At 38.9% G+C, this 144,179-nt stretch overlaps 1 long non-coding RNA gene across 1 annotated transcript; it reads right to left on the bottom strand.

The window, feature by feature from the left end:
• Positions 1-75,072: 75,072 nt before the first annotated feature.
• On the bottom strand, positions 75,073-130,441 carry LOC125281236 (uncharacterized). Its single transcript, XR_007188376.2, has 3 exons — positions 130,246-130,441; positions 125,982-126,106; positions 75,073-75,311 (listed from the first exon to the last, which is right to left on the bottom strand). It is a non-coding gene; the product is annotated as an uncharacterized LOC125281236 (long non-coding RNA).
• Positions 130,442-144,179: the final 13,738 nt, after the last annotated feature.

Below are 144,179 nucleotides of genomic sequence, written 5' to 3'. Positions count from 1 at the left end.
TACCCTCAGCTAGTATAATTCAGTGAATTGAAATAGTTGTTTTTGTTCATCTCAAACATGTTGCAAATGGTATGATAGCTTGGAGACGTAGAAAATCTATGGATTGTTTGTCCTTTAGGGAGCAGCATTTATGGCTGTTTGCCCTTGGCACTCATTTCCCCCCTGTTAAATGGAGATGTTGTACTGCCGTCAGTAAATTAGTAATTGTTTCCATCTCAATTTGGGGAAAGTCTTCATAATGTGGACACACATAGACTCAAGCCAAGAGGATGAGGTCATGTGCTTGAACATACTCATTTTTTAAATTCAAGCCTTTTCTTTCCTCAGCCAGGGAATCCAAATCACTTAGTTCTTGGCCTTGTTCGATTGTTGATTTTTTTTAATGCTATGTATCATTTTACCGATTAAGCTGTAAAGTTTTCAAGGGCAACGAGCAAGTCTTCTGCTTTTCACATAGTGATCACTTGACACATTTTTGTTTTTTGTTTTTTTTTTTTAAAGATTTTATTTATTTATGTGACAGAGAGACAGCCAGCGAGAGAGGGAACACAGCAGGGGAATGGGAGAGGAAGAAGCAGGCTCCCAGCGGAGGAGCCTGATGTGGGACTTGATCCCAGAACGCCGGGATCACGCCCTGAGCCGAAGGCAGACGCTTAACGACTGCGCTACCCTACTTGACACATTTTTGAAGATGAAGATCAAGTATTATGTATCCTATTATTCTGTGTAATAATAAATACAAATGCTACCCTTTATTAAATACCTGCCATATTCTAAGTACATGGATGCATGACTTCATTCATCCATATTTTATAGATAAGGAAACTGAAGTTTAGAGAGTTCGGTTACTCACTCAAGGTCAAATGTTTTCAGCCTGGATTGAACCTAAACTGACTGATTTCAAACCCTCTGCTCGTTGTTACTGCAGTGATGTAAAACAATTTTTTCCCCATGAACCCTTTTTAAAACAAAGTATTACCCAGGCACAGTTTATAAAGACAAAATCAGAACCGCTCTGTTGAAGCAAGGAGTCAACCCCGCTCTTAACGGCCCCTTTCCTCACTTCCCACAGTGACCTGTGGGCATGGGCGCGGATCTACCCAAGCTGCAGAGTGTCAAGTTGGACAAGGCCTCACAATTTCTTGTTACCTCTTCACCCTGACAAGCTCTCATTCGCATGAGGAAGAGATTGTACTGAAATTAAGAAACCACATTGTATTCTTGTCACACTTTCCTTGTGAAGAGAGGATGTTTTATGAAATAGCTTCTATGCAATGACTTTAGCCAAGTGCTGTAGGTAGGTCATAATAATTTGAGTAGCAATGCGGATTTTGCTTCCATCAGCAGGGGTTTCCAGCAACAACCATATTTGCATTTCTCAGTAATGAGGAATACCTGGAGAAAGAATTGAAAGATGGTAATTCCCTGCGAATGAAATTTAGGTGATTGCAAAAGGTAGTACAGCATGAGGGAAAGCCTATATATGAAGACAAGCTGGTTTACAAAGGAAAACCACCAAACTGCCATCTCCCATTTCCAGCCTGTAAGAACATACTGTACTGTACGACGTATGTCAGACACTGGATCTTCTGGGGTAGATGCCACTCACTTTTTCAGGTTACTCTGAAAAAGGGCTAGAAGCCAGGAGCCAGATGTCAAAGGTGTGGGTAAAGATCGCGGAATCACAGCAGAGCACGGAGCAATAAATCTAATATGGGTACAGAGTAGGCATTTTCCCTAACAGATGTTAAGGAAGATATACTATGGTCTTAAAGGGCCAATATTAAGCCTAGTTTCTAATATTTATCTTGGAGTTTTTTTAAATAACATTTTAAGTCAGATGGTATTGTTTATGCACAAATGTACATACAAAGATCACTTCTTGTGACCTGCTAGTGCATCTTCGGAAGATTCTCTTCACTCCTGTTTTCTCTTCATAATGAACAAATGGCTGCAGGAAAACACTCACTGTGACTTGGGTAAAAAAGAATTCTGAGAAAATAGTAACTGAAATGAACAGAAGTTGTGAAAGTTATATAAAAGAAGAATGTTACTTCCAACCATATAGATTTGAAGACTCATGAGCTCTATGATTACAAATGTGTCTCTAATCACTCTGACCCACATTCTTCTCTTTAAAAATGAGAGTATTTTGAGAATGAGCCACGAGGGTAATCACAAGTAATGACTCTTAAAGCCTCCACATGGAGCTGTTATACTGTAACTTTCACTCTTATTCCATAGATTGCAAGTCTCATGATTAAGCCCCAAATCAGTGGGACAGACGAGAACATTCTCCTTGCAGGGAAGGCATGACAAATGTTTGAAGGGAATAAATGTGGACAGTGTCTACTGCACCACTCTTCAGAAAACCATTGTTAAAATATTTGTGTATAGCTTTCATATTATGCATATTCGACCTGCATTTTGATGGACAGATAGAGATTAGCAATGTTATAAAGTCTTGACTTTTTGTTCATAAATATATCACCTCTCTATAAAAGGCTTTATAATCCTTTTTTTTTTTAAAGATTTTATTTATTTATTTGACAGAGATAGAGACAGCCAGCGAGAGAGGGAACACAAGCAGGGGGAGTGGGAGAGGAAGAAGCAGGCTCATAGCGGAGGAGCCTGATGTGGGGCTCGATCCCATGATGCCGGATCACGCCCTGAGCCGAAGGCAGACGCTTAACCGCTGTGCCACCCAGGCGCCCCAAGGCTTTATAATCCTTAACCAAAATCTCCATTCTTTTCTAAACGTTATATATTCACATCATGTTCAGAGATCGAGTCCTACAATTTTAGCAGTAATATATATTTTTTGTCTTTAAAGTTTACTTAGAAACCAGATTTAAATTAGAACTGAGGAACATCCTAAATGGGGAGCAAGTTCAAGTTAATACCTATTTTCATCTATTTCTTTAATTCAAATTCTTTTGACTGTTTAAGAAAAAAATCACTTATCTACCTAATCATTCCTATAACAGCCCACCTGTGTACTGTAGGACTTACAGCAAGACAAGCAGCAGACAAATTTACTCTGATTAACAATACCATACTTGGGGCGCCTGGGTAGTGTAGTCGTTAGGCGTCTGCCTTCGGCTCAGGGAGTGATCCCGGCGTTCCGGGATCGAGTCCCACATCGGGCTCCTCCGCTGGGAGCCTGCTTCTTCCTCTCCCACTCCCCCTGCTTGTGTTCCCTCTCTCGCTGGCTGTCTATCTCTGTCACATAAATAAATAAAAAATCTTAAAAAAAACCAGTGCCATACTTGAATATATTTCTGGAATTCTAATAATAATGGGTCCACATAAGAGACCAACGTGAAATATTCCCTCAGTGTTAAATGTAAAACAATGCACTCTGAAAGAGTGCACTCTTAATTTAAATACTAAATGAGGAAGGGTGAGCCTCCTGATTGAAATTGATGACTTACTTGCTAATCTCTTCTTGAAAATACTTTAAAAAATTTCAATCTCTGTCATCAATTTTTTTAAAAAGTTTTATTTATTTACTTCAGAGAGAGAAAGAGTGAGAGAGAGAGCACAAGCAGGAGGGACAGACAGAGAGAGAGAGAGAGAAACTCTCAAGCAGACTCCTCACTGAGCGTGGAGCCCAATGAGGGCCTGAATCCACAACCCTGAGATCCCAACCTGAGCGGAAATCAACAGATGGATGCTTAACCAACTGCGCCATCAAGGTGCCCTGTCATCATTTTTCTTATTTGTAACGGTCATACTGGATGCCAAAGAAGAGTCATACTATGAAGATAGGCCCCGAAAGCACTTCAAGGCAAATATCAGTGCATCTTCTAAAAAGTCCTGTATAGCGAGTTTTTTTTTTATAGATACTAACAGACATCCCAGGGACCCGAGGGTGGGGATAATAGATACATTGATCATTCCATTCCTGATGAGGTATTTTCCAGAATGTGCCTTTACAAAATATACTCCCAAATTGAACTTCTACTAACTAGCTCTGTGTCCTTGGGCCTGTCTTTATCTTCCTTTCACTCCATTTCCTCACTCTGGCTGTGACATCAGAACACCTCTGATATTTGACCAACCGTATAAAACATTCTTTCCAAACCTGTCTCCTTCCTATGCAGTGCAAATCATGCTAATATCACCCTTACAAAGCTGTTGTGAGGGTTACAATAAATGAGGCAGTGTATAGAAAAGCACTTTGTAAAGGATGAATTACTATGTAAGGGCTCAAAGGAACATCTATCCAGCTTACCTTAAAAAGATTGCAAGAAAAGTGTGAGTTAATTTATATCAATGAATGAATGAATGGGTAATATAAAGATAACTTTTCTTACCCCTATAATCCTGATTTAGGGCTTTTTTATAGCACAGGCTATAGCGTGTCATCCAATGCAGGTACTTATGTCTCTGTCTTGCCCACTCAATTCTGGATAGATAAAGGGCTTAAACCAGTTTTTTTTTCACTTATGTCTTTGTTTCCCATAATGCCTATGCTCAGTAGCTACTTAATAACCATTTTCAAAAATTACCAGTAGGACAACAGATCCCATGAATTCTGTGAAGGGAAGGTGTCCTTTCTATCCCAAAGCTTTGATATTAAGGATAAGCTATTACTGTAAGCATAGAGGGAAAGTTGATTATACTATAATCCCTGAATTGGCAGCAAGAGAAAGGATGACTCAGTTTACCCACTTCCCGTCCCCATGGAATTCCTGAGTACCTTGGAGAAGGAGCCATGGCAGCAATAACTGGCTTAAGAATACATGGGTTAGCCTCAGGATGTCCTAGCAGTTGAAACTCCTAGAATAGTCATCTTTTCATTACACTATGCTCCTGGGAATGGCAGAATTCCAGGGCTCCAATCCAGTCTTTGTCTGTTCGTTCTGTTTCATTTTGCCCTGACTGAATGTGTATTGCACCCAAATGATTGGCTGAAAATTGGAAAAATTTACACAAACTCGCTACCCAACATTAGACCACCACCAATTCCTGGCTATTTTACTGAAGTCAGTCCATTGGTTAGTGAGTTTTGGTAATTTTTCCTTGATTAAATGCATAGAAAAACCTGTCTAAGAACCTCATGGGTGCATTGCTACAGTGGCAGCCTGCTAATGGGGTAACTTCATAAAAAGAGGACAAAGGATATGACGAATTGCTCATGTTTTTCAGTTGTATTTGAACACAACTGGTGTTAAATATTTTTTCGCTCATAATAAACCAACTTCATGTTACTACATCTATTCCTATTCCCTATGCATTATTTATAAGGCAGTAGATAACTTCTGATTTGCCTTACAAAATATAAAATCCATTTGAATAAATTCAAATTCTGAAAAATCTTGGACTAGAAGTTAAACTCTGAATATACCAAGTGTGACTTAAAAATAAGGTGATTGATTTTATAATGTGAAGATTTGAACTCATCCATCCAGAGAAGTGTCATCCCCTCCTAAGTAGTACACATGGGAGAACATAAACTTCTTTCAGTGATGAAGCTACTGCTCAAATAATTCATGAAGCTTCCTTCTTGGAATTATCCCTGGAGCCTGTGTCTCACTTATTCATTTACCCACAAAACATTAATTTAGCATCTTCCATGCACCAGTCACCATTTTGGTATTGCTCTCATCATTTGCAGGCGGATAAGACTGTTTTAACTAAACAACTAAAAAGTAGTATGAAATTACTAAGTGGAAAATTGACAAATATTTTTTTTCTAAAACGAAGTATTATAATTACCTAGACAAGTTTCTCAAGTGTCTTTCAGCTGGCTTCTAAGAGAATTCCAAATGATGAATTTCAAACATGTTCTGAGCACGAGCAGTAGTATTGGAATGTATTATTTTTTTAAGATTTTATTTTATTTTTTTAATACTTTTTTATTATGTTAGTCACCATACAGTACATCTCTGGTTTCTGATGTAAAGTTCGATGATTCATTAGTTGTGTATAACACCCAGTGCACCATGCAATACGTGCCCTCCTTACTACCCATCACCAGTCTATCCCATTCCCCCACCCCCCTCCCCTCTGAAGCCCTCAGTTTGTTTCTCAGAGTCCATAGTCTCTCATGCTTCATTCCCCCTTCTGATTACCCCCCCTTTCTTTATCCCTTTCTTCTCCTACCAATCTTCCTAGTTCTTATGTTCCATAGATGAGAGAAACCATATGATAATTGTCTTCCTCTGCTTGACTTATTTCACTTAGCATTATCTCCTCCAGTGCCGTCCATGTTGCAGCAAACGTTGAGAAATCGTTCTTTCTGATAGCTGAGTAATATCCCATTGTATATATGGAACACAACTTCTTAATCCAGTCATCTGTTGAAGGGCATCTCGGCTCCTTTCACAATTTAGCTATTGTGGACAGAGCTGCTATGAACATTGGGGTGCATATGGCCCTTCTCTTCACTACGTCTGTATCTTTGGGGTAAGAGTTTATTTTTAAGTCCTCTCTATACCCAGTGTGAGGCTCAAACTCGCAACCCCAAGATCGAGAATTGCCTGCTCTACTGACGAAGCCAGCCAAGCGCCCAGATAAGTGTTATTTTGAAGGAACATGTTCATTGGATGGATAAGGCTTACTACATATTAAAATTAGTATATTTGATTTGCATAGAAAGAATGTGCAAATTCCTATATATATGTAATTAAAGGTGAAGTTATATTTTCTGATTATGTCTTACAGTGTGCTTTTGTTTCATAACATTAAGTCAATGTCTACCATTCCTGTCATCTAGTCATGCTATTAATGTGAACCCAATTCCAGAGATTTTCATCACAGTTGTAGTGCTGGGGGCAATCATTTGTTCTACTCCTAGCCTGTAAAATTCTTGCAAAGGGTTTCCCCGTCAGAGTATACTATGACCTTTGCAAACCAAACCAATGTGAGAAGTAAATCTTCAGAATTATGCCTTTAATACCACAAATTTAGGATTGGTGCTTTGTTCTGGGATGATACGACATTCTTAACCAGAGCATCTTGTTTTATTGCCAGTATCTACTGCTAACTTATGGCTGGGTTGTTTTTGTTTGGTACTTCTCACCAGCATAGCTGTTAATCCTCTTTGAAACTTTAAATTATGTTAACAGTATTTTCTTCCGTGAGCAGCTGAAAGATGAAATTTGGTTGCCTTTGATTATATTTTCCTTTCTACATATCAAATCATTTGTCAATAATTTCAACACTGAAACGATTAATACTGTTTGTTGAAACTTCAGGAGTATTAATAGTCTTATTAAAATGAGGTGGGTTGTAAATACTTTCAGAGCTGATCAATGCAGCATATTATTATGGAAAGAAATACAGCTGACTGAAGAAATGATGCATATTCTTTTCAAACGTCGAATGTAGCAGAATGACTGAGGTTGATTTCACTCGCAGCTGAAGCTGTGCATTTCCAATGGTAAGAATAAATATATTCTTGAAAACACAAAAGTTCCAACAGAGTGTAGAGCATAGATGTTCTGTGAGTACATAATGGGCATCCGGTACTTTCTATTCTTGTCAATTAGAATAATTTGGCAACAAAGCCCTGTGGACTTCCTAGTATAATCCAAACAGTCTGTCAAAAATAGACAAAGGATGAAAATCAATGTAAAAAGTCTAAACTCCATCACTGAACAATTGTTCTAATGCCTTTTTACCAGATTCAAGAAGAAATCATAGTGTAGCCATGAAATGCCTGGGCTCTAGAGTCACATGCCCAGCCTGGATCTGAAACCTAGCTCTGTCGTTAACTAGTTGCGTGTCCTTGAATAGATTTATTTTGCCTCTCTACACCTCAGTCTCGGCATCTACAAAATGGATCGTATTAAATAATGATATCTTCATCCAGCATTGTATGAGTTCATAGATGTAAGCACTTAGAAAAACCTTTGGCATGTCGTAAGTACTCATTACTAAGCTCACTGAGATAGTTATTTGGTTTTTACCTAAATTTTTTTTAAATGATCATTTTTCCTCTCATGGCTGCTACTGGCAAATATCCTTCATCTTATGTTTTGCCAGTGGTGGTCTAAGTCATATATATATGTTTTGAATAGGGATTATTTAAAGAATTTAAATGTTAAGTTTGGTTCATTGACCTATGAGTTTCTTTCAAACTTTAAGATGTAATGATACTTTAATTCTGTGAAATGCACATATATCAAAATATCATGTGTGCCCCAGGAGCAATTAACCTGTTATTAAAGATAATGACAACAATCAATAAAAATGTCAATTCTGAAATTAGGTTCATAAACTACCAGCAATTACGAGATATTTAGCAATTATGTTAAGACAGAGCTTGGTTTTTATAATGCAAATCAACATAAAATGTGAAAGAACAGACATTTTCATTGTGCATAAAAAAGCTAACTGTTGAAGAAGTGGAACAATTGGAAACTTGTAAATATTTAGGTTTCCTTGAGAGAATTGGATATCCCATAACTAAAGGGGAAAAAAAAACAGAAAAGGAAAAAAAAACCACAAACGCGTTTATTTTGGTATAAAAATTATAAAACCGCGTAGTTCCAAGAAACAAAATTCAGACGATATTTATTAGAAGTATAATGTATTCTAATTACTTGGTATTCTAAAGCAGTCATCACATTTTAATACAGCAATTCTATTTCTCAAATCTGCCCCCTCCTTATCCACCCCATAAGCCACAAATAAAAAAATCATTTAACCACTTGGAGTAAGTAGACAGAAATAATTAACATTATTTTTCTGAAATCACAAAAATAATACTTACTAGTTACATGACTTTGACAATTTACTTAATCTCTCGTATACTTTGGTTAACACATTTTTTCAAATGGGGAAAACTAATACCCATCTTGTAGGGTTTTTATGTTTTCATTAAGAAACACATATAAGACACTTGTGCCAGGCGCAGCAGAAACGCTCAACAGAGGGTGTTGCTGTGGTGTACACACAGAAGAGGAATAGGATAGCATTCATGGTGGTAGTTTCTTCGTGGGATGATTAGGAAAATAGCAAACCAAGGTATGGAGAGAATTCAGCATGGTCAGAGGAAAATGATGGCCTGGGGCACCTGGGTGGCTCAGCTGTAAAGTGTCTGCTTTCGGCTTGGGTCATGATCCCGGGGTCCTAGGATCGAGCCCCCGCATTGGGCTCCGCGCTCGGCGGGAAGCCTGCTTCTCCCTCTCACACTCCCCTTGCTTGTGTTCCCTCTCGCTGTCTCTCTCTGTCAAATAAATAAATAAAATCTTTAAAAAAGAAGAGGAAAATGATGGCCTGAGAGAGGTCTGTGGTGTAAAGTGATCCATGCCCACGCTTGTAACTTCTAGTTGCTGAGAGATGATACTAACGTGTCTTTTGTCTTCCAAATCACTGCCTGTATGTTAAATGTTTAATTCCTAATGAAAGGGAAATTTATTTAATTTATTTTTTTAAAGATTTTGTTTATTTTAGAGAGAGAGCACACACACACAGGTGTCAGCACGCAGAGGGGCAGAGGAGGAGGGAGAGGGTCAAGAAGACTCCTTGCTGAGTGTGCAGCCCCATGTGGTGCTCGATCTCAGGACACTGAGATCATGACCTGAGCAGAAATCAAGAGTTGGATGCTTAACCTACTGAACCACCCAAGTGCCCCCGAAAGGGAAATTTAAATAGCAGATTTGATATGCATAGTTGAGGGGAAGTGAGATTGTGTTTGAAGGGGGAGGTATTGAGTTGATTATATTTAAATTAGAAAAATGACCTGTAAATATGAAAGGTAGGGTGGGACCATATCGGTGAGTGTATGATATATAGCAGAAATGTGCAAAAAATAAGATAGCACAAAGGTTAATTCCCTGAAAGATTAGTAAAACAAATATTGCTTTATTTCATGTCTTGTATCAATCACTATGTTCTAACCATTTGTCTCCTGGATATATATATATATATAGAGAGAGAGAGAGAGATTTTATTTATTTATTTGACAGAGAGAGAGACAGCGAGAGAGGGAACACAAGCAGGGGGGAGTAGGAGAGGAAGAAGCAGGCTCATAGCAGAGCAGGGAGCCCGATGTGGGGCTCAATCCCAGGACTCCAGTATCACGCCCTGAGCCGAAGGCAGATGCTTAATGACTGAGCCACCCAGCCCCCCCCCCCGAATATATTTTTAATCTGTCCCCTGCCTTATATTCCCACCCTTCATGTTTTAGTTTAGGTTTTCATCTCTCACCTCGGTTACTACACTAACCTCTTAGCCGCTCCTCCTGCCCTTAAGCTTCTATTCTTCACACTGTAGACATAATGTTTCTTGTTCTTTAATGTTCCTCTTATCGTATCACTTTCCTTTTGAAAACATTTCACTGGCTTCACATATACTATATATATGATGAAGCTCAAATGACAGCAGTATCAAGATAAGATCATTTGGGGCTTTGTTCATGTCTAGGAAAGAGACAACGAGATCACAGAATAGCATGGCATTGAAAGGGATTAAGAAGAGGAGGCAGATTTAGAAATATTTAAAAAGGCAAAAGATTTATGCGACCTGAAGAGAAACCAGAGTATTAGATTTAGAAATATTTAGAGGACACATTGTTCAGAAATCGGTGGCAAAGCAGATGGTGAGTGAGAAGGAGGTATGAGTTTGGAGGCCTAGTTGTCATCGGTGGATATGGGACTAAGAGTAGGATTAAAAGTTTGATAGAGGTAGAAATATCCAGCAGGTCAGCGTTGTAGTTGAAGCTGAAGAGTTGATGGGATTTCCTGTAGACAGTAGAATGAAAAGAACATTGGACTAAACTGAAACACTTTTAATCACCTGAATTTAATGAGTGGAGGGAGGAAGAACTAGAAAGCTGATATGAAGTCGACGTGTGGCATTATTAAAGCCAAGAGAGTAGTACATTTGAAGAAGTAAGGAGAATCATCAGTGTCAAATGCAGAAATGAGGTTGAGCAAGGGAAGGCATGGAAAATGTCTTTGGATTTGAGGTAAGGAGCCCACTGATAACCTGAATCAAAACACTACGTAGCCTAGAATCCAGATGCAGTAGTAAGGTATAAAGTAAAGTGATGAAGTTTACTAATATTTTGTTGAGAATTTTTGCATCTGTATTCATCAGAGATATTGGCATATGGTTTCTTTGCTTCTAGGGTCCTTCTCTGGCTTTGGTATCAGGGTAATGCTGGCCTCATAAAATGAGTTTGGGAGTGTTGCCTACTCTTCATTTTTTGGAATTTATGCATTTATTTTAGGTGATCCATTTTGTTGGTGTATTAGAATCCTTGTAATAGTGTAGTATCAGTTGTAATGTGTCCTCTATCATTTCTAACTTTATTTGAGTCTTCTTTCTTATTTTCTTACTTAGTCTAACTAAAGTTTTGCCAACTTTGTTTAATTTCAGAAAACCAGTTCCTGTTTTTCTGGTCTCTATTTTACTTATTTCCACTCTGATCTCTGTTTACCTCCTTCTTTCTGCAAACATTGGGCTTATTCTTTTTCTAGTTCCTTGAGCTGCAGAGTTTCGTTGTTTATTTGAGAGCTTTCCAGTTGCTTAATATATGCCTTCATCACTATAAACATCCTCCTAAGAATTGCTTTTGAAGCATCCCATAGGTTTGAGTGTAGTTTCATTTTCATTTGTTTTGACACATTTTCTGATTTCACTTTTGATTTCTTCTTTTACATATTACGGTTGTTCAGGAGTATATTTTTTAGGATCCACATGCTTGCACGTTTTCCAGTTTTCCTCTTGTTGATTTCTAGTTTTCCATTGTGCTAGGAAAAGATACTTGGTATGATTTCAATCTTCTTGAATTTGCGGACTTGTTTTGTGGCCTATCATGGAGAATGTTCCATGTGCACTTGATAATTATGTGTATCACGCTGCTGTTAAAAGGAATATTCTGTATATGTCTGTTAAATCCACTTGGTCTAACATGTGGTTCAAGTCCAGTGTTTTCTTGTTGATTTGCTGTCTGGATTATCTACCCATTGCTGAAAGTGGGGCATTGATGTCCCCTACTATTATTGTATCGTTGTCTGTTTCTCCCTTCAGATCTGTTAGTATTTGCTTTATATCTTTAGGTGCTCCAGTGTGGGGTGTGCATATAATTATGATTGCAGTATTTTCTTGGTGAATTGATCCCTTTATCACTATATAATAACCTTCTTTGCCTCTTGTTGCCATTTTTGGCTCCAAGTGTATTTTATCTGATGAAAGTATAGCTATCTCTTCTTTCTTTTGGTTTCCACTTGCATTGAATATCATTTTCCATCCCTTCTCTTTGAGTCTATGCATGTCTTTAATCTGAAGAGAGTCTCTTGTAGGCAGCCTGTATAGTTCAGTCTTGTTTATTTTAATCCATCCAGCCCCTGTGTGCCTTTTGATTGGAAAGTTCAATCTATTTACATTCAGAGTTATTACTGATATGTAAGGAGTTACTGATGCCATCTTATTAATTGCATTATGTCTGTTTTGTAGTTGCCGTTGGTTTTCTTCCCCTTCTCTTTCTGCTTATCTTTATGAATTGGCCATTTTCCATGGCGGTGTGCTCTGCTTTCTGTCTCTTTATCTTTTGTAAGTGTAGTATAAGTGTGGTAACAGTGAGGCTTACATAAAACATCTCGTAGATAAAGCAGTCCAGTTTAAGGCGATAGCAGCTAACTTTAATCGCATACAAAAGCTCTACATTTATTCCCCCTTGTATGGTTTTGATATCACAATTACCTCTTTTTATATTGTGTGTTCTTTAACAAATTATAGTAGCTGTAGTTATTTTTAATATTATTTTCTTTAACATTTTTACTATAGTTAAGTGGTTAACACACCTTCCTATCACAGATTTAGAGTTTTCTAAATTTGACTTTATGTATATTTACCTTTACAAGAGTGTTGTATATTTCCCTATGTTTTTATGTTACTAATTCACCTCTTTTCACTTGCTTTTCTTGCAAGGCAGGTATAGTGGTGATGAACTCACTTAGATTTTGTTTTTTAGGAAAAGTCTTTATCCCTCCTGTTCATATCTGAAGGGTCAGTTTGTTGAGCTTTGCTGTTCTGTATTGGAAGTATTAGACACCTTCTCAAATCTTTCCTGTTGTCTTCAGGCGGGAGATGGTTTTCATTGGGACTTATCTAACCTGGTAGGGAGACACCTGCCACAAACTTCGTACTCCCTCTTGTGGCAGCATTCTTAAGCGTGTATGTCTTCTCTGGTTCTTATACATCACCGGGCTGGTTGCCGGAAGCCTCTCTTTGGTTTTCCAGAAGGTGGCACCACAGCTCAAATTTGTGGTTTTTCCCAAGGCCACAGACCCTGACCTGTTTTCTGAGGGAGTCCCTGTTTTTTGGCGTTCACTCTCACTGCTGCATCAAGGAGCCAACCACAGAGTAGGGGGGTGGTGTGAGTTTAGAACTTGGGCCAGGTGATGGGATCCTTGGGTGAGGTTTTCCCATTGTCTAATGGGGGGCCGCCTGCTGGAGTCCTGAAAGCAGCCATCAAGAATTGTAACCCTTTAATGCCCTTTGATATTCTTACCAGCCTCTTTTCTGATCCCTCGTGGAGGTCCCGCACTTCAGCACTCTCGGTGCTGCTGGAGAGAAACGGGTTTTTCCAGCAGCTTCCCATAGAGCCGGAGCGCTCGGGCACTCACTTCCCTCCCTTAGCCCCACAAGAGAGCTCACTGTCCTCTAGTCCCTGCACCCTGCTGGCCAAGTTCCTCTTACCCTCTCCACTGTGTCCAAATTCAGTTTTTGTTTTTTGTTGTTTTGTTTTGTTTTGTTTTCTCCAACAAAGTGCTGGAATCTTCTCAAGAAGGCTGAATTTTTGCAAAAGCTCTCTCACCCATGGGTGTCTGCCCACGTCAGCACTCCCCTGGTTTTTCCCCACCGTGGTCTAGAGAGACGGCTGGTTCCGCAGCCCATACTGTGGTCTGTCCGCCTCATACCCAATGCGGAAGTACGTGGGACTCCTCCCAGGCCCCGAGGCCTAGAGTCCCAGATCGCACAACTCCCACAGAGGTACTTCTGTTCTTTTTAAAATTTTTCCATGATCACAGCTCTTACCATGTGGGCTTATTGTGAGGTTAAAGCTAGGTAAAGTACTTCACACTGTGCTAAGTGCCTGGTTACTTGAGTTAATGCTAGTTGTGATTATTATTGCTGCTAGGAAATTTTGAAGAAAACTGTATACCATAGTGTTATTATAGTGTTATTCTTGAGAGACTGTTGGGGGCTTCTGGATATATTCCTTGAAAATGTCAACAGACTCTTCTGTCTGAATGTCATTTGGTTTGCTGGTCAAGCTCCTCCATTCTGTGTTGAAAGATTTAAAAGCATATTTGCATGCATTGCTCATTGCACACATACACATTCATGCAAATGTTGGACAAAGTGTTTGACAAATTGGTGTTTTTGTAAAACTTAGCCTTGTTTACAATAATGATTGTGGATGAAAAATGTTAAGTATTTTAGGAATTCATTTCCTTGAATCTTATTTTTTTAACTTTAAGAAATTACTGCATACACTCATTAAATTAAAGCGTTGACAAAACAAATGTTGTATTTCAACTCTAAGAATTAAAGATATTCCATGCTTTTGAACCAATTATGAAGCAGACAAGATAAATATATTTCAAATTATACTGAGTATTTCAGAAACAAGTCTATTCTTGTCTCTTATTCATGTACTCATGGCTTTTCTAATCATGTTGTTTATACTATTTTTAAATTTATTTTTATTTTTTAAAAGATTTTATTTATTTACTTGGGAAAGAAAGCAAACGAGAGAGAGCAGGAGCAGGGGGAGGGCCAGAGGCAGAGGGAGAAGCAGGCTCCTGACCTGAGCCGAAGGCAGACGCTTAACTGACTGAGCCACCCAAACAACCCCATGTTCTTTATACTTAAGAATACACATGAATTGTATGGATAATGATAAATGGAAAATTCCTTCTTTACTACCTGTGCAATGACAATAGATTAATTCATTAAGAGTAAATTTCACATACTTGAACTTTGCTGTATCTCCAGGGATGCTTGCTTTGTATATACTTTCTGTCATACATTTGGGTAGAAAAATTATACCACACTTGAAAAACTTCTCTGAAATAATTTATCGGCTTTAAAGTCTTTTGTACATTACTGCTACAAATGATGACAGCTAAAACATATATAAGTTATGGACTATTGAGAAAGGGATATTTTGGGGAAATATTTTAGGTTCAAATAACTGAAAACACGAATCTTCTCTAAAAGATGAAATTACAGTTATATGAGTTAAACAATCAAACTAAAACATGCAGTTCCCACTACACCATATATCTAAGCTGTGGCCTTAAACACACAGCAACTACGCACCTATGAGAATAACACTTTGAAGAACATTTAATATCAGGGGGAAATGGTGATGGTGTATTGTTAAGTGAAAAAATTCTACAAAGTAGGAGCCTATAGAATAGGATCCAAATTTGTCGGTAAACTGTAGGCGCATACTACATCCAAGCAGAGAAAATGTGGAAAACATACAGTCATGTCAGTTTCCATCTTTGGGTCATTAAACTATAGGTGTTTTCTTTGAATGTTTTTCTGTTTTACATTTATATTAGTCTCAGGTGTACAATATAGTGATTTGGCAATTCTGTACATTACTCCATGCTTATCAGGATAAGCATCGTCACCATACAACGTTACTACAATATTCATGACAATATTCCCTATGCTGTAATTTTCATGTCTATTTTCTAACTGGAAGTTTGTACCTCTTAATCCCCTTCACCTATTTCACCCTTTTCCCACCCGCTTCCCCTCTGGCAACCACCAGTTTGTTCTCTGTTAATCACAGGTGACATTTATATATTTAAATTTATTTTTTGAATAGAAATTATATATAGAAAAACCTGGTAGCTGTTATAAGGATGTGCTGATCTTGTACCCCAACATTCAATGCTAGTTTTGTAATGGGGTTCACTGCCAGTAGCATACTTTAATGCTGCAGTAATAGAAATTGCTTTCATAGGGATTTGTCAGTAATTCTATAATGTCTCGGGGGGAACTTGGCAAGGTCCTAAAATTGGAGTTACAGATTTAGGATTTTTACATTACCATTCTCATACAGTATGAAAATAATGAGTTGCTTACAAGCCTTAAAGACTTTCATGAATGTTTCAAATCCTTTCTCAAGTAGAATTGCAACACAGACTACAATGGAAACAATTTGGATGTAGAGAGAATAATGATATCTTCTCATTTCCACATGTTAATTAACAACCAGGGCTTGATTTAGAAATGCTATGGCAGTTTGAAAAGCAATTATAGACCACATAGATGCAGGGTTTTCCTGATAAAACCTATCACAGTTTCATGAGTCAATAAATCCCTAAATTATCTTGAAAAACAATTCAAAAAGAAAGCTTGTTAAATTAATGCTGGCCAGTATTCTACCTAGAGCAAAGGAACAGTTAAAAAAAAAATTGCTGTAGCTGATGGACTCCTTTGAGGTTGCTGTTGACAGCTTCTCATTTGAGGTGTAATTTTAATACTGTGTTTCTTTCCCAATTTGTCATTAATATTGAAATTATGCAAATTCTTATCATTTAAAACTGGACGTTTCACTTGGCCGCACTACACAGAATAGACAGAGGGCAGCATGAGGGATAGTCACGGTGAGAGTTATACTCTATTCTTTGCAGCCTCCCCCCCCACCCCACACCCCCCCCACCCCTGTCCACCACGGCAGTGATCTTTCCAACAAAGGAAATTAGTTTTTCTGCCATGGTTTACTGCAAGTGTTCACTAGTGCCCCTACATATCTTTCCAAATGCTCTCAAGACATCTCTCTAACAATCCAGTAATTACCGTCCAGTATTACCATCAAATACATTGGACTATAGTCTAGGGAATATTCTTTCTTACTAATTCCTTATGAAAACTATGACGTGGTTTGCTTATCATAATTTTTCATCATTTCCTTCATCCTTCATGATGTCTTAATGATTAAGAAGAGTGCCTTAAAACCCTTGTCTGAAAGGTCTTTCAATGATCCATAATACAATTTATCATTTCAGGAGCTTAAAATAATTTTCAAAACAGGTGAGTTCTGAGAATATATGTAGAAAGATGAAAAAGAAGTTGGAGGATATTTAATGAGTAAATAAAATGCCATCATTCAAAAATAAATAAATGTAGGAAAAATAATTAGGCACTTCCTATTATACTCTATTTTGTGTTATACTGTTCTAAAATAAAAATTGGAAGCTAAAAGTGAAGTCGATCTCCCCTGGTGAGAAACCTGAAAGGGATATTTATTTCATTATCTGAACATTATTTTCATAAGAATAAGAAGCTCTATATGTACATAAATTTTATATGTTATGTGATGTTGAGAAGTTATTTATCATCCACTTTGTGCATCAGTTTCTTTATCTGTATAATGGAAAATATACTACAACCTCAGAGTTGTTTTGAAGTGTATATAGGATCATTTATTAAGACCTCTGGCATAGGTATTTAGTTTTAATTTAAAGCTGAATGCAAAGAAATGAATGGGATATCTCTTGGTTTGCATTTTCTGATTTTTTAAATATAATCATGTATTTTAGTACCTTGATATTTAAAATATTAGGATTTCATCTTAGACTGTATCGTATTTCTGACACAATATTCTTGAAGGACTACTTACATTTTGTTTATAATTTGGGAGAAGTATTAATTTCTGAAATATTTGCTCTGACTCTTTTGCTGATATTCTTAAGAAAGACTTGAAAAAGAGCATAAATTATTTAAACTACTATAACATTTGGGGTGCCTGGGCGGCTCAGTCAGTTAAGCGACTGACTCTTCATTTTGGCTCAGGCTCAGGTCATGATGTCAGGGTTGTAAGATGGAGCCCTGCGCTGGGCTCTGTGCTCAGTGGGGAGCCTACTTCTCTCCCTCTCCCTCTGCCCCACCCCCCACCCCCGCTGGAGCACGCCCTCTCTCTCTCTCACTCCCTCAAATAAATAAATAAATCTTTAAACTACTACAACACTAAAATATTGTTAAAGTAAGCCAGGAGGTAAATTTTAGTTTCTTCTCAGATGCTGACACTATTCCTTCCGCTACCCAAATTTGCTTCCCTTTTCAGATGATCTCAGACTATAAATGTCTCCTTCTGGAATAGTAAATATTTAAGATATAGAAAATAAAATGCTTCTGGGGCACCTGGCTGGCTGAGTTGGAAGAGCATGTAACTCTTGCACTCAGTCATGAGTTCAAGCCCCACATTGGGTGTAGAGATTACTAAAAATAGACTTAAAAAAAAATAAATACGTGTGTTTTTAAGAAAAGAAAATACAGTGCTTCAGAGGTACACTTATAAGTGTTTCTTGCGCTCTCTTGAAAGTCTGTCATTAGTCACAGTCAGCCTAGGATCTCCTTCTGGGAAACAAATAAGCAAAGTAGACGCCCATATAAGCTCTAATTCATAATAGAAATCTCAATTTACCTTACTTATGGTTGTGTTGTATTTCAGTGTTTATATACATTTCTGTTGCTCTCACTGTACTGCTTGTTTGGGGGAGGAACTAAAGATCCCTTCATGTTTCCTTTTATCTTTCACAACTTCTGGAACAGTATTCGAATTACACAGCAATTAAAACTATAAGAAGTCAGCGAATGACAGGGTCAGAAACCACTCATTAGACAGGACCTCAAGTCTTTAGGTTCTGAGGCTTACTCAAGCTTTGTCTGCCCATCTCTGTATCTACAAATGGGGTGTAACCTTCAACCATGCTGTGATGAGACTAGCTCCTATCAGACACAGAAAGGCAGAACAAGAAGAGATGAAGTATCAAGTCTAGCCTATCTGGGTTTTTTTTTAATATTGATTATGATATGGCCCAGTAGGAATCTTCTAGGGAAATTTGACTTCCATAAAAATAGTGTCATTTTAATTTCATTAAATCTCTTCCACTTTTTTCAGCTATAACCATGCATTCTGCATTGATACCTCAGGAGTTGCCAAAATTCCAAAAGTGAGAATAATTCAGGAAATAACTTAGAAACACAGAAGGAGGGTTGTGGACATCTAAGACTGATGACTGGCCCAAAGGGGCCACATCATGAATAATTCCTCAGGAAGAGTGTTCTTAACCCTACAAACTAGGTTAGGTCCCTATATTATATGCTTTCATAGCACCATGTATGTTCTGATGTAATATTTTACTTTACTTTTACTTTTATTTTATTCTATTTTATGCTGTTAAAAGTGTTATTGTATGCATTTGGCCCACGGCCTGGGATAGTGATCCAGGGTGGTTGAAAAGCTGCCTGGTGGGTGGAGAGAGAAGCTTAGGCAGAATCCCTGATACCAGGGGAATGAGAGGGGCCAGTCAAAGATTTCTGGGCTCTAAGGGCTCCTAGCTGTGCCCTTGGAGGGCTCCTAGATTAGGAACTGGCTAGCCTATCAAGGTTAGTCATGTGGTCACTTATCTTGATGAGTTTCATCTTCTTATCTAGGCAGTGGTTCTCCAGGAAGTTACAGAGATGAGGTCTGTGAGGGCAGAACTCAGGATGTGCTTCCCCAGGGCCATGGCAGCTTTCATTTAGGCTGCCACCTCACTCATCTTGGGAGAGCTTCTGCCCATCCTGAAAGGGGGCACAGTTGCTGCACTGGTTTTTTATCTTCAAGAAATACTCAGTACCCTTGCCTTTTCCTGGGTCATCTTGCAGAAGAAGTAGCCCATGCTCTCTATGGCCATGTGGTTGCCTTCTAAATAGAAGCCCAGCAAGTGGTGGATATAGGAGGCCTACAGATGCAGGTTGACCATGAAGTCGATGGCAGCCTCCACCTTGGTGGAATAATTCTGAAAAGTCCAGGAGCTCATGGTTGGTCATAATAAACTAACCACCAAAAAAATGGTGTTGGCTGGTCCCAGAAGCAGAGGATAGACAAGAGGATGGCCCCAGAAGCAGTGACTGGAGAGAAGGTTAGATAATGGTTGGAAGCTGGAAGAAGGGGAGTCCCTGGGTCTGTTCCATCCCAGCAAGTTTGAAGCATGAGACAGATCCACAGGACCACCAGGGGCACTGCCTACTTTATTTTTATATAATTTCAAATTTGCAGAAAGTTACAGGAGTAGTACAAGAAATCCTGAATATGCTTTACCCAGATTCGCCAGTTGTTTACCATTCATCCTATCTCTTGCACACGCTGTCTCTGTCTCTTTCTCTCTCTCTGTCTCTCTTTCACTCTTCCTGCCCCCATCATGTGAGAATAAGTTAAACACATACTCATTTACCTCTAAGTATTTAGATGTCTTTTCCCTAAGACATCTCTTACTTAACTACCATAACCACAGTAGAGTTATCAAAATAAAGACACTCAACAATGACATATTATTATTATTATTTAATTCACAGAATTCAAATGTCAAATGTCTCAATGATGCCATTTATAGGTGTTTAACTTCTAGTGCCTGAGACAGATAAGAATCAGGCATTGTACATCAGCAACATGGCCGAATAAGATGTCCTTCATTTTGTCCCTCTAACAACAACAGTCTGGCATCTATCCATAGATAAAAGTGCCTTTGTGGGAACTGTGGGATCCAGGGCCATATGCCAAGGAATCCTAGAGGAGTCTTGCCTGCCTGTGCATTGGGTAATAGCATACAAACCTCAGTCCTAGCTGTGGACTCCACAGTGACCCATGAACCAGCTCCAGCCTCTCTTGGCTGCATTATGGGAGCCCCTGGAGAATACTGTCTTAGATAATCACCCACGGATGAGAGAGTTATGTGGAAGCCCAAGTTTCCAGTGGAGAAGCTCCAACACACCATTGGATGAAAAAAAAAGCTTGAATGCATTAGAGAGTTGTACTGAGTCATGACTGGGTGGTAGGGTGGATGGAGGCTAGGTGAATGGTGGAAAGGGGATGAAGATTCTCCTCACTGCATCATGGACTCCATCAAGGAGCTTGCCCACAAGTTACTGGAGACACCTCACCTGCATATTACACCAACAGGCCGATGGGCACACCCAGTGCTTGACATGCCTCACACATGCACCCCTACATCCTGTGGTCAGCTCCTTGTGCATGCTCTCAGTGGAAGCAAAAGTGAACTTTGGAAGATGGCTAGTGAGCATACACAGAAAGCCAGACCAAAGATGGATGCCAAAGAGAGACTACAAGCTTGAGCTTTAGTTCTACTCTTGAGAAACCAAAGGGAGGCTGTTAGCACTTGGTCTGGTGCATTGCAGGATCAACAGACATACAAGCTTAAGAATTCTGCCACAAGAGGGGCCAGGAAGTATGGATCAGGTGTATCCGTAGGCCTGAGAAAGCCTCAGAATCTAGCAGGGCTGACAGAGGGTTTCCCTCTCTCTCTCTCTCTTTATTTAAATTATAGTTAGTTAACATACAGTGCAGTATTGGTTTCAGGAGTAGAATTCAGTGGTTCATCACTTACATATGATACCCAGTGCTCATCATAACAAGTGCCTTCCTTAATACTTATCACCCATTTAGCCCATCTCCCCCACCCAGCTCCCTCCCTCAACCCTTAGTTTGTTCTCTATTGTTTTGTTTTTTTTTAAAGATTTTATTTATTTATTTGACAGAGATAGAGACAGCCAGTGAAAGAGGGAACACAAGCAGAGGGAGTGGGAGAGGAAGAAGCAGGCTCATAACGGAGGAGCCTGATGTGGGGCTAGATCCCAGAACGCCGGGATCACGCCCTGAGCTGAAGGCAGACGCTTAACCGCTGTGCCACCCAGGTGCCCCTGTTCTCTATTGTTAAGAGTCTCTTATGGTTTGTTTCCCTCTCTTACTCCCCCTCCCATATGTTCATCTGTTTTGTTTCTTAAATTCCACATATGAGTGAAATCATATGGTACTTGTCCTTCTCTGACTGACTTATTTTGCTTAGCATAGTACACCCTCGCTATATCCATGTCACTGCAAATGGTAAAAGTTCATTCTTTTTGATGGCTGAGTAATATTCCATTGTATATATGTGTCACATCTCTATCCATTCATCAGTCTATGGACATTGGGCTCTTTCCATAGTTTGGCTATTGTTGATAATGCTGCTATAAATATTGGGTGCATATACCCCTTTGAATCTGTATTTTTGTATCCTTTGGGTAAATGCCTACTAGTGCAATTGCTGGATCATAGAGTAGTTCTATTTTTAACTTTTTGAGGAATCCTTATACTGTTTTCCACAGTGGCTGCACGTTTGCATTCCCACCAACAATGCAAGAGGGTTCCCTTTTCTCCTCATTCTCATTGACACCTGTTGTTTCTTATGTTCTTAATTTTAGCCATTCTGACGGGCATGAAGTTGTATCTCATTGTGGTTTTCATTTGTATTTCCCTGAAGATGAATGATGTTGAGCATCGTTTTCACATGTCTGTTAGCCATCTGGATGTCTTCTTTGAAAGTGTCTATTCATATCTTCTGCCCATTTCTTAAATGGATTATTTGTTCTTTGGGTGTTGAGTTTGATAATTCTTTATAGATTTTGGATACTAACCCTTTATCAGATGTGATTTGCAAATATCTTCTCCCATTCCCTCAGTTGTCTTTTAGTTTTGTTGATTGTTTCCTTTGTTGTGCAGAAGGTTTTTATCTTGATGAAGTCCCAATCATTCATTTTTGCTTTTGTTGCCCTTGCCTCTGGAGACGTGTCTAGTAAGAAGGTTCTACAGCTGAGATCAAAGAGGTTGCCACCTTATTCTCCTCTAGAATTTTGATGGTTTCCTATCTCACCTCTAGGCCTTTCATTTATTTTGGATTTATTTTTGTGTATGGTATAAGAAAGTGGTCCAGGGGCACCTGGATGACTCAGTCAGTTAAGCGTCTGCCTTCAGCTGAGGTCATGACCCCAGGATCCTGGGATCAAGCCCCATGCTTCTCCCTCTCCCTCTGCCCCTCCCCCTGCTTTTGCTTGCACGCGCTCTCTCTCTCTCTCATGAATAAATAAAATCTTTTTTAAAAAGTGGTCCAGTTTCATTCTTCTACATGTTGCTATCCAGTTTTTCCAACACCATTTGTTGAAGAGATTTTCTTTTTCCATTGGATATTCTCCTGCTTTGTCAATGATTAGTTGACCATATAGTTGCAGGTTCATTTCTTGGTTCTCTAGTCTCTTCCATTGATATATGTGTCTGGGTTTTTTTCGCCAGTACCGTACTGTCTTGATGACTACAGCTTTGTAATATAGCCTGAAATGTAGAATTGGGAGCCCTCCAGCTTTACTTTTCTGTTTCAGGATTGCTTTGGCTATTCAGGGTCTTTTGTAGTTCCATACAAATTTTAGGATTGTTTGTTCTAGTTCTGTGAAAAATGCTGTTGGTATTTTGATAGGGATTGCATTAAATGTGTAGATTGCTTTGGGTAATATAGACATTTTAACAATGTTTGTTCTTCCAATCCATGAGCATGGAATGGTTTTCCATTTCTTTGTGTCCTCTTCAATTTCTTTCATAAGTGTTCTATAATTTTCAGAGTATAGATCTTTTACCTCTTTGGTTAGGTTTATTCCTAGGTATCTTATTGTTTTTGGTACATTTGTAAATGGAATTGATTCCTTAATTTCCTTTTCTGATGCTTCATTATTGGTGTATAGAAATGAGGGTTTTTCCTCTCCTGAAAGCAGTTAGTAAAGACTGGAGAAGACGGCTGCTACTTCAAATGTGAAAGATTACTAAGAACATGAAAAATCAAGGAAACACTACCATCAAAGGATCACAATAATCTTCTAGTACTAGTAATAATCTTCTAGGAACCAAAAGAATTCAAAATACCTGTTTTAATGAAGGTCAGTGAACTACAAGAAAATAAAGAATGACATTTCAGTGAGACAGGACAAAAATAATACAAGACAAACTGAAAAGTTTAACAAAGAGATAGAAATCATCAAAAAATAACCACACAGAAGTTCTGGAGCTGAAGAAGTCAATGAATTCAAAGAAAAAAAAATGTACTAGAGAGCATCAACATCAGAATAAATCCACAGAAAAAAAGAACATCTAAGTAAAAAGATAGGATCTTTGAGACAATCCAATAGAGAACAAAATTTAAAAACTGGAAAAAAGTGAAGAAATCCTACTTGATTTGTGGGATACCATCAAAATAACCAATTTGTGAATTATTGGACTTTCAGAAGGAGAAAGAAGGAAAAATGACCTGAAAGTTAAAGAAATATTGTCTGGGAATATCCCTAATCTAGTGAGAGATTTGGATATCCAATTCATAAACCTCATAAGTCACCAAACTCAAATTTAAAAGGTATTCAAGATGCATTATAAGAAAACTGTGAAAAATGAAAGACAAAGGGAGAATCTGAAAAGCAGCAAAAGAAAATCTTGCAACTTGAAAAGGAATCCCAATAAGGCTATCAGCAGATTACTTAGTAGAACTCATACAGTCCAGGAGAGACTGGGATGATATTTACAATGTGATGAAAGAAAAAAACTGCTACCCAAAAATACTCTGACAAAGTTGTCTTTTAGAAATGGAGGAGAGATAAAGACTTCCCAAACAAAACCTGAGGGAGTTTATCAACACTATACCTACCTTACAAAAAAAAAGGCTGAAAATAATTCTTATGGCAGAAATGAAGGAATGCTGATAACATGTAAGTATATAAAAACATACAACTCACTGGTGAAGGTAAGTATATTGTCAAATTTAGAATACTCTAATGCTGTAATAAGTTGATATATATATCACTTAACTCTACTATAAAAGGGAAAGGATAAAAGTGTTAAAAATAACTATAGCTACAATAACTTGTTAACAATGCACCATATATAAATGTAAATTGTGACAGCTAAACATGGAGGTAGGAAGAAATAAAAAAGTAGAATTGTCGTATGAGATCAAAGTTAAGTTGTTATCAACTTAAAATAAATTGTTGTGTGTATAAGATGTTTTATTCAAGCCTCATGGAAACAACAAAGTGAAAATCTGCACTAGATACACATTAGATAAAGAGAAGTGATTCAAAGCATTGCACTACAGATTACCATGAATGCACAAAAGAAAGGCAGCAACAGAGAGAGAAAGGAACAAGGGAACTAGAAATAAACCAGAACACAATAAGATGACATTAGCAAGTCCATACCTATCAATAATTGCCCTCAATATACATTGATTAAATTCTTCACTTAAAAGACTTAGAGTGGCTGGATGTAGAAAAAAACAAGACCAAATTATATGCTACCTACAAGAGAATCACATCAGCCTTAGGGACACACATAACTCAAATTGAAGGGATGGAAAAAGATATTCCATGAAAGTGGAAATCAAAAGAGAGCAGAGGTAGCTGTACTTACATCAGACAACTAGATTATAAGCCAAAAGCTATAACAAGAGACGAAGAAGGCATTATAATGATAAATCCATTGATTCATCAAGAAGATATAACAATTATAAATACATAGAGTACCTAACTATATTAAGTAAATACTAACAGATCTGAAGGGAGAAATAGACAACAATGCAGTGATAGTGGGGGTTTCAATATCCCACTTGCAGCCATAGATAGATCAGACAGAAAATCAACAAGAAAACTTTGGATTTGAACTACAGTTTAGACCAAATGGACGTAACAGACATACAGGATATTCTATCCAATGCCAGCAGAGTAGACATTTATTCTCAAGCACATGCAGAGTATTCTCCAAGAGAGACCACATTAGGTCACAAAATAAAGAGTACAAAGATCAGAGCAGAAATGAATGAAATAGAGACTCAGAAAATCAATAGAAAAGATAACCAAAACAGGTTTTTAAAAAATATAAACAAAATTGACAAGCCTTTAGGTAGACTAGCTAAGAAAAAAAGAGAAAGGACTTAAAATAAGAAATTAAAGAGGTGGCATTACAACTGAACATATAGAAATACATAAGATCATAAAGGACTACTATGAACAATAATACACTGACAAACTGGATAACCTAGAAAAAGGAAAATTCCTAGAAACATAGCACCTACCAGGACTGAATCATGAAGAAATAGAAACTCTGAACAGACCAATCACGAGTAAGAAATTGAATCAGTAAACCAAAGTGTGTCAACAAAGAGAACCCAGGACTAGATGGTTTCCCTGGTGAAGTGTACCAAACATGTAAAAATAATTAACACCAATCCTTCTCATACCTGCCAAAATATGGAAGAGGAGGGAACACTTCCAAACTCATTTTACAGGGCCAGAATTACCCTGCTACCAAAGCCACTGAAGGACACTACAATAAAAAGAAAACTACAGGCCAATATCATTGATGAATACAAGTGCAAAAATTTTAGCAAACTACTAGCACACCAAATTCTACAGTACATTAAAAGATCATACCTCAGGACTGAGTAGGATTTATTTCTGGCAAGCAGGGATGTTTTAACGTATACAAATTAATGAAACCACACTAATAGAATGAAAGATAAAAATCATGATCATCTCAATACATGCAGAGAAAATATTTCACAAAATACAATATCCTTTCATGATAAAAACTTCAATAAATTGGATATAGAAGAAATGAACATCAACATAATAAAAGCCATATATGAGAAGGCAAAAGCCAACATCATCCTTACTGGTGAAAGATGGGAAATGTTTCCTCTAAGATCAGGAAGACAAACCATTAAAGACTCTTAACTATAGGAAACAAACTGAAGGTTGCTGAAGGGAACGTGGGAGGGGGGATGGGTGATGGGCATTAAGGAGGTCACGTGAGGTAATGAGCACTGGATGTTATATGCAAGTGATAAATCACTAAACTTTACCCCTGAAACTAATAATACACTATATGTTAATTTAATTTAATTTAATTTTTTTTTTTAGATTTTTTTATTTATTTATTCGACAGAGATAGAGACAGCCAGCGAGAGAGGGAACACAAGCAGGGGGAGTGGGAGAGGAAGAAGCAGGCTCCTAGCAGAAGAGCCTGATGTGGGGCTCGATCCCAGATCGCTGGGATCACGCCCTGAGCTGAAGGCAGACGCTTAACCGCTGTGCCACCCAGGCGCCCCTGAATTTAATTTTTAAAAAAAATTAAAAATAGAACTACTATATGATCTAGGAATTCCTCTCCTGAGTGTATATATCCAGAGGAAATTAAATCAGGATCTCAAAGAGCTATCTGCACTCCCATGTTCTTTGTAACATTATTCACAATAGACAGCTATTGAAACAGTCTAAGTGTCCATGTCTGGATGAATAGATGAAGAAGATGTGATACACACACACATGCACATATATACATACGTACGTATATACACACGCACATACATACAATGTTACTCAGCCATGGGAAAGAAGGGAACTCTGGCTTTTGTGATAATGTGACTGGAGCTAGAGGGTATTATGCTGTGTGATAAGTCAGAGAAAGAAAAATTGTGTATGATCTCATATGGAATCTAAAAATATCTAATTCAGGGGCGCCTGGGTGGCTCAGTCGTTAAGTGTCTGCATTCGGCCCAGGGCACAATCCCAAGGTCCTGGGATCGAGCCCCACATCGGGCTCCCTGCTCCGCTGGGAGCCTGCTTCTTCCTCTCCCACTGCCCCTGCTTGTGTTCCCTCTCTCGCTGGCTGTCTCTCTGTCAAATAAATAAATAAAATCTTTAAAAAAACAAAAAAAATTTAAAAAATTAAAAAAAATAAAAATATCTAATTCATAGAAACACAGAATACTGGTTGCAGGAGGTTGGGAAAATGGGAAGATGTCAGTCAAAGGGTATAAACTTCCAGTTATAAGACGAATAAGTTCTGGGGATCTAATGAACAACATGGTGACTATAATTTACTGTACTATATACTTGAAAGTTGCTAAGAGAGTAGATTTTAAATGTTCTCACCCTAAAAAAGAAATGGTAATTATGCATGGTTATGGAGATGTTAACTAACCTTACTGTAGTGATGAGTTTACAATATGAAAATATCAAATCATTACATTATATATCTTAAACTTACACAATGTTATAGGTCAGTTATGTCTCTGTAAAGCTGGAAAACAATAAAATAATGATATTTTAAAAAGAATCAGGTAGGGGTGGGGGCTCCTGGGTGGGGTGTGCTGGGGGATGCAGTCGGTTGGGCATCGACTCTTGGCTTTGGCTCAGGCTGTGATCCTGGGGTCATGGGATCAAGCCCCTAGTGGGGCTCCATGCTCAGTGCGGAGTCTGCTTGGGATTCCCTCTCCCTCTCCCTCTGCCCCTCCTGCTGGTGCTCTCTTTCTTTCTGTCTCTCAAATAAATAAATAAATCTTAAGAAAAAAAGAATCAGGCATTGCATTAAGTTGACGTATCTCTTTAGTCTCCTTTAATTACTTATTAGGAGTGATGGTCATTATTGTTACCCCTAATTCCACCTCCTTTCTCCAGACCCATATCTTCTTACTTTTGTAGATTATATTAGTGCCCTACTACTCTTGTAACAAATTACCATACTACTCAGAAGCTTAAAAGAACACAAATTTATTCCCTTATACGGTACTGGGAATCACAAGTCTGAAATCAATTTCACTTGGCAAAAGTCAAGGTGTTGACAGAGCTGTTTCCTTATGAAGGCTCCATTTCCTTGCTTTTTTCAGCTTCTAAGGCCTCCTTTGTTCATTGGCTTGTGGCTTCTTCCTCCATCGTCAACGTACATCACTCCAGTCTCTGCTCCTGTCATTGCATCAGCTTTATTGCTTTTGTAGTCAAATTTCCCTCTGCCTTCCTCTTATCAGGACACTTGTGATTACATTTAGGGTCCACCTGGATAATTGAGCATGATGTCCCCATCTTAAAATCCTTAGTCCATATCTGCAATACCCCTTTTGCCATATAACATAACAGGTTCTGGGGATTAGGGCATGGACATGTTGAGAGAGGTATTATGCAGCTGACCACAGGGACACCATGTTAGATAAAAGGGTTCTGATTCAGTTTATATGAGCAGGCACTTCACTTACATCTCCAGCTCTTTCTTTTTCCAACTGTTCTACCACTTACTTAGTGAGAATCTTAAACTCTCTCTCTTTGTGAATTTGTCTATTTCTCTTTCTAATTATACTTTTTTCCCTCCATGTTTTTCAAAGGCACATTCACATATATAATTGTTACTTTTTACTTTATAATACTTCATACTTTATAATTGTTACACATATCATTGATGCATCATTCCTTTTATTTTTATGGAACATTACAGGCTCTCAATAAATATTTGTGAGTTAATTTTCAATAACAAAATACAGCAAATTATTAAGTAAGGTAATATATCTTGATGTTTTTGGAAGTAGACACTAACCAGAACTCCAACCTTTGGAGAAACATTCAGAATACTTTCTGAATTCTTTCGATCCCTATTTTCTTTTTCTTTTTGTTTTCTTTTGGTTTTATTTAAAAAAAAAAAAAAAGAACAAAGTTCATTGACATTTCAAGCTGCATTTGAAAAATCCAAATCCTGGAGCCATACATCATGATGAGGTGTCACAAAGTGGAAAGGGTTCACTGCCACAGAACCCCCTAGAGACAAGGTCCCTGAGTCCATCACCCACACACTGTCAGGTCAAAGCCGTCCCTTGTCCATCCCTTGTCCATTAAGGGTACACCAGCAAGCCAATCATTCTGTTCACTTGAAAGTTTTGCATCAGCATTAAAAGCAAAGGTTTTGAATGGCAATGTGAAGTCCCAGCTGATCCTCTCTCAGCCCCATTCTATGTAGTCAGCACCAGTGAATGGTGGGTTTGGCATTCCAAAGAGGACCTCACATGTCTTCAGGGGTCAGATGGGGCAAGGGCTGCAGCAGCAAGGCATCCGTGGCCAAGTTCAGGGGCTGGCCCCCTCCCTGCCTCTACTCTTTAGTCTTACTTAACATAAAGGACACACTGGATCAACTTTGTTAATGAACACAGTGAAAGAATTAGCCTTAAGAGAGAAGTGACCAGTTGATACTCCCAAAGCCAGTTAGGCCTTTCAACACATAGGTGTATGTGTATATGTATCCATTGCTACACTAAGATACAGATCTAGCCCTATGGGTTTATATACGCATGTATGTCTGTATAGAAAATCTATGCCGATACTAACCAAACAGAACATCTTAAGCTGTCATCCCAAAGCTGTAATCCCACACTGGGCTATGCAAAAAGCTGACTTGGCTCAATCTCTCCTATCTGTGGCCCTGGCAGGGCAGGAGAGAGAAGTTGCCTCTGCTCAGAACACAAGTGGCTTCTTCATAGGAACAGTCGTGGTCCGGTGAAGCTGCAGAAGATGCCCATGGAAATGAAAAACAGACTCCTTGTGCTTTCTGGAGTAGACTGGCATCACATCTCACACTACCTTTCTTCTTTGCCAGTTGCAGCTAAGTTGCCCAGGCCCTGGAAGCCCCCAGGGCACGGTGGCATGACAGGCTCACTGGCTGGGGGTGACGAGGCCCCATGCAACTTAGCCTCCAGAGACCTGCTCTTTGTCAGGGGTCTGTCACTGGAGTGGACCCAGGTGGCCGTGTCTTTAGGATATCTCTTGGCACAAGCTATGCTCCGTGTAAAGTTCTCCACATGAGATGACGCTTGGGGAACCAAAAACGAACTAGAAAGAACTAGGTAGAACAAGTTTAGTGGCGTTGCCCACCCTGAGGACAGAGCCACTTACACCGTAAAACCCCGGGGGACCCAGGTGCTCCTGGGCTTCCAGAAACTGGCTCTTCAAGGCTCACACAGGAGTGGCGACTCTTCACTAGATCCATGGCTCGAACTTGTCTATGGCCACCACGCTGCTCCAGAGGCCCGCGCTCTGAAGGTAGCTAGGAATTTCTTCTTGGCTCAGAAACTTCGGGTCTGCACCCCAGCAGTGCACGGCTAATGGCCAGCCCCCGACCCAGCCCGGCCCTGCCCGCCTCACTGCCCCTAGTGTCCGGCTGCCTTTCTCGACCCCTATTTTCTTATTGTAAATATACTTGTGCTTGCTATTTGGAACTAGGAAATCTGAAGAAGGTCACTACTATATTTGTAGCATTAAGAATGAACCATAGAAAATGAAACATCCAGCAAAATTCTGTGTCATTAGGATGAACACCAATAGAGTCGTCGATGTTAACACTCGTTGATTTTGCCAGATTCTTCCTAAGAGCCTCCTGGAGACACCAGTCATTGTGGTCTGTAGTTTGGGTGGCCCCCACTAGAGGGCAGTCATATCCTCTGAAATTCAGTTTTCTTTTTAATATGATATTAAAAAGGTATGGTTATACAGATAACAAATTAATCTGCAGAAATAATTGAGTAGACCAAAACTTTGAAGTTAAGTATGGAAGAACAGGGGTCTTAGGCATCCTGAGGATATCCTACTTCCCATGCATATGCCAGAAACCTGGTTTTTTATTCATTGAACGTCCTACCTCAGAAGAAGTGACAAATCCAAGATATCTTTCATTCATTACTGGCAAGACATGTCAAAACTAATCTTAGCTTTATAATCCTCGTTAAAATTTAGCTGCAGGATAAAGGTTAACCTGCTCAGGCTTATATCCGTGTTACCTTAAGTATCACTAACAGAGCATCTCTTTGTGCTATTTTGGGCAAAATGGTAGTAGAGCTTATTTTGCCTTTGCAGTTGAATTATTCCACCAAGGAATCCATGTTCCCTTCTTAAATTCAAACTGAACTCATGCTGGTCAACTTGGAGTAAGCCCGTTACAGCCCCTCTCTCCCACTGATTACTACTTAAAAACTAGGGACTGAATATAAAAAGCAACTATCTGAATGTTGTGGAAAAATAAGAATCAGACTGGGGAGAGACCAAGTGACACCCGGAGAAGTAGGAGAGCTCGGGTTTATTTGATGTCAGCGGACCCAGATGAGCTCCTGCTCCAAATTCTGGGCCCCGGCAACAGGGTTACAGGGCTTTTATAGGGGACTGCGGGCAGTCAGGCTCCAAGGGCTATGCTGACTGCCTGTAGGTGGGTTTGAGCTGGGGGTCTGGGGGAGTGGGGGCTGCTTTAGGTGGGAACAGTAGTACAGGGAGCCTGTGGCGGGAAGCCTGTTTACAGAAGCAGAAACGGCTGGTTGTCTCTTGATCCCAGTGGGGCTTCTGGTTATCTCTAGCTTATTGTTAGTAACTTTCCATCTTCTGGGGCCTCCTGGACTGAGCCTGCTCTGGGCAGTTTCGCTCTTCATGAGGAAAAGTACAAATACATTTGAAAAGTACAAATAACAGGCTGTCTGGAGAGGGAAGTCAAAATGTGAAGGTCAAGCACGGTAGGCTGTTTCCTGTTGTTGTTGTTGTTGTTGTTTTGGTAGTTTGCGGTTTTCCTCTTTGATCTCCTGGCTTTGAGCAAGGCATAGAAATCCATAGAGAGAAAACTCTTAGAGGAATCTCTTTGTGGCCAGAGGACCAAGAAAAAGATTAGCCTGAGAACTGGGGAATGGAGTAGAATCTTCCTCCCTTCCCTCCTTTCTTCCTTCTTTCCCTTCTTCCTTCCTCTTTCTGTTTCTTTCTTTTTGCCATGATTAGGGTGGGAGAAAGATTTCTTTCCAAAGAGTCACCTTGAGGGGATTTGAGGAGAGCTGTAGAGCCGTTCCCTATGTTTGTGGTGGTGCTGACGGCTCTATGCACTTGTCAAAACTCATACACCAGAAGGGGACTCTTACTCTCTGCAAATTAGATGATAACTAAAAACTTGAACTGGCCCTAGATGGGTGGTGTGCTGTTTTGAATACAGCAGGAGATTTTAAATTGGAAAGTCCTTCCGTTCAAATACTAATTCTGCTACTCACCAGTTTGTGTGCCTGATCCCATGATAGTATGGATAATAAAGAAATTATTGAAATGGAAGTAAAGTGAAAAAATATATATGCATATATTCATATGTAAAATAGTTGTTAGATTGTGAAGTCACTGTTTTTTTCCTCAACCATGACTTTCTCAATCAGACCTGGCCAAACCTGCTAGCTTCCCTCTCTGCCGATTATACAGTACGGGCAGAATATGCGTTCTCAGACCTTCTTTAGCCTAGTAGAGAAATGGCTAATGGATTAACAACCTAATAGAGTCTCATTTCTTCTTTATTCCAGAGCGGCTCTTTCAATTTGAATTTGCATGGGAAAAGTCCCCATTACAAAGCTAAGTACATTTAATATTAATATCTGGTTTATATATCTAAGTTGGTGTCGGCAATGAAAGGTAAAATAAAGCTGCACTAACTATGAGATGACACGGCACTTGGCACCCTGATAATTATAATAATAATTAATATGATATGATATAATATAAATAATATTTTAGAGCAAACCAAACATTTAAATGATAGCTTTCCCACACACATAGGTGGTTGGAGTTAGAAGGGATTTTAGTTAATACTGTCTCAGCGTTCAAATAATCCTAAAGAGGTTTCAGTTATGTTTATAGTTTTAAATTTGGTTTTTTTGTTGCTTGTTTTGTTTTGTTTTTTGCTTTCCAGTGAGAAATATAACCTTTCATGAGGCAAAAGCCTAGACAACTTTGGGGGAAAATGACAGGGTATTAACAAAACCCAGATTTTTGCTGTATCAATGTAATTAACTGAGAAATACTTAGGGTTTGGGTACATTGATTTATGTAAACATTTTTGACAGTTCTGTACTGAAGAAAAATTAATTATATGAAGATGGTTAAACTTAAAAACATCTGAAACTGTTTTTGGGTTCAGACACAGGACAACCTTTGGTTATAGCTTCTTCCTAAACTGCCCTCTAGACTTGACTACAAATGAGGATACTTTGTATAATAACATCTTTTCCTTGAATTTAGACTACCCCCCTCTTCGTGAATATTTTTTCTACCGAGAACTTCCACCATAAAACAGAGAGAAATGCTGTATTGTTTTGATCCAAGATAATGTTCATTAACTTTCTCTGATTCAGTGATTTCAGAATGATGTATTTTCTATGAAATGACATGTTCTTTAAGGAATGTACTTGTGAGCAAGAATAGAGGCCAGAGGGGAATGACAGCCCAAATTGCATACTCCATAGGGTTTTGTAATGCTGAATTTGAGTTCCCACTCTAAGACCGAGATCTCACATTTTCTTCATTCTGCCCAGGAAAATACTCTGTTGCTAGCACTTGATGTAATTTCATAATTCTGAAACTATTACAAAAGTTAGAGAGCAAATTGAAGGGAATCCCTTCTGAGTTGAATATATTCATGATGAGAATATTTCTTCTGCAAGGCCAGGCCGACATGAATATGATGATAAGATGGTACAGAAATAGCTCAGCCATGGTGATTAACAGCAGCTAAGGAATCTAAGCTGACGATGCTCTGACACACGTGGATGGCCATCCTTAAGTTATTCAAGTTTAGAAGGGATGTACGAGGCCATTTCTAATTCAGTCTCCTTTCTAATTCAGAAATCCCTTTTCGAAATGGTTGACAGGGTGGTATCCAGCCTTTGCTTCACCCCTTTCAGTAATTAGAGAGCTCACTGACTTAATTCTTTGTGAGGCACTAGACATCCCATAATAATATTGGAAGACCGTCCACACTTACCAACCTTATAAAGACAGAACTCAATCCCCAAAACTAAATCCATCAAGAATGCTCGTGAGCATCATTTATACAAGTAGTACATTGAAAGATTAAGGTTTATATGAATTTGGGAACAACAGAAGAAATTTTTATAAATTAATATAGTATAATTAAAAATAAAAATGATGTCTGTTGGATTTTTATGTATTATTTACATTTTACAAGCAGTTTGATCACCAAATGATTCCAAAGAGGTTATGCCTTGATTTTTAAAATCCTTCCATTTGTGTTTCCAAGATTACTTCATTGATTATTTATAACCAATATTTAATGAGTTCTGTTATGTGCTCCAGACTGTGGGAGATGGAGAATACTGTTTGAACATTTATCATTGGTTTTTGAGGAACTGTGTTTTAAAGGATTAATTTAACTCCAAATATAACTCCACTCAAAGCTAGATCACATTCAAATTTACAAGTCTGATTATACACATTTTAATGAACATTACCTGAACCAGATGCATATAAAATGATCTGTCTCGTACTATGGCATAAGCAAAACAAAATTCTGAAATATTTGAAAACAATCCTGTCTTGCATGATATTTGTGTATCCAGTATATTGTGGCACACATTACAAATTAAGAAGAGTTTATTTGAAAAATATGCATGACCATCTCTGTAGGACCAGAGGATATATAGATGTACTGGATACCCCATGATGAAAGTGTTGTGTAAGTGACCAAGTCACTCCCTTGATGATATGTCTGTCGAAAGGGGCACAATTTAAGAGGCAAGAAAAGTTTTAAGTGGTACTTTAGAACTTTCATGGGAAGAGATTCTCTATTAGTTCCTATCGATGCAAACTTACTGGCTTAAAATAACACAAATTTGTTATCTTACAGTTAAGGAGGTCAGAAATTTAAAATGAGTCTACGAGGCTGTGTTCCTTCTAGGGGTGTGAGGGGCGAATCCATTTCCTTGCCTTTTCCAGCTACTAGAGGCTGCCCATGTTCCTTGACTTATGGCCCCTTCCTCTATATTCAAAGACATCAGGATAGCATCCTTATATTTCTCTCTTTCCACCCCCCAACTCTTCCCTCTTCTTCTTCCTCTCTCCATCTCTCCCTCCACCCCATAGACATACACACCCCCCTCTGCTTCCACCATCCCATCTCCTACTCTGGACTCCAGAGACTCCAGTCTCCCACTTAAAAGGACCCTAGTGATTCCATTGGGCCCACCCACATAATCCAGGTTAATTTACCCATTTTGAGATCCTGAACCTTAATCACATCTGCAGTCTCTTTTACCGTGTAAATTAACATAGTCACAAGTTTTGAGGATTAGGACATAGACATCTTTGGGGACTAGTATTCTGTCACAGTCTCCATTGGCCTAAGATGACCTAAATGTAGTAGTTGTGTGTCTTTAAAAAAAAAAAACAGTCCACCAAAGTAAAGAAAGTTATAAGCTCTATATGTTTATTTTAGGTCAAACTTTTTTAAGAAGTAAAATGTCATGAGAATAATTAAATAAATTAGTGACAATTCTATCCTTATGTGTTGAAAAGAATAGTCCTACTGGAGAAGTTTAAACTAGAAATTCCAATAGAATGTTAGAAGGTCATTCCGTCATTGATTTACTTATGAAAAACACCATTTGCACAAGCTTATTTAAACAGTTGCTTGAATCGTGTTCCTCACATCACTCATTTTCTATGCTCTTTGCCCCAGGTTAGTACAACACTGACAAATATTTGAAGAGTAATCACTTGCTTCAGTACATATAGATTTAAAATACAAAGATTGTACTTTCTATTAGGTAGTATAGTCCTTGAATAATAAATATATTCCTTGTCAGTGTTCCTTTCTAACTATGCAAATGATGCACTCTTGATGTTTAACTGGTCTTGTATGCTTTATTTGTGCACCATATGGTTTTCATAGATAACTGTAGTCTAATTGGTTTGAATCAAGCAACTGACACAAATATGCAAATATAGTCAGAATAGAAAATATTTCAACCATAGTTCCCTTCTGCACTATTGATTGAAATATGAACGCTTAAAAATAGTTCTGTAGAGCTAGTCTATGTGAATAGTTTGTAATTACATCCATTCTCAATTGTCTATGTTCAGAAGTATGACGCTAACAAGGGAAAATGACTGACCAAGTGCATTTATTTAAACCATACCAACTCTAGAAGAACATTATGCTTGTGATTATTTGTATTCGGTTAGCAAAAAATCAGCATGTTTCTCAGTAAAATTGCTGTTAAGGATATACTGTTGTATGACAAAATTCTATGCTATTAGGCTAATGTTAGATTACATTCTTGGTAAAGTTGTTATTTTTTAAAGGAATTCTTATAGAAGCATTTTTTTTCTTTTAGGAAGCTTCTTTTTTTTCTTTTTAACAGAAAGCCAAGTGGAATTGCTTTAATTAAGGTCTCTAGCTGGTTCTATCTCTGTGCATCCTTTTTATTTTCCTCTGACCTTCCACAATCTGTTCACATTAGATATGAGGTGGACCATGTCATCAGTGAGCATATTTCCATTTGAAGGATTGCCAGCATAGCTTTCTGCTGTTCCTTTCCATTTGCTCAAAAGTATTGATGGAACTATAGTATACTCCACTTAAGGTTTAGTTCCTGCACAGGTACCAAAGACTTTCAATAAAAGCTGAGTCACTGTTGATCATTCCTTACTGTATGTCTTGCCATTTTCTTTCTCATTGAGGACCATTTCTTTCCTGCTTTTAATATTTTGTTTGATATTAATTCCAAAGTCTATTTTTCCCATGAATATGAGCTCTTATAAAACTCAGTGAGACTGACATGTCAGGGAGAGGAAGTACATTTTCTACTTCACGTACCACCCCATAGCAACTCACACAAGGCTTTCCGTATAATAGGAGCTCAACAAAAGCTCATGCCTGGCAGCCCATGTACATTCACGTATTGTGAAATAACGCATTCTGTCAGCCAATTTTCCCTAGCGTATTAGCTTCTGAGTGCAACTGGTACAGTTTGTGAGGAGAGGGGGACAATTTGCTTAGTCACTGAGATGCTATCAAAGAACAACTTTCTATAGTCAATTAATTGATACTTCAATAATACTTTGCAATTATTAGGTTGTCTCCAAAATTTCCAAATGACTAATAAAACATACAAAATCTCGGGCTGATTTTCCCCTTCAGGTTGATCAGCAATATAGCTAACGTTAAAGTAGCTGCTTATTTCTTTGGGATAAACATCCAAGGAGACTTTCGGAGGATTTGTGCCTCATTTTAAATTGATCCAACAGTAAAGCAGAGACTGAAAACAACTCAATAAAGTACATCCCTTTAGGTTAATCACCTTCCATTTTTTAATGATCTAGGAATAATAATGGTAACATGACCTTGATATTATTCCTTGGTTGAGTATGGCTATACATCAACTCTCAATCTAAAGGACAGAAAGTATGGTCACTATTAAATTCTGGGTGGTTTTTCCATTAGAGGAAAGTAAACTATTGTTCCTTTAAGCAGTGATTCATCAGTCATATTTTTTTAAACACTGAATCACTTCTTAATTTCTCCCTCTTGTGCAGGCATTATTTCACTAAAGCAGGTGATTCTTTCAATGACAAGAGTTCAGTGTTCAAGATAAAATAAGGATACTGGGAAAAGTTCTAAAGAATGACATTTCTTTTTACACATATTTATTCTTTTCATTGATGTGAGCATTACCACTTACACACTCTCAAACAATTACATACAAATGGAACCATATACACGTACATTTCAGTATATGTCTGGGATATTTGCTGTGTTTGAGCTGATTGAGAATCAGACCACTAAACACTGGATTAATGCTATTTGACATAGAAACCAGATGGAAGGATGGGCAAGGGTTGTGTGTAATGACCCCACTGTATAGGGGACAAATTCATCTTTTGCCAAGATGCACTTTCAATTCTCACTAGGGAATCTTACTCACTTCTGTATCCTCATGTGCCATCTGAGCCCTGTCCATCTGTGACTCACCTTCAGGCCAAGAATCACTTGTGTTTTTAATCCATGAAAAAAAAACCCAATCATATCATATAGATTCCTGTTTCTCTAGCACATATTCTCATGCTAAGTCTGTCTCTTGGCAATAGCCTCCTTTGTACCACCTTGAATTAGGAAAGAATATTCCATGTACCTATCTTCTGACCAAAAAGAAACCATTGCTATAATGGCAGATCATATTTACCATTAAATGTCTTGCAGTGTATCATGCATGATCCCTACTTACTCACAAACATGGAGCATCAAGACATCCATTTGGACCAGGGTTAATTGGCATAAATCCTTAACTATTATGTGCAGCCAACTGAAAAGGAAAATAATAGATAATGAAAATGATTATAAAAGTTAAAAACTGCATTATATATATAAACTGCTGGTATTAATTTTTAGATCATATATATAAGATATAGGGTTTGACTTAACATCCAATAAATATTTATTTATAGAAAGTTTCTATCCTTACAACTGACTAGATTGATGTATGTGGGAATTATTAATGCTATTTTATTTTAGTGTCATATATTGGTTCATTAGAAAGCACTGGTCAAACTCTGGGTAGGGAGTTGTCTTCCTCATGTGTCACACTAGTGAGCTCTATTCTATGTACATCCCTTCTGAAGCCTTGTTATCAAAGAGGACAGGTTTCTCACATGATGAAGGAATGTTCTTTATTCAGTAGTATACAAAAGGCTGTAATCCTTGACCAGAATCACAGCTAGTAAATACTATTAGAGTTCTTTTTTTAAAGATTTAATTATTTATTTTGAGAGAGGTGGGGGAGGGGCAGAGGGAGAGAGAGAGAGAGGGAGAGAGAGAGAGAGAAAATCCTCAAGTTGACTCCCCGCTGAGTTCAAGCCTGACACAGGGTTTGATTCTAGGGGCCTTGGGATCATGACCTGAACCAAAACCAAGAGTCAGACTCTTGAATGACTGAGCCACCCAGGTACCCCCTTTTAGAGTTCTTTAATCTAATTTACTAGGATGTTCAATTCATTGCTTTAAGAGTTGATCATATCTCAAGTGTAGTATGGTCCACAGGTAAGACTGTGCCTATAATGCCAAAATCGCTCAGTTCGGTATTTAACAAGCGAACAAACAGAACAATCAAGCCACTGGTTGGATGTCATAAGTACTGGGAAAAAATTATTTAGTTAATTTTTTACTTCTAAATAGGCATTGTACTTTCTTTTTTTAAATATTTTATTTATTTATTTGACACAGAGAGGGAGAGAGCACAAGCAGGGGGAGCGACAGAGGGAGAGGGAGAAGCAGGCTCCCCGCTGAGCAGGAAGCCTGACTTGGGGCTCCAGCCCAGGACCCTGGGATCATGACCTGAGCCGAAGGCAGACGCTTAACCAACTGAGCCACCCAGGTGCCCCTGTACTTTCAATTAGACTTTTTGTTGACTCTATCGTTATTTGCTTATATTTCCCCATTTACTACTTACAGATATAAAGAAACTGGATTCCTTCTCTATGTATAAACTCAGTATCTTGTTTTATTAATAAGAAACTGCCAGTAATTCTTCCTCATTCTGAGGCTACTTTAATACTTTTGTGCACTTCATAATGTCACATTATGTTGTTTAGGTCCTTACTATAAATATTTGTTACCCAAAATACCTTTTCTATTTTTTTTAAATGGAGAATAGTAACCCATACACACCTTTATTATTAGATCAGAACTGTTGTATGTACTTAAAAAGAACTCTAAACAAAAGACTTTGGCCATGAAGAGGAGAACACAATTTTGACTACAGGGATTGGGAAGGACTTGATAGAAGCAGACACATTTGAATTGAACCTTGAATCATGAGTTCATTCATTCATAGTAAAGAAAAGTGGCTGAGGAAATTGTATTAACTATATTTCCTTCTTTTCCGTATTCTTGACACTCTGATATCTGGGGCCTTGCCAACCACGGGGGAGGGACTGCCATTTTAGCATTAGCTAATTCCTACAGCTAGAAAACAGCTCACCCTTTATATGCAAACCAACCAGGCCTAGACTCCCCAACTACCTCCTTTATCTAGCTCTTGAACTCTAGGTCACTGTCCGTTTGCCCTACTCTCTCCAGGGCCAGATACCAGACAAAGAGGAACAACCCCTATACCCCAGAGCCCACTAAAATTATTCAAACTAGCCAATTCTAAACTTTCTTACCCTGCTTTGTCTTGCCTTTCCCACAGAAACAACAATAAAGGTCCTTGTCTATGTTTTCCCTACTCTCTCTAATTCCTGATTGGCCCTGATGCTTCCCCATATGGCACTATGTGGTATATATACCATACCTCCTGTTTCTAGGGAACTATGAGTAAACTCTCCCTTCATGACAGTCATTCCCATGTCTGTGTGTCTTATTATACCTGATTAAAATAAATCTCAAGTACATTTTTAAATAACAATAGCAAAGAGGCATAATATTGCATGATATGTTCATTGAACGGCTGGGATCTGGAATTGGGGCAGGTAGGGTAAGGAACAAGTGATGAGTTTGGAAGAGAAGCAATTAAGATAGACCTTGACTGACAAAATAGTGTATAAGATATAGTGATTTTTACCAAAATATAGTTTTACCATCTGGTACATGGAAGGGAAATAGAGCAAATAAGTTGAAGATACAGTGTAAGATTAAATGAGTATAGGAAAATACTGTCATATATATCAATACTTGTCAAGTCTAGGTATGGGACCCTTGGAATTTATTCTCATCCCTATCTCATCCTTTCCAGTGATGTCAGAATGATCATCCTAAAACAGCAAACTTGATTTTGTGGTTCCTCTGAAGATTTCTGGTAGCTATTAATTATGTGTAGGTTTCTGAATACCACCATACCCTTCCCTAGACCTTTCTTAGACTGCAGCTGTACCAGCCAACTTGAAGCTTGTATTTTCTTGGAAAGACTTCTTATGACCTCTTTGATTGCATCTCCAACTCATTTTTCTCTTGCTCACTTTGCTCCAGCAACACAGGCATCTGGGCTTTTCCACTAAGACACCAGGTACTCTGTGGTACACTAACAGGCACACTCTTGCCTCAGGTCTTTACAGTCTCTGCTCTTTTCTTTCTCTGGAATGTACCTCAAGTAATTATACAGTCTCTGCTCTTTTCTTTCTCTGGAATGTGCCTCAAATAATTAAACAGAACATTACCAAGCTGGGATTCGAATCCAGTTTTGTCTTGTCACTCTGAAAAATCATTTTTGTTACTACCCTGTACTACCACTAGTACTTATAATTCCCTGTACAGTCTTTGTGCTTCCTCACATTCATACCTCAGCTCATCGTGTTTACACTTGTATTGACCCTTCCCCATGACCCTCTGCCTAAATCTTTTCTCAGCTAACGGTAACTCCATAATTCCCATTGATTCCTCTGTTTCTCTCATAGTCTTCATCCAATCCCTCAGCAAATTGTGGGGTTTCTATTTTCAAAATACATCCAGAACCCAACCACTTCTCAACACTTCCACTGCTACCATCCTGGTTGGAACCACCATCTTCTCTTACCTGAATTCTTAGTAAGCCTCTAAACTTGACTTCCTGCTTCCACTTTTTTCTCTTTAGTCCATTTTCTACACAGCAACCATAGTTATGCTCATATTAAAATATGAGCCAAAAAACATATGAGCCAAGTTCTGTCGCTTCTATGATCAGTATCCTCCAATGGCTTCATATCTAATCAGAGTCTATATTCACTGTTTCCAACTCCCATTCCCCATTCTCTCTTAGAATCATTTCACCAAAATGACTCTCATCAACAGCCCTAATGATCTTAACATTTCTAAAAGCACTGATCATGTCTCAGTCTTCACCTTACTTGGTCCATCACCAGTGTTTGACTCAGTTTATCACTCTCTCCTATTTTGATACACTATCTTCACTTGGGTTCCAGTATGCCACACACTTAGTCTTCCTCTTATATAACTGGGTGCTAGATGATGATAAATGATGCTCTTTCATGGTCTCCTATATTGGATCTTCTACTTCTCTTCAGACCTTTAATGTAACAGTACCTCAGCACTCAGTCCTCCATCTTCAATACTCACTCATTAGTTTGTCGATCTCCTCCAGTCTCATGGATCTAAATACTATATTTATGTTTACAATCATAAAATTCATTTTTCTAATCCAGACCATTCTCAGAAACTCCAGACTAATACTCAACTACCTACTCAACATCTTTACTCAGGTGTGTCATAGGCAGCTTGAACTTAACATGTCTCAGTACCCAAATCTTGATTTCTATTCCTTGAACCTACCATTATCTTTCATATCTCAACAAATGGCAGCTCCATTCTTTTAGTACTTCAGGATACATACATACATAGGGGTCATTCTTGACTCCTCTCTTCCTCTCATATACCATTTCATCAGCAATCCCTGTCAAAACATATCCAGAATCTTACCACTTCTCACTATTCCCCCTCCTATAGCTTGGTTTCGGACAGCTGTCATCTCTCACCTGCATCATTTCCATGGTCTCCTAATTGATTTCATAAATTTCTTCCCTAGCCTCTTCAGTCTATTATCAATATAACACTTGAGGAATTCTGTGAGAATATAGGTCAGATCATATAATCACCCTGCTCAAACCCTTATAATGACTTCTGATCTCATTGAGAGTATAGTACAAATTCATACACTGTCCCTCAAGGCCCAGATTCTTCTCCCATTTTCTGCCTACTATCCCCCTCATTCACTTTGTTATAGACACACTGCCCTCCTGGTTGGTTATTCCTGGAACATGCCGTAATCCTGCGTCGATGTTTGCACTTACGGTTATCTTTTGCCTGAGATGATCTTCCCTTCAATATATGCATGGCTTAATCCCTCACTTCTTTCAAGTCTTTACTCACATTTCACCTTTTCAGTGAGGATATCCCTGGCCAACCTAATTAAAATGTGCCCACTCATTCATATCCCTTTTTCCATTTTTCCCTCTGATTATTTATCATTATCTAGTACACTATATATTTTATTTATTTGTATCCTCCATTTTCTATATCTTCTACTACAATGTAAGCTTCACAAACACAAAGATTCTTATGTTTTTTATTTACAACTGTCTCCCTAGCACTCAGAACACTGACTCGTGTGTAGAAGAAGAGAAACATACTAGTCCAAGTAATTTTTGGCATTTTTTATACATATAAATAAGACAGGAAAATTTTAAATGGAAAGTTGAAGTGACTCATCATTTTATTTTACCATATACATTATCTTAAACAACAAAGAAGTAAATCTAACCAGATAACCTCCCTGACAATGCTGCTATTCATTTATACATCTAGGGATATGTTCTTCAAAGTGACACAAAAGAGGAAAAAGTGTATAGCCTCAACTCATCAATTAGAAATAGTCACAAGTAAGCAAATACAGCTTTTTCAATATGTAAGCAATATGGCTGGGGATGGAGGTTGAGGTGGGTAAAGGAATGGAGGTATAGTGGAAGCCTAGAGGGACCTTTTACTGGGCTATACTTACTGACAAAACTATGGTAAATGGAAAACCGTGGAAAATCGATGCTTTAATTCACTGTCTTATTGTGCTTTAGCAAAGGGAAATGGTGATCAGAAAAACTTAGAGTCTTATTATAAAAGCAACTTTAATAACTTCATAGTTTTAGAGACATCAAATTACTTAATAGAGAAACTATTGAGCCAATCACATATTTGTTCATTTCTTGTCTTACTGTAGACTCTTACCTATACCATTCAATTGATCTTCCTAAGGTAGAAGTTACTAAAATGCAGAGCTCTGTATTAAATGCATTAACAACACAGAAGAGTGGCCCCATCGAATCTGCTTGTTAATAGTAAAATGAACTTTCCCTACAAACAAGAGGGGATGTCTGATATCGTCAGAATCAAACTAGTCTCTTAGTGGTAGGGGTTCAAGGGGGCAGACAAGTTTATTCTGTCTCTTGACATGGTGATACAGAGTTTTTATTGTCAGATGCCAAGAAAATTGTCAGGTTCCAGTATCTTTGCTCTTATTTCCTATACCATGCAGAGAGAAAAAAACAGAACTGCTAATCAACAAACCTTCATCCAGTCTCTTAAATTGTTCTACACGGTCACCCTTTCAGGAAGTAAACCTGGAAAAACAATGCAGTATAACTTGAAAGTCTCCAAACTTAACGGGAATTTTTGTTTTTATATGAGTCTGGTTTAGAATTAGACACATAGGCAAATGGGTTCCAGATTGTGAGCTCTTCAAGAACAACTCATAAAACCAATCCATACACATGCCCAAAAAGGTCAGAATAAAAAATCCTTCTCAATTCTGAAGCTTGAGGTATGTAATGATTCCAAATGCAGTGAACTTCTTAGAGTAGAAACACTTCCTTTTCATCATATACAAAACCATTAGAAGCAAAATTAGCTTGAAATTGAAGTGAGCATTTCCCAGATGAAAATGATCCAGGCACTAGTTGAGTTTAATCCCTCTGTGGTCCCAGAGTTCATCAGTAATTTATAAAACTACATAGTACGCATTCAGGTTTTTAAAATAGCTCTAAAGTGTTTGTTTTGTCTCATTATTGTAATCTAGGCGCTTCCAAGGAGTTTCAGAGGGGAGATATTCAATTTTAAACATATACATAGACAACAGATAATTTAGGATAAACATCAGATGAGAGTTTAGAGATTATAGAGAGAAAAAGGAGAGACAGTTGTCTGGGATAAATGAAACAAATGATCTGGAGATGTAATTATTACCAAAGCAAAAATTTAATCTTACTTCCCAATAGAAAAAGTGACAACTTCCACAACAAAGTTAAAAACAGAAAAAAAGAACACATCATAGTGTACCATAGAGTTTTTCCACAAGGCAAGCATTTTCCTTATGGCTAAATCAAGAAAAGTTTTATAGGGTTGCTCATTATTTTTTTTTAAATGGAATGCTAACAGTGTTCTTTTTTTTAATGTTTTTTTATTATGTTAGTCACCATACAGTACATCCCTGGTTTTTGATGTAAAGTTCAATGATTCATTAGTTGCGTATAACACCCAGTGCACCATGCAATACGTGCCCTCCTTACTACCCATCACCGGCCTATCCTATTCCCCCACCTCCCTCCACTCTGAAGCCCTCAGTTTGTTTCTCAGAGTCCATAGTCTCTCATGCTTCATTCCCCCTTCTGATTACCCCCCCTTTCTTTATCCCTTTCTTCCCCTACCGATCTTCCTAGTTCTTACGTTCCATAGATGAGAGAAATCATATGATAATTGTCTTTCTCTGCTTGACTTATTTCACTTAGCATTGTCTCCTCCAGTCTCATCCATGTTGCAGCAAATGTTGAGAAATCGTTCTTTTTGATAGCTGAGTAATATTCCATTGTATATATGGACCACATCTTCTTAATCCAGTCATCTGTTGAAGGGCATCTCGGTTCCTTCCACGATTTAGCTATTGTGGACAATGCTGCTATGAACATTGGGGTGCATATGGCCCTTCTCTTCACTACGTCTGTATCGTTGGGGTCAATACCCAGTAGTGCAATGGCTGGGTCATAGGGTAGCTCAATTTTTAACTTTTTAAGGGACCTCCACACTGTTTTCCAGAGTGGCTGTACCAACTTGCATTCCAACCGACAATGTAGGAGGGATCCCCTTTCTCCACATCCTCTCCAACAATTGTTGTTTCTTGCCTTGTCAATTTTTGCCATTCTAACTGGTGTTAAGGTGGTATCTCAGTGTGGTTTTGATTTGAATTTCCCTGATGGCTAATGATTTTGAACATTTTTTCTTGTGTCTGTTAGCCATTTGTATGTCTTCATTGGAAAAGTGTCTGTTCATATCTTCTGCCCATTTTATGATTTATTTGTTTCTCACGTATTGAGTTTGAGAAGTTCTTTGTGGATCTTGGATACCAGTCTTTTATCTGTAGTGTCATTTGCAAATATATTCTCCCATTCCGTGGGCTGCCTCTTAGTTTTTTTGACTGTTTCCTTGGCTGTGCAGAAGCTTTTTATCTTGATGAAGTCCCACAAGTTCATTTTATCTTTTGTTTCTCTTGCTTGCAGATGTGTCATGAAAAAGGTTGCTTTGGCCGATGTCGTAGAGGTTGCTGCCTATGTTCTCCTCTAGGATTTTGATGGATTCCTGTCTCACATCGAGGTCTTTCATCCATTTGGAGTTTATCTTTGTGTATGGTGTGGTCAAGTTTCATTCTTTTGCATGTAGCTGTCCAATTTTCCCAGCACCATTTATTGAAGAGACTGTCTTTTTTCCACTGGATGTTTTTTCCTGCTTTATCAAAGATTAGTTGCCCAAAGAGCCGAGGGTCCATTTCTGGGTTGTCTGTTCTGTTCCATTGGTCTATGTGTCTGTTTCTGTGCCAGTACCATGCTGTCTTTGTGATCACAGCTTTGTAGTACAGCTCGAAATCCGGCATTGTGATGCCCCCAGCTTTGTTTTTCCTTTTCAACAGTTCCTTGGCGATTCAGGGCCTTTTCTGGTTCCATACAAATTTAAGGACTGTTTGTTCCAGTTCTTTGAAAAATGTCATTGGTATTTTGATCGGGATAGCATTGAAAGTGTAGATTGCTCTGGGTAGCATGGACATTTTAACTATGTTAATTCTTCTGAACCATGAGCATGGAATATTTTTTCCATCTTTCTGTGTCTTCCTCAATGTCTTTCAAGAGTGATTTATAGTTTCTAGAATATAGATCCTTTACGTCTCTGGTTAAGTTAATTCCAAGGTAACGTATGGTTTTTGGTGCTATTGTAAATGGGATGGATTCCCTAATTTCTCTTTCTTCAGTCTCATTATTCGTGTATAGAAATGCAACTGATTTCTGAGCATTGATTTTGTATCCCGCCACATTACTGAATTGCTCTATAACTTCTAATAGTTTGGGAGTGGATTCTTTTGGGATTTCCATATAGAGTATCATGTCATCTGCGAAGAGAGACAGTTTGACTTCTTCTTTACCGATGTGGATACCTTTTATCCCTTTTTGTCGCCTGATTGCTGTTGCAAGGACTTCTAGTACTATGTTGAATAATAGTGGCAAGAGTGGGCATCCTTGTCGTGTTCCTGATCTTAAGGGAAAGGCTTCCAGCTTTTCCCCATTGAGAATGATATTTGCTGTAGCCTTTTCATAGATGGTTTTTGTGAGATTAAGGAATGTACCCTCTATGCCTACACTCTGAAGGGTTTTAATCAGGAAAGGATGCTGTATTTTGTCAAGATACTTGCTAATAGAATCCAACAGTTCATTAAAAGGATGCTATATCTTGTCACATGCTTTTTCTGCATCTATTGAGAGAATCATATGATTTTTGGCTTTTTCCTTCCGGATAAAATCTAAGACACTGATCGATTTGTGAATGTTGAACCTTGCATCCCAGGGATGAATCCCACTTGGTCATGATGGATAATCCTTTTAATGTACTGTTGGATTCTATTATCCAGGATATTGTTGAGAATTTTGGCGTCCATATTCATTAGGGAAATCAGTCTGTAATTCTCCTTTTTGATGGGGTCTTTGCCTGGTTTGGGGATCAAGGTAATATTGGCCTCATAGAATGAGTTTAGTAGCTTTCCTTCTGTTTCTATTTTTTGAAATAGCTTTAGGAGAATAGGTATTATTTCCTCTTTGAATGTTTGGTAGAATTCCCCAGGAAAACCATCCGGTCCTGGTGTTTTGTTTTTTGGAAGATTGTTTATCACTGTTTCAATCTCTTCATAATTAATTGGCCTGTTTAAAAAATCAATTTCTTCCTGTTTCAGTCTTGGTAGTTTATAGGTTTCCAGGAAGTCCTCCATCTCTTCCAGATTGCTTAATTTATTGGCATAAAGCTGTTGATAAAAGTTTCTAATAATCCTTCCAATTTCATTGGTGCTGGTCGTGACCTCTCCTTTTTCATTCATAATTTTATTAATTTGGGTCCTTTCTCTATTCTTTTGGATAAGTCTTGCCAGTGGTCTGTCAATTTTATTAATTCTTTCAAAGAGCGAGCTTCTAGTTCTGTTTATCTGCTCTATGGTACCCCTGGTTTCTAATTCATTGATTTCTTCTCTAATCTTGGTCAACTGCTTTCTCGTGCATGGATTAGGCCTGTCCCTCTGTTGCTGTTCCAGCTTCTTGAGGTGAGAATATAAAAACTGCATTTTAGATTTTTCTATTCTTTTGAGTGAGGCTTGGATGGCTATGTATTTCCCCATTAGGACTGCCTTTGCAGTATCCCATAGGTTTTGGACTGTTGTGTTTTCATTCTCGTTGGTCTCCATAAATTGTTTAAATTGATTTTTGATTTCCTGGTTTATCGAATCATTCCTGAGCAGGATGGTTCTTAGTCTCCAAGTGTTTGAGTTTCTTCCAAATTTTTCCTGTGGTTGAGTTCCAATTTCAAAGCATTGTGGTCTGAGAATATGCAGGGAATAATTTCAGTCTTTTGGTATTGGGTGAGACCTGTTTTGTGACCCAGAACATGGTCTATTCTTGAGAATGTTCCATGGGCATTGGAATAGAATGAGTATTCTTTGGTTCTGGGGTGTAGTGTTCTATATATATCTATGAGGTCCACTTCATCGAGTATGGCATTCAAAGCTCTTGTTTCTATGTTGGTTTTTTGCTCCGATGCTCTGTCTATTGCTGATAGTGGAGTGTTGAGGTCCCCTACTATTAACGTATTTTTATCTATATGTCTCTTTATTCTGGTTAAGAGTTGGCTTGTGTATCATGCTGCTCCCCTGTTGGGGGCATATATATTTATAATTGTCATATCCACTTGTTGGATACATCCTTTAAGAATAATATAGTGCCCTTCTGTGTCTCTAACTATAGTCTTTAGTTTAAAATCCAATCTGTCTTATATGAGAATTGCTACCCCAGCTTTCTTTTGAGGTCCATTGGCATGAAAGATGGTATTCCATCCCTTTACTTTCAGTCTGAATGTATCTTTAGGTTCAAAATGAGTCTCTTGTAGACAGCAAATGGATGGGTCATGTCTTTTTATCCAATCTGCCACCCTGTGGTGTATTATGGGAGCATTTAGGCCATTTACATTGAGACTGATTATTGAGAGATATGATTTTAATGATGCCATGTTGCCAGTAAAGTCTTTGTTTCTATAGATTGTGACTTTCTGTTCTATATCACTCTTGGGGCCTTTTTACTTTTATAGAACCCCCCCTTAATATCTCCTGTAGGGTTGGTTTCGTCATTACGAAATTGGTCAATGACTGGCGATTCTGGAAGGTCTTTATTTCTCCATCAATTCTGAATGACAGCCTTGCTGGATAAAGGATCCTTGGCTGCATGTTTTTCTCTGAAAGAGCTTTAAAAATGCCCCCCTAACCCTTTCTCTCATTCCAGGTCTGTGTAGACAGGTCTGACGTAATTCTGATACCTTTGCCTTGGTACGTGAGAAATTTCTTTGCTCTGGCCACTTTAATACTGTATCCTTGGATCTAATATTTGCGAATTGCACTATGATGTGACGTGGCGTAGGTTTGTCGTGGTTGAGCTTGGGAGGGGTCCTCTCTGCCTCTTGGACACGAATGCTTGTTTCCTTTGCTAGATTAGGGAAGTTTTCAGCTACAATTTGTTCAAATATCTCTTCTAGACCTCTGTTTTTCTCCACCCCCTCGGGGATGCCGATGATTCTGTCATTGCAATGTTTCATTGAGTCAGTAATCTCCCATAACCTACATTCTTGAGAATTGATTTTTTTGAGCCCAGATTCTATTTTAGCTTTCTCTTCTACTAACCCATCCTCCAATTAGCTGATACGTTCTTCTGCCTCATTCACCCTGGACATCAGAGCCTCTAGTTTTGACTGCATTTGGCTCATAGAATTTTTAATTTCTGCCAGGTTCACTCTCATTTCTGCCCTTAGAGATTCTATATTCTCATTAACATTTTCGTTAATACTTTTTTCAAGTCTACACATCATCTTGATCATTGTTACTCTGAATTCCATTTCTGATAATTTGGTTATAGCCATATCCATTAGTTCTGTGGCAGAGGCCACAGACTCATTGTCTTTTCTTTGCTGGGGGGGCGGATTTCTCCTTCTCTTCATTCTGATGAGGAGAGGTTGTGGGGTTGTCCAGAGCCCAAATTGTTGACTGGGACCCAGGCTGTGCGCCCTTGTTTTATAGGGATCTTAGGGATGTGGGCTTCTTGATTTTTCAGCCTGCCTTCTGGGGGAGGGGCCTGCCGCGCCGATACTCAGGCAACCCTGTTTGGGTAGAGTCTCCGTGTCCCCTGCGAGGGGGGATGGGGATGGGCATGCTGTGAGCCGGTATTTCCAGGCTTTTGTTCTCTGGCGGCTTTCCCTGGCGGTTTGCTGTGCCTCTTCTGAGAGTCAGAGCAGCAGTGGCCGAATCTCAGCCTCTGTCTCAGAACAGAGGGATCGTGGACTGTTCTCCCTGATGTTCTGGCCACTTTAACTCTGTTTCTGTTGGTGCTGCTCAACCCTGCAGCGTCCCGGGATGTGCGCCCCACACCCGGCGTCCAGCCCTCACTTCCAGGGCCGGCGCGTCTCTGTCCTTTGTGTTTCTAACGCCGCCAGCCGCCAGCCGCCAGCCGCCCCGCGCGCGCTCCCGGATCTCCCGGTCTCAGTCTGGATCCAGTGAGCGCACCGGGATTCCGGGGTTCCGCGAGATGCCTGGTGGCGCGCGCACCCGGCGCACGGTCTCAGTCTGCTGTTTTGCGGGTGCCGTCCGTGAGCCCCGCCCGCTCTCCTGTGCAAGTGGCTACCGCTTCCCGGCGCCCAAACGCGGCGGCTCCCTCCCCCTTCCGTTTATCTTCCGATATCTGTGCAGTTTCATGGCTCCCCGCTTTGTACCTCAATACTCAGCGCTGGAGATGTTCATTTGTAGAGATCCAGATGCATCTTCCTGCGTCTCAGGCTGATTCTGTGGATGTTTAGGCTGGTCTGGTACCTATCCAGCTCGACTCAGGGGACCGGCTGAAAACGGGGTCCCCTACTCCTCCGCCATCTTAACTCCTCCCTCTGCTCATTATTTTTTTTAAAAGTATATAAAGTGTAGCCCTGTAGATAATGATCTTACCTTGAAATATGCAGATATAATATTTTAGAAATCATTTCTTTTATTTACTCATCATAAAAGCACAGGCCATAGAAGAGTTATGGCTGCTCAGAGAGCAGGCCAGGGGTGTACTCCAGGTACCCTAGACTCAGTCTGGCCTGGGCAAGGGAATCATTCTCCTCTGTTGCTCTTACCAGTGATTTCTTATTGAGCCTGAGGGTTTGCTGTCACCACCTCTGCCCCTTCCCTGAGCAGGTTGCCCTGAAAGCAGATAATCATTTTATTTAGCATAAAAGAAAGGAAATTTTGGGAATCTTTTCAACCGCTTTTTTTTTTTCAAATTTATGCCATGTACTAAATAGATTGCAAAGCAACAGGATACACATGATGTCATTCTTTGAGTCAGTTTGCTTGAATATTTCAGGGGGGAGGTGTTTTAAAGCAATTTCATGGGTAATTTAAAATATATTTAGATTTCAAAAGGTGTAGGATTTTTGTGGAATAGAAAATGCGCATGATCGTGATGAGCACCAGGTGATGCATGGAAGTGTTGAATCACCATCATGTGTACCTGAAACTAATAGAACACTGTATGGTAACTCAGTGGAATTAAAATAAACACTTAAAATAATTTTAAAAATGCACATGAATGTTAAAATAGAGGACATAAAAGAAACCTCTTTCTTTTTTGTGTCCTACATTAGACTATTTCTCCCAGACCCATCTGTGCTTCAAGTTTCCTCTCATTTGTCATAGAGACATTCATTGGACACAAATAAACAGCCTTTTTTACATTGTTTATAAAATTTAAATGATTTCATCTCTGTAGAGAAGTCCAGTCAAAGCTATATTCTCCAATAAATACCCAGAAATGTAAATGAGATTCTAGCAATGTATAAAATATAAGCATTGTAACAAGCTTATTAGTTTTTGTACTAGTTTTTTTTTTAATGTGTGTTCTTTAGAAAGAAAGCATAATGTAGAATTTGGGAGCATGGATTTCAAAGTTGGATCATCCTCATCTCTTGCATATGATGGTTGTATGACCATCGGAATATTAACTACCTCTCTGTGCCTCAGTTTCATTAATGTATAAAATAACAAAAATAGGGGTGCCTGGATGGTGCAGGTGACTGAGCATCAGGTTCTTGGTTTCAGCTCACGTTGTGATCTCGGGGCCATGAGATCCAGGCCCATATTGGGCTCCCTCTATCTCTGTCCCTCCTGCTCATTCTCTTTCTCTCTCTCTCTCTCATTCAAATAAATAAATAAATCTTTAAAATAGCAAAAATAATGTTATCAATCTCACGAGTTTAGGGGATGGTTAAATAAGGTAATACACATGAAACACTTTGCAAAATATCTCGTACATAGATAGAAAAAAATATCTGGTACATACTGTATATGAATATTTAGAGCATACAGGAAATAATGGGAAAAAGCACCCATACTCTCAATATGCAAGGTCAACTTCTGTGTTTGTGCCTGTGTGTGTATGTGTAGTGTGTGTGTTTGTGTGTGTGCATTTCAGGTATGAACTCTTAAAATTTCATCATCTTGTACAGGATTTCACTGTACTACTCTAGCCAATGAATACTGAGGTATCCAGTGATCATGGGAAAACCATGTTTATTAATCTACCAATAACTACACATTGGGATGGCCAGGTAGTAATTTTATAAGATACATTTATAAGTGTTTAATTACTTACTTAAAAAATTATTTATAAAGTCAGTAAAATAACTGTTGAATGCCTATTAATTTCCAGGAGCTGAACTAGACTCTAGGGATATGGTAAGGAATGAAATAGACAAAGTCTCTTCTCTCATAGACATTCTAGAAGAGAAATGGACAGTAACCAAATAAATAGAAACATGCAGGGAGTATATATTGTGCTCTGAGGGCAATAACAATGGACTTGATATGGTGAGTAACAGAGGTGATCCTCTATTTATGCAGAATAGTCAGGAAAGGCCTCTCTGAATAGAGAATATTTGAAATAAAACCACACAAAGTTGGGGGAAAGCATCCCAGGCAAAAGGGAAGAAATTTGCAAAGACTCTAACGTGGGAAAGTACTTATTGTTCTTTGCAAAGAAACTGGAAGAACATTAGCCTGGCTGGAACTTAGGAAATACAGGAGAGAGTGGTATCAAATGAGACTGAAGAAGTAGGCTGACGACAGCATATCAGGGGTCTCATTGGGCATGAAAACGAATTGGCATTTATTCTAATTACAATTAGAAGCCATTGTGAACTTTAGGCAAGGGGGCTGATATGATCCAATTATAGTGAAGAAAATGTTTAGTGGGGGATGATGTAAGTTTTTGTTGGGAGACTGCTACAGTAATAAAGTCAACAGGTGTTGAGCTTGGAACAAGGTGATGGCAGTGATGATGGAGAGAAAAGATTTGAGATATATTTTGGAAGTTGAAGCAGCTATTCTTATTGATTGGATGTGGAGTAGGAGGTGATAGGGAAGGGAGAGAGAAGAAAAAGGACGACTCAAAGATGACTCGGTTTCTAGCTTGAGAGTTTGATCAATTTGGATCCTATTTATGACATAGGGAATACTATGGGAAACTGGTTTAGGAGCGAAAAGGGTTCTATAACAGACAAGTTAAGCTTGTGACATTTATGAAATCTCCAAATGGAAACAAGTAGGTAGTTGAGAAGAATGAGTCTTAAACTCAGAGCAAAGGGTAGAGATATTAATTTGTGATCATCACCGTAACCATTGCATTTAAATATTTTGGTCTAGATGAGCCCACCTGGGAATAGGGTATAGAGAAGAAAGGAAGGCCTAGAATCAAAACTTGAGAAACATTTCCGTTTAGAGATGGAGTATCTTTGAAAGAAAATGAGGGAAAAAATGGCCAGTGGGGAAGAAGAAAAACCAATAGAGAGGAGTAGTATGTGAAAATCAACAGAGGAGACTATTTCAAGAAGTCAAGCTAGGAAAATTAGATGTTAATAGAGGTGCTCATTGGATTTGGCTACATGGGGATGGGCTGCTTGACCTTAGCAACTGCAATTTCAGTGAAGCAATAGGGGTGGAAAATAAGATTCTAGAGCACTGGTCTTCAGGTGTGTTTCCCAGAGTAGCAACATCAGCAACACACAGGAGCTTGTTAAAAGTGCAGATTCTCTGCTCCCCCCACCCCCGATCATTAACTCTGGGGGCAGTGTTCAGAAATCCATAACAAGTCTTCCAGGTGATTCTAATGTATGTTTTATTATGTTACATCATGTCATGTCATGTCATGTTATGTATGTGAACCCTTTGTTTTACAGGTTAAGTTTTAAAAGGGCATCAAAGGATTATATCAAGAATGTGTAAACATCTAAAAAAATGTAACTTTAAAAATATTTCAGTTACTTTGAATGGATTCTGGCACATAAATACCTTCATAAAAATGGCATGAATTCCTGAATTTATTCTTTAATCAGATAACTTTATCCTTTTTGAGCATTTGTTTAGTTACTAAAAGATTTGAAATTCCAGTGGCCAACGTTGTGTACTGCTCTGAGATGTTGTTGAAGAAATGATGACAGTATGACATTAGAAGAGATTAAATATACTAGAAAGCCAAAGTAAAGTTTTAAGATGATACCAAAAATGAGGAAAGTGCAATGAAGAGAGAGAGCAGTTGGAAAAGAGACATATGAAATGTCCCAGGACTCATCAAATAGAAGCATTGGATACATAGAATCAAAAGCTATATCAATATGGTTGCTCGGTGGGCAGGAGATGTGTATTACAACTGTGAGCACTGTGATAAGTTCACCTACTGGTCTCAATCAGTGCATGCCTCACATACCATGGGATATAAATTTGCCTTTCATTTTTTTACTTAAATTCAATTAGCCAACGTATAGTACATCATTAGTTTCAGAGGTAGTGTTCAATGATTCATCAGTTGCGTTTAATACCCAGTGCTTTCATTTTCAAAAGCATTTCCTATTTCTTTTTCACTAACCATCATTTTGTTTCAGGGATACATTCTTGACATCTATATGCTATATTTATTCACAGGGACTATAGCACATTAATTGTCACTAAAATCAAACACCGGAGTCACTAAGTGTTAGCCCTTAAAAAGATAATATTGCTATCTTTAAAATAGTTTATCAACAAATACCTAAAATACTATAACTTTTTATTATTAACTATTCAGATCTAGAATGTCATAACTTATGTTGGGTCGATTTTCTTTTTTTTCCCCTTTTTTTCAAGATTTTATTTATTTGACAGAGAAAGAGACAACACAAGCAGGGGGAGCGGCAGGCAGAGGGAGAGGGAGAAGCAGACTCTCTGCTGAGTAGGGAGCCTGATGTGGGCCTTGATCACAGGACCCTGGGATCATGACCTGAACCAAGGCAGGTGCTTAACCGACTGAGCCTCCCAGGTGGCCCATGTTGGGTCAATTTTCAATGTGATTTTGTTTTAGTTCTTTCTTGGTTTAATTGCTTCTATAATTGTGATAATAGTATATGTGCAATTGTATTTCCTATCCATTTCACATAACAAACACTCTTTACATTGTTACAAATAGTCTGTATGTATGAATTTAACAGCTACAAAATGTTCTGAAATTTTCCTTAACCATTTTCCAGTGATTGAAATTATTGGGTTTTTCCTCATATTTTTGGATATTATAATGCTAGATGAGGATATTTATATAGAGAGCTTTGTTTCATATTTGGAGATGCTTCCTTGGTATAAATTCCCCAAAGTAAAATCAATGGTTTTGTTACTTTAGATCTTGTGGGAATCAGATGCCAGGAGGGAATTAGAAGTGCAGGAGATTTATTGAGGGAAATATCTGTGAAAGATACACAGTAGAGGGCATAGCATTAGGCAAGGAGAGCCTCAGATCACAATATAGATCAGACACCTGTGAAAGGAGAGAGGGAAAGAAGCCTGCTTTTGGGAAAATTCTCAGACTGTTGTGCAATTCTGAGAAAGTCTTTCCTGGCCCAAAAGAGGAATTGTAGTGATTGTTCATAGAAGTGTCCTATGTTAGGCAGAAATGGCCAAGCCTGGTACCCCTACCGTATGCTGTCAACTGCCAGGGAAGAGCATGGCCTTGGATCAAAGATTGCGGCAGATCGTGAAAGCGCTGCAGCCAAAAGCTGTCAGCTAATCGGATTCCTCCCACTGAACTGCAGCTTCTTTCTGGATGCTGGGTGAAGTCCCCAATAGAAATGGATATTTCAAGCTGTAATGTAGCATCAGATTATTTTCCAAAGGTCTGTAACAGTTCCCACTATAACCCATGTTCTGTTACCAGCTTTCACTATCATCAATCATAAGTAATCATAAGTATTTTGAAAGATAAAATTATTACTTTCATAGGTATGTTTTTATTAGGAATGATATGATTTTCCCCATTGCTCTGTTAATAAAGTATTTTTCCTTTCTATTGATTCGTATCCTAATAGAGATGGAATATTATTATGGATTCATATTAATTACTTTAATATTTAATGTTACATGTGGTATTCTGTTTATTGTTTGACTTTACTTTTTAATTAGTTAAATATAGGGATTTAATTTTTTAGTGATTTTTCTCACTCCATAGATTTGAAAACCATTTGTTTCTGTTTCTTTTTATTTTGTAATTATTTTATGTTAGACTCCATATAAGAATTTAGATTGATATGAGTATGAGTTTACTATATCCCAAGTTGCCAATTAATGTTTTCAGTTTCCTTTCTTGAATAAACTTTCCTTTCTCCATTGGTTTTTGACACAGCATCAATGAGTTCAGATTCCCATGAGCCGCGTATCAGAGTACCCATTATCCTCATCCTATTATATTAGATTTTGTTGATCTCTTCACCTGTGCAGTACCACTGAAGATAATTGTATTTCATTCTTATTTAATTTGCATGGTCCTGACTGCTGGTGACACCAAGCGTCTTTTCATTTATTTGTTCATTCATGCAAGAAATATTTATTGAGTGACATGACAAAAACAAAATGACAAAGATCCCTTTTCATAGGGTAGAATACTTAGGTTTATTAAATACTAGCTTTATCTTTCTTTGTGAATTAATCATTCACATATTAAAATTTTTTTCTACTGTTTTTGGTCTTTTTCTTACTCTTGATTGAATCTTCTTTGTCTACTGGAAATATTGCCCTTTTCCTATTTTATGCAATGTTAATATTTCTCCCAGCTTTTGATATAATAGAAGTTTTAAATTTTAAGGTAGGCAAAGCTGTCGGATGTTCTCATATCTCGTTCTGACATACAACTAAATAACATAATATAATGTGGAACAACACAACATGATAAAGTGTGGTATGATGTGATAGAGCGTGAGAATATTAACACTTGCTTGACCCCTAGGACATCCAAATGCTTTCCTATATTCACAGCACCATCTTGCATTTTTAAAGTTTTAATTTTAATTCCACTTAGTTAACATACTGTTCTGTTAGTTTCAGGTGTACAATATAGTGATTCAGCAATTCTATACATCACCTGGTGCTCATGACAAGTGCGCTCCTTAATGCCCTTCACCTATCTCCCCCATCCTCCATCTCCCTCCCCTCCGGTAACCCTCAGTTTGTTCTCTAGAGTTAAGAATCTGTTTAGGTTTGTCACTCTCTCTCTCTCTCTCTCTCTCTCTTTTTTCCCCTTTGCTCATTTATTTTGTTTCTTAAATTCCACATACGAGTGAAATCCTATGGTATTTGTCTTTCTCTGACTGACTTTTTCACTTGGCATTGTACTCTCTAGCTCCATCCATTTTGTTGCAAATGGCAAGATTTCATTCTTTTTTATGGCTAAAAATATTCCATTGTGTGTGTGTGTATATATACACACATACTTGAGCTGCTTCCATATCTCGGCTATCGTAAATAATGCTGCTATAAACACAGGGGCGCATGTATCCGCTTTGATTTAGTGTTCTTGTACGCTTTGAGTCAATACCCAGTAATGTGATTGCTGGATCATAGAGTAGCTCTATTTTTGAGGACCCTCTATACTGTCTTTCACAGTGGCTGCACCAGTTTGCATTCTCACCGACAGTGCACTCGTGTTCCTTTTTCTCCACATCCTTGCCAACACCTGTTGTTTCTTCAGCCATTCTGACGGGTGTGAGGTGGTGTCTCATTGTGGTTTTGATTTGCAGTTCCCTGATGATGAGTGATGATGAGCAACTTTTCATGTGTCTGTTGGCCATCTGGATGTCTTCTTGGGAGAAATGTCTGTTCATGTCTTCTGTCCAATTTTTTAATTGGGTCATTTGTTTTGGGGGTGTTGAGTTTTGTAGTTTATTTATATGTTTTGGATACTAACCCTTTATCAGATATGTCATTTGCAAGTATCTTCCCCCATTCTGTAGGTTGCCTTTTAGATTTGTTGATTGTTTCCTTAACTATGCAGAAGCTTTTTATTCTGATGTAGTCCCAAGTCTACTTTTGCTTTTGATTCCCGTGCCTCAGGAGACACATCTAGAAGGAAGTTGTTACGGGCAATGTCAAAGAAGTTACTGTCTGTGTTCTTCTCTAGAATTTTGATGATTTCCTGTCTCACATTTAGTTAGGTTTTTCATCCATTTTGAATTTTTTTTGTGTATGGTTTAAGAACGTGGTCCGGTTTCATTCTTTTGCATGTCACTGTCCAGTTTTCCCAACACTGTTTGTTGAAGAGACTGTGTTTTTCGCATTGCATATTCTTTCCTGCTTTGTTGAAAATTAATTGACCAAATACTTGTGGGTTTATTTTTGCATTTTCTATTCGGTTCCATTGATCTATGTGTCTATATTTTTGTGCCAGTAACATACTGTTTTGATTACTACAGCTTCGTAATATAACTTGAAGTCTGGAATTGCGATGCCTCCAACTTTGCTTTTCTTTTTCAAGATTGCTTTGATTATTCAGGGTCTTTTGTGGTTCCATGCAAATTGTGGGATTATTTTGTTCTAGGCCTGTGAAAAATGTTGTTGGCATTTTGATAGAGCGTGCATTAAATGTGTAGATTGCTTTGGGTAGGATAGACATTTTAACAATATTTGTTCTCCCATTCCATAAGCATGGAATATCTTTCCATTTGTTTGTGTCAGTTTCAATTTCCTTCATCAGTGTTTCATAGTTTTCAGCTACAGGTCTTTCACCACATTGGTTACGTTTATTCCTAGATATATTATTATTTTTGGTAGAACTGTAACATCCTTTACATCATTTTATTTTATGAGTCCCTTGACTGATTTTTATAGATGTACTTAATTTTACTGCTTTGTGCTTCCTACTTTTCTTACTCCTGCTTATGGTTTTTCCTTTCCATTCAAAGAATCCACTTTAACATGCTTGGTAAGGCTGGCTTAGTGGTGATAAATTCGTTTAACTTTTGTTTGTCTGGGAAATTATTTCTCTTATTCTGAGTGATAGCCTTGCTGGGCCATGTGTTTTTGGTTGCAGGTTGTTTCTTTCAGCACTTTGTATGTATAATGCTACTCCCTTCTGGCCTGCAAAAGTTCTGCTGAAAAATCAGTTTGCATGCCTTATGGGTTTTCCCTTGTATATAACTGTTTTCTTTTTCTTGCTGCTTTTAAAATTCTCTTGTTATCTCTACTTTTTGCTGTTTTACTTACGATGTATCTTGGTGTGGACATCCTTGGGTTTTGTTGGGAGTTCTCTGTACCTCTCAGATCTGGATATCTGTTTCCTTCCCCAGATTTGGGAAGTTTTCAGCTATTATTTCTTTAAATAAATTTTCTCCATCTTTTCTGTCTCTTCTCCTTCTGGGGCCCTGTACTGCAAATGTTATTATGCTTGATGGTGTCGCTGATTTCCCTTAATCTATTCTCATCCTTTTTTTTATTATTTTTCCTCTCTCCTGTTCAGCTTGATTGCTTTCCATTACTCTGTCCTCCAGGTCACTGGTCTATTCTGCTTCCTCTAGTCTACTATTTACTCCCTCTAGTATATTTTTAATTTCAGTTATTGAGTTCTTCATCTCTGATTAGTTCTTTTTTTATGTTTTCTGTCCCTTTGTTGAGGGTCTTACTGAGATCTTCCACTTCTTTTGCAAGTCCAGTGAGTATATTTATGACCACTACTTTAAATTCCCTATCAAGCATATTACTTATGTCCATTTTAGCTCTCTTGCTGTGATTTTGTCTTGTTCTTTCATTTGTAACATATTCCTCTATCTCCTTTTTTTGTGTAACTGTGTATATTTCTTTGTGTTAGGAAGGTCAACTACATCTCCTGCTCTTGAAAGCGATGGCCGTATGAAGAAGACGTCTTGTAATGCCCTGCAGTACAACATCCCCTGTTCAGCAGAACCTTACACTTCAGGGGTGTTGCCTATGTGTGTCGTGTGTGCCCTAGTGTGGCTGAGCCATGTTTGCCTTCAGTCCAGTTGACTACAGTGGCTCTCTTTGCCTGTTATGGGCAGGGTTTTGTCCCTCTGTAGCTAATAGGCCATTCTAGGGCCACCTTGGACTAGAGTTGGGTCAGAAGAGGCATTTATCAGAGCTGTAGTAGAACTGAACTTCAGGGTGCTCTCCCTGTGTTGTCCCCTGGGAGGCTTTAATTGGTGGACAGGGCCTGCAGTCAGACCAGATGTCTACCCCAGCCCACTGCTGGGGCTGCAGTCTAACTGGTGTGTGCGGTCATCTTCCCCTCTCCCCAGAGTAGGAGTCAGCTTTGGAGTGGTGCTGCCCCCATCAGGGCTGCTTGCATGCTCCCATGTTTATGGCACTGCTTTGGAAGGACCCTTGTTAAGGGTGTGCTGGATGGGGCAGGTCCGCAGGAAAACGTGGGAGTGGGGCATGTGGTGTTAGCAACATTTGTGCAGGTCTGTTATGGAAGAGGCCTGTAGCAGCTTTGGGCAACAGCTGAGGGCTGTTTGAGGGGGGCAAGTTCACAGAAGAGCGTGGGGGCCGTGAGTGTTGTTAGCAAGCTAGATGGAGAGTGTTCAAGCTGCTCTGGTTCCTGCAAGTTTCCCCTTCAAAATCTCTCTAGGCTGGAGGGTGGGAGGGAAAATGTTGCCTATCAGCTCTTTTGTTCTTGGAGAAGTCTCCCAAGGATCCCTGCCCCCTCAGTACACATTCTTAGTTTAGTAAATAAATCTTCCTGTATACCCCCAGGCACTTTTCAAAGTGTATTCTTTTGCTTCTATACTGTATTTCTGTGGGGCTTTGTTATGCGGTCTCTTTAAGAGTGGGAATTCAGTTTCCTATAGCCCTCCAGCTCTCCCTGAGCTAAGCCCACTGATTTTTAAAGTTCCAGGTGACAAGCTGCAATGATTATAAGAACTTATGAAGTGAAGTGTCTCTGGTTTTCAAAGCCAAATGTTATGGGGACTTGTCTTCCGGGTGTGGGTCCCCCATGCTTGGGGTGCCTGGGGTGGAGTTTGTTCCTTTCCTTTCTTCGCGCCTGTAGTGTGCCTCCCTCCTGTGGACAGTCTTGTGGATTAGTTTGGTTCCCGACTGTGTCTCCACCCTTACTACACTTTTTGCTGTGGCCTCTTCTCTACATTTAGCTGGGGAGAATCTGTTCTGCCGGTCTTCGTCTCATTTTCTGCGTTATTTACACTGACGTGGGTGTTATCTAGGTGTATGCCTGGGATGAGCTGAACTTAGGCTCCTCCTACTCTGGGAACTCCCTTAAGAGTTAGGCTTTTCTAGATTCCACATATAAGTGAGATCATACAGTATTTATCTTTCTCTGTCTAAGTTACCTCCCTTTGTATAATGTCCTCAAAATTATCTGTGTTGTCGTAAAAGCTAGGATTTGTCTCTTTCTTATGGCTGAATAATATTCCATTGTATATAAACCACATCTATCTTTATAGATGGACACATAGGTTGTTTCCATATCTTGGCTATGGTGAGTAATGCCATAGTCAACATGGGAGTGCAGCTATCTCTTTGAGGTCCTGATTTTGTTTCCTTTGAATATATACCCAGAAGTAGGATTTCTGGATCCGAGTGTTCTTTTTTTAATTTTTTGAAGAATTTCATAGTGTTTTCCATAGTGGCTATACCAATTTATATTCCCACCAATGGTACACAAGGGTTCCCTTTTCTCCACATCCTCACCAGCCAGCACCCTTTATCTTTTGTTTTTGATGATTGTCATTCTAACATTTCCCTGGTGATTAGAAACATCAGGCACCTCTTCATGAACCTTTTGGCCATTTGCATGTCTCCTTTGGAAAAATGTCTATTCATGTCCTTTGCCCATTTTAAAAATCAGATTGTGGGTTGTTGTTGTTGTTGTTGTTGTTGTTTTGGCTATTGAGTTCTTTACATTTTTAATATTAACCTCTTATCAGATATATGGTTCACAAATATATTCTTCGATTAAGTAGGTCACCTTGTCATTTTGTTGATTGTTTCTTTTGCTATGCAAAAGCTTTTTATTTTGTTGTAGCCTAACATTAATTTTTGCCTTTGGTTTTGGTTTCATATCAAAAAGAGTCATTGCCTAAGACCAATGTCAAGGAAGTTTTCTCCCAGGTTTTCTTCTAGAAGTTGTATGATATCAGGTCTTATGTTTAAGTCTTTAATTTATTTCTATTTAATTTTCATGAGTGGGGTAAGATAGGGGTCCAGTTTCAGTCTTCTGAATATGGTTATCCAGTTTTTCAACATCATTTATTGAAGAGAATATTCTTTTCCCATTAAATATTCTTTTTAAAAATATTTAATTAATTAATTAATTTATTTATTTATTTGAGAGAGAGTGAGCAAGAGAGAGCACAAGTGGGGGTGGAGGGGCAGAGGGAGAAGCAGACTCCTCTCTGAGGAGGGAGTCTGAAGCAAGGCTCAATCCCAGGACCCTGGGATCATGACCTGAACTGAAGGCAGATCCTTAACCAACTGAGCCACCCAGGCTCCGCATTAAGTATTCTTAACTCTCTTGTAAAATATTAGTTGACTGTATAATGTAAAGATTTCATTCTAGGCTCTTGATTCTGTTCCATTGGTCTATGTGTCTACGTTTATGCCAGAACCATACTGTTTTGATGACTTTAGTTTTGTAGCATAGTTTGAAATCAGGAAGTGTGAGGCCTCCAGCTTTGTTCTTCTTTCTCAGGATTGCTTTGGCTATTCAGGATCTTTTGGGGTTCTGTACAAAGTTAAGGATAGTTTTTTCCTATTACTGTGAAAAATACCATTGGAATTTTGGAAAGGATTTCATTGAATCTATAGATGACTTTTGATAGTATGGACACCTTAACAAATTAATTCTTCTAGTCTATGAACATGGAATATCTTTCTATTTGTGGCTTCTTCAGTTTCTTTCGTCAAAGTCTTGTCATTTTCTGTGTACAGATCTTTCATTTCCTTGGTTAAATTCATTCCTAAGTATTTTTTTTTTCTGATGCTATTGCAAATGGGATTGCTTCTTTAATTCTATTTCAGATGTTTTGTTGTTAATGTATAGAAACAACCAAATTCTATCTGTTGCTTTTCTTTTTTTTTTTTTAAGATTTTATTCATTTATTTGACAGAGAGAGACAGGCAGCGAGGGAACACAGGCAGGGGGAGTGGGAGAGGAAGAAGCAGGCTCCCAGCGAGGAGCCTGATGTGGGGCTCGATCCCAGAACACTGGGATCACGCCCTGAGCTGAAGGCAGACGCTTAACGACTGAGCCACCCAGGCGCCCCTATCTGTTGGTTTTCTATACTACAACTTTACTAAATTTGTTGGCTATTTTTTGGTGGGCTCATTAGGATTTCTTCTCTATAGGATCATAACATTTGCAAACAGAGATAATTTCAATTCTTCCTAATTTGGATGCCTTTTACTCCTTTTTCTTGACTGATTGCTTTAGCCAGTACTATGTTGAATATGAGTGGTGAGAGTTGGAACCCTTGTCTTGTTCCTGATCTTAGAGGGAAAGTTTTCAGTCTTTCACCATTTACTATATCAGCTCTGTGTTTGTCATATATGGCTTTATTATGTTGAGGTATGTTCCCTCTATACACAATTTGCTGAGTGTTTTGTCATGAAAAGATATATTTTGTCTTCTCTTTTATTTCTGATTTTATTTATTTTAGTTAGTCCTGGTTTTCTTAGTCTAGCTATTGATTTGTCAAATTTTTATCTTTTTAAAAAACAAGCTCTTAGTTTTATTGATATTTTCTATTGTTTTTCTGGCTATTTTATTTATTTATGCTCTGATCTTTATTATTTCCTTCCTTATGCTCACTTTGGGCTTAGTTTGTTCTTGGCTTCCTTAGTTCATTGAGGTTTAAAGTTAGGTTGTTTATCTGAGATCTTTCTTTGTTTTTGTTTTGTTTTGTTTTGTTTTGTTTTTTGATGTAGGCATTCATCACTCTAAATGTCCCCCTTAGAACTGCTTTTGCTGCATCCCATAGGTTTTGTTATATTTCCAATTTAACTTGTACCAAGATATTTTTATTTGTCTTTTGATTTCTTCTTTGACCCAATAATTGTTCAGGATTGTACTGTTTAATTGTTTAATTTCCACATATTTGTGAATTTTCCTGCTTTTCTCATGTTACTGATTCTAGTTTCATACCACTGTGGTTTACAAAGATAGTTGGTATAATTTTAATCTTCTGAAATTTGCTAAGACTTGTTTTGTGACCTCTGATATGATGTATCTTGGAGAATGTTCCATGTGTGCTTGAGAAGAATGTATTCTGAAGCTGTTGGATGGAATAGACTGTATAAGTCTGTTAGGTCCCTGTAGTCCGAAGTATAGTTCAAGTCCAAAGATTCTTTGTTGGCTTTCTGTTTGGATGACCTATCCATTATTGTAGGTCTATCTATTCTTATTATTGTAGTGCTGTCTGTCTCCCTTCATACCTGTTAGTATTTGCTTAATATATTTAGGTGCTCCAATCTGTACGCAGATACATTTATGATTGTTACGTCTTCTTGATGAATTGATTCCTTTATCATTATATAATAATCTTTGTCTCTTGTTTCTGTTTTGGGCTTAAAGTTTGTTTTGTCTGCTCTCTTTTAGTTTCTACTTGCATGGAATATCTTTTTCCACCCCTTCTCTTGGAGCCTATTTGTGTCCCTAAAGCTGAATTGAGTCCCTTATAGGAAGCATATAGTTGGGTTTTCTTTCTTTTTTCATCCAGCCACACTATCTATTGGATAGGAGAATTTAATGTGTTTTTATTTGGGTAATTAATGATAGGTAAGGCTTACTAATGCCATTATATTAAATTTTTTCTGCATGTTTTGTAGTTTTTTTATTCATTTCTTCATCTCTTGTTATCTTCCTTTTTGAGTTGATGATTTTCCCTAGTGGTATGTCTAGATTCCTTTCTTTTTTTTTTTTTTTAAAGATTTTATTTATTTATTCGACAGAGATAGAGACAGCCAGTGGGAGAGGGAACACAAGCAGGGGGAGTGGGAGAGGAAGAAGCAGGCTCACAGCGGAGGAGCCTGATGTGGGGCTCGATCCCACAACGCCAGGATCACGCCCTGAGTAGATTCCTTTCTTTTATCTCCTGTAAATCTACCATAGGTTTTTGTTTTGTGGGCACCATAAGGCTTATCTGAAATAGATATACAGCAATCTATTTTATGCTGATAACAACTTATTTTCAATTGATGCAAAACTATGCCCTTTTACTCTCTCCCTCTTTATGTTCTTGATTTCACAATTTATCTCTTTTTAAATTGTATATTCATTAAAAAAATAACTGTAGGTATTGTTAAATTTAATACTGCTTTCCTTTAATCTTTATACTAGAGTTAAGTAGTTCATATAGCACCATATTGCAGTATGAGTATTCTGAATTTGACTATATACTACCTTTACCAGTGTGTTGTTGTTTTTATGTGTTTTCATGTTATTAACTAGCATCCTCTCATTTCAACTTGAATAACTTCTTTCAACATTTCTTGTGAAGCAGGTCCAGTTGTGATAAATTGCCTCAGCTTTTGTTTGTCTGGGAAAATCCTTATCTCCCCTTCATTTCTGAAGGATAACTATGGCAGATAATTCTTAGAATATTCTTACTTGACAGTTTTTTCTTTCAGCTCTACTATATCAACCCACTTTTTCCTGGCCTGCAAGATTTCTGCTGAGAAATCTGCTCTCAGTCTCATGGGATTCCCTTGTAAGTTTCAAGCTTCTTTTCTCTTGCTCCTTAAAATTTCTCTTTGCTTTTGATTTTTGACAATTTTATTATAATGTGTCTTAGAGAGGATCTTTCTATGTTGAGTCTGTTTGGTGACATATGTGATTCATTAATTGGATATCCAAATCTCTCTGCATATTTGGGTGTGCTCAGCCATTATTTCTTTAAATAAGCTTTCTAACCATTCTCCCTCTTTTTTCCTTTTGAAACTCTAATAACTCACAAATCGGTTATTATGATGGTATTCCACACATGAAGTAGGCTTTCTTTACTTTTTTCCATTCTTTTTTCTTTGTCCTACTCTGCTGGATAATTTCAAAGTTCCTTACTTCTATCTCAGATTCTTTTTTTCTTTAGATCAGTTCTGCTGTTTTTGCCCTCTATTGCAGAATTTCTGTTTGGTTCTTTTTTATGATTTCTGTTCCTTTGTTAAAGTTCTCATTTTGGGGCGCCTGGGTAGCACAGTCATTAAGCGTCTGCCTTTGGCTCAGGGCGTGATCCCGGCGTTCTGGGATCGAGCCCCACATCAGGCTTTTCTGCTGGGAGCCTGCTTCTTCCTCTCCCACTCCCCCTGCCTGTGTTCCCTCTCTCGCTGGCTGTCTCTCTCTCTGTCAAATAAGTAAAATCTTAAAAAAAAATAAAGTTCTCATTTTATTCATGAATTGTTTTCCTTATTTCTTTGAACTGTATTTCTGTGTTTTCTTGTAACTCACTGAATTTTCTTAAAACAGCTGTTTTGACTTCTTTATCAGGTAAATCACAGATCTTCATGTCTTTGGGATTGGCTACTGGAAGATTATTGTGATCCCCTGATTTCTCTTATTCCTTGAAGTTTTGTGTTGCTGTCTCTACATTTGAAGTAGCAGTCACCTCTTCCAGTTTTTATTTCCTCCAGGAAAGAAATACCTTCTGTCAGCCTTGCTAGTGATTTTGAGGCTTTCTCAGACCTTCTTCTTCTCAGACCTGTTACATGCTTCCTAGGCACTCTGAGCACTGGGGGTGCGCGTGGGCCTACTAGAGGGGTCTGTGGGTGGGGTGTTCCCAGCAACGCCTGGGCAGACTTCTTTTTTCTTTGTTTTTTATTTTAATTCCAGTTGGTTAACATACAGTGTTACATTAGTTTCAGGTATATAATAAAGCGATTCAACAATTCCACACATCATCCAGTGCTCATTACAACAAGTGCACTCCTTAATCTCCTGGGCAGTCTTCTTGATGGAGTCCGTGATGTAGTTAGTAGGATCTGCGTCTCTCTCGCTTTCTTTTTTTTCTTTTTTGATAAAGATTTATTTATTTATTTTAGAGAGAGAGAGTGCGAGTGGGGGAGAGGCAAAGGGAGAGAGAGAGAAACTCAAGCAGACTCCCTGCTGAGCACAGAGCCTAATGCTGGGCTCCATGTGGGGTTTGATCTCATGACCTGAGATCACAACCTGAGCTGAAACCAAGAGTCAGACACTTAACCCCCTCTGCCACCCAGGCGCCCCAGGATCAGCATCTCCTTAACGTCCTCAAGAGTCCCCGCTTCTTCCTGCTCTCTACTTATGCAGCTCTCAATTCTGTATTCTGGGTGGGGTGAGAGACTAATCAAACTCTTTGTCAGCATCCCTTATAGCTGGGAATGCTGGGTATTCACACCCTCACTTTTCCCAGGGAGAGAAATCATAGGCCAACTATGTCTCACTTGGCCCTAAGCTGTGCTGCCTTGGAGGAGGGGTGATGGAGTAAAGTCAAGCTGTTCCTTTCACCCTCTTCAATATGTCCAAACTCCTATTTTTTGCTCTGGTGGTGTGCTGCAACTTTTCCTCTATAAACCTAAACTTCTACAAGGGCTCTCCCATTGTGGCTGATTGTCTAAGACAGGATTTTCCAGACCAGCTGAGAGAGGATGGAACTGGTTCACAGACCACTGCAGGGTCGACAGCCAGGACCAAGGTCTTTATGCCTATTATCTGATGCACAGGTGGGTGAAACTCCTCCAGAATCCCTTGGTATATGTTGCTGGATCCCATAGTTCCCACAAAGCCACTTTTGTCTGTGGATGGATGCCAAATTATTTTTGTTGGGGGAGAGGACAAAAATGAGGGACATTTTATTTCACCATGATGCTGACATCGCTCTTTGTCTCTGTCTTTATGCTTTTTGCATATAAAAATGTTAATTTATTGTAGATGAATTTATTACTATTATCATCTATTCATGTTTCTTTGTATCTTGTTTATATCTTCTTTATCTTCTTTAAGAAACCATTCCTTACCTCAAGATCACTTCATTGTCTTGAATACTTAATAACTTTGAAGACATGTTTTTATCATTTACAAACCTAATCCATAAATAATTAATATTTGTAATAGATGAGAAAATCTAATTTTAGATGGATAACCAGTTACTCAGAACCATTTATTGAGTAGCCCATCTTTTCTCCACTGACTTACTGACCTCTCTTTTATATATCATTTTCACGTATTTTTGTGTCTTTTTTTGGGCTCCCAATTCTATTCTAATGGCTTATCTCTCTATGAAAATAACAATATTTTAAAGATTTATTTATTTATTTTAGAGAGAGTGCAACATGGAGTGGGTAGGAGGGGTGGAGGGACAGGAAGAGAATCCCAAACAGACTCCCTGCTGAGCATGGAGTCTGACAAAGGGCTTGATACCACAACCCCAAGATCACTACCCAAGGAAAGCAAGAGTGAGACCTTCAACCAACCAAGCCACCCAGGTGCCCCTGAAAATAACAATTTTTTAAAGATTTTTTTTTTTATTCGATAGAGATAGAGACAGCCAGCGAGAGAGGGAACACAAGCAGGGGGAGTGGGAGAGGAAGAAGCAGGCTCATAGTGGAGGAGCCTGATGTGGGGCTTGATCCCAGGACTCTGGGATCACGCCCTGAGCCGAAGGCAGACGCTTAACTGCTGTGCCACCCAGGCGCCCCTGAAAATAACAATTTTTAATAATATATCCTGATATCTTTTAGGATGTATCTCTGTACTTTATTATTCTTTTGTTGTCATTATTGCCATCATTGATAAATTTTCCATCTCTCCCTTCTCCTCCCCTCTTTTTCGATCCTGTGAAAAACATATAAATTTGGACTTTATCTTCGCCTATTCAGTACATGTCATTACTAAAACTATCGAGGCCTGTTTGGGTTTTATTTGTTTTGTTCTCTTTTCTTGGTATTATTTTCTACAAAGTGGAATATTTGTATTTTCCCTTATCCTCCCAAACTTCTATCAAGCTTCCAATGCCATTTTTGGTTTTAGAACACTGGAAGTTTATGGCTTTGTGATTCTATTGTGTTTCTGATCTTCAGAGATATGTACCATATTTTTGAGAATAGACATGACTAATTTTTGTTTTAATCTGTTACTGCTATATGATTGGAAAATATGTGTGAAGGTGAAAATAAACTCACTGAGACATATTGACCAGAAGTTTAATATAGACATTTTCTTTTATTTAAAAAAAAATCCCATTTTTTTTTACAATTTTGGTTAAAGATCAGGAAATCACAACCAACCATTAGGGTTCCCTTCTGTTAAAATAGTAATTATTTATCCCAGGAGTAAGCACCTTGTAGACTAACCTATGGGTACAAATGCATTTAACATTACCAATGTCTTTAGTACATATGGAGAATTATGGACTTAAGAAAGGAGTGGAAGGGGGATGCCTGGGTTGGTCAGTTGATTAAGTGTCCAACTCTTGGTTTTAGTTCACGTCATGATCTCAGGGTTGTGAGATCGAGCCCGCATCAGGCTCTACTCTCAGCAGGGGAGTCTGCTTGAGATTCTCTCTCCCTCTCCCTCTGCCCCTCCCCCTGGTTGTGCACTGTCTCTTGCTTGCTCTCTCTCTCTCTCTCTCTCTCGTTCTCTCTCTCTCTGAAATAAATAAATAAATAGTTTGTTTTTTAAAGAAAAGAGTAGGGAAGTAATAATACATTCAGTAATAATTAATAGGGAGCATCAGGGAGAGTAATGTAAGGAAGAACTATTATTTGTCATCCTAGTATGATTTTCACACTGTGTATATTAAATGACATTCTAAGATAACAAGTTGATTACTCCCAAGAAGGGTTTCTTCATAAAAGAAAACTTTTCGGAAAAATAGCACCAAATCAGATAAGAAGAAAATAAAGTAAACCCAATACAGTAACTACGATTTGTAACCATCTAAGACACAAGAATCCCACTTCTACGAATCTGTTTTAAGTAATGGAAATGTGTTTGTAAAAAGATATTCATCACAGTGTCAGGTATAAAGATTTACAAACCATCTAAATGACTCAAAAGAGGGGACAGATACATCACAATGCATCCTTGAGTAGAGTATTTTTGAGTTCTAAACAAAAGATACACTTAGATAGCCTATTAGGATATTGTATGTAAAGGGAAATTATAATAACATTAAAGCAATCACAACTGACATTTATTGAGCACTTACCGTGTGCCAGGCACTGGGCCAAGTGCTTTACATTTACTTATTTAAATCTCACAACTCCCCTCTGAGGTACGGAAAATTATTTTCCCCATTTTAAAAATGAGGAATCTGAGACTTATTGAAGTCGCATGATTTGATTGTTATCACACAACCAGTAATAGTAGGGCCATGGTTCATGAATTCATGTGTGTATGCATGTAATATGTGGGAAAGATAACTAGAATGAAATGCACCAAAATGTTAAAAAATCATTATACTTTATGGGTCATTTCCTTTTCCTTATATAGATAAACACATGTGGGCTGTGGGTATGTGCATGTACATGTATATATATTTTTTCCCCAAATTATCCGCCATGAGAGAATGTCCTTTACAATCAGAAATGAAAATTATTACAAATGCTCCATGACCTTCACCCATCTGTTTCTTTGCCTTCGCCTCATTGGTATAGTCCAAAACATAGAAAGGACCCTTTAGTTAAATCTCATTGTCTTTCTTATAATAACAGAGAAGTCAACAAAACAATCACGACTGAATTTACCATGGGTATTACTAAAACCACTTTTTTGTTTTTAAATAAATTGTGTGTGTGTGTGTGTGTGAGAGAGAGAGAGAGAGAGAAAGCAAGCTAGTGAATTTCAATTGAGCATTCCACATTCTAAATGTCATCTATGAGAACACCGCACTATCGTATGCTGCACAAAAGCAACTTCTGAGCTAGAAAGATGAGACAGTAAGTGGCATTATAAATGTGAAGATGAATTTGATAGACTAGGATTTAAATGAAACGTATTATGGTATGAAGTGAAGTGGAAACTAGTAATAGCACAATAAGACATAAGAGTGCTAAGAGCTTTGTGATAGGAATTTGAGCATACACAGTATTATTAGGGAGTAGACTAGGGTTAACTGTGTCCTCCCGGTACATTCATAGAATTGCAGGGAATCATGCTTCCTCACTCACCCATTGCAACCCATTTATCACATGAATATGCTTTTATAATATTACTGCCGAGACAAAAGAAACTTACAGGATGCAGAGGTCTCTGTTCTTTTCTTCCCTTCAGTGTGTAGTGTTCTGAACTTCCAGCACACGATGAAGGAGGGGGTCTTCAGATGTTTTGATGAGATTATAGTGCTTCAGAGAAGAGAGTTAAGTATTCAAAAAGAGTGGTTAATTCTCCTGGGGATGCTCTGCAGAATTTACTAGGTGCCCAAGGTATATACCCCAACACTTTGTTACTTCCTAGGACTTATTCACATTTTTACACGTGCTTTTTGAAACTCATGGACTGTTCTAGAGTGCATATTTCCCGTTAAGACTCCATTAATACCACCCCCACCCAGATTGATAGCCATATATTTGTTTGACCACCAGCCTGCCTGCCAAACTCCCTGAGTTGACAAGAGAAGAATAAAAGTCAGGGAAGTATTGGCTACACCTTAAACTTGAGGGCAGTGGTTCTCAATTTGGGGAGAGGGTCCAAAGGTCCCATTGAGAATCTGATGAAAGCAGCAGATCCTTCCCCCTCAAATGTTTTTGAATACATATACACTATGATCCACATAAAAATTTGACATACTGTCCAGATTCCAGTTCTAAGACTTGTGCTCAAGCAAAGTTCAAGCCCTTTTCCCTCACTTTACCCCACACAGAAGAATCCTATCTGCTATCATAGAATGCACTGTGATAAACTGGACTGTGGAGACAGAGGGTTGGGCTTTCAGCATAAATGAAACTAGAGTAGCAACGTCCTGATACAAAAGACTAGGGTGAGGCCTGGAAAATAGATGGATACAAGGCCACTGGATGTGTCCTCTAGTGTAGTCATGTTATCTTGCTTGCATTCAGTGGTTTATCCCAGCTTCCCAGGGACTGGGGTTACACAGCTGAGGCCGAATCCCTAAGTGAAGCATAATTACCTAGGGTATCCCGTGTTGATAAGCCCATGTCACAGGATGCCAGGAAGCGGTTAAAGGAGAAATGGGAGTTTGAAATGTGCCCCTACCCCTTTTTTAGGATAGGCAAAATTAATAGCAGCCAACTAGGAAAAAGAAACTATGGTGACGGTCAACGAAGCCTTGAAATACTTGAAGATTCTTGGCTATATAGCTTATGGAGGGATGGCTGTGGCAGAGCCACTGTGTGTGTGCATGTGACCTAAGACATGCATCTCTGCTAAGACAGGTTGGCTGCGATAGACTTGGAATCCGCCTCAGTCCTCATGGGGTATAGACTCTGTTATGTTTTTTTTTTTTAAAGCTTTTATTTATTTGAGAGAGAGAGTGAGAGAGAGCATGAGCAAGAGAGAGCACAAGCAGGGGGGAAGGATAGAGGGAGAAGGAGACCCTCTGCCAAGCAGGGAGCTGGATGAGGGACTCAATCTCAGAACCCTGGGATCATGACCTGAGCCGAATGCAGACACTTAACCAACTGAGCCACCCGGGCACCCCGAAACTCTGATTTTTTATTCAACAATGTAATTTTGGAGCAGTATATTCAATGAAATAAATACAGTCTTTGAAGTAGGACACAGCTGGGGCAGAATTCTAGCTCAGACACTTCCTGCGATCTCTTTTATATTATTCTTCATTTATGAGCCTGTTTCCTAATCTGTGGAAAGGGTATAAATAATACCTACCTCAGGATCACTGTAAGAATTCAGAATAAGTTAAAATGCCTCAACTTAGCTGTTAGTAAGTAATAGCTATATGTGATTATCATCTTGGGGCCAATGCTTGTGTGTGCCTGTTTGATCCATTCAGGGTAATTACTCAAACCATTGTAACAATTGTGGTCGATCTTTTTTTTTTTTTTAAAGATTTTATTTATTTATTTGACAGAGGGAGAGACAGCCAGTGAGAGAGGGAACACAGGCAGGGGGAGTGGGAGAGGAAGAAGCAGGCTCCCAGCGGAGGAGCCTGATGTGGGGCTCGATCCCAGGAACCTAGGATCAGGCCCTGAGCCGAAGGCAAACGCTTAACGACTGAGCCACCCAGGCGCCCCTGTGGTCAATTTTAATACCAGAATAAGAAGCCCCCATACTTTAATCCATAGATAATGGGGAGTCATTGAAGATTTCTTTCCTAATTTTTCATGTGAATGAAAACAAAACAAAATAAGCTAATGGAAAATTATGAGAAAGTACTTCTTCATTCTGCAAATTTAGATTGATTTAATTACATTCAGCAGGCCTCAAAACATTGTCATTTTTCAAAGGAATGATTTAGCATTTCTATGACATTGCATCCTATTACAGCTAGTGTTTTCACTATTAGAAAGGCATGTTGCGGACAGTCAGCTTATACCTAAGTGATGGAATTTGCTCAAAAGTTGCCAGCGTCACTCACAAAAATCTGAGCTGTATTATTTGAAGAAAAGTGAGAGACTAGAAAATGTGAGGTTTTCTGTAAATCATATTTACTTCTACAATAGGAGTTACAATTGGCTGGAAGCCTTCTCAGATGGCCCAGGCAGGAGAAACTGAGGCTCAGGCAAAAGGAGTAGAGTTGCATAGTAAGGTAGTACCAGATTAGAGAACATAGAATACAAACATGAATTTTCTTTCTAACACTGAGAAATGTGCACAAAATCTTCGCAGGGAAAGTTTGTTCCTTTAACAAATATATGAGTTCCTACTTATGTGGGGGAGAGGTCATTCATTCTATAAATATGTGAGTTGCTACTATGTAGCAGGAACTACACTAAGTCAACAGGTCAGACAAACTCCAACCTTCATGGAGCTCATAGGTTAGAGGAATGAGTCAGACAGTAAAACATTTGACAAATTTTTTATTTAATTATAATTCTGTAACTCTGATGCAGGAGATGCATAGGGCTAAGACAGACCATAAAAAAGAAAGCTTATCTAGTTAAGGAAGAGAATACAAATTACTACAATCCCAAACAAGTTTTTTAGTTTTTTTAGGGGCTGCTCTGTCTAGGAAAATGATTCTCATGGCTATAGGAGTCTTTATATACCAAGTAACTCACAGTTTATTTGTATCCCTTAGAAAACCATAATGTGAGGTCTCAATCAATATGTTACCTTACTTGACTTCATATTTTCATATATAATTTCTTACTACAGAAGTGGAAAAATTATCCTCTGATTTCATTTTGTGTTTCGCTGATTTGAAGCTATTACCTTCACCAGGAAGTGAGCTGGGCAGGTCTCTCCACTAGGGGTCGCCTTGGGCCAGGGCAGCATCAAGAACATCTCTCAAACGACATCTGTGGCTATAGTCAGCATGAATCCAAAATGTGTGCTTAAGATTCGAGTTGGGCCTGGAAGAGTAGTAAGATTGTGGATATACAGAGTTAGATGTGAGAAGAACCTTAGTTATTTGTTCCTATATTAGCAAAAGCAGAGAGGGGAGTATGGAGGAGGTTAAGGGAGAATAACAACGAAATCAATTGGGCTGGAACATTGAGTGTATGAAGGATAGAAATAGAACATAAGGTTGGAAGGGTGGTTTGAGATGGAATTCTTGAAAGTCTTAAGTACCAGGCTAAGGATTTTAAATTTTATCATGTTAGCAATTGGGAGTCTGAATAATTTTTAAGAAGGAAATATAAACAGAGTTAGCATGGTTTAGGAAGCTTTTAAGTGACCCAGTGAGACGTAATGACAGAATTGTCATTATGGCCAATCACTGCAATAGTGAGCGCAGAAAGAAGAGGAGGACCAGGAGGAACCTGAGGTCAAGTGTGTACATAGCTCTTGACTATGAGTTTGATGGACTTGTGAGTCATCCTTACGGGATATAGACTAGGCAGTTGGAAATGGAAATTTGGACCCTAATAGAAAAGGAGAGCTATCAAAAAAATGCAAGGAAAATAAGCTTAGAGGCAATAATGTCCCAGAATAGAGCATAAGAATAGAAGCAGAGAAAACCTAGAATGCGCATTTGGAAGACTGCTACATTTGGGTGTAGGATGTTGATGAAGCAACAGAGGAGACAGAGAAAAAGTAGCCAAAGTGGTTCTGATTCTACTAAAACAGTAGATGTTGGAAGAAGGCTGGCAAAAACAATTTTTGTGTGTAGAGTTGGAAATTGACACAAAGAATAAAAGTCAATGAAAAAGAAGCTTTGCTCCCACGCTTTGAAAGACATAGAAACAAATCAAAACCAGCCAAAAGAAGAGGCACAGTGCAAGGTCTGGGAGTGCCCCAAATGAGAGGGTTTGGCAGCCTCCTCCCTGTGGAGTTAGCACCGGTCACCCTCCTAGCACAGAGTATTGTTAACCCGGGAAGCTTACCCAGGCTTTGGTGTCAAGACTTTCACTGGGATTTTTTATTGGTGTTTCATTATGTAGGCATGATTGATTGAATCACTAGTTAAGAGGTTGAATTCAACCTCCCCTCCCTAGAGGTTGGCCGTCATCAACTCTTTAATCACATGATTGGTCTTTCTGACATGGCCAGCCCCATCATAAATTATTTCTTTAGTAAAATGTATCTAGGGGCTCAACCTAAGTCACCTCATTAGCATAAACTATCAAGTGTAGTATGTGGGACCCAACATGAATAACAAAGCCACTTCTATCACTGAAGAAGACCCAAGGCTTTAGAGGCTACCTCCCAGGTAGAGAGAGGGGGAGAGAGGGAGAGGGAGAAAGGGGTAGAAGGAGGGATGGGGAGAAAAGGGGGAGGGGAAGGAGAAGAGGGGAGAGGGGGCTCTGGATGGACTCACACTGGTGTTTAAATGTCCTGACCCAACTGTACCATGGTACTTTTGCTCACAACTCATTAGTCCACACTAGCCACGTGAGTTCACCCAACCACAAGGGGGCCATGGGACTGGAAAGAGAGAGTTAAAAAAAAAAAAAGGAAATTGAATAATGAAACCAATAATTTACTGTATAAGTTCTTCCATTGGGCACTCATTTTCTTAGCATGGTCACATTTTACCAGTATTTTCATTCACATTAATTTCCTTACATGAGTGTGGTTTTTAAACCTAGCTAAAATATCATTATAATGAATGATCTTATTTGGAAGCTCCTGATTATTTTTATAGGTCTAAGGTCTTTTTAATGATATAAAATGATGTCTAATATAAAGCATCTGTATTCATCTTTTATTCCCATTAACCACATTAAATTGTGTGTTGAAAATAGAAATGATATGTAGCAAATTGGACGCTTTAAATATTTTTTGTTTCTTTATGAAATTATTTCAATAAAAATACTTTTAAAAGGTAAAATATAGTCATTTTGTGATATTAAATTAAAAACTTGGGCTTGAGAAATAAATGTTTCTCTTTTATTTGTGAAGTAATCTAGATTGCTATCTAGCTTGATTTTGATATCACAAATACTAAGGGGAATGAAGTAATCTTAAACTATTAGTCATAATGTCATGTAAACACACAGATAAGTAGTTACTAATATGACCTCAGAAGGTAATAGATTTTTCTTTTGCAAAATAGAACTTATAAATAGATTAAATGAAATACAAGACTCAAAAGCAGTATTCAAGGCCATTCATCTGACATTCAAATGCTTAGTATATATAACCATTTCTGGATGATGTCAAGGGTATCACATCTGTGGGAAAGAATAAAAAGAACTGAAAAGGGGAAAGATGATTATTTTAGAGAACAGACTCGCTTTTGTTTAGAGACTTAGAATAGTTGAATCTCCTCCTTTTCCCCATGCCCCGGGCCTATGTGAATAATTGCTGGGTATATTACTTCACATCAGTCATCACCTAATAAGATGGCACTTCTAGGATCTTCCTGAAATTGCATCATACTTCCCTATTTACTCTTCTGCTAAGAATTCAAAGAAGGAAATGCCTAACTAGTCAGGCAGCATGAGAATTGCAGTTAATTTTGTAAAGACTCTTACAGTATTAGAAACTTTAATGGGCAATTCAGTTAAAAAGAAAGAAGATACTCTCAAAACCAACTGGGCTCTTCCAAGTCAAGGGAGATCAGATGGAAAAGTTAAAAAATATTAACAACCGGGGTGCCTGGGTGGTGCAGTCGTTAAGCGTCTGCCTTAGGCTCAGGGCGTGATCCCGGCGTTCTGGGATCGAGCCCCACATCAGGCTCCTCCGCTATGAGCCTGCTTCTTCCTCTCCCACTCCCCCTACTTGTGTTCCCTCTCTCTCTGGCTGTCTCTATCTCTGTCAAATAAATAAAATAAAATCTTAAAAAAAATATTAACAACAACAACAAATTCCCATGGAACTCTGATCACCAATGTTTAGCAGTAATGAAAAGAATGATAATGATTTCCATATACTGAGGGTCTAATATGTGTGATTAGAGTCATTATCTCTAAGGATCCTAATAACATGCAAAATAGATGTTAGGATCCTTAATTTGAAGATGAGGAAATTGAGACTCCAAATAGTAAAGTTACTTCACCAAAATCACACTTGCTGGATCCAATGGTAGACCACAGTCACCAGATTCATGTCTGGGACCATCCTCCTTTTCTTCCAGTGGCTTGCTGGAGTGCAAGGGACAATCGTTAAATTTTCAGGATGTTTCAAGCCATTATGAAAAAAATTATATAAATCCACAGGCGAATAAATTATATTTTTATAATGTAATAAATACTCAAAACTCGTAACTTCCTAATTATTTTTTTATGCCTTATTACCTGAATTCTTGAGCTTATTGTATCTATTGTATCTGTATGGTAGAAACAATACACAGTGGTACACTGCTGTGTATCTCTTTCTAGCTCCCTATTCAGTGATATGTTGGTAGTTTGAAATCAGTCATGGTGGGAATATTTAGACCATGGAAATCAGCAAATGCTACAAACCAGAGCTTGGTTTATTGTTCTGGTGCTTTTCTAGATTTAATAAAGTGATAGAAAAAGTGTTAATAATGAAGATGAAATGTAAAAGTGTTCCACACCTGTAACCATTATGTGGTGAGTAGCAGAAATAAATGACATATTCTTCCAGTGTTTTAGCAAAACATTGGATTTAGCAAAAAGTCACTTATGCTCTAGGTAGAATGAGTGAAGTTTTGACATTGACCTTTGATGTTTCACTTTCATCTTCTTAACATAAATGAAAATATCCAGCAAAATTGATATCAGAACTAGATTCATTGATTCATCAGCTGTGGCCAGAATATTGGAGTTAGCAAAAATCAACAAAAGTATTCTGTGAGGATAACTTAACTAAATAGAATTGACAATTTACAAAATAGAGTATTGTATATTATATTAGTATTTGTAAATTGCATGCTGCGCAATATTTAATATCATTGAACTTCATTAAGAATATATGTATATCACACATACTTTTTTTTCAGGGAGCTGGTTAATCATTTCTCAGCTCACCAGAGCTTTCAATGTCATGATATTGTCAACATTGAATGAGACTGCTTTTGCCAAAGTCACCAACTCCTGGTCACTAAATTCAATTCTTTATTTGATTTCTTTGCAGCATTTGGCACTTCAACAACTCTTTGTGTGTGAAGTATTCTTAGCTTCCAGAACTTACTCGTTCCTTGCTTTTATCACAGTTCAATTGAAGTCCCTCATTTTGATATCTCTTCTATTTCCTACACCCCAAATATTGGTATTCCAAGGAGTTCTATTCTAAGGTCTCTATTCTTATAATATTCACTCTTTGATTAATCTCAACTGCTAGTAAATTTTAACACCTTATGGTTTGATAACTTGCAAATCTGTATTTCCGGCCTGGATATCTCTCTTAGCATTATATAGGCAAATATGTAAATCTCCTTAAGTGGATCTCTTTTACAAACTGCCATAAACTGAATGCTTGTGTCCCCCCAAATTCATGTTGAAACATAATCTCCAATGTGATGGTATGGGGGAGTGGCTTTGGGACGTGATGAGGTCATGAGAGTGGAGCCATAATAAGGGCATTAGCACCCTCATAAAAGAAATCCCAGAGAGCTCCCTCATTCTCTCTACCCTGTGAGGACATAGCAAGAAGAAGGCCATCTATGAACCAGGAAGCTGGCTACCAGACACCAAATCTGCTGGCACTTTGATCTTGAATTTTTCAGCCTCCAGCACTGTGAGACATAAACTTCTGTTGTTTATAAGTCACCCAGTCTAGGGTATTTTTGTTATAGCAGCCCAGACAAAGACGGAAGTCTTGCACTAAATACAGCAAAAACCTAATGTTTTCCCTTGCAAATGTGCTACTTCTTTGTTATTTTCTAATCTGATTAATGGCATTATGCAGACATCAAAGAAATATGTGAGTCATCCTAGCCTTCTCATTCAACTCCAATTTCAATCAATTATGAAGTCTCTTTATCTGATACATCTTCCCTTTTCTTTCTAAACCTTAAGCTAATGTTTTAGTTGGGCTCTAACCATCTGTTGTCTGGACTGTTGTAGTAAGTTTCTAACTGTTCTCCTCACATGTACTTTTGCCCACCTGTAATCAATTCAACAAACTGCTGCCAGAGTTGTATTTCTAAAATGCAAATGTAATCATATTATTCCCGTACATGAGACCCAATTTTCTATAGCAGTGCTTTACTGTCTTTTTCACTGCAACTTTATAGGAAACGATACTTCACGTATCAAGACCCGGTGTATGTACACATGCATGTATGCACATGAACCTGCTGAGCACACGTGTGCACACACGCATACACAATTGAAACAAAAATGTAACAAAACAACAGTTAACTTTCTTATATGCTTGCCTTCTCTTTGGTACCTATTATTTAATTTTTTTAAATGCTAGCCAGCTACAGGCCACTGAATTTATTCTATGACCTACAAATGATGTGAATCTTCACATTGTAAAATACCAAAGTAGAAGAAAAACAATCTGCATCCATGAAGCATAGCACACAAAGCCGACTGTGATCAAAAGTAACACTAGAAAATGTTTTTAAATGAATGGTAATAAAACATAACCTATCAATTTGTTGTATGATTCTGTAACTCTAAAGCTATTCTAAAATAAAGTTTATCAAAATTTTGTTGGATATAGCTACAGCAGTACTTTGAAATCTAAAGTAAAGGTGAGGTTTGACTAAAAACAGGCATGAGGAAGCTTTCTGGAATGATGGCAATATTCCATACCTTGAAACTTTAGGCAACAGAGATGTATGCATTTGTCAAAGTTCAACAGTACTTCTAATATCTGTACATTTTATAATACATGAAATTTACCACTAAAAGAAAAAAAGGAACTATACGAACATGTTCAACTATAAAGATATGCATGATGAAGTATTTAGAAAACATTATACTATATATGTGACCTAAGTTTGGTATGCATCAAAATCTAGTATGTATTGATGAATAGACATATATGAGAAAGCAAATATGGTAAAAGGTGAGTGGTAGACTCTAGTTGGTGGGTATGTGGATTTTCACATTCTAACTCTTGTTACTTTTTAATACGTTTGAAATGCTTCTTAATACAGTGTTTAAAAAACCGCGCTGTGTGAAAGATTACAGACACAGAAGTGTACATACTATAAGATTCCATTTCTGTGATGATCAAGAACAGTGAGAAGTATGGGGCAAAAAATGAGAATAGTGACTGACAGTAGGGATGGGAATTGAATGAAAGGGGTAAAAGGAAATATTCTGGTGTGAAGGAAATGCTCTATGTGGTGGTGGTTACATGGACAAATACATTGATTAAAATTCACCACATTGACATTTACGATCTGTGCATTTCATACTACATAAATTTTAACTGAATAAAAACAAAAATTCTAAAAACAATAGGTTATGTTATTGGTATCAGACATGTTGAATTCAGAGACAAAAGTATTAAATAGCACAACAAAGGGTACCTTATGATGAGACATGAGCAATTAGCAAAGTAGATTTTAGGTTATGAGTTTTATGTGCTCAATCATATAGCATCAAAATGTGCAGGGTCCTACCACAGGTATTGTAAAGGGTCTGAATCCTTTGTGGTTATTTACCTGCTGACAGCTTTCCAGCCCCAGTAGTCCTCCTCCTCCTCCACCTCCTCCTCCTCTGGCCTTACCTCTGAGCAAGGTGATGAGAAAGTCTGGGTGCCACCGCCATTGGCGCTGGTGGGAAGTTCAAACCACACAAGCCCTGGCCCACACTAGGGAGAAACCCACTCCAGCCCCAGCCCCTAACCATGATGAAAATCCCCAGCCAGTCTCTGTCCCTGGACCTATCAAGCCATTTGTAGACCTCCTTGGGAGCCACCCATCTCCCTCTGGAAAGCCTTATTATGTGAGTGGTAAATCATTTCAAACCCTTTTGGTGCGTGTGTCGTGTCGTTTGGACCAAATTCTGGGTAAGAGGATCCATCCCACTTCTGTGGAGTGACTACTTAAAACAAGGCATGCAATAAATAGAAGGAGCTCATAGAGATATCCTTTGGTTTACTTCTTTTGCCCTTGAAATGTCACATAAACGAATAAGAGCTTTTCACTTCTGCTGCATGACAAAACACCTCATGACCTCGAGTTGGAAAAATAATTTATGATTTCCCACAGTTCTTAGTGCTGACTGAGCACAGGTGAGCAGTTCTCACTAGGTTTCCATCAAATGCCATGGATAGAATCAACTGAAGGCTTCTTCACTTGCATGTCTGGCTCATGGGCTGGGGCGATTGGAAAAGCTGGGAGCTGTCAGTCTCTCTCCATGGTTTAGGGCTTCCTCACAGCAAGCCATTCTCAAGTTAGTCACACTTCTTACTTGTGTCTGGCTTCCAAGAGACAGAAGGTGGAAGCTGCCAGGTCTGTTCTGTGCTGTGCCTGGAAATGGCAGAGTGCCATTTCTGCAATATTTTATTGGTCAAAATGGTCACGGGGCTTGTCCAGTTTCGAGGGGTTGGAGAGGCAGGCTCTTTTTTTTTAAGTTTTTATTTAAATTCCAGTTAGTTAGCATATAGTGTAATATTAGTTTCAGGTGTATAATATAGTGATTGAACACTTCCATGCATCACCCGTGCTCATCACAACAGGTGCATTCCTTAATCCCCATCACCTGTTGCACTCATCCTCCCACACACCTCCCCTCCGGTAACCAGCAGTTTGTTCTCTAGAGTTAAGAGTCTGTTTCTTTCTCCCTCTCTCTCTCTTTCTCTCCCCCTCTGCTCATTTGTTTTGTTTCTTAAATTCCACTTATGAGTGAAATCCTATGGTATTTGTCTTTCTCTAACTGACTTATTTCAAGAAGCAGGCTCTTTTGAAGGGAGAGGGGCAAGTCTCATTGCAGGAGAGCATGGGAGATGAGAGTCATTGTTATTGCCATCTTTGGAAAATACTGTCTTCCATAATGAGGATAAAGGACTGAATTACATAACATAAAGTAGAGCTAAATTATGTATGTTAAACTCTATAACCCGAAAACTTAAACCCTATGCTCTATTCAAGTACACATAAAACATTTGCAACACTAACCATAAATAAAAATTAATACATTCTGAATAGTTAGAAGCAGGGCAGGGAATATTTTCTGATCATTATAACTGAAAAATAATACTTACTGATTACCAAACTAAAAAAGCAAATATTTATCCCCTCTGGAAAATTAAATGCAGTAAAAAAATTAAATCCTTTACAAAACAACTTGATTCACAGAGCAAATCACAACTAAAATGTTGGACTCTCAGGAAATAACAATGAAAATGTTATATATAGGAAACTTTAAGATCCAGCTCAATCAGAGCTCAGAGGTAAATTCATATAGAAATGTTTATTAGGTCAGATAGGCTGAAGGTTATAACAACGGTGCACACGTATAATGGCCCAAACACAACAGAAGTGTATGTATCTCTTCCATAAAAGTACAGCATGGGTGAACAGCTCATAGGGCTGTCCTCCTCCACAGAGTCATTTGGAGTCTCTGGCTAATAGAGGTTCTGCTATATCGAATTTCTAGCTTTCAAGGTTTCCCTAGGTGTCATCTACATCTCATCCACCTACAAAGGCAGAAGAGCAGGGAGGAATGGACAGGGGTTTTCTTTCTTAAGGTGCACAACCCATTTGGGCTCACATTGCCTTGGTTAGAATTCAATCACATAGCTACACATAACTGTGCCTCTAGGGAAGGTGAGCTAAAAGAGCAGAGTCGACATTTATGAAAGCAATCTTTTTGTTAACAAGTGTTTATTGAATGCCTAATATTTACTGGGACCTGTGCTAGAATTTGGGATTTAGTGATGGATATAAACATACCATACTCTCATGAATCTTAGAGTCTAATGAGAAAGCAAGTAATTTTAATAATATATGAGCTATGATATATTCATGCAATGGAATATTTTCATCAGGAGAAGTAAATGAACTAGAGAAGTATCAATGTGTATACATCTTAAAAGCATATTGCATAGTGAAAAACAAGTTGCGTAAGGTTACATTTTACATCATATGTGATATATGTATTATTTAGGAATCTTACATATTAGTAAACTAATTAAGACATGTATGTGAGTGATAAATACCAAATTCAGGATAGTGATCAGCACGGGGAAGGTGGAAGGGTGAAAGAGTGGAACTTGAAGAAAGTTCAGGGGGCTTGCATTTGTAATGCTTTATTCTTTTTTTATTTTTATTTATTTTGAGCAAGTAAAAATTGCATATATTTAAGATATACAGCATGATATTTTGATATATGTATACACTGAAATAATTACCACAGTCAAACTAATGAACAGATCCATCACCTCTTACAGTTACCATTTGTGTGTGTCTGTGTGTGTGTGGTGAGAACACTTGAGATCTCTCAGCAAATTTCAAGTATATATTATTAACTACAGTTACTATTAACTATAGTTACATGCTGTGAATTAGGTTTCTAGAACTTATTCATCTTATTGCTGAAAGTTTGTACCGTTTGATCACTATCTCCCCTTCTCCCCAACCTCCCCCAAGCCTCTGGTAACCATCATTCTTTTTTAAAAAAATATTTTATTTGTCTATTTGAGAAAGAGACAGAGAGTGGAGCAGGGGGAGGGAGAGGGACAAGCAGACTCTGTACTGAACGCCGATCCCAGTACCCCAAGCCTAAGACCTGAGCAGAAACCAAGAGCTGACACTCAACTGACTAAGCCAACCAGATGCCCCTGGTAACCACCATTCTATCTGTTACTATGAGTTTGAGTTGTTGTTGTTGCTGTTGTTGTTGTTGTTGTTGTTGTTTCATAATGCTTTATTCTATACCATGGTCATGGGAAAGCTGGTGTTCATAATATTATACTTTCCATGTTTTGTATGTCTGAAATTCTCATAATAAAACTTCAAAATAAAACCATAATCCTGTGCATATATTCAGTAGTAAATCACATACAAGTGCTTTTGTCATAGTCATCAGTAAATATTTACGGAAAGCTTTTTTAAAAGGCTGTGGGGAAGACACCACATTATTCACTGCTCCAAAGAGTGATTGCATTATACTGGACAGGAATGGAATGTTCAGTGATTGAATCAGTGACTCTCTTGAGCATCTCCTGGACAAGAAATGAGTTCCTTATATGGCCAGTCCAACCATCTCTGCTTCTGCTTATTCAGATTTAACATGTCCCTCAATCCCATTCACAAATTAGTAAAGGTTTCCCCATGGCTGGACCAGGGTGGGAGTTTCTGCTAACAGATAGCCATTACTTCCTGGTGCTGGCCTTAGGGATTTAGGATTGATTGAGAGACTGAGTAACCACAAGTCACTGACAGATTTTTTTTTTCTAGAATTATTTATCAAATAAAACTTCAGTTGACTCCCTGAAAATTCATTCTGGAAAATTCTATTTAATAGCAACTAATGCCAATAGCACCATTGGGTCATGCTGTTTGAATCCCTGAGTGAGTAAATGGAAAAACCAAGGATGTGCTAACCCCCTAGGGCTTCTTTTTTTCTCCTGGATGCGAAGCTTTTTTTCTCTTGCTCCCTACTTAATGGTCTGGCCTCACAGTTTGTATAAGAAAACCATTAGCCTGGTGTGTTGAGTCGAGAGACATCTCTAATCTTCCTCAGAATGTAATGTTGGCTTCCAACATATCCATTATCACTTATTTTTATTTAGTAGAGATAGTTCAAGAGGTGCTTTGGAGAGCCCTTGAGTTTCTGGGTTCTCCCAATTCCACCGGCTCTGCCTAGATAACCCTATTCAAACCAGTATGTTGCATGATTACCTAACCAGCATACCTATATTAATTTTAGAAAGTGGCTTCAGCAGAAAACTGCTGCTTTATACCCTATGATCCAGCAATTGCACTACTGGGTATTTACCCCAAAGATACAGACGTACTGAAGAGAAGGGCCATATGTACTCAATGTTCATAGCAGCATTGTCCACAATATCTAAATTGTGGAAGGAGCCGAGATGCCCTTCAACAGATGACTGGCTTAAGAAGATGTGGTCCATATATACAATGGACTATTACTCAGCCATCAGAAAGAACAATTACCCAACATTTGCAGCAACATGGACGGGACTGGAGGAGATTATGCTAAGTGAAATAAGTCAAGCAGAGAAATACAATTATCAAATGGTTTCACTCATTTATGGAACATAAGACATAGCAGGGAGATTGGTAGGAGAAGGAAGAGAAGAATGAAGGAGGGGGTAAACAGAAGGGGGAATGAACCACGAGAGACCGTGGACTCTGGGAAACAAACTGAGGGCTTGGGAGGGGGTCGGGATAGGCCAGTGATGGGTATTAAGGAGGGCACGTATTGCATGGAACGCTGGGTGTTATACGCAAACAATGAATCATGGAATACTACATCAAAAACTAAGGATGTACTGTATGGTGACTAACATAATAAAAAATTATTATTAAAAAAAAGAAAAGTGCTGCTTTAGTCCAGCAAAATTCATGATTATAGAAATTTCAGCAGTCTCAATAACACTGGCTAAAGTCAGAAAGGACTTACTTAACAGAGATTGCCTGTCATTCATTCTAGATTTTCAGGTGAACAACCATGGGCTACAGCAGTTATTATTTAACATTTTTTTTAAAGATTTTATTTATTTATTCTACAGAGATAGAGACAGCCAGTGAGAGAGGGAACACAAGCAGGGGGAGTGCGAGAGGAAGAAGCAGGCTCCAGCAGAGGAGCCTGATGTGGGGCTCGATCCCATAACGCCGGGATCACGCCCTGAGCTGAAGGCAGATGCTTAACCGCTGTGCCACCCAGGCGCCCCTATTTAACATTTTTTATCTTTTGGTGCTCTGGGAAGAAATTTATGGCATGCTCAAAGTGAGTAATATGAAAATAAATTGGTAAAGGGACTATTAATACAGGTGTGCTCAGGGTTTATGGAAACCAATGACGGAGAGTGTGGTATCCAAGGACTAACACCAGCAGTTAGCTCTTATGACCCTAAGACCTAACAGTACAAAGGGAGGGACCATTTACTGAAACCCTAGCAGGTAGATACATGGAGAGGGCTGCCTGGCAGGAGCTGTGGGCTTCCATAGATGGATTCAAATATGGTGACCCAAAAGAGTAGGAAGCATGGATATAAAAGCCCTGCCTTCATTTCTCTCCTTCTGTCCATGTTGGGTCAGATCACAACCAGACCCCACAGGTCAAGGGAAATCACTGGTGCTATCAATCCATATGGGTCAGCCTACCATGGCATTGAGCTGGCTGGGGCAGGGTGAAGGGCAGTACTTAAAGGGACAAATGTAAGATATCTAGCATGTCTCACTCTCCTGTAGTTTTTTTTTCCTTGTAGTTTTTTTTTAAGACTTAATTTTTTGGAGTAGTTTTAGATTTACTGCAAAATTGAGGGGAAGATAGAGCAATTTCCCATATACCCCTGCCCCAAGACAGGTATAGCTTCTCCCATTATCCACATCCCCCACTGGAGTGGTACATTTGGTACAATTGATGAGCCTACCTTGACATTTCACAAATACTCAGTGAATAATGAATGTTGTGTCTTCCCCACATTCATTAAACCCATAGTTTAATTTAGGGTTCACTTTTAGTGTTGTACATTCTATGGATCTGGATAAATGTATAATGATATTTATCCATAATTATAGTGTCATTCAGAGTATTTTCATTGCCCTAAAAATCCTCTGCACTCCACCTATTCATCCCTTCCCTCTACTTCAATCCCTGGCAACCACTGATCTTTTTATTGTCTCTATAGTTTTGCCTTTTCCAGAATGTCATATAGTTGGAACCATAGAGTATGGAGGATTTACAGATTGGCTTTTTCCCTTAGTAATATGCATTTAAGGTTCTTCCATGTCTTTTCATGACTTGATAGCACATTTGTTTTTAGCATTGAATAACTCTTGTAGTTTCTTACTGAAGAACACAAGAGCTTACACACTCTGATACAATGGCAGTTTCCTAGAATTCTCTCTTAAGCTTAAGCCACAGTGGTTACATATGCTGCATCTTATACTGTGGTTCACCCAAAAGTGTTCAATAGTGGTCATAATATTTATCCATTTGATATAGTTCCCCCTAATATATCACTATAATATATTGAAATGATCTCTAGACTCAGGTTCCTAAACCTTGTTTTGAATCACTACTCTATGACGTACAAGCCATGTGTTATTCAATAAGTCACTAAGTTCTCTGAACCTCAATTCCATGATCTCTAAAATTGGCTTTAATAGCACCTTCTCTGACTACCCACTGGGTTTTTATGGCCAAAGGGCTATAAATAAAATATATATGAATAAAATGAGATAATGTATGTGAAAGCTCTTTCAGAAATTATAATTCAATGCAATTTTAAGTTGTTTACATTGTTTAAAGAGCAATTTCTTCCATTCTTTTTTTTTTCTTTTTTTAAATATTTTTTATTATATTATGTTAGTCACCATACAGTACATCCCTGGTTTTTGATGTAAAGTTCGATGACTCATTAGTTGTGTATAACACCCAGTGCACCATGCAATACGTGCCCTCCTTACTACCCATCACCAGCCTATCCCATTCCCCCATCCCCCTCCCCTCTGAAGCCCGCAGTTTGTTTCTCAGAGTCCATAGTCTCTCTTCCATTCTTTTTCTTACTCCTCAAGTTAAAGGCATGGATCGTTAACTTTCAGTCTGTCCTTCTTTTAAATATAGAATTAAATGCTATACATTTCATTTTAAGTATGACAGCAGAATCCCATGAGTTCTGATATGGTTATTTTCACTACCATTCAGTTCTAAATGCTTCTTGATTTCCATTTTTATATGTTCTTTGTTCCATGAGTTTTTTAGATATGGTCTTTTAAAATTCCATTCTTTGGATTTTTAAAATTTATATTTTTCTTATTAATGGCCAGAGAATGAGATGTGTATTCTCTGAAATGTATCAAGGTAGACTGTTACTTTGGTTGCTGTCAATGAACCACGGTTCCCTTTATTCATTCCCTTCCATAATATCCCTATTATATTAACTCTGGGTTTGGGCATGTGATAAGCTACAGATAATGGAACATTAGCAATCATGATGTAAGTTGAAGCATGATAAGCACTAGCAATTAAGGTTTGTCGTCTTAGAACATTCCTTCTGGGAACCCAGCTACCATATTGTGAAAAGACACATGGAAAAGTCCTGTGTTTTGGTTATCTGTTGCTGTGTAACAAAACATCCCCAAATTTAATAGCTTAAAACAACTTCTTATTTCTCACTATTTTATGAGTTGGCTAGCTGGTCCTTCTGCTTTATGTGGTGATGGCAGCTGGGGCACTGTGGCAGCTAGAATGTCCAAAGTGGATTCATTCATATAGCTGGCAGATGTCTAGGAACACAGCTGGGGACGTTGGCCAGGGGCCTTGTTTCTCCCATGTGGGCGTTCCCAAAAGATTGTTTGGGCTTCCTCCCAGCTTGGCAGCTGGGTTCTAAGGAGTGTTTCAAAGGGACATGACATTACTTAACAGCAGAGCCAATACTTCAAGAGGAAAGGAGCAAACAGGCAAAGATAACAGTGTATTTAAGAAGCATAAACCTAAAAAAAAAAATCTAGCATTCTAGGTACAGATTCCATGAAGGCAAAAGTATTAGAACAGGGAGGCTAATAATATATAGTCTAATAAAACTACTAAAATAGATAATGGAAGATATAAGCAGTATGAAACAAGAACATAAGAAGATGAAGAAGAAATCCTTTTAGTTAGCACAAATATAATAATTGAAATTATGCAATACATGAGATAAAGAGCAGATAGATAAAGCTGAAGAAGACATTAGGAAATTTATTGAGCAGATTGAAGAAATCTCATAGAAAGAAGAAAAAAATAAGTAGGAACTATAAAAGAAAAGCTAAGAAATATAGAGGATAGAAGTAGGCAGGATATCAGGGGAAAAAAATAGAAAAATTTGAAGCAGTAACAGAGATTAAATTTGCCCAAAAACTGAAAGAAAGATCTCAGAGTGAACGTCCCCCTAGGGGGCCAACATGGAAGAATAGGGAAAAGATACACCTAGACATATCTAGAGGGGAAAATATTAGCAGAAAGGAGAAAATAGAAAAATAAAGGATAAATCTAGTAGGGATAAAGGGATAAAGGATAAATCTTATCTTTAAGAAAGAAAAGATCACATATAGAGGAATAAAAATCAAATTGACCTTAGATTTTTTTCAACAGTAAAACTGGACCTACAAAAACACTGGAGTAGAATTTTTGAAGTACAAGAAGGGACATAACTGTCTTTCAAATATATACTCATAAACATATCCTCAAATATACAAGGCCTTCAGAATTTTGCCACACAAGGCATCACACCATAAATAGTTTGTGTGCCATGCTTAAATAAGTGACAATAAAGGGGAAGAGATGAACAAAATTAAGGTTATCAAATATCTTGGTGAAATATATTGATATCATTTAAGAAAAAGAGAACATATTTATAGTTACTTGTAATTAAATCTTATAGATAATATTTACATGATGGAATTTGGGAGTTAGGGAGATCAATGAATGTGTGATCTTAAAAAAATCCTTGTTTTATTAAAGGGTCAAGATAGCGTTTTTGAAAAAAAGTAACAAAGGATAAAGATAAAACAAAAATTATGGGACAAATGGAAGTAATAAATTAGTATGATAGAAATAGGTCTAAATATATCAATAATTAGAATGAATGCAAATGGATTAAACTGGCTACTGACAACAGATGGACTAATTGGGGGAAAATGCAAATATATGCAGTTTACTAGAAGTACATCTAACTATATGCAAAAATTCAAAGTAAAATAATGGAAAAAGACCATGAGAAAACTCTAAATCCTAAGAAAGTTATAGCTTGCTTAGCTATATTAATATGTAGCTATATTTATATACATATTAATACGTAGCTATATTAATATCGGAGAAAATAGACATTAACACACATGCACAAAAGCATTATTTAGGGGTGGTTAAGGTCACCACATTATAAATGTCTACATTCAAGAAGAAGATCGAACATGGTTAAATGTGTATGCACCTACTAAAATAGCCTTAAAATTCATGAAGTAGAATTCCAAAAAGTTGATGAAACCATCTCCTTTTGAAAAGTCCAACACAGCTCTCAATTCATAGGTGAATCAGGAAAAAGGGTATATAAAAGATGAATGATATGATTAACAAGCTTCACCTAATGAATATTCAGATACTGCATAATGGATATTAGGATACTGCATTGTGGAAATTAGGATATCTATATGTACATGTATAGATGATAGATAGATAGAGATGATAGATAGATAGATAGATAGATAGATAGATAGATAGATAGATAGATAGTCTTCCAGCAGTTAGAAAATCCACTTTTTCTCAAGTACACATGGAACATAAAACATTAAACTTGTACCAAGCCATGCCATACAGAAAGCCTCAATAAATTTCAAAGACTGGGTGTCATACAAACTGTGATCTCAGATTTTACTTCAATTACATTAGAAGTTAATTAAAAATATACTCACCATATTTAGACAATAAAATATATATTACCAATTAACTCATGGGTTAACCAATTTTAAAAAGCATTTCAAATATAAATCCCTATTTTCTATGAGTTCCAGTTTTCCTGTTGTCATATGACCTTTCACATACAAGCTTTTCCTTATTAAGATAAGAAAATTTCCCCAAAACAACTTATTGCTGTGAGTTTCTGTTCTCTCTCTTCATTTTTTTCCCTGAGGAATTCCCTAATTTTATTGTGAGTTCAGATATCAATTTAAAATGATGCTTTATTTTATCCAGCATTTCTTGGTGGATTTTGGGGTGTATTTCTGTTTAGCTGAAGGGTTTTCAGAATATCTAGTCTGCCATATTGTTGGAATTTGAAGTCTGTACTCTCTTTTATTCACTCATATAAATCCATCTACCTTATTTCCTTCAAACCTAAATTGGTAGATATAATGCTTTCACTAATTATAAAAGCATACAACACTCTAAAATATGTATCATTAAGATTCTAAAATGGAAATTTAAAGATAGATGTTGGAACCAGTTGAGAAAATACTAGCATTTTTCTGTGCATAACCATATGATGCTTGATAATTCACATCTGATCTATTTCCTGCTTTCCTGATATTTTCTAGATTTTGCCATATATTATGTGCAGTTCCTGCCTCTGGCATAGCTAGAAACATAAACCAATTGGGAATTTCAATGCTTTGACTGAATCGAATTACTTTGTCATTTGGACCAGAAAGTGAACAATAAACTCAGTGACAGTTAAGAAAACCAGAGACTTGACAGGTAACCAAAACCATTCTCCCCCTCAGCATATGGAGATTGCATCAGAGGTCATAAATGTCAAAACGTCCTGCCCAGGATGTGGATGTAAACACAGGCTTAACCTTGAAACTGGTGTCAGGGACAGTTTTCTGGTGTTTATGGTGTGATATGTCTTGTTTATTTGAAGAAGCACTTCTCAGAGTTACCAAAACAAGGAGAATTCGCCTGTGTTAATAACAACCCCGGAGTTACATTTTCACTCATTTTTTTCTTTATTTGAGTCTAAGTTACCTAGCTGAATGAATTGCCTCTGGAGCAAATACAATTCAGTAATTTCTTTCTATATTTCCCTGTCTCATCCAGGGAGCCCATGGTTGTCTCATGTGTGCTCTGTATCTTCCCAGTGTCTCTTCTCACATCAGTGTGTTGATAGAGTGACAGCTGGCTGAGTTGCAGCTTATGAGTATAAAACAAGAAATTGCCTCTCCTTTTTGACCTGACAGAGTCCTGTGCAGAGTGATATTAAAGAAACAAAAAGTGATTTTAAAACTTCAACAAAATAGAACAATTCTGGAGCTTTTACTCTTGGATGTGTAATATGGTGTGTAATATGTGGTTTAGAGACCTGAAACAAATATCCACAGTCTCTCCTTCATAAAGTATGTTCTTTACTATGCTGACTTGAAAGAAGCCATCATAGAATTATCTATTATTTCCAATTTATTGAATTTTAAAAATGATAGTGACAACCTCATGTATCTTATTTAATGTTCTCATGTGTGTAGGTAGGCAATGTAAAAGGTCAATTTAATTTTACTAAAGGTATCTAGCACAAAGCATCCCATAACTTCATTTCCCACTAACGAAGCACTCTAGCCTAACTGGACTATAGATTCCTTTTATCAGTTACTAAAATGCTCTCCCTATCCCTTATCCCTATGTTAGCCTCTCAGTTCCTGGTGGCAGCAAAGCTGCTCTTCTTATCTTTAATCTTCTATGGTGTCTAGCCTTTCTTGCAAATGTAGGTGTTCGGTAGTGTTGAATTAAATTAAACATGCTTAAAAATCTACTTGACATCGTTTATTTTTGTTGCATAGAGAATAAAATTGCCACACATTAGTTCCATAGAAATCTAATTAATTCATATTTCATCTTTTATGTTCTTATTCTTCTGTTCTCTTTACCAATACGAGGCTGAAACTTCAGGCAGGTCTGAAGCCTACGTCTAATGAGGTAGATGCCTGGAACTGGCCTCTGATTTCATCCAGGCGCCTGTGTCTTGTACTAGCTCTCTTACTTATAAGGCAAGTGAGTGGATATGAACACTCAAGGACGAGGTGCATTAATACCCTAATGCAATTGATTTATACGTGGCTACATCAAGCCAGCAGGCTGGTGGAATCAGAATTTCTTCATGCCTCTCAGAACAATTAGAGGTTTTCACAGGGGAATGAGACCTCTCCCAAACAACAACAAAGAAGATAAGGGGGAGGGTGCTTAGGCTCATCTTCTTGAAAGACTTGACGGAATCCTAATCCTGATCACACAGTATCACTGACATTTGTGTGGCCTTGTGTGGGGCCAGAGGAGCTGCAACTCCAACTGGGAAAATGTTACTGCTTCTCTTTCAGTACATAGCCATTTTAGGTCAGTTCATTTGTTGTAATTTTTACTTATATTAAAGGAACTTGTATCATGTGTCTCTGGGTTGATATTACTGCCAGCCTTGTGACACCTGTCTTAGCTGTTCTATATAATTTAAAAGCATGATTATTGAAATATGAGCGATAGCTTTGTACTGAAACCCTGTAACTTTTACAAACAAATGGGTGCTGTCATTTTTTGAACTCCTCTTTAGAAATTTGTTTTCCAAAATTACATTTCCTCTAAGTAACACTTCTACTTCTAAGTAACACTTCTTTGCCTTAATTTTCTTATTTTCTACAGCGTCTTAATGATACTTCCATTGCTACGTAATAACTATGACCTTGGGTAAGTTACTTTGTCTCCTGTAAACCTCTTTTATCATCTATAAAATTGAAACAATGGCACATATTTGGTGGTGAGACACGTAGTCTGAGTTTTAGGGAAAGGATATTCAGATATTTACAGAAAAGGGTCTACTATCAGATCCTCTGATAGGGAATATGGAACCTAAAAAAGACTTCCAGGAGACTAATTAGGTGGCTCTTGTAATATTTCTAGGATAGATGTGATAAGGGTCTGAACTAAGGTAATGGCTGTAGGGACGGAGACAAAGAGTCAGATTTAAGACATATGGCATAAATGTCATAGTTGTGGCTGGGGACAAGAGGGAGAAAAATCTAGGATCACGGCCAAATTTCTGACTTGGGCCGCTAGGTGGATGATAGAATATTAACCAAGATAGAGATCATTGTGGGAGGGGAAACAATGGGTTCAATTTTTTTCAATATCTAATATTTATTGAATTATTATCAGTCAGACCCTAAGTTGAGTGCTTTATGCAGAATATCTCATTTAATATATACAACTTTCTTACTTTGGTGACATAATTATCCTCAATTTCAAATAAAAAAAACCAAGGCTTAGAGAGGTTAAATATCGTGCCCACATCAGAAAGCAAATGAGTTGTATAGCCAAGCACAGACACTACATCTGCCCAATTCTAAAGAAAATGCTCTTAACTATTACTAGTACAGCATGTCCCAGCTCAATCAATGGTGGATACTGCCTTTGTTTCTTTTTGAATGTGTCCAGATTTCCTATTATAAAGCTAACATATCCTTATTCATCTCGTTGAATAGTCTTTACATCTTTATTAAGGAAATTTTCTAAGATTGTGATTGTAAAATATACAAACATTAAATTCTATTTTCCTTACTGAATGTGTTTGAATTAATGTAGTTACATTTCACAGACATGTCTTCTGATGTACAAAAAAGTAAAATTGTCTGGAACTGAAGCTTCCATTGGGGCTCAACAATAGTAAAACTATTAAGGTGATTCAAAATAAACTTTGTCACTTCCAGCTTATACCTTAGTTTCTTTTGCAAAATCAATTCAGGAGTTTCCCCTTTCCTTTTCCCCTTCCCTTCTCCCTAGGAGGATTGAAGGTATTTTTGTCTTGAAATCAGAGGGGGCTGGGCCATCAGGTACACAATAATCAGAAGTCTACACTGGCTTCCTCTGAGATATACTGCATATTCTTCTGTCAATTTCATTGTAATTTACTCTCTAATGCTGATGGTTCTGGTCCTGCCATGATCTCTAGTCACTGAACCCTCAGGATCCACCCTGGGACCTTGAGTGTTTTCAGATAAGTATGTGAGGCAAGCTCAGATACATTGGCCTAAGTCCTACACTCAGCCATGGCTACTCTACAACTCTGGCTTCAATTAACAGCTCTCCTTGACCCAAGTACTATAGTCTGTGCTGGGAAACCACTGTTCCCCTCTGCCTTCATTCTCACTCTACAGGTTATAGGAGTTCAGTTTGAAATTTGCAGTTTGCTGAACTTGTGAGAAAGTCAAGAAAAGTTGGTTGTGAGCAGTTGGAAATATGATTCTGGAATGCAGGAGAGAATTCTGGAATTGAGATGATTCTTACAGAAGCATCAGTAATACATGGTATTTTCAGACACGGATGCTGATAATATCACCCAGAAGCCATGCATGAAGTCACGAAAATGGAAGCAACAACCATGAGCCACAGTTATATTGAAAGGGTATGTACAGGAAGCAGAGTCATTGAGACAGATACATATCTGTGTGAGCTCGCTGTCAAATATTATACTCCAATATTTCAAAGAGGGCAAATAACAGTGTCTAACAAACTAGAGAAATTTTTAACAGGGATGGTTTGCATTTCCATTTAAAAGGCCAGTTGTACACAGGTATAGGAGGAGGGAAGTCTGGTTTGATATAGTTTGGTGTTGAAAAGACCAAGCAGGATTGGGGGTTGGTTGACTAAAATCTCAATGCCTGGGGTAAGATATAATCTATCTGATCAAAACTGATTTTTCAAAATGGCTTTCTTGCTTCCCTCTGTCTTACAAGGCCATTTCTCTTAAAATTAGCAGTCAGCTCTTTTCTGGCTCTGACGGATGCAAAGTATGTATCACCTCATGCGCTATTTTTGCCAGCTTCTGCTTTAGGATTCCTGTAACCATCATTTCATAGTAACAGTATCCTCCACTGTCTCAAATTTTCCTCGCTTCATAGTGAAATAACTTGGCTAATGTACCCTATGTCATTATCCTTCTTTAGCCGTGTTAGTACGTTTTTATCCTCAAAAGTTAGTCTAATTCAGCACTGAATTCATTACACTCAGACCCCGTGCCTCAACAACTTGGATCTAATAGCTTATTGTCAAGCTGGGATGAATGTCTCAAACTGATACACTTCCTTGGCTTCCTACTGAGCTCTGGCCGGGATGGCTTGCCAATATTTGAGCCTTTCACTCAACATGTGACTCGGCAATTGAAAAAAAATGTATTAATGAGCCCATTACAGACCAAAGGCACCAAAAGTTGGAGCCTTGGGAAGTTGATCGTTATCCCTTTATAAACCCACCCCAAACTTGTCTCTCAATTATCCTCTTTAGATTATTTTACTTTCACAATTGCTCCCAGTAATATCATCTTTCTTTTTGTCCTCTTTACTGTTATGGACCTGACCCTGACAATCTGGACTTTTCTCATGTATTTATTTATGATAATTCTCAGAAATCATTGCCCACATCTTTTGTCTGTTCTCTCTGAAAACTGTATTAAATTGTGGATGTATTTGTTTTGTTTTTGTAAATTTACTACTGCTACTATAATGAGTACTACCACTGCAGCAGTAATCATCACTCACCTCAGCAAGAGCATCAGCTCTTACTCATTAACTTGATATTGTGGTTGCTAGAGGTCCTTAAACATATGTTCGCTTCTGAAATATGTAGCATCTTTTCTTTTTTTTTTTTCCCAAAGATTTTATTTTTAGGTAATCTCTACACCCAACATGGGGCTTGAACTCACAACCCCAAAATCAAGAGGTACATGCTCCACCGACTGAGCCAGCCAGGCTCCCCTGTAACGTCTTTTCTCTACCAATATTTTAATTCGTGTAGGGGCACCTGGGTGGCTCTGTTGGTTAAGCATTCGACTCTAGATTTCGGCTCAGGTCATGATCTCAGGGTTGTGAGATTGCGCCTTGCGTCAGGCTCCGTGCTGAGTGTGGAGTTTTCTTGAGATTCTCTCTCTCCCTCTTCTTCTGCCCCTCCCACACCCTCTCTCTCCAAAAAAAAAGTTTAATTCATGTAAATGGTATTGTGTATAGATTCCATTACCTTCCTTAATTCTTTCACTCAACTATACAATTTTTTAAAATATCCATATTGATATGTTTACCTAGTTCATTGTTTCTCACTGCTCCATAGTATTGCATAGTACTTATCTATCACATTTTGCTGTTTTTGCTGTTTCTTTTACCAAAAAAATAATGAATTAACATTATGTTTTTGCTTCTTTTTACAACAAACCTTACTGGAAGAGATGGTTATACATGTCTTCACTTCTTCATCTCTCATTCTCTCTTGAACACAGAACAATCACCCTCATCCTCAACACTGTACTGTAACACTACACTACAAACACATTTGTCAGGGTTGCCAATGAATTCTGAGTTGCCAAATCCAGTTGTCATTTTTTAGTTGTCATCTTACTGGACCTTCCAGCTGCCTGATCTATCCTACCTCTTCAACCTCATACTCCACCACTTTTCAATTCCTTCATTGAACTCCAACTACATGTGCTAAATTGTTTTCCTCAAACACATTATTCCTGATTCAATATCATCATTTTTGCTTTAGCTGGTTGTTCTGCCTGAGACCCACTTATATCCATACAGACACACCACTCATTTCCTCCACTAATGAGCATCTGCTAAGGGCAGCCCTGTTGCTGTCATTTTCTCCTCCTTTACCCTACTTCGTTAACTCAAAACACTTAGTATTATGTGAAATCTCATTATATCATTACTTATTTATTTTGTTTATTATTTGTCTCCCCTCACTAGAATGTAAGCCCCCTGAGGGCAGGGATTTTTACTATTTCTTTGACTGCTGTATCTCCATTGTGTAGCACAATGCTTGGCTCACAGTAGATTTTGAATAAATTTTAGTTGAATTAATAACTGAATCATATCACATGAAATCCTCTTAAAGATTCTATAAGTAACACAATTTTCTCATTCTTTTGTTTGCTTTTTAATAGTGTTAGTAGAAAAGAGGCAAACCCGACAATTGAATTATGATTGGCTGCTACTGTAGCCAATCATTTCTGCCTGAGGAGGTCTCATTTTATGGGTCCCTTCAAAATAAGCAATGAGATAGAAATTACAGGAATCAAGGCATATAAACCCATTAAATATTCTTTTCTTCTCCTTTATCTTCTACCTTAAATAATATTAAATAGCATTCAGATGTTATACAAATACTATTCAGATAGTTGGGGCCCTCTCCTTTTGAGATTTTTCTATTTTCCTATTGTCTATACAGTTCTATGCTTCCTACAAAGAGTGGAGAGATGGGTGGCAGACACAGAAGGTTTTGGGTCCTGAAATTTCTATTTCATTGCTTATTTTAAAGGGAACAGAATTAGGTCTAACCAAAGAACGGCGTCACCTTTGAATCTGGTAAGTGCATAAAAGAGCTATAAGCTTATAAAAGACTATAAAATATTCATTACATAGTAAATATAATGAAAATTTTACAAAAATAAAAACATTTCCTCCTATGAAAACCTCTAATATTGAAAACAATTTACAAGCAATATATTTGCCTCAGAAATGATAGCCTTATTGTATATGTCAAATTATAAACCCAAAGAAGAATCTTGCTATTTCATAAATACCTAATTTTGCCCTTTAACAGACAGTATTGATCCTCTATAAAGAAATAGCAATCAGTGAATTATGGATTATTTAGAGGACAAGATGGCCAGATTGACCTCTATTCTAGAAGACCTACTAAACCATATCTGGAAAACACAAACTAGTAATTATGTCACTTGGTATTGCCGTTTGTACTCCAAAATTAAGCTGTCTTGTTGTTTCAGCCTTTGTTATACTAAATGCCATTTGTTCTTGAAACAGATGGGCCCCTGCTAATTAAGAAAACTGCTGCGGTTCATTAAAGAAATAGCAAACAAGCAAATGAAGTGTCAGTTCTTAGGGTCACTCAATGTACAAAGCTTGATCACATTACTCATTTGTTCCATCTTTCTTTGAAACATTGACTAACCTAATGATTTACCATCTATTACTTTTAAGTATTGTAATTGCAAAAACCACAGCATACCAAAAGGTTTAAGTATGTGCAGTATTGTTTTGGGGGTGAACATTTCATACTTTATTTTAGACCCTTAAAAAGATAATTTATAGGGGCGCCTGGGTGGCACAGTGGTTGGGCGTCTGCCTTCGGCTCAGGGCGTGATCCCGGCGTTGTGGGATCGAGCCCCACATCAGGCTCCTCCGCTATGAGCCTGCTTCTTCCTCTCCCACTCCCCCTGCTTGTGTTCCCTCTCTCACTGGCTGTCTCGATCTCTGTCGAATAAATAAATAAAAAATCTTTAAAAAAAAAAAGATAATTTATAAAAGTACCTTAAGCATCTTTTAGTTCAATGTCTTTCACTCATTCAAATGTTCATTACTTACTGAGCTCCTTCTACCTGCTGGATTTGTGCTAAATGTTCATGATGCAGATATTAATAGGACTACCCTTGTCCTCAAGCTTTCAAAGTCTATTTGGGGACAGAGATACATATAAAGTACTCAAAATAGGTTATTTTGTCATTTAAATGTATAAGAAATTTTGTCAGTGCAGAAACACCTAGCTCTAATGCTGTGTAGGATGGTTAGATAAGGTTTTTGTGGAAGAGATAACGTTGCAGGTATACGGGAAAGCTCTTATTTTTTGTTTTTCTTGCTGCTACCTTGAATGCCATTTTACTGATCTTTCCTACTAGCTCTAATTGTTTGTTAGTAGATTCTCATTGATGTTCTATGTAGATGAGAATATTACCTAAAATGATATTAACTTTATAACTTCCTTCCATGTTTATCACTCATTTTTTAATTTTATAGTATTGGCTAATATACTCAGAACTTTAATGTGTTCTGGGGTACCTGGGTGGTGCAGTTGGTAAAGGATCTGACTCTTGGTTTCGGCTCAGGTCATGATCTTGGAGTCATGAGATTGAGTCCCACATTGGGGAGTCTGCTTCAAGATTCTCTCTCCCTCTGCCCCTCCCCCTGCATGCTCTCTCTCTCTTTTTCTAAAATAAATACATCTTTTTTAAAGAGAACTTTAATGTGTTTTGTGTTCTAATCTATTTAATAATGTATAAAAATTGTATTAGTTCAATTCCAGTTAGGTTATAGGAAGTCAAAAGAAATTGTCCTTCTCACCCTATCAATGAGAAAAACCTAGATAATATGCAAAGTCATAAATTTAAAAAACCCATCAGAGAGCTGGGAATGTCTCAGTGAACAAAATACATAGATTTCAAGCCCTTTCTAGGTGATATGAGAACTGCTGCTGCTTCCATCCTTGACAAAGTGGGAAGAGGTAGAAAAATCCCTTAGATATGCAGGTAAGGAGAAAAGAGCAAAACTTTTAATAAACATTTAATGGCTACAGGTGGCCTGGAGTTACAGAATAGAATTCTGTTTTATTTTTTGAGAGAGAGAGAGCGTGCATGAGTGGGCGAGGAGGGGCAGAGAGAGAGGGAAAGAGAATCTTAAGCTGGCTCCACACTCAGCACAGGGCCTGACACGGGGCTCGATCTCATGACCCTGAGATTATGACCTGAGCTGAATCAAGAGTTAGATGCTTAACAGACTGAGCCACCCAGGCGCCCCCAGAATAGACTTCTTAAGAGCTCGCGCCTCCGAGCAAGTCTGTATCTGCCTGCCAACTCTTTCCTATGGGTCTTCAACAAGATCACAGGGGTAGTCCAGCAAAGACTGAGTGAAGGCAGGAGAGCTGAGAAAGATCCCCCACTAAGGCACACATTGAGCATTCAGTGAAAAGCCAAAGACTGAAGATATGACAGGACAGCTGGCTCTTCATCAAGGGCAGTGCAGTGGCCCTCCAAAAGCTTAGCACAGGCAACTCAGAAGAGATCAGCCAAGGACCAGAAATCCAGAGAAAAGATTAAAGAACAAAGAGAATTCTAAGGCAACCCAGTCATTGTTGGCCAAGCCATTTTGTAAGGCAGAGTGATTTCCCACCATGGATTAGAAAGCTGGTGACAGCAGTATTAAGCATATTCTCTAGTGTCTTGCTGATACTTTCATATCCTTTGAAGGGGAAGTTCTGACCCTACCTTTGAAATATTTGAAATTAATGGTGAAATAAATCTAACTGAAATTAAAGAAGAAACTCATACTCAGGTCAACTATAGATTAGAAAGACTTAATTCTCCACCTCTAATACATTTAATGACTCAATGGAAGAAGAGATGTGATCTCTTTCTGGGAAAAATATTATTTACTTTAGAGTCTACTGTATTTTTTTTAATGTAGGCTCCATGCCCACTGTGGACCCCAACACAGGGCTTGAACTCATGACCCTGAGATCAAGACCTGAGATGAGATCAAGAGTCAGATGCTTAACCAACTGAGCCACCCAGGCACCCTTCTACTGTGTTTTTTTATATGCAATATCTAGAACACAATAAATTTTGAGAAATATTAAAAGCAATAAGTTATAATCCATGATCAAGAGAGGAAATAGCAAAGGGAGCACACACAGAAATGGTTAGAGGTTGAAATTATCAAGCAGGAGCTTTACAATGTCTATGATAAATGTATAGAATATTTATTTGAAAAGGTGAACAACATACTATAACAGAAGAAGAATTCCACCAAAGAGATGGTAAGTATTAAAAAACCTTCAAAATGAAAATGCTTGGATTAGAAAATACAAAATCAGAAATGGAGAACTTATCCCATGGATTAATAACAGATTGGACACAGTACAAGAAATTGTTTAGTATGAAGAGAGACTTCCATAAGAATGATCATAGCATCATTATTCATAACCATCAAAAACAGAGAACAACCCAAATGTCAATCAGTTGGGAAATGTATAAATGAATTATGGTATATTAATATTTAAAATTACAACCAAAATAAATAAGAATGAACTGTTCCATGTAACATGGATGAATCTCAAAAACACGCTTAGTGAAGCCAGACACCAAACAGTACATACTGTGGTTTCCCAATTGTATCAAGTCCTTAAGAGACAAATCTAATCTATACTGACATAAATTAGAAAATCGTTGCCTATGGGAATTGATGGGGAAAAAAGACAAGGGAACTTTCCGGAATGAAAGAAATATTATATATATATATATATATATATATTTTTGGGGGGGTGGGAGTATATATGTGATTGTATGTAATTTATTTTGGGGGGTCTTTTTTTAAAGATTTACTCATGAGAGACAGAGAGACGTGAGAGACAGAATGAGGGGGGCAGAGGGAGAAGCAGGCTCCCCTCAGAGCAGGGAGCCTGATGCAGATCTTGATCCCAGCAACCTGGGATCATGACCTGAGCCGAAGGCAGACATTTAACCAACTGACCCACCCAGGCACCAGAAACATAGGCTTATTTTGAATGAAAGTTTTGCCTTTGCTTTTTCTTTCTTTCTTTTTTTTATAATAATTTTTTATTATGTTATGTTATTCACCATACAGTACATCCCTAGTTTTTGATTGTATATAATTTAAATTTCAATCATTAAATATATATTCTTAGAGTTGAGGCTATATAACAAGAAATACCAACATATAGTGGCTTACATAAAGCCAAAGTTTATTTTTCTCTCATGTAACAGTTCAGTTGTTCTGAACTGGAGGAGGAACTCTGCTCAAAGTAGTCACTCAGAGAACAACATTCATGTTCTTTTTGCTCTGACATTCCCTAAAGTTGTCTTCAACTGCATGGTCAAAGCAAGCTTGCTCTATGTCCATGTTCTAGTTCATGGGTAGAAAAAATAGCCATTGAAGTTTGTTTTCTTTGAGATGATCCAGAAATCAACCATATGACTTCCATTCCCATTCCAAAAGCTCAACATTAGTAACATGGCCACTCCTACCTGAACACTCATCATCTAAGACTTAAGGCAAAGCCACTCCTACCTGAACACTCATCACCTAAGAGTTAAGGCAAAGGAGCTGGAAGGCCATTAGGAAAAAGAAGGTAAAATATAGTCACTTAAAAGAGTGGGAAAGTATGGGGCGCCTGGGTGGCACAGTGGTTAAGCGTCTGCCTTCGGCTCAGGGCGTGATCCCGGCGTTATGGGATTGAGCCCCACATCAGGCTCCTCCGCTATGAGCCTGCTTCTTCCTCTCCCACTCCCCCTGCTTGTGTTCCCTCTCTCTCTGGCTGTCTCTATCTCTGTCGAATGAATAAATAAAATCTTAAAAAAAAAAAAGAGTGGGAAAGGAAAACCGAATGGGGAAAAATGTATGGCTTTAAATGGCATTGACAGCCCACTTTGTGATTAGGAATTTCAAGTAGGGGCTCTTGGGTGACTCAGTTAAGCCTGGGCCTTCCACTCAGGTTGTGATCCCAGGGTCCTCGGATCTAGCCCCACCTCCAGCTCCCTGCTCAGCGGGGAGTCTGCTTCTCCCTTTGCTCTTCACCCCGCTCATGCTCTCACTCTCTCTGTCTCTCTCAAATAAATAAATAAATAAAATCTTTAAAAAAGAAAGAATTTCAAGCGAGATCAGCTAACAATTTTTTTCTGTTTTTAGCCATGTTCAGCTCCACCATACACACATGGAATAGCCAGAGAGTTTTATTCAACCAAGGGTGGCTTTGCTAAAGAGGTATAATAAAGTGAGAGAGGAACAAGGCAATCGTGAGGGTGTGCATGGGAGTGATTATAATGATTGACCACTTTACAGATGAATAAACAGTCTCATAGAAGGTCAATGATACACCCAATGTCATGAACTTACAAATGTATGGAGCCAGGGGTTGAACCCAGGTCACCTAACGACAATTTCTGTGCTCTATTATATTGTAGCACAGAGAATCCTTGCTTTAAGTCAGAGCTGAACAACACAATTTGATGGATCGAATAACACCTGTGTATCAGGGAAGTAGATGTACAACTCTACACAATAGTAATCAACTGTTTGACTTCACGATTGAGGAGAAAATAGTATTTAAATAGAAAAATATGTGAATGATTTAAAATAAACGAAAACAACTCTCTGATGGATCTATCCGGGTAAGGCAAATTTATTTAAAAGGTACTTCGTTATCATTGAGTGACTAGAGGAGTCCAATCACTTAATTTTGTAAATGAAGAGACTGAGATCTAGAAACTATAAAGCACAGCCTGAACTAGAGCAAAGGTCTCCTGATATCTAAGCTATCATTCTTTACATTACACCATGCAATTTCAGAGGGTTTAGATGTAGTCCTGCCTAATGCCAAGATGATTGGACAGATGACCTCCTGACATTGCCTTTATTCTTTTAAGATATATTCCCTGATTCTAAAATACCTGCCACAAGATTATACACACTAATATCTAGTAACACTATTATCTTAGCCTCTTTTTTCCCAGATTTTTTGACCTGTAAATGATAAAAAAAAATTTATACATTTAAGGTGTATAATGTGAGAATTTGATATCTGTGTAAGTTGTGAAATGCTTACCACAATAAGCTATCTTAGCCTCCTCATGACTCTTTGTATCCTTTATCCTAAAGACTCATGGAAGCTAAGAATTCACTGTATTAATTTGACTGTTTTGAGAAAACCTGAGAAAAATAAATAAGGGATAATGATTTTAGCTAAGATTGTAATAGAAAAGGTAGCGAGTTTTGCAGAATCTCCTAAGTAATTTTCTACTGAAAAAATCTGAAGATGAGCTTAAGAACTGTAACTGGTAGGCAGTGCTTATTGAAATTTTTCTTACATTGCTGAATAATTTCACATTACTTAGGCTGTGTCATTATGTATTTCTATCACAATAGGGGGAAAACATTAAACTAATGAACGTCGTGCCTCGTTTGTCAAGATCTGAGTCACTGGCATGAAGCGTCTTTCACTGTAAATGCAATTTGGGAGATTCAACCATACTTCTCCTATTTGAAAATACCCAAGTGGTTAGTACTGAGCCATTTTACTAATACATTGAACATTAAAAATAATTTGACATATGGGAAAGCTATTCGAGACTAGATGATTAGAAAGGAAGACTAAATGAGAGACTGAATGTTTTATTTGTACAGGCTACAGTTTTTCCTTTTGTGAAGAACAGCAGGACTTTTCTGAAAATGGGCACTTTTAGAATGTCATATTGTATAAAATATTCTGAAGAAATTAATTTCCGTTTTCCTAGACATGTCTTTCAAGATGCTGCTTTTACAAGCATCATGTGGGTGTCCTTCATTTTAAACACCTTAGGACATGAAAAAATCAATGTACACAGTTTAAGACAATGAGCAATCTGGCTAATCCATATATGGAGTATCAAACTATTGGGGCCTGGAAAAAATTCGGGGTAGGGGAGGTTCAAAACAAAACAAAACAAAACAAAAACAAAAACAAAAACACTGAATGAAGGAAGAAGCAGGTGCCAGACCTCCTTTTTTCCATCCCTGTTTATGAAATTAGGAACTCCAACTTCCATTAGGAAAAGAAAAAAGAAATTAAGCCTAGGAAAATGGAAAGGGGCATTGGTTTTATAGGATTCATGCAGTTTTTCTGTTAGATATTGGATATGAATTTTTGAATACTAGAATATATGTCTAAATCCTGAAACACGTATAGACCTGGAAGAAAATGGAGTTGAGACCCGCTTGGACATCAGTTCACCAAGGCTGGGTGGTCTGGATACAAGGACTCATTCTTGAAGTCTAAGTGACACACTAGGCAGGGGCGGGATACAAGGGTCTTTTATATTAAATGTAATCCTGCCATACTTCTGATGATTCCCACCTCCCGGTATTCGTGCCGTTGTATAATCCCTTGAGGGTGAGCAGAACCTGTGACTTGCTTCTAACCAATAGATTATGGCAAAGGTGATGGGATGTCACAGCTGTAATTGTTACTTTATGTAAGACTCCATTTTAGCAGACTTCAATGAGACTCCTTGTGGGCATGAAGTAAGCAGCCATGTTAAAGAAGCCCATGTGGGGAAGAACTACAGTTGGCCTCTAGGATCTGGAGACAGCCTCCAGCTGATAGATATTTACTATCTACTATCTAAATATCCAGGGCTCGTAATAGCATAATTTTAAGAAAGTGAATTCTGAAGATTCTGAAGATATCTCGGCTTCAGCAAACATTGTGATTGCAGCTTTGTGAGACTCTGAAAGAGAGGACCCAACTAACCCATGCCTGACTCCTGGTCCACAGAAACTGAGATAGTAAATGTGTGTGTTGTTTGAGACACCAAGTTTGTGCTAATTTCTTAGGCAGCAATAGGAAAACTAACACAATGCAATATATGTGTTCTGGAAAACCTCATAGTTGGTAAATTAATACATAGAATATAAAAGGGTTTATGGAGGAAATAGGGTTGTGACAGACCATTTAAAAAATCATGCAACAGATAATGCAAACAGAGCACAAACAAAAACTAACAAAATCCTGAGAAATTTTAAAAGATGGGGTAAACTGCTGACAAATAAAAGAACATTATATTAGCTATATACTTTAATCTCACCCAGAATGGTCAAAGGCAACTTGATGGAAGGCAGTGGAAGGGTTAGGACTGCTGAGTTATGCAGACAAAGGTAAAATGCACACAGATCTGAGAGAATGGACTGATAAGCACTTCCAAGCAGAGCAGGTTGTCTAAGCCATTAGGAAGAGCAAGGTAGGGAATGGACATCATGTGCATTAGTTCTGTAGGGCTGCCATAAAAAAGTGCCACAAACAGGAAGGCTTAAACAACAGGATTTATTGTCTCTCAGTTCTGAAGGCTAGAAGTCCAAAATCAAGGTGTGGGCAGAGTTGATTCTTTCTGAGGACTCTGTGGGATCTGTTCCAGGCCTCTCTCCTTGGCTTGCAGATGGCCGCCTGTCTCTTTATATCATCTTTATATCATCTTCCCTCTACATGTGTCTCTGTGTCCAAATTTCCCCTTTTCATACGGATATCAGTCATATTGGATTAGGGTCCACCCTAATGACCTTACTTTATTACCTCTGTAAACACTCTGTCTGCAAGTAAGTTTCACATTGTAAGCTACTGGGGGTTAAGACTCCAACATGATTTTTTTTGGGGGGGGGGACAATTCAGCCCATAATATACAGTAATGGACCCCTCTGCAGCTTGCTGGATTCACTGCTGTGCACTCAGGGGCTGTTACATGGTACAAAAATTTCATCCCTGATGGGAAAAAAAAGAGCATAAGCCAAATAAACTTCCTCATCATACTGACATTATTACTAATGCCCAATACAGAAATCTGCCCTCTCACAAAACAATCTAGAAAGCATCTAAACCTCTTCACTCTCACATAATGACCGTATATATGTGTGTGTGTACATATACACATGTATGCATAAAATGATGTTTACTGAGTGATCACCACATTCAATTAAATAACTTGTCCAAGGTCAGACAGCTAGTAAAGGAAAGAAGTATAATTAAAAAATAGGAGGGGTGCCTGGCTGGCTCAGTCAGTAGAGCACATGACTCAAGCCCCAGAGTTGGGCATAGAGCTTACTTAAAAACAAATAACAGGAAGCAAATGCAGGTAGCTTGGCTCAACAGCCTACAAGTTTTTAAATTTAATTTTATTTAAATTCCAGTATAACATGCAGTGTTATATTAGTTTCAGGTATACAATATAGTGATTCAACACTTCCATAAATCACCCAGTGCTCATCACGCCAAGTACTCTCCCTAATCCCCATTACCTAGTTCACCCATCCCTCCAAAACCCTCCCCTCTGGTAACCATCAGTTTTTTCTCTGTATATAGTTAAGAGTCTGTTTCTTGGTTTGCCCCTCTCTTTTTCCCTTTGCTCAACTGTTTTGTTTCTTAAATTCCACATGAGTGAAATCATATGGTATTTGTCTTTCTCTGTCCGACTGACTTAGCTTAGCATTATACTCTTTAGCTCCATCCACGTTCTTTCAAATGGCAAGATTTCATTCTTTTTTATGGCTGAATAATATTCCATTGCGCGCGCGCGTGTGTGTGTGTGTGTGTGTGTGTGTGTGTGTGTATCACATCTTCTTTATCCATTCATCAATTGATGGGTATTTGAGCTGTTTCCATATCTGGGCTACTGTAAATAATGCTGCTATAAACATAGGGGTGCATGTATCCCTTTGCATTAGTGTTTCTGTACTCTTTGGGTAAATACCTAGTAGTGCAATTACTGGATTGTAGGGCTAGTTATATTTTTAACTTTTTGAGAAACCTCCATACTGTTTTCCACAGTGGCTGCACCAATTTGCATTCCCAGCAACAGTGCACGAGGGTTCCTTTTTCTCCACATCCTCGCCAACACTTGTGGTTTCTTGTGTTGTTGATTTTAGCCGTTCTGAGAGCTCATTATAGTTTTGGTATGTATTTCCCTGATGATGAGTGATGTTGAGCATCTTTTCATGCATCTGGTGGCCATTGGGATGTCTTCTTTGGAGAAATGTCTGTTCATATCTCCTGCCCATTTTTTAAATTGGATTATTTGGTTTTTGTGTGTTGAGTTTTATAAGATCTTTATATATTTTGGATACTAACCCTTTATTGGATATGCCATTTGCAAATATCTTCTCCCATTCCGTAGGTTGCCTTTTAGTTTTGTTGACTGTTTCCTTCACTGTGCAAAAGCTTTTTGTTTTGATGTAGTCCCAATAGTTTATTTTTGCTTCTGTTTCCCTTGCCTCAGGACAGATCTAGAAAAAAGTTGCTATAACCAAAGTCAGAGAAATTACTGCCTGTGCTCTCTTTTGGGGTTTTTATGGCTTCAGGTCTCACATTTACGTCTTTAATACATTTTGAGTTTATTTTTGGGCATAGTGAAAGAAAGCGGTCCAGTTTCATTCTTTTGCATGTAGCTATCCAGTTTTCCCAACACCGTTTGTTGAAAAGGCTGTCTTTTTTCCCATTGCATATTCTTTCCTGCTTTGTTGAAAATTAATTGACCATATAATTGTGGGTTCATTTCTGGATTCTCTCTTGTGTTCCATCGATCTATGTGTCTATTTTTGTACCAGCACCATACTGTTTTGATTACTACAGCTTTGTAATATTGCTTTAAGTCTGGAATTGTGATACCTCCAACTTTGCTTTTCTTTTTCAGAATTGCTTTGGCTAGTTGGGGTCTTTTGTGGTTCCATATAAATTTTAGAATTTTTTTGTTATAGTTCTGTGAAAAATAATAGTCTACAATGTTAACCATTATACTGTGGTGCATCTCATGACACAGACGTTAGAGTAACCATCCTCTGGATGTACTGACCCACCATACTGGGACTATAGGCACTCACTGCTCTAGGCCAGTGTTTTGTTTTGTTTTGTTTTGTTTTGTTTTGTTTTGTTTTAATACTGAGATCTCTATGAGGATTAAGTGTTTTATTTCCATGTTAATAATTTAAAAATATTAATAAAAGCATATTATGAATTATTTGTATTATTATCTTTGAAAGAATTCTGCCCATACACCAGTGTCCCTGCATTTCCATTTGTGTTTAAAGGGCACTAAAAGACCAGCTAAAGTAACATCCTTTAGATTCTATTGCACTTTTTCCTCAAATTATGATTCACAGACTCTTGGGAATTGAGATAACTTGCCAAGTTTATAAAACACTCACCTGGCCTAGGAGGAAGAATTATCATGAACAAATCAGAAAAATGGGATATTAGGTATCAGAAAAATGGAACATTATGTATCAGACTTAAATTCAGAGTAGACTTACAATATCCTGTGGGCATGGTACACAGGATAGATACTTTGGTCAAAAGTATGAGGCCGGGATGTACAATCACCATCTCCAGCCCCCTGGGGTGCCTGGATGAAAGAGCGAGTGAGGATGTGCATGTGCACACATGCACACACACTTGTACAAAGAAGTATTTTGATGGGTGCCCGGGTGGCTCAGTTGGTTAAGTGTCTGACTCAATTTTGGCTCAGGTAGTGATCTCAGGGTGGTGGGATCGGTCTCTGTACTGGGGGAGGAGACTTCTTGGGATTCTCTCTCTTCCTCTCCCTCTGTTCCTCCCCCAGCTTGTGCATTTGCTCTAAATAAACAAAATCTTTTTTAAAAAGAGAAGTATTTTGATTATAGGGAGGAAGAAATGTGACTTTGGAAATAAGAAGGGGAGGGATTAGGAATGTTTCTGAGGAACAATGCCCTAGTGTAAGTCTGGTTGTCAACACTGAGAAAGCAAAACCAGCTTAACTGGAACCCTGGATATGGGAGGATGATTAATTGTAAATCCCAGACCTATTTTACTCAAGGCCTGGAGCAGCAGCATCACAGGGGAGTTTATCAGAAATGCAGAGTCTCAGGCCTACCCCAGACCTATTGAATCAGCATCTGCATTTTAACATATTAAAAAACAGATTTAGACATCTAACTCCAGTGCTTATAATTTTATACATCTGAGGTGAAGTATTTCTAGTAAGTTCTTATATGATGCTCATCCTTATGCTTTGCTGGTCCATGCACTATACTTTGAGAACCACTGCCCTTGTATATGGGGGCTGGAGAGAGCAAGATATAGGGTGTAGACATGCTTCCTACTTTATTCAGGATTCAAACAGAAGATGAAGTCGGCTTGAGCCTGCAGGCAGAGATTATCAGTTGGTTCCGCCTTGAAGAGCTAGCAATATAATTTCTTCCTATACATGAGCAGGCCTTGTACATTATTTTAGTAATTTCTGGATACGCTGTATTAGTCAAGGGTTCTCCAGAGAAACAGACCCAATAGGATGTGTGTGTATGTGTGTATATATCCATCTGGAGAAAGACAGAGGGAGGCAGTCATTATAAGGAACTGGCTGAGACAATTATGGAAGCTAAGAAGTCCCAAGATCTGCAGTCAGTAAGCTGAAGACACAGGTGAGCTGATGTGTAGTTTCCAGTCTGAGTCCAACGGCCTGAGAACCAGGAGAGCCAATGGTGTAAGTTCCATTCAAAAAGCCAGCAGGCTGGAGACCCAAGAAGAGATTTCAGTCTGATTTCAGTCTGAGTCTGAAGACCAATAAAGAGCAGTGTCCCAGATGAATAATCAGGCAGGAGGAGTTTTACTCAGCCTTTTTTGTTCTATTACAGTCTTCCAGTAATTGGATGAGGCCCAACCACATTATGGAGGGCAGGTTGCTCTACTCAGTCTACCAATTCAAACGTTCATCTAATCAAAGTACACCCTCAGAGACATATGCAGAATTATGTTTGGCCAAATGTCTGGGCACCTTGTAGCCCAGGGAGAGTGAGATATAAAATTAACCATCTACACGCATAGTTTTGGTTGCTACTGTGAATTTTTAAATCATTATTACCTTGTTTAAGTGGCTGTGGTAGCTATATAGAAACAGTTTTGGTGCCTTGATCTTGTGTGTATAAATTGCTGACAAAATCTTCTTCCTGAAATTTATTTCTTTAAGAAGATTTATTTATTTATTTATTTATTTATTTATTTATTTATTTGAGAGAGAGAGTGAGAGAGAGAGAGAGCATGAGAGCGGGGAGGGTCAGAGGGAGAAGCAGACTCCCCACTGAGCAGGAAGCCCCATGGAGGGCTCAATCCCAGCACTCCGGGATCATGACCTGAGCTGAAGTCAGACACTTAACCAACTGAACCACCCAGGCACCCCCTTAAAATTTATTTTGTAGATGTTTTTGTATTTTCCATGTAGACAATCATATCATCTGGAGATAACTTTCTTCCTTTCTTTCTAAACAATACACACCTTACTTATTCTTCTTACCTGAGATTGTAGACTGGTTAGAAGTACTGAATTTGTTGGTAACTTTCTTTCCTGGTTTCAGTTATAGCTATGGAATGTATGGAATAATCTTAAGTTATCGCACATCTCTGGATCTCAATTTCATCATGGTAGTTAGCCCTAGCATGTACCTTCATACTGGTTGTCCTTTGAAGAACTGTTGTGAGAATTAACAAAATCTTGATGGAAGGTACTTATAATTTCTCTGGCTTTTATGTCTCCCTTTCTGGCATGAGGTCACTTCCCCTTCTTTTAAACTTAGCTGTATATTAAACAATTTCTGTTAAATCTTATCCGGCATTTCTGTGTTTGCAGCAGGATGGGGCCTATTGGCATCAGCTCATTTCTCCAAACTCTAGGAAGTCGTCTAGGTCAGTTTCCCTTATGTTGTAATCTAAGTATGACTTGTACCAAGTCACCTGGGATGCTTGTTTTAAAAGGCCTATTCCTGGACACCCTAGGCCAGAGCAACTAAAATAGATATGACTCCGAGGAATCTGCATTTTAAATGAAAACATGGCACCTCTGCACATTAAAGTTTAGCAGCCACCTTTTTGGGATTACCAAATTAGTGCTCCAGGACAGAAAAGACAACCAAAGCCCTCCTGGGAGTAGAATGCCAATTATATAGCTTTCTTTACTGGATTTCCATATGAATAAATCCTCAGTCTCACAACTGTAAGAGGAAATCCTCAAAATGCTAAAGTAATTGTGCTTTTTCCCTGAATTTCAGAGCATTGTTGACTTTCTGATTCTGCTTGCCTTAATAATGAATTCTTAAGTGGTAGAGTGCCTGTTGTGTGCACTTCCCTAGCAGAGCTGAAACAAGCAAGGCGATTTCAAGCAGAGCAGAGAGACACTGAACCACAAATCTGGTTTAGTTTAGGTGAAGAAAAGAAGGAGGAATTTTCCACTTTAAGCTTACTGGAGGCTGTAGTGACACTACATTCCATCTGTTTGAAAAACCTTCTTACACCAATTAAATGTGGCATATTTTGATTTAGCTTCCAATAAGTTTAGATTGTGTAATTCAAAGCTTTTCTGTTTCAGGAGACATTCTCTACCACATTACAGTTTAGTACCTAACCCAGTGAGTTCAGTGGTTGCTAAGGGACTATTCAATATGTGTTTGAACTATCAAAGCTGTACCTTGAATTGACAAAGAGTTAAGGTTAAGAGATGCAATCAGGCAGCTGGGAAATGTCCTCCTGAACGTAAAAGGATGATCACAGGGTTGAGTGTAGAGGCATGGTGCTAATGAGTATTTTTTTCCTCTCTTGACAAATTGAAATAAAGAATCAGGTATGCTTAGCATTCAGCTAACTAATTTTGAACTTTGGGAAAGAAACTCAGCATCTTGTTATGGATTGTTTGAGAAACTGAGGTCTTTATCAATAGAGGGAAGATTCCTCCTGCACAGGCAACAGCTGAGAACAGTCATATAATTGAGAGAAGGAGCCCAAGAAATATCTCTGAGGGGACTGGGATGTGCAGGAGGCAATGATACTTCTTATACATAAGGAAGATTCCACTGGCAGAAGAGTCTTGCCCCATCCTGATCTCAGAGAGGCTCTATATAAACGCCCAATTCTTAGCAAGTATTCTGAGGATTGAACACAAGCCACGCCTGCCCATTCACTAGGTACTAGCAACTAACACACACACACACACACACACACACACACACACACAATCTCTCTCTCTCTGCCCCCCTCCTATTTACTCAGAGTCTAGGTGAATGAAATAATTTCCCAAGTGTAGCATCCCTCAGCAGGACCAGTTCTGAGGACCTCTTGACACCTATCTTTGAACTACAAAAGCTTTTCACAGAAAATTAGCCAAACATGTCAGGACTAAAACCATTCTTGCAAAAAGTTGAAATTATTTAAAGGAAAAGGGTAGATTTAGAAGAAATGTTCTATTTAGGAAAGACAGTGGTTATATTAAGTAGTGGCTGATATGTAGGATTAGCAAGCAAAACATGAAATTGGCTTTAGGTATGTGGGTTCTTTTAATCTTGCTTTAGATCATAACCTATTAGGTCAGTAGCATTTATTAATGAGCAATTTTAATAAAGAAGCATGTAGATATTTTCAGTAAAATAGAAAGCAAAACTGAGTTTGAAAGTATGCCAAATATATGTAATACATTTTACCCATTTATCAAATAACTCGGGAAAGAGAGGGGCAAAACCGTAAAATTTCTTGCTTAGCAACAGACTGGTAGTTAATCGGAGTCCAGGTTCCTAGGTTTTCATCCCAGTGCCTATACTACACTATGTTTTGTAATCTTTCATTCACTTTATTTTGCCTGTGAAGAAAATAGTTGCTTAGAGCTTAAAGCCATTACCAAGGCACTCCTATCTATCCTAAAGTATAATCTAAACATTGTCTAAGCAAAAGAAATAAAAGGGATCCAAATTGAAAATGAACAAGTTAAATTGTCTCTGGTTGAAGAGGACATGATCTTATATATAGTAAACCCCAAAGACTCTACAAAAAAACTCAGAATAAATGAATTCAGTAAATGTGCAAGACACAAAATCAGTGTTTAACAATCCATTGTGTTTCTATACACCAACAATGAACTCTATGAAAAAGAAATAAAGAATGCAATCCCATTTACAATAGCATGAAAAAGAATAAAATCCATAAATATAAATTTAACTGAGGTAAAAGGTCTATACACTGAAAACTATAAGATGTTGATGAAAGAAAGAAAGAAATTGAAAGAAGACACAAGTAAATGGGAAGATATCTGTGTTCATGGATTGGAGGAATTAACATTATTAAAATGTCCATACTACCCTAAGTGATCTACAGATCCAGTGTAATCCCTACCAAAATTCCAATGGCATTTTTTATAGAAATAGAAAAAATAATCCTAAAATTCATATGAAACCACAAAAGACTGGAGTAGGCAAAACAATTTTGAGAAGGAAGACAAAGCTGGAGACCTCATGCTTCCTGATTTCAAACCATATTAGAAAACTATAATAATCAGAACAGTATAGTACTGGCATAAAAACAGACACATAGACCAATAGAGCAGAAGAGAAAGACTGAAAATAAACCCACACATATGTGGTCAACTACTCTATGACAATGGAGAATACACAATGGAGAAACAATAACCTCTTCAATAAACGGTGTTGGGAAAACTGGATAATCCCATGAAAAAGAATGATATTGGACCCTTCTCTTACACCATCCACAGAAATCAAAATGGATTAAAGACTTAAATATAAGACTTGAAACTTAAAATTCCCATGGCAGTGGGGGAGGAGGACAGAGAAAAAGCTCCTTGACATTGGTCCGGCAATTTTTTTTTTTGGATTTGACACCAACGTGCAGACAGTGAAAGCAAAAAATAAACAAGTGGGACTACACCAAACTAAAAAGTTTCTGAACAGCAAAGGAAACATTCAACAAAATGAAAAGGCAACATACAGAATAAGAGAATATATTTGCAAACCATATTCTGAAAATGGTTTAATATCCAAAATACATAAGAAAATCATACAACTCAGTAGCAAAAAAAAAAAAAAAAACAAATAATGATTAAAAATGGATAAAGGACCTGAATAGACATTTTATCAAAGATCTACAAATGGCCAAAAGTACATGAAAAACTTCTCAACATCACTAGTCATCAGGGAAATGGAAATCAAAACCACAATGAGAAATCTTTTCATACCTGTTATAATGGCTAGCATGAAAAAGACAAGAGAGAACAAGTGTTGGTGTGGAGAAAAGGGAAACCCTTGTACAACTATTGGTGGAAATTTACATTAGTACAGGATCTCAAGGAGAAATCTGCACTCCCATGTTCGCTGCAGCATTATTCACAATAGCCAAGATATGGAAACAACTTGTCTGTCAACAGACGAACGAATAAAGAAAATGTGATATACACACACAGGCACACAAAGAAATGTTTCTCAGCCATAAAAAAAAAATGAAGGAAATCATGCCATTTGCAATAACATGGGTAAACCTAGAGGACATCATGATAAGTGAAATAAACCAGACAGAGAAAGACAAATACTATATGATCTCAGTTATATGTTGGAATTTAAAAAGTCGAGGTCATAGAATCAGAGAGTAGAAAAGTATTTACCGGGGCGCCTGGGTGGCACAGCGGTTAAGCGTCTGCCTTCGGCTCAGGGCGTGATCCCGGTGTTGTGGGATCGAGCCCCACATCAGGCTCCTCCGCTATGAGCCTGCTTCTTCCTCTCCCACTCCCCCTGCTTGTGTTCCCTCTCTCGCTGGCTGTCTCTATCTCTGTCGAATAAATAAATAAAAAACATTTAAAAAAAAAAAAAAAAAAAAAGAAAAGTATTTACCAGAGACCGGGGGTTGGGGGAAATGGTGAGACACTGGTCAAATAAAACAAACTTTTAGCTATAAGATGAATAAGTTCTAGAGATGTGATGTATAATAGGGTGACTATATTTAATTTATAATGTATTATATACTTGAAATTTGCTAAGAATAGATACTAAGTGTTCTCACCACACCAAGAAAAAGGCAACTAATTCTGTGATGGATGTGTTCATTAACTTGATTGTGAAAGTCATTTCCCAATGTGTACATATATCAAAGCATCACTTTGTACCTTAAATATATACATATATAATTTTTATTTGTAAAAAAAATAAAAATTAAACTCTTCAGTCATACTGGCCTCATTTCAATTGCTCAGTAGCAACATGCGTCTACCATTTAGGACAACGCAGTATTCAATCATGTTTTCAAGGGATTTGCAATAATAACAAAATATGCAATCTAAGATTTCTATAGAGCGAAGGAAGTCACTGAGAATAAGGATATAAAGGTTTCAGTGGATTAGAAGTTTAGATTATAGGGGCACCTGGCTGGCACAGTCAGAAATGCGTGCAACTCTTAATTTTGGGGTTGTGAGTTTGTGCCCCACGTTGGGTGCAGAGACTATTTAAATAAAACTTTAAAAAATTTTAAGAAGTTTAGATTATAAAATATCTGGAAATGTAGAGGCACAAAGCTAAGAGTGTGAACAACTAAGTGGGAGTAATAAGAGAAGGAGGCATGCTTTGGATGTTCATACTGACAACATGTCATGATGACAACATCCAGAGTAGAACCACACAAGTCTTGGTTGCAGTGGAATGGGAATGGGAAAAAAGATCATTAGAAGTAAAGAGGGTGAGAAACTGAGGTTATGGGGCTTTGATTGGGTCACCCACCATAGATGCTTAAGTCATGGCAGGTGGTAACAGGAATAGGGGAAAAGAAAGAAGCCATGAGCCAAGAGTCCAGGCCTCCAATGAAGGAGGAAATTTGAGCAAGATGTCAGTAATGACTGCAGAAGCGGTAACTAGAGTTATGGTCTTGTACGGGCTTGTGGCATAGGCTACAAGGGTGAGAGAGCTACAAGGATGCTGGGCATTTTTTAATGAGGCAGGAATTAAATGGGAGTCTGAAAATGTCAGGAGATGCAGTTTCCAGTGTCCATGGGAGAGCAAATAGGAAAGGGAGAGAAAAATTTTAAGGATGGACATTAGAAAGGACAATTTCCAACCCAAGACTTTTGTCACAGTTGAGTGCAGAGTGACAAGCCAGATATGACCTTGGCCAGCAGCCCCTGGGCCTTAGGAAATACCTGGTAGGAAGAAGAGACAAAACATTAAATAAAATACAGTTGCATTGTTCCAGGGATGAATGTTGACTTGGGAAAATGGAAACAGAAACTAGGAAGGGTTTGTAAAGTGGTTGATACGAGCATATCTCTCAGTTGGCACAGTAAGGCCAGTAACTAATGAACAGTACAGTCTCCCTGCATGATGCCATGGTGTCAAGGAGAGCCGTAAAGGGAGCCAGCCTAGGACCCAGAGTGAAAAGCCATCTCTAGTCTTCACAGGAAAAGAGCTTCCTATATGAGCAGTGACTCTACTTGGGGACATAAATACACACCCACATACACCAATACAAAATGGAAACACTTTTATTAAACAGTTTTTAGTAAACGAGGACCTAACAGATGAGGTAGCAGAACCAGAGTAGCTCCCTGCAGAAACACAAAGAACAGGACACATAGGGCTCAGAAAGCCATTTGAGTCCAGGGACCAGCACCCTCTTGAAGTAAGCCCGGACTCAGGGATGCCCTAGCCCCCAGCCAGGGGCAGCTGCTTGGAGGCCTTGGCTCTGAGCAATCTTGAGGCCAGAGTCTGGGCTCAATGAAATTGAGCTGGAGGAAATGAAAGAGCTACTGATGAGGCCTCAGGAAGAAGCAGGCAAGTGTGATAGTTTCCTTCTATCGGTGCCTCCCGGTTTCCCGGATCCATTCAGACCTCTGCTCATGACCGTGCAGGCTCCCTCTGGTTGCGTCCAGATAGATCGAGCCTGGCAACCACTCTAGAGCAGCTCCCCCATAAATGCTTCAGGTGTGTCCATGCTCTCAGAGGACATGTCTATGGGTCTCACTGTGTGAGGCATTCTTGAAGGGCAGCTTTCCCACCAGGAGCTCCCAGCACAGCATCTGCACGCCAGATCCGTCTCCTCCCGGTGTTCCTCCTGCAGTCATTTCCAAGGGGTAGGTAGTCCAGATGATGGCATGATGTTTTGGTTTTTTGTTTTGTTTTGTTTTGTTTCTAGAATAGGATACAGCAGAGTGCTGAGCAGAGGGCTCATAGCCAGGAAGGTACTTCCTCCTGACCCTCAATTGAGCAGAGAGCTGCAAGGCCCCAGGAAGCTCTGGACGGTGTCCTCCTTGGAAGGGATCCTCTGCTGAGGAGAGACACAGCCTTCAACTCTCCCCCACCCAGGTGGTCTGCTACAAGCGCAGCCACGGGCACAGCACAGAGGCGCTCCTGGGGAAGATGGGCAGGGGCAGGGCCCTGAACAGGCACTGGTCTATCACGAAGAGAAAACTTTGCACCTCGTTTTTACAAAATTATACGTGTACAGACAAATGATAGGATAAAGGACACAGGAACAGCATGTGTCCACTCTGGTAATGTAATCAAACTGGTATGTGATCCTTGAACCAGTTCTGAAGGGGGCTCAATGTGAGGACATGGTTATTTTTATACCTTTCTACACACTAAATTTGTTAACCTGAGGTAACACTGATTATCTCATATACTCTGAAAATTAGCCTCAAGTTAACCACGAAAAGGAATTCCAAAACACCCCAACCAGTGACAGCAGCATTAGAAAAAACCCATAGTGATAACTCTGAAACCCACACACACCCGCATGTGTTCATTCTGGTCCACCTATGAACATTCTAGTGGCTTCAACACAAAGAAATGGGAAGACATTCCATGCTCATGGATTGGAAGAAAAAATGTTGTTAAAATGTCTATACTACCCAAAGCAATCTACACGTATTCAATGCAATCCTTATCAAAATATCAATAGCATTTTTACGGAACTAGAACAAACAACCCTAAAATTTGTATGGAACCACAAAAGACCCTGAAAAGCCAAAGCAATCTTTTTTTTAAAGATTTATTTATTTATTTGAGGGAGAGAAAGAGAGAGAACACAAGCAGGAGGGGCAGAGGGAGAGGGAGAGAGAATCTCAAGCATACTCCCCACTAAGCACAAAGCCTGATGCAATGTGACGCGTGATCCCACAACCCTGAGATCATGACCTGAGCCAAAACCAAGAGCTTGATGCTCAATCGACTGTGTCACCCAGGTGCCTCCCAAAACAATCTTGAAAAAGAAAAGCAAAGCTAGAGGCATCACAATTCTGGACTTCAAGTTATATTACAAAGCCATAGTAATCAAAACATGGTACTAGCACAAAAATAGACACATAGATCAATGGAACAGAATGGAAAACCCAGAAGTAAACCTGCAATTATATGGTCAATTAATCTTCAACAAAGCAGGAAAGAATATGCAATGAGAAAAAGATAGTCTCTTCAAAAACTGGTGTTGGGAAAACTGGACAGCTACATGCAAAAGAATGAAACTAGACCACTTTCTAACACCATACACAAATATAAATTCAAAATGGATGAAAGACCTAAATGTGAGACCTAAAACCATAAAAGCCTAGAGGAGAACACAGGCAGTAACTTATCTGACATTGGCTATAGCAACTTTTTTCTACATCTGTCTCCTGAGGAAAGGGTAACAGAAGCAAAAATAAACTATTGGGACTTCATCAAAATAAAAAGTTCTGCACAGTGAAGGATACCATCAACAAAACTAAAAGGCAACCTATGGAATGGGAGAAGATAATTTGTAAATGACATATCTGATAAAGGGTTAGTATCCAAAATATATAAAGAAATCATAAAACTCAACACACAAAAAACAAATAATCCAGTTTAAAAATGGGCAGAAGACATGAACAGACATTTCTCCAAAGAAGACATGCAGATGGCCAACAGACACATGAAAAGATGCTCAACGTCACTCATCATCAGGGAAATGCAAATCAAAACTACAATGAGATATCACCTCACAGCTGTCAGAATGGCTAAAATCAACAACACAAGAAACAACAGGTGTTGGTGAGGGTGTGGAGAAAAAGGAACACTAGTGCACTGTTGGTGGGAATGCAAACTGGTGCGGCCACTGTGGAAAACAGTATGGAAGGTCCTCAAAAATAGAGCTACCCTATGACCCAGCAATTGCACTATTAGGTACTTACCCAAAAGATACGAAAATACAGATCTGAAGGGGCACATGCACCCTGATGTTTACAGCAGCATTATCAACAATAGCCAAACTATGGAGAGAGCCCAAATGTCCATCAACTGATGCATGAATAAAGAAGATGTGATGTATATATATACAATGGAATATTATTCAGCCATAAAACAGTGAAATCTTGCCATTTGCAACAATGTGGTTGGAGCTAGAGAGTATAATTCTAAGTGAAGTCAGTCAGTCGGAGAAAGACAAATACCATATGACTTCACTCATATGTAGAGTTTAAGAAACAAAACAAATGAGCAAAGGAAAAAGAGAGGGGGCAAACCAAGAAACAGACACTTAACTCTAGAGAACAAACTGATGGTTACCAGGGGAGGGGGTTGGGGGGATGGGTGAAATAGGTGATGGGGATTAAGGAGCACACTTGTCCAGATGAGCATGGGGTGACATATGGAAGTGGTGAATTACTATATGGTACACCTGAAACTAATACAACACTGTATATTCCCTAACTGGAATTAAAATAAAAACTTTGAAAAATGATTTTAAAAAATTCCAGTCACTTTACAGTGACATTCACAGTCCTTTACCAGATCAAGTAGTAAGATTTCTTCTCTGTGTTTTTTCTCTGAGTTGATGATGAGTTCAACTTGGTTGTTTGTAATATTTTGTTTTACTTCTACTTCCACCCCTAAATAACTGCTGAGCTGGGCATAGAGAAGCCCCTCTACAGAGGATTAAGGAAGCTGAGCAACACCTGTCAGAAAGAATTAGGCATCAACAGGGAAGCCCACGCAGCTACACAATCCTCCCCATTCCACACAGAAGATGAATAATCAACCAAGTGGACCAGGAGCAAAAGAAAGTGAGTGATGGGCATTCCAAACCACATAAAGAAAGCTACTGTTGACTTTTTTTTAAATTAAAGCCCTCAACCACTTTCAGTGGTGTAGAACAATGTGCTGATTTGTATATGGATCCTTATCTCCATATCTACAATAAGATAACTTCATAAAACACTATACTTAGTATTCTGATTTCTTACAAGTTTCAAATATTTCAAAAGTCAGGACTTCATATTTCTTACAAAGAGTTATGCTCCTCAAGGGTAGAGACAACGTTTTAGAAGGAAGAAGGCTTTCAGTAAATGTTTGCAGAGCTACCTTCAAGTACCACACCTGACACTGGATGGCAGTAAACATTTATAAAAGATAGAGGGGAAAAGGCCCTTTTCATCTCCCAACCACCCCACCCCCATCCTCAACATTAGTTTCCTATTGCTGCTCTAACAAATTACCACACCTTTAGTGGTTTAAACAACACAAATTTATTATCATATAGCTCTGTGGGTCAGAAGTCCAACAGGGTATCACAGGGTTGAAACCAAGCTGTCAGCAGGGCTAGGTTCCCTTCTGAAGGCTGTAAGGAACAACTTGTTTTCTTGCCATTTCTGGCTTCTGGAAGCTGCATTCTTTGGCTTATAGTTTCCTTCCTCCATATTCAGAGCCGGCAATGGCCTGTTGAGTCTTTCCCACATGACGTCACTCTGACATTGGCTCTTCTGGTTCCATTTTTAAGGTCCCTTGTGATTATACTGGGGCCTACCTACATTATCTAGGACAACCTCTCTATTTGATAGTCAGCCTTAATTCCATCAGCAACCTTGATCCTCCTTTGCCTTGTAAGGTAACCTACTCACAGGTTCCAGGGAGTAAGATACACACACACACATGGCAGGGGGCATTATTTGCCTAGCACACCCTCTCGAAAAAATAACCAATGATAAATCATCAAAGGCATGGCAGCAATGACAGGAAGAAGTCATGCAAGCATTTCTTTTTCTTTATCATCAACATCTTTCCCTCCTTTGTTGTTTAATATTCTAAAGAGAGCTTTCCAGGGCAAACTAAAGATCAAGCTATGAAGGTTTTCCCAAGTTCACAATAACCACTAAGTTTCTCTCCTGGATGAATTCTTAGATATAGAGAAAGGCTCTAGGCTACGTCCTTTTCTAATAAAACTCTTTAAAAGTAAGCAATGATCTGTCACAAGAAGTTGTCTCACAGCATTGATACTTTAAGGGGATTTCCCTTCAGCATGAATTTTCAGATGCCAGGCAAGAGGATTCCTTAGACCAAAAGACTTTCCACGGTAGTCACATTCCAAAATTCTTTCCCTAGTGTGAGTTTTCTAACGTCAAGCGGGGAGGGCTCACTAGCACAAGGCCTTCCCACATCTGTTCCACTCACCCTGCCTAGCACAAACCCTCTGGCGCTCAATGAGGACTGAGCCACGGCTAAATGCTTTCTAATACCACATGCTCCTCAGGCTCCTCGCCAGTGTGGTTCCTCACGGCTCTCCTGCCTTCTGTGCCCTCAAAGGGTTTTTCTCCAGTGTGAGTTGGTATGCAAGAGAAAACTGAAGCACTGGGCGAAGGCCTTCCCACATTTTTTGTGCTCACAGGGTTTATCTGAAGGTTTATCTGAATTCACCGGTGCCGCATGAGGTGCGATCTGTACTCGAAGGCTTTCTCATGGTTGATACACTTGTATGGCTTTTCCCCAGTGTGGATGGTGTCATGTTGGATGGGGGATCTGTCCTGGCAGCCATAGGGCTTCTCTCCAGTATTAATGTGCTGGTGCCACACGAGGTGTGACCCATGGATAGAGGCTGCTCCACACTCATTGCTCTCAGAGGGCTTTTCAGGGTCCTCCTTGTGTAATAAGGTAAGGAAGAGCTGTCACAAAAGGCTTTCCTGCATTCCCTGTACCCAAAGGGTTTTTCTCTAGTGTGCATTATTTTATGCTGGACAAAAGCACAGTGGCATGTGAAGGCCTCTCCACATTCACTCCACTCATTGGGCTTCTTCCTCGTATGGAAGAGTGTCGAATGAGGTGTGCTCTGTCGAGAAACTCTTTGTAGCACTTGTGCTCATAGGACTTCTTTCCAGAGTCAGTCTGCTGATGTTGAACAAGGAGGAAATTCCTGTTATCCCCTTCCCCAAAGTCCTTGCATTTGTAGGAATTCTTCCCTGGGTGAAGCATGGGGTCTTTACTTGGTCAGGATGAACCCTGTTCATAGGCAGAATGTCCTGGAGAGAACAACTGCCATAAAACCCTTGAGCCCGTGCTATCAGCTGTCCCCAGACTGTGGCATTCGAAGCTCATTTTCCAGGGAGAGCCTTCTGGAGGATTGGCCATGCTCTCAAGCACCTTTCCTGCATTTCTGAAGGCCCTTCCTTGCTGACCCCTGGCTCTCCCACTCTGGACCCCCCTGAGGCTCCTGGAGTTAGTTGTCCTTGGAGCAAGGCTCCTGCGTGGTAGGCTCTGTGGTGTCAGGTTTTGCTTGGTCGCCTAAAGGGAATCTTGTATATAAAAGGTGGCTATTAGGAGATAGATGGAGAAGAAGCAAAATTACCACTTGAGGGGGAAATGAAGATAAAAATAGTGTCTCTGTGCCTGCTGTGTTTTGACATTTCTGAAACCTCTGTTTGCAATTTCTTTCTCTTCTGATCCTTGGGTTTCTGACATCTTTAAAGGGAAATCCAGGAAGATAGGCTCAGGCAGGGGACAGAGGGACTAGAGTGAAAACTGCTCCTTGAAGTGCAGATTGGGGATGAGTGGATATCATCTCAAAGTCAAGGACTATCTTCTAAATTGAGACTCACCATATTGGCCAACTTCTCCTTCCTTGCCAAAGCCTGAGAGGCTGGGATAATGAAGTGAGTGGGGCAGGTCTGACACGTGGGCTGCACTCAAGGAATGGTAGTTGCTTCTCTTGGCACTGACCCACGAGAGAAGGGGGGAAAGGAACGGCTTTCTCCAGCTGCCAGTGCCATATGATGAGTGGTCTATGCCCCTCTACAGTCATCTCATGTAACTGGAGGATCTTGTCCATACCTTAGGAAACAAGGAACAGCCCTGGGAGGTAGGCCTCTGGGAACAACTGAGCTTTAAACCTTTAACTTAGACTGTGTGTTCCTCTAAAGGATACCAGGTGACAGTAATGATAAATGCCTTCTGAATGCCAGACTCACCTTTCTTCTTGGAAAATAGCTTATCACTAAGGGCCTCTGTTGTGGGGGCTCTGAGGACCCCTTGGTCCCTGGGCCAGCCAGCTTCCTTCTTGTGGAAATCTGGGATAAGGATCTCAGATTGAGGCCAGCCTATGATGGGCACTGGAGTGAAAAGCTGAGGGAAATAGAGACTCGGGTGGCCCTTTCCTGCTTCCAGGATGCCCACGCAGGAAAGCCCAATTGCAGAGAGAGACTGAGAATAAGGATGTAGAACTCGCAGAGAAAAGTAGAGGCAAGGAATCTGGGGGCATCAGAGAGTGATCTGCAGCAGAAAGAGCCAATCAGCTGCATAGAGAAGAAACACAGAAGCCATGACAAGAGACACGGAGGCCAAGGCATATCGTGGTTCCTTTCAGTTCCTGATTTCAGACTCTCACAGGGCCCAGCTGGACATTCTGCCCTTGGCTTCTGCAGTATCTCCCCCTTCCCTTCCAGTAAATTCTCCCTGTGTTTTGAACCATTTTGAAGGGGGCTCTGACCCTGGCCCCACCAATCCCTGCTAGACACACAGGGAGACCAGGCAGCATGTGAAACGCAAACAAGGTGGGAGGTGTGAGGAGGAGAGAGGGAAGGTCCCCATATTGTCTGGCCTGGCCAGGCCTGAAGTGTAAGGGCAGAATGAAGGAAGCTGCAGCCTCCCTCAGTGGACACCTTAAGTGAAAACCTACCCAGTGAGAGAAGGTCATCCAGCTCTGCAGCCTCACCTCCTGGTACAGGGACATTTGGGGCTCAGTCTTTTGGGCCAGGACTTCCAAGGGAAGGTCATGGCCACATCCTCAAAGGTCGCTGATCCCTAGGAAGTCAAAGAGACGAAGGGATTAGAATCTGTAACTCTCTCACTGCAAAAGATCCAGGGGTACCCAAGGTCCAAATCGCTATGCACCTCCTCAGGGCCTCGCTCTGTGCTGGGCTCACGGCGGGGCAGCAGATGCTGCCTTTGCACAGGAGGCAATTGTGTCAGAGTGAAAAGTCTGCTATGGGGGAAGCCAGGGGAGAATGACACAAGACAATAACACACCTCAGTGTCCTCAGAGGAGCAGAGAGTATGCACGCGAGGATGTCAAAGGAGGAAATAATAACAGTAATCTTCACACCAATGATGGTAACGGCAGCAGCTGCTGAGTCTCATTGGTCCTCGCTGTGCACCTGGCTCTGTGCTGAGTGCCCACTTGCCTGCTGTGTGACCTTGGGGAAGTCACTTCATTTCTCTGAGCAGTGAATTCTGCCTTAATATTACTAATCATTCCCACTTCAGCCAGCTGTTGTCAGAATGCAAGAGAAAATGTTCACAAGGCAGACACTGGAATGCCTGGCCCATGTCTGTACTCGCTATGTTTTTACTACTTGTATTAATCTTCCCACAGCCCAAGTCAACACCGTCATCATCTCCATGTCACAGCCAGTGTGCCGAGGCTCAGGGAGATCTAGCAAGTCAAGCAGAGTCGCATATCTAATAAGTGGAGACCTGAACCCAGGTCCCTCTGGCTCAGGGTCTATGTGTGTAACCCCCATACCCCTCCATCGCTACAATGAGGGTGCGATGAACATGCAGCAAACGATAACAATAGTACAATCTTGCCCACTGGGACATGTCTCAGCAGCTGGAAGGGGCCCCCAGCAACCACACCAGCCCTCTTATGCTTCATTGAACAACCCATATCCCTACCTTTGCCCATGCGGTTCCCTCTGCCTGAAATGCTCCCTATCTATGCCTTCCCCATTAGGAAGCCTAAACCCATTCTGCAAAGTTGACTTCAGGTGCCATCCCCAGGCCTCCCCAGCCTGCTATGGGTACAGTCATGGTTGGGAGTGGAGGCTCTGGTGGTTGGCATACTGAGTAGGAGTTTCAGCTATTTAAGAGCTGTGTGACCTCGGGCTGGTAACTTGACTTCTCTGAGCCTCAAGTTTCTCTTCTGTGAAGTAAGAATAAGAACAGAATCAAATTCTAAGGAGGTGAGAGTTAAATAAGGTGGTACATAATAACTGCCCCTCAGTGCATATCAAGGGCTCAATGAAGGCCAACACTTTATGGTTGTTTTGTTACTGCTATTTTTCCTATTTACTCCATCAGCACAACCTGGAAAAGCTCAACATAGCCTGCATCTTTGCTTTTGTAATTATGCCAGATTCCCTGCACGAAAATGCCAAAATGAGAGCAGGCTGGGACAGGGGCTATTTTAGCTAGAACTGCCAGGAAAGGCCTCATCAAAGAGGTGATATTTGAGCAGAGCCTGGAAGGATGTGAAAGGTCAGCCAAGGAGATATCTGGCAACAGCGTCCCCATCAGAGGCAACTCCAAAGGCCAAAGCTGGGAGGAAGTAGGAAAGAATTTGGCATATTCAGGTTGGCCTGGCTGGATGGCAGTAAGCAAGGGAAGAATGGAAGCGGACAAGGTCGGAGATGGTCTCCAAGGATGGGACTTTCTAAGGCACGGTAGGGAATCCGTGAAGGGTAGCATCGTGCACTCATTTACTGAGCACCTGTTACAAACCAGCACTGCTCTAGGCCTGGGGATAGAGCACAAAGAGAAGCTTACACTCCAGGGTTGGAGATAGATCATCCACAAAGAACTAAACAAAAGATCAAGAGAATCCTAAAGACAACAAAATAAGAGTAAGGAAACAAGAGGCTGGGGGCAACTTTCCATGGGGCAACCAAGGAAGGGCATCTCAGGGGAGGGGACACTGGGTCAAGCCTGCAATGAAGTGAGGGATTGGATCGAGCCATGTGACAACAAGCAAAAAATAAGGCAAGTCCTGACAGCCATCAGGGCTGTGATGAGATTAAATAGGATAGCTGCTAGAGAACTGAGTGGGCCTGGTGTATATTTACATCCAAACTATAAACTGAAACTGGGTTCAAACTATAGCACTGCCTCATACCAGCCGCACAAACTTACAGGACTCAACCTCCCTGTGCCTAAATGTCCTGATCTGTCAAATGGGCACAACAATGGTACCCATCCCATAGGGCTGTTGTTGATACCAAACACTTTAGTACATGTCGGGTGTGGAGTATCAGCTTTTACCGTCTACAGGATTAACATCATGGTGCAATGAAGTGATAAGCCTTTGAAAATGGTGGCTTTCCTGCTTTTTGAGCATTTAAGAGGATGTGATAGTTAAGACTTTTGATTTTAATCAAATGTTTAGAGGTATAGTAACTTTTCAAACAGTAAGAATTTGTATGAATTTAAATAGCTAAATCTGTAAATTTAAATTTCTATTGTGTGTTTCTATTTCAAGAAATGTTTAAAGAAGCAATCATTTCCTAAATAAGTAAATAAATTGGGGGAGGGGCTTTAAGCAGGCCAGTGAGATACTAGCTCTTTCAGCAATGCAGACTGTGTGTGCTGCATGGTCTCCTGAAGGAGAACCTGCTCAAGGAAATGTCCATTAGAATACTGGACCAGGGGCGCCTGGGTGGCACAGTGGTTAAGCATCTGCCTTCGGCTCAGGGCGTGATCCTGGCGTTATGGGATCGAGCCCCACATCAGGCTCCTCTGCTATGAGCCTGCTTCTTCCTCTCCCGCTCCCCCTGCTTGTGTTCCCTCTCTCGCTGGCTGTCTCTATCTCTATCAAATAAATAAATAAAATCTTAAAAAAAAAAAAAAAGAATACTGGACCAACCCTCCTGCTGAGGGGCTAAAAGAGCTGGAGAAGCTGACGCACCCTTGCCCTGGTCTGGCCTAGGCTGTTTCACTGGCCTAGCTAACTCTTCCCTTGCTCACAGGGATTAGACACAAGGTCCTGTTGAACTCACAGGGCAGTAAATATACACTACCCCCACAGCTCCATCTCTATCGCTGCCTGGTTCTTTACCCACTCACTATTCCTTATCCCTGGCCTCCCCTTCCTCAGATAACAGCCAGAACCCGATGGGACTGAAGGCCCCCTCCTCTCTGGAGGCAGCTTCAGGGATGTCCAACCCTGTGCCTACCCTCCAGCACTTCCATCTCCCACTTCAGGCCCATTTCAAATAACAACCTTAAGGTTCCCTCTCCTAAATCCACTCCCCAGGCTATGTCCTGGTCCAGATCTAAATCTCCCTTGGACATCCCCAGGGTAGACCCCTCCTGGAACTTCAGACTTGCTTGTCCATCTGTCCATCTCTTTCTCTTTCTTTCTCCACCCCCCCCCACACACTCTTCTGGAACATCTCAGAATCACCAAGTCCAAAATGCAACTTCTGATCTCCCCCCCCCCCGCAACCTGCTCCCTCCACCCAACTTCTTCATCTCCATTCTCCCAGATTTTCAGAGAGAGAAAAAAGAAAAGAAAAGAAAAGAAATACAAACAAACAAAAAATTCGGGGTGGTCCTTCACTCCCTACTTTCCCTCACAGCCCCTGATGCAGCAGGAAGAGGGCTCCATCCCTAAGCTTTCTATCTGTCCTCAGGGTAATTTGCCCTCCTCTACTGCCATCACTGCTCTGGACCCCATCCTGACGCTCCTGGACTCTACCGCAGCAGTTTCATTGGTCTCCCTCCCCTCCCTCCAATCTTCCCTGAGCAACCTTTGGGGAAACTTAAATCCTAACGCAGATCGTGTCGCTATTGTGTTCACAACTCTCCATGGCTTGTAGCGCCCTAAAAAGAAAGGCCCAGCTGTTCAGGTGCCTTCCCGGGTGTGACCCGCCCCTCACGCTCTCTTCTATGCAGACACCGCACGGATGCTCGGCTTCCCTCGAGGTTTCCCAAGTGCTCCCTACCCAGTCGCACATCCAAGCCTTTGCACATGCTCGTCCTTCTGCCTGCAACGCCCCCACACCTTCTCCCACGGGCTGTCAGAAATGGGGACCCCACTCAGGGCACCCCACTGTGTTGGACACAGCCGCCCGGGCTTCGGTGACCTCACCCGGCGCCCTCATTGGGAGCTTTAGGATCGGGAGGTGGCGTCGGGCGGGTGACCACCCAGGAATGGCAGCACCCACCTGCGCCAGGTCCAACGGCGCAGCCGCCACCATCAGAGCCTGCTGGCCGACTGCGGCCGGGAGACACCGGCGAGGACCCGAACTCCGTGGTCCCCAGCCCGGCCCCCGCGACGGGTGACACCAGGCAGCGACACTGCCGAGCCTCAGACCCTGCTCTGTGCAGTCCCCACAGCACACAACACTTTCTCTTCCGTCACCTCGGGTGTGACACAGCGTTCCAGCGCCTGAACAGATAAAATAACCGCCCTGTGAACAGTGCCAGACGTCCCGCCCCGACATGGCACGCAGTGCGCGCAATCGTCCCTCTCCAGCTTTTTCATTGGCCAGCGACGCCACTACTCATGGAGGAGAGCCTTCTGGGTGATGTAGTTCCCCAGCGCCTGGCAAAGGCCAAGGGTCTGGGAGCTAATAAACATTAACTCATTCAATACAGTATTCTCAGTCAGGGACAAGAGAAAAGACTTCAGACAGGACCACGGTTGCGAAGACGGAGAAGGCATGCCAAGGGGTCCTGAAGCAGGTAGGCAAGGGTGGCTCCTGCCTCCGGTTCCCTCAGGAAAAAAAAAAATCTCCCCTGCTTGTATAGTTAGAAATTGTGTTCCAAACTAGCTAGCAACACCGTTTTATCCAGATACGTCTTACTCCATATCCTGATATATATCTATTCATTTTACACATATGAGACCTACCTGGAAAAAAAGGTGACTTACCAAGAGCCATTTCCTGCGGGGATAGTGGCTGCCGTGGTCACAGTCAGCAGGTGTGGAAAAGGGGCCATCTGAACCCTGAGTAAAAGTTTGGGACACCATGATTTCATCTTCTTGCTGGGAAGTGGTTATAATTTCACCTGAAATCTCAGTGACAGGGTCTGCAAGGGAGTTGGGATTATCTCAGAAAAACAGTTGTGAAATATCTATTTAATTAAAACTACTAATAATGGTTATGCTAAGACAGTGGCAGAAATAGCTCTGGAGAAATGTATCTGTGACATATGAAAAGGCTAGGATCTCATTTACTTTGACCGGGTAACACAGAAATCTGAGAAGCTGAGGACATGGTTTCACTGGGAACTTGGCTACTCTGAGGCTTTCACTTTTTGGAGTATGATTTTTTTTAAAGATTTTATTTATTTACTTGAGAAAGAGAGAGCAGGGAGAGAGGGGCAGAGGGAGAGGGAGAGAGAAACTCAACCAGACTCCGCTCTGAGCACAGAGCCCGAGGCGGGGCTCGATCTCACCACCCTTGAAATCACTGCCTGAGTGAACCCAAAAGCCGGTCGCTTAACCGAATGGGCCACACGGGCACCCCTAAAGTATGATATTTTAAATCTTAATTCTTGAGAACACTGAGCCATACCAACTTGAAGAGAAAGGCAAAGTGGGAATTCAGGGAGTTTTCAGAATGGTAATGATCAAGTACACCGTTACTCATAAATAACCCATTGGTTTGATAACTTCCCTTCTCTCCACAGATCCCTAAATTTTGCCTCACTTGCAAGTTTAAGCAGGCATTGAGATGCAGCTCATTCCTGGCTGTCCTCAAGAGAAACATTTCCTGTTAACCCCCAACTCCCATCCCCATCAAATCATCCAGGCCACTCACCCCCACAGCTTCCCATCACTGGCAAAGTTCCTGCTAGCCCTGCTTACCCTTCTGTATTTAAAAAAAAAAAAAAAGCCTCTTTCTGTTCGATTTTGAGGTGCCTGTGGATCTTGTGGTCAGCACATTCTTCCTATTGCAACAGTCTTTTCAAATAAATTCTTTCTTTACCTAACTCTGGATTTGTTTTATTATTTGAGAGTTTTATAGGGCTATGACTCAACACAAGATTGGACTTCACTTACAGAACTTTGTCATACCTGCCCAATACCTAATGGCACCTTGCAAATTCTATGAACTCCTCTTTTGTTCATCAATCTGGTAATCCTTTGGTAAATTCAATTCTCAAACCAGTGCTCTGGGTATCATGTCTATGCACAGTAAGGAGTTACTTTGATTGTTTGGGCAAATGATTTTTTCTTTGGCGTTTTGAGTGGGGTCTCATTCCCTAACTCTTGAGAAGAAATCTTCCCTACTCTTCTGTGTGAGGACTCCTTCGTTTTCCCTTGGGAACAGGGGGATGGAATTTCTTTGGCCCTTCAGACAAGAACTGTACAGGGAAATAATCAAGCAGGACTCTCTCCTGGCTTCTTTAAGGTCTTTGATTTCATTGACTAATGCCATGGGTAACTCTCCCTCTACTTTCCCTGCTGACTATATGCCCCACCATTATGGCATTAATTCAGTTCAGTATCTTCAAAAAATGGCAAAATTTTACTACAGACAGCTTAGAATTTCAATGGCCTCTTGGGGGAAACATGGGATTTCCCCATACTGACCCATCAATGACCTATTCCTTCCTATCACCTGACCCCCATCCTCCTTCTTCCTTTTCATGACCTGCAAACTTCCCTTTAGCTCTCTTGAATCCTTTGATCTGTCTGTCCCCCGTTAACACTCCTACCTCCTCTATCCCTCTATCTACTTCTGCCGAACTTTTTCCATCCCCCTTGGGCCCTTCAACATCTTATAGTCACTTAAGCTCTAGGCCCCCCTCCCTCTTGGGAGTTCTTGAGGGACTCAGGGACCCCAAGAGCAAACACCTAATACTGAAAAAGCTAATTGGAAATAGGCTGGATATTTTATCAACTCAGATAAGCTTTAGACACCCAGATGGTCACTTGGTATCTCCTCAATCCCTTGCCCAAGATTTAATCCATAGCCTGCATAAGATTACACATCAGGGCAAAGAAAATTTTAAGGGTCTCCTTCAGTAATATTGTTGGTTGTGCTTCAGCTCTCATTATAAGTAGATAACTTCCACTTGCTCCACCTACCAGAAATGCAGTCCTGATTTTTATAAAAATGTAAAGGTGTCCAAGGGCAAGAGCCAACTCTTTTTAACCAATGAGTTAAACATTTTAAATTAAAGCTATTAGTTTTCTATTTGTGTCTGGCTGTATATGTATGTATTCTGTTCTTTTTCTACCCCCAGATAGTATTAACAGATTATAAAATGCCTTAATGAACTCTATTTTAATTGGCTTAGAGATAAATAAGCATTTCTCTAAATTGAATATTCCTAAAATTTTCAAAAATTAAAGAAATTTAACATCTAGGATTTTAAAAAATATTCTTATAGAAACTAACACGAATATTTTTTTAAGTTTTTATGTAAATTCCAGTTAGTTAACATACAATAATATTAGTTTCAGGTGTACAATATAGTGATTCAATATTTCCATACAATACTGGGTGCTAACCCAAATATTTTTATTTATTTATTTGTTTGTGGTTTGAGAGAGAAAGCGCACATGCACACATGTGGAGGGGGGTGAGGAGAGGTAGAGGGAGAGAGAGAATCCTAAGCAGACTCCACAGCCAGCCTGGTGCCCTCCGCAGGGCTCAATCTCACCACCCTAAAATCATGACCTGAGCCGAAATCAAGAGTCAGAAGCTTAACTGACTGAGCCACCCAGGCACCCCTAACCCCAAATCTTTTTTTCAAAGATTTTATTCATTTACGTGAGAGAGAGACAGAGATAGCGAGCGAGATCACAAGCTGGGAGGAGAGGGAGAAGCAGGCTCTCCACTGAGCAGGGAGCCTGATGTGGGGCTCGATCCCAGGACCCTGAGATCATGACCCAAGCCGAAGGCAGATGCTTAACTGACTGAGCCACCCAGGCACCCCTAACCCAAATATTTTTAAAACTCAAGTTCACACAAATAAATCTTGACAAATAAGACTAGTTTAATATTATTGGTTTAATAAAATCGGGTGTCTTCTGAGTTTTCAAGTTTAGATAAAATATAAGCAGACTTTTATTCTATTTGAAATATTCTTCCTAAACTTCTACAGGTTTTCTGATTGAATAGACTAAAACTACATCTGTTAAATATTTAAGATTATAAAAAATGGAAATTTGTGTTTAACCAAATTAAATCATTATCCTGACAAACTCTATTTTAACACTAATTATGTTTTGTAATATGTCAACTTGAAAACAGTTTTCAAAATCTGCTGGTAAATTAAAACCTCAGACTTATGCTAAAGTAATTAATGAATATTTATTAAATAAGTAGATCATTTTTAAATAAGATAAATATGAAATATTAATTACTAAGCATACTTTTAAAGCTATATATGTTTGGGTCTGTTAATGAACATTTTCATTTTTGCCTCACTGAAAAGTTGTACTATAAGAGTTAGTTATGGCTATAAAAATTGTGAGATGTATATTCGTAAGCTCTGGTGATCTGTTAGAAAATACTGGTGTATGACAGTTCACAATTATCCACCTCCCAATTTTCTCTAAAATAAAAGTTACTGTGGATGAATGTTGCAATCAATATATGTGAGTGACACTCTACTAGTAACAATAATAGCAGACAGGAACAACTTTGTATTCAAAGTAAAAAAGATATGTTTTTATTAAGGGAAAAATAGTTATGTCCTAAAGTTAAATGACTGGTTGTTCCAGAATAAAAAAGAAGAAAATGTAAGATAAAATTTAAGTGGATATAAACAATGATAAAGGGGGATTTTATTTGTTGTGGTCAAAGCTAGCAAAGAATTAATGGACTTATTTTTAAGTTTTTAAAAGGAAATTTAGTATCAAATATACTAATTCAAAACTGGAATCAGGTTTTATTCTCTGTTAAATAACAAAATTTTCTTAGATGGTAGATCTGCTCTTAATAAGAAATTACAAAAGTTTTTCTTTGACTTCTAAGTACTTTGCCTAAAAGGCAAAAATACTGTATCTTATCAGAGTAATTCCCTATGCTTTTATGTTGATTTTATCATGTCCTTGATTAATTAAGAAACCAAAGTCTTCTCACTTTTAAAAGTTAGAAGTTCTTTACAAACCCCCGTAATTTCCATGCTTTGCTCTGGGAAATAACCAGGACTGTGGACAATCTTACTGAAACGCCGAACGTGATCGCCATAGAACTGCATCAATTTCAACAAGTGGTCTTCCAAAGTCAGCTGGCATTGGACATGATTCTGGCTTCCCAAAGGGCTACTTACACAGTGGTCAGTGGTCAGAAGTGCCTGCAATGCATATGTTCTCCAAAACATCTCTGATGTCTTGCCATCACCAAAAATATTCAAATCACAAACCAGATAATCCATTAGATTGCCACTGCTATCCTCACTTTACCATTTAAAGGCACTTTGGGTCCAATGTCCTGGAATCCTCTCAGCAGGCTCCCTTCCAACCTCAATTTTGGTTTTACTCCCATATTCAACCTTGATTAATCATTCTTTTCATTATATTCCCAGGCATACCCCTCACCAGTGCATTGTCTCTAAGACCTTCTAACAGCTGTTGGTTGACAAAATGCTCAACATGTAACTAATACTTCAAAGCCAACAAGAATGTGAAGTCCAGCCCACCCCTGAAAAGTATTATGACCAACTTTGACCTCACGGCAACTCTTATTCTATCCATGGTAGTGTGGTAAGGACAGTCTGTGGCTATCTTATTTATTTATTTATTTATTTATTTATTTAAGATTTTATTTATTTATTTGAGAGAGAGAGAGAGGGAGCATACGAGAAGGGAGGGTGGAGGGGGGCAGCGGAGTGGGCAGAGGAGCAGGGGAGCTCAATTGCAGGACCCTGGGATCGTGACCTGAGCCAAAGGCAGATGTTTAACCAACTGAGCCATCCAGGCACCCCTATTATTTTATTTTTGAAAGAGAGAGAGCACACACACACTCTAGGAGGGACAGGGGCAGAGGGAAAGAATCTCAAGCAGGGATAGGTAACCTCAAGCAGAGGTGGGGCTTGATCTCAAGACCCTGAGATCATGACCTGAGCCAAAATCAAGAGTCAGTCGCCTAACAGACTGAGCCACCCAGGAGCCCCCAGTCTTTGCCTATCCTAAACAACAGGGACTGACCAAGTGCTCACAGTTATCAATAACATACCCTCTGACTTGGCTTAACCAAAGTTGAGTTAGGCTTTTCTCCTCACAGGCCCCTGAACTTTGGCTCACCCCCAGGTTTAAGCAAGAACCAAGATGCAGAAATCCCCCCCATTCAACAGCTCATTCTGAGAATCAGCTAAAGAGAGAGAAATCTTTCCTGTTCCCATCATGCTGTCTGCTCACTCCCACCACTTGCCCCCGCATACAAAGTTCCTGCTATTCCTGCTTACCCTTCCCTGTTAAAAAAAAACACATTTTTCTGTTCAATTTTGAGACACTTGCAGAACTTGCGGTCAGAGCATTCTTTCTATTGTTGTGGTCTTTTCGAATAAAGCTCCTTCTAACATAAAGCTATATGTTTTTACTTGACAGTAAAAATGAACAGGAATTCTGCAGTTTAATGTTTATTCCTATTTAACAGATATTAATTAAACCCCTACTGTGTTTCAGGCACTGTTGTGGGTGCAAGGGACACATCAGAAACCAAAAGACGGAGATCCCTATCCTCACGGGGTTTATGTTCTAGTCAAGGAAGATAGAAGGGAAACAGAAACATCCAAATAGTGCAATGATACCGCATAGAGAGAAAGTTATGGGTGATGAGAAATGGGGAATTACACCCCGCCCCCAGGGCAGTAAGGGAAGGCTTTACTAATCTAGGGCATTTAAGCAAAGACTTAACAAAGTGAGGGAATGACTTTGCTGGTATCTTGGGGAATAAATTCTAGGTGGAAGAAACAGCCAGGACAAAAGCCCTAGATTGGTATTGTCTGTGCCCTTCTGAAAAGGCAATGAGTCTGGTGCAAATGGATCCAGGTGAGTGAGGAGGAGAGTAGAACGAGATGAGCTGCTGGTGAGACACAGCAGGCAGGAAAAGGAGGAAAGTAATATTAAATTTATTTTTCCATTTACATGATGAATTGGTTCACAGTGCACAAAGTGTACTGTGCTGTGGTAGTAAAGAGGAGAGGCATTTGTCATAGTCTGAAGGCCAGGAGATGGGGAGGGGTGCTTTTAAGTAAAGACACCTGAGGTGAATCCTCAACCACGAGAAGTTGGTAAACAAGTGAAAGGGTGGGAAAGTGTTTTCCAGGCAAAGCCAGGGGGGACGAATTCGCAAAGGCACGGAGACCCAAGAAAACACTGGTTCTTCAGGAGTACACGTGTAGAATGTGACTACAGTCTAAGGTAGGTTGGGGGAACTGCAGGGAAGGATGGCCCTGCAAATATAAAGAGGTCAGAACTTGAAGGGACACCTGGGAATATGTTAATTTAATGGCTGTATTACTCTGCTTGGAAATAACTTTATTAATGTTTTCTAATTATAAGTATATACTCAGTGCAAAATCATCTGAAAATGCAAGAAAAGCTATAAATAAGAGAATTAGAAAGTGCTGATAATGCCATCTCAGAAACATGTCGTGTTAATATTTTGGTGCTTATTGTTCTACCTTAAATGTTTATATGTAGACAATATATACAATTAGATGGGTGCATATACATAAATGAATATACATTTTTATTTTGTAGAAATTGAATCAAACTCTACATGCTGTGTTGTAGTCTTCCTTTCAACACAATGTTTTGGGAAAATATTTTCATGTCAACAAATATATATCTGTCACCTTTCCAATGATTGATATAGCATCCAGATTCTTGAATAACCCCATACCGGATGCAAGTTTCATGAAGATAGGGACCATGCATGTCGTGTTCATTGTAGCGTCCCTAGCATCTAGCAGCATCTAGAACATAAAAAGCCTTAATAATGTGCTTCATTGTGGATTTTTAGGTGTCTTTACAATCGTTGCTATTATAAACAATGCTGCTGTGGAGAAATATGTGCATATATGCTTGCAAACTCTTTGGTAATGTGTTTAGATTAAATGCCTAAAAGTTAAAACACTAAGTAAAAAATGTACGTTCTTTTTTAGGGCTTTTTATATCAATTGGCAACTGCCCTTCAGAAGAGTTTTTATTGCCAATTCATAGTCTGACTGAAAATAGATGAGAATGCCATTTTCCTCAAGTACTTGCCAACCCTTTATAGGAACAGTAGTATTCATGTTTGCAAATATATATGAAAAAGCAACCTCACTTTAAAATATATATGTATATTTGATTACTAGTGAGATAAAATATTTTTCATATTTTATTGATGTTGATCACTGGTATTTCTTCTTTGGTGAATTCTTGATTATGTCTGTTGTTTCTCATTTTGTGCTTGTCTTTTCCTTACTTATAACTTTTTACTTATAAAAAGCTTTTGGCATTTTGTCTAGGCACTGAACGTTGTTTTTGCTTCTGAAACATTAATTTCACCTGTTCCCAATTTTCACATGGTTTGGAATGGATTGACTCCCCCCCCTTCTCCAGGAGTAGACTCTGATTGGTCTACATTGTAGAGGGTAATTCCACCTCTGTCCTTGGTGATTAATTCAGGCGCCGACCCCTAATTCAGGCCTAGGCCAATCAGTGATTAGTTCAGAGGTGGCCAGTAGTAGCACTCCCTTGGAGGAATACTAAACTAAGACAATTGAGTAATTACACCCCACATTCCACAGGGATAGGCACTAGTCCAAGCTTAACTGGATCAGGTGACGGAAATACTCCCTGAACAAAGTGATTGAGTTTAAGAGTAATCAGAAAAAAACTGAAGATACGTTTTGTATTACAGGAAGTAAAACATCTCTCCTTGCAATTAACAAAAAAATTATATAGCCCAAGTTGCAAGTCACAACTATCTTATGAGTATGAAGAAAGCCAACCTGAAGATGAAGCCAGCACTGGAAACAGTATGGAATCAAGAGAAACACAGATAGTGAGATCCAGAGGTCTGTTATAACCATACCAGATGTCTACTCAAACTGATAAAATAGAATTTTCTTGAAGTATTTTAAGGCAGTTTAAGAATATATGAAGTAAAGGGGCGCCTGGGTGGCTCAGTCGTTAGGCGTCTGCCTTCAGCTCAGGGTGTGATCCCGGCATTCTGGGATCGAGCCCCACATCAGGCTCCTCTGCTGGGAGCCTGCTTCTTCCTCTCCCACTCCCCCTGCTTGTGTTCCCTCTCTTGCTGGCTGTTTCTCTCTCTATCAAATAAATAAATAAAATCTTTTAAAAAAAGAATATATGAAATAAAATAAAAAATTTTATTCTACTTATTCTTAATTGATCTATTTTATAACTGTCCAAACTAATAATTCAACAACATATTAGGTAATTACAACATATGGATAAGTAAAATGAAAGGCAGCAATGTTATAAGGGACAGGAGGGAGGAATTGAGACCATTCTATTATGTGACCTTCACTATCCATGAAGTGATAGAATGTTATTTGAAAGTTGACTTTGATCAGTTGTAAATTTATATTGTAAACTCTTGGGTAAAAATGAAAACAATTTTTTAAAAAGTATAATTGATATGGTAAGAGAGGAGAGAAAATGGAATCATATAAAATGTTCAAGTAAAACCAGAGAAGGCAGAACAAGATGGGAAGGGGGAAAAAAGCAACAAAAACAAGTGCAAAAGTGAAAAGTTACAAACATGGTAGGTATTAATCAAAAAAGCAATAATCACTCTAAATATAAATGGTCTAAATACACCAACTAAAAGACAGATACCGACGTAATGGATAAAAAAAAAAAAGACCCAGCTATATGTTGTCTATAAAAAAAGTAACACTGAGAAAGTGTAGTATACTCCAATGGAAGAGGAAAAATTAAAATGAACTCCAGTAAACATATCTGAAACACCAAAACAGATACACCTGTTAAAAAGGATAGGCAGTTAACATTTAACCAAAAACAAGGGGAAAACAAATTTATGAAAAGTAAATATCTTCATAAAATGATGTTGATTATCTCCAGTCTGATACATAGATAATTTAAAAACAGGCTTATTTGCAACATTCGCTAATGAAAAAATTCCCCAGTACCTAAGCCTCCCAAATTAAAAACCATCTGCTGCACAGCAATCACAGGTGCTATAGTTGAGAGGTAGGAAATATTTGATAATGGCAAAACCAGTTTCTTAGCTCATGAAAGCAACTGAAGAAAGTATAGAATTTGGAAAATACACCTAAGAATGCATTAAAAAGAATTGTTAAAAAATCCTATCTCCTGGTAAATTATTTCATTTTTATTTTTGTTTCTTACTATAAGCTCATTCTAAAACTGAGATGACTAGAATTTATGGCATGGGGAGTTTCACCTCATTTGTATTTCAAGATTTGCTGCTTGTTCTGATTCGATGTTTCCCATTCATACAACTAGCTTTATTGTGATCTCATGGCTTCTATGAAGTATTTTTGCCCATTTTTCTTGATGTAAATATTTTCCCATATGTCTTATTTTTTGCTTTTTATTTAGCATGCAACTTGAAGGATTTTAAAGTCAGATAAAATAAAGTCAAATTAATTCGTCCAAGAAATATTTGTTGAATACCTCTCTTGTGCCTTATATTCTACTGGGCACTTACATCAGCAAGCACAAGAAAGAAAAACTGTTTTCATGGAACTACATTAGAGAGAGTTAATACCCTACATGTTACTCAACAGTCCTTTATATTATTTATAATTATCCTCTTGATAATTATTTTAGGTATTTAAAAATATTTTCTATATAAGGAAACTGAGTCCTAGAGAGGTCAAGTGACTTGTGAACATCACATGGCTAACAAAAAGCTGGGCCAAGTTTATAACCCAATTTTGCCTTTGACTTTCAGGATAACTTCAGGAAATGGCATTGTTCTTATTACAGGAATGATGATGCTATATTTGAATGAAGAATGTTTCTGAAAGCAAACGGGAAAATGACCAAGCACAGCTACTGAGCCCCAGCCTGAGAGTTTAATCTTTTAGGATTTAATGAGCATTTGCTGATTTCTGATAAATCTCCCTTTTTTCCAGTACTTAGAGACATAACCTCATCCGATGCTGGAGTTTATATGAGAATCAAAATAGTTCAGGCATCTTGACCCAATATTTGGGAAAGGGCTTTGTTTACAGAGATCCTAACATAAATAGTTGACTGTTTATAGTGGATCTTAAATCATAGGGAAGAAGTCCTCAGGACCAAAATATATGAGAATAAAATAACACTGTGTATTTTCTTATCATAACAAGTCATGTTCTCATCAGAAAACATTTTTTTCTAATAATGCATCCCTTTGAAACTATGCATAATGTATTTAGAAGAATTATGTAACTTGTTATTATAGAGATAAATGTATCTCTATTTTTCTATAATTTCCCTCTTTGGGGGGAGCGTTAGATAATAGTATGTTGATTACACACTGATGGACACCAAAAAATATTAGAAACAAAAATAAACCAAACATTCCCAAAGCAGGTTTTATTCTGTTCTTGATGCAGTTTCTTCTTACGTTCCATTTTGTTTTATGTGGTTTCCCCTGAATGATTTCTTTCACTCACATGGACTTAACTTCTTACCATACTTCAATAACTCCTATTCTGAGTTTTCTTCTGAACTCTGAGACCATATTTTTCTACTACTACCTGGATGTGTCTCCACTTGGGTGACACAGGGGCAACAAAAACTCCAGTAGGACTGGAAGCAACTTATTTATCTTCCCCCATGCATGTGTCCCTCCTTGTATTAGCCTAAACCAGTTAATATCTCCACCCGCTATACTCCATCTCCCACGAGAGATATAGAAGCCATCCTTAGCTCCTTGCCCTCTCTAATCACCCATTGTCAACAGGTTTTGTCAATTCCATTCCCATAACTCAAGGGTGCCCCCTCTAATATATCCATAATGCTTTAGTTTATGTACTACTGATCTCTTGGCCAAACTTTTGAAATATTAACCTATCATGGTTATGATTAACCCAAATAAGTACAGCAGTGTAGCTAGAAAGAGGCATGCATGCAATTAATGATTCTGATAATCGACTCTATAATATAATCTGGATAAGGAGGAATCTGAGGGTATAAGTGGGTGATAGAAATCAAAAGAATGTAAGTTCAATGTATTAGAGATGCTAGAGTGTGGTCAAAAATGTCTTAGATGTGGTACTAAAGAGAGCAAGTTGGAAAGTTAGAAGGCTATGGTCAAGGAATGGGATCATGGAGGAGTTGTGGTTATTGGAAATGATAAAGTCTAGGATGTGGCCATGGGAGTGACTGACTATAAGGAAGTGAAAAACAAGTTCACTGGAGGAAAGGAAAAGGAACTGAGAAGAGAGATGACTGGTAGGACAATCTGTGTTAATATTGAAATTGCCCAGAATTAGGGCAGGAGTAGAGTCGGAGAGAGTGACAGGGAGCCAGGGGTCTGTAAATGAGGGATGACGGGGTCCATGTTGTGAAAAGATGAGATCTTTTGCAAATGGTGGGGTGTATATCGGTGGTGATAATTTCCAGAGTATCCAGTGAATGAGTTTCAGGAGTTGAGGAGAGGTAGGAGAAATAGAAAAAAAGATGCAATATGGCTTTTAGAGTCCAGGAGAGAAAGGATGAATGACTCAGGACTTGGCTTCTTATGGTAACTGGCATCAACATATATAAAAAACAAGATGAAATCTATTTTTTATTGTGGTAAAATTTTTAACATGAAATGTAACCTCTTAACAAATTTTTAAGTGTTCTATAGTCTTGTTGACTATTTGTCCATTTTTGTGCAACAGACTTTGAGAACTTTTTCATCTTGCATGGCTGAAACTCTATACTTCTTCAAAATCAACTTCCCATTTCACACTACTCCCAGTCCGTGGTGACCACTATTCTTACTTTCTGCTTCTATGAGTTTGACTATTTGAATTACTACATGATTCCACTTATATGAGGTATTTGTCCTGTGACTGGCTTATTTCACTTAGTATAATGTCCTCAGGTTTCATCCATACTGTAGCATATGACTGGATTTCCTTCTTTTTAAAAGCTGAATCATATTCCAGTGTATGCATATACCACACTTTCTTCACACAGTCATCCATCCATGGCCATTTAGATTGTTTTCACCTCTGTTCTATTGTGAATAATGCTACAAGGAACATGGGAATGCAAATGTCTTTTTTTTTAAGATTTTTTAACATTTATTTGACAGAGAGACAGCGAGAGAGGGAACACAAGCAGGGGGAGTGGGAGAGGAAGAAGCAGGCTCCCAGCGGAGGAGCCCAATGTGGGGCTCGATCCCAGAACACCGGGATCACGCCCTGAGCCGAAGGCAGACGCTTAATGACTGAGCCACCCAGGCGCTCCATGCAAATGTCTTTTTGGACCCTGATTTCAATTATTTTGGATAAATACCCAGAAGTTGGATTGCTGAATCCTATGATAGTTCTATTTTTAATCTGGGGGGTAATCTCCATATTGTTTTCCTGTTTTCCATAGTGGCTGCACCAACTTACACTCCCACCAACCACACACAAGTGTTCCAATTTTCCCATGTCCTTGCCAACACCTTTTATTTTCTGTTTAAGATATGTATTTTATGTATTTACATAACTACTATCCATCTATCTGTCTAAATGGCCATCCTTGCAGGTATGAGGTGATACTTCATTGTGGTTTTGATTTGCATTTCCCTCATAATTAGTGATGTTGAGCATCTTCTCCTACATCGTTTGGTCAGTTTTTAAATTTTTTTCCAGCTTTATTGAGATCTAATTGATATATAGAATTGTGTAAATTTAAGGTATAGATGGCATTAATTTGATACACATATATATTGCAAAATTATTACCACTATACTCTTAGCTAGCACCTACATCATGTTACACAATTACCATTTCTTTTTTTTTTTTTTTGCTAAGAACTATTCGTTTGTTTGTTTGTTTGTTTGTTTGTTTGTTTGTTTTTACCTTTTGGCCCTCTTCATCTATTTTTCTTAATCCCCTGCGCCATGCCTCTGACAGCACCAATCTCTTCACTGTATCAATGAGCTTGGTTTATTTGTTTGGTTAGATTCTATATGTGAGAGATATCATACAGTATTTG

Source organism: Ursus arctos, chromosome X, assembly GCF_023065955.2.
Source record: "Ursus arctos isolate Adak ecotype North America chromosome X, UrsArc2.0, whole genome shotgun sequence".
NCBI classification, from domain to species: Eukaryota; Metazoa; Chordata; class Mammalia; order Carnivora; family Ursidae; genus Ursus; species Ursus arctos.
Note: the sequence above shows the minus strand (reverse complement) of the source record. Positions and strands in the feature narration are given on the sequence as shown.